This window comes from Telopea speciosissima, chromosome 7, assembly GCF_018873765.1.
Source record: "Telopea speciosissima isolate NSW1024214 ecotype Mountain lineage chromosome 7, Tspe_v1, whole genome shotgun sequence".
NCBI classification, from domain to species: domain Eukaryota; kingdom Viridiplantae; phylum Streptophyta; class Magnoliopsida; order Proteales; family Proteaceae; genus Telopea; species Telopea speciosissima.
Window position 1 is genome coordinate 19,101,898 of NC_057922.1, and position 139,755 is coordinate 19,241,652.

The 139,755-nt window shown below is 39.6% G+C and overlaps 7 protein-coding genes and 2 long non-coding RNA genes across 10 annotated transcripts; 2 read left to right on the forward strand and 7 right to left on the reverse strand.

Annotated features, from left to right (window-relative positions):
• The first annotated feature begins 4,184 nt into the window (after window positions 1-4,184).
• Window positions 4,185-59,019, forward strand: LOC122669010 (DNA gyrase subunit B, chloroplastic/mitochondrial-like). Its single transcript, XM_043865615.1, has 21 exons — window positions 4,185-4,435; window positions 4,521-4,662; window positions 8,891-8,971; window positions 9,055-9,168; window positions 13,081-13,137; window positions 21,440-21,541; window positions 23,914-24,064; window positions 24,154-24,230; window positions 25,077-25,187; window positions 27,095-27,165; window positions 27,482-27,623; window positions 28,088-28,186; window positions 28,344-28,472; window positions 29,491-29,605; window positions 30,263-30,330; window positions 48,090-48,203; window positions 48,272-48,388; window positions 48,473-48,526; window positions 48,609-48,714; window positions 58,612-58,742; window positions 58,889-59,019. Exons 1-21 carry the CDS (start codon window positions 4,296-4,298, stop codon window positions 58,955-58,957), a joined length of 2,190 nt encoding a protein of 729 aa, XP_043721550.1. The 5' UTR covers window positions 4,185-4,295; the 3' UTR covers window positions 58,958-59,019.
• On the reverse strand, window positions 27,272-52,816 carry LOC122669011. Its single transcript, XR_006333952.1, has 4 exons — window positions 52,718-52,816; window positions 52,397-52,401; window positions 45,952-45,959; window positions 27,272-27,282 (listed from the first exon to the last, which is right to left on the reverse strand). It is a non-coding gene; the product is annotated as an uncharacterized LOC122669011 (long non-coding RNA).
• Window positions 59,020-61,847: 2,828 nt separating the features above from the next.
• On the forward strand, window positions 61,848-65,433 carry LOC122667784 (pentatricopeptide repeat-containing protein At1g20230-like). Its single transcript, XM_043864212.1, has one exon. The coding sequence runs from the start codon at window positions 61,864-61,866 to the stop codon at window positions 64,792-64,794; it is 2,931 nt and encodes a 976-aa protein (XP_043720147.1). The 5' UTR covers window positions 61,848-61,863; the 3' UTR covers window positions 64,795-65,433.
• A 2,864-nt stretch (window positions 65,434-68,297) lies between these two features.
• On the reverse strand, window positions 68,298-69,155 carry LOC122668319 (zinc finger protein 490-like). The gene has a single exon (XM_043864905.1). The coding sequence runs from the start codon at window positions 69,153-69,155 to the stop codon at window positions 68,298-68,300; it is 858 nt and encodes a 285-aa protein (XP_043720840.1).
• A 3,690-nt stretch (window positions 69,156-72,845) lies between these two features.
• On the reverse strand, window positions 72,846-74,164 carry LOC122667785 (pentatricopeptide repeat-containing protein At1g31790-like). The gene has a single exon (XM_043864213.1). The coding sequence runs from the start codon at window positions 74,115-74,117 to the stop codon at window positions 72,921-72,923; it is 1,197 nt and encodes a 398-aa protein (XP_043720148.1). The 5' UTR covers window positions 74,118-74,164; the 3' UTR covers window positions 72,846-72,920.
• A 10,056-nt stretch (window positions 74,165-84,220) lies between these two features.
• On the reverse strand, window positions 84,221-87,828 carry LOC122666678 (sulfoquinovosidase-like). Its single transcript, XM_043862722.1, has 8 exons — window positions 86,784-87,828; window positions 86,572-86,704; window positions 86,258-86,473; window positions 85,980-86,135; window positions 85,612-85,864; window positions 85,125-85,525; window positions 84,755-84,871; window positions 84,221-84,611 (listed from the first exon to the last, which is right to left on the reverse strand). The coding sequence occupies exons 1-8, from the start codon at window positions 87,800-87,802 to the stop codon at window positions 84,276-84,278; spliced, it is 2,631 nt and encodes an 876-aa protein (XP_043718657.1). The 5' UTR covers window positions 87,803-87,828; the 3' UTR covers window positions 84,221-84,275.
• Window positions 87,829-94,043: 6,215 nt separating this feature from the next.
• LOC122668320 (putative UDP-rhamnose:rhamnosyltransferase 1) lies at window positions 94,044-95,468 on the reverse strand. Its single transcript, XM_043864906.1, has one exon. It carries the CDS (start codon window positions 95,466-95,468, stop codon window positions 94,050-94,052), a length of 1,419 nt encoding a protein of 472 aa, XP_043720841.1. The 3' UTR covers window positions 94,044-94,049.
• A 6,513-nt stretch (window positions 95,469-101,981) lies between these two features.
• Window positions 101,982-122,351, reverse strand: LOC122667305. The gene is made up of 3 exons (XR_006333782.1): window positions 122,273-122,351; window positions 118,164-118,166; window positions 101,982-101,995 (listed from the first exon to the last, which is right to left on the reverse strand). It is a non-coding gene; the product is annotated as an uncharacterized LOC122667305 (long non-coding RNA).
• A 1,862-nt stretch (window positions 122,352-124,213) lies between these two features.
• On the reverse strand, window positions 124,214-131,559 carry LOC122666629 (putative UDP-rhamnose:rhamnosyltransferase 1). Of its 2 annotated transcripts, XM_043862663.1 has the most exons (2): window positions 130,189-131,559; window positions 124,214-124,278 (listed from the first exon to the last, which is right to left on the reverse strand). In XM_043862663.1, exons 1-2 carry the CDS (start codon window positions 131,530-131,532, stop codon window positions 124,240-124,242), a joined length of 1,383 nt encoding a protein of 460 aa, XP_043718598.1. In that variant the 5' UTR covers window positions 131,533-131,559; the 3' UTR covers window positions 124,214-124,239. The 2 variants fall into 2 exon arrangements, with proteins under 2 accessions (XP_043718598.1, XP_043718599.1); XM_043862664.1 differs by lacking the exon at window positions 124,214-124,278 and having other exon boundaries at window positions 130,150-131,559.
• Between the last annotated feature and the right edge of the window lie 8,196 nt (window positions 131,560-139,755).

The following is a 139,755-nucleotide window of genomic DNA, read 5'->3' on the forward strand; positions in this document are numbered from 1 at the left end:
CAAATACAAAATACCTTCAAATTGTTAACTTCAATAATCCCATAGCAACGTTGATCATCAACTCATAATCTACAACAACAATTAGGGTCCAATTTATGTTTGTCACCAAGTATCGTACCTGTTAAAATTGCACCATAAATTAAGAAAGGCATACAATGTAAAAAAATCTTAAATAATATATACATTTATACATACCACACTAATCCCACCAAAATGAATGTCATGGTCCATCATATGGATGACTGTCAGTGCCATCATCATCATCTCATTGGTGTGGGCAGCTCTACAAGAGTGAGCTCCTAGAATTGCCAGAGGTAGGATTTGGTGCCACTCTCAACTGTTTTACTACTATCTTCATGTGATTGGTGGCTAACTTGACCACTAACTCCATATGACCGGTGGCGCGACTCAGACAGGTGAGCAAACTACAATGGATAGTAGGTGTCTTGTGAATAGGTAGGCTGAGGTGGATACTCGATAAATTCATAATGTCGTGTTTGTGTAGGTTTTGGTAGCTGAGTCTCAGACCCGGACTATCCAGCATATGGAATATGTCTATGCCTATGCTCATCAACATACCATCTATGCACAACATCAAATATACGTTGGATCTCTGCACCATATGTCTCTTCTACAGGCCATTGGGGCCATGTCGGTGTGTCTAAAGTATTAGTAGTTGTCTCCTCCTCTACATCATGATCCACATCTCCAACATCATGATTACAAGGATGCATCGAGAATCGTTATCCTCTCCCGTTACTGCACGGTGCAATAATGCATCGTGAGGCGGTTGCAGAGGCCATGTGCACCATGTGGGGCCCGTTGTGCCACATGGCCTCTGTAGCCCTGCACAATGCAGTATTACACCGTGCAGTAACTGGAGAGAATAAAAATTCATGCATCGATGTCTCAACAAAATAAAACGTTGCCTTCTCCTCCACCAGTAACTCTAAATCCTCCTCTATTGACCGCTTACCTCGATGATGGAGTGACTATGATGCTATAGTCCTACTCTATGGCGTTTGCGTCGAATGTCGACACCTATGTAGACCACTACCACTACTATCCCTCGGACAACCTCTGTGTCTCGTTCTATATGTTTCCAATGTGTCAATTGTTGAGACCCTTCGAAGGTGTTGCATTTGTAGCACCCCAAAGGTAATCTCTAAACCCCTTTTGGTTTAATGTCAAACCCTAATGCATGTGAGGAGACATTCCCGATGCCCAAATTTTGATTTAGCATTTCCCCATCCCCAGCACGTAATTGGGTGGATGGCTGATTGTTTAGAATTTTACATAGGTTTTCTTTTTTCCTAAATATGTAGTTGCAAAATTGTAGGAAGCGAGTTATTGATAGCGAATTTGGAGTTTCTCCTTTCTGAAATCTTGAAGAGTTTCAACCCTTTCCATGCTTCGAAGAGTTTGAAACAAGTCTGGAAGAGCACATGACCTCATCTTGATAAAAAATTTTGAAAATTCAAATCGCTAATATCAATTATGTTTTTAACTCCAAATAGTTTTACTACAAATTCCAATTGCTTTTTTTTTGTCTTCTAATTATCAACCCTATAACTTAAGGACCCCTGCCTACCCTTAATCAATCGAAAAAGTACCATAGTGCATGGGATTGGGAGACACACAACAATAACCCTAAATGCAAGGACATGAAAGCATATACCATTGCTCTTTAACCAAAATACAACGGGTACCTCCCATTTTTCGAATCTTGTGTTTGTTATCCATACAAATCAGACAGATGGATACAAACTGCCTTCTTGAATGGATATCTCGAGGAATATATCTCTATGGAGCAACCAAAAGGGTTTACTCTAGGGAGAAGAGAACAAAGTGTGCAAAGCCAATGAGATCTATATACGGGCTCAAGCAAATTTCAAGGAGTTGGAACCTTTGTTTTGATCAGATAGTCAAAACATTTAGCTTTGAATAAAATATTGATGAACCATGCGTTTATACGAAGGTTAATGAGAGTGTAGTGGTTTTCTTGGTCCTATATGTAGATGACATATTATTGATTAGGAATGATGTGGGTATGCTTTCATCGATAAAGATGTAGTTACCCTTGAATTTATCAATAAAGGACTTAGGAGATGATAGTTACATCCTAAACTTGTTAGGATGTTAGAAAGAATACAGTCATATGGAAACATGCCAAACAAAAGTTGACAGTTGATTCCACCACACATGGAGCAGAAGTATCATCTCATTAAAGAGATTATACAACGTGAAGATATTATTATTGCCAAGATTGACAGCGTAAACAATTTGTCAAATTCTTGATTAAGGGATTAGCACCAAATGTATTTGATATTGATATTAAATTACTTGGACTATGGCTTTGATGTATATGTGAGAGATTGTTGAATATGTGTGTCCATCAAATCCTGTTTAAGAATGGAGAAAAGGCTAGGCACATCGCTGGTTTACCATAAGCTAGCGCCGACTCCCTCTCTCTCTCTCTCTCTTTATTCCCCCATTGATATGACCTCCCTGCCCCTCTTGTATGATACCCCATCCCACTCCCCCTTGGTGCCTCCCACTTTACCGCACACGGTGTGCCTATCCATCTCCCGAAAGAACATTAAAAAAAGTTAATTTGCATTATCATTTTATGTACATTGCGTTGTTCTAATATTATATTGTAAAGTGTCACAACTATGGACAATATTGGGCATATTGCTCATAGGGTTGTCACATTGTATATTTTTTGGATTGTGACTCCAAAATATAAATGTGAGCATTCAAATTGTATGTGTGTTGGATACGATCATAGTGAAAATCTTGTATGGATCATTGTTTATGCAACATGGCTCTCTTATAGTTATTTTTGTCTCCATACCTGAGAGGTCCCCACTATAATAGTTATACTTGCTGTACCATGGGTGATGCCTGCACTCGCTATATATCGATAGGCCAGATTCGTGAAGTTTTTATTTTTGTGAGTGGAAGAAATGCTCAACATGGAATCCACTTCACGATTAAGAGGAATATCTTGAGAGAATTTATTGACAATGATTGGACGAAATTTGGAGTTTGATGGCAATTTGTAAATTGTTTGCAAGCATATTAAATAATTTTATAAAAAGTAGGTGTTACAATGGATGGGAGTTTTATCGATACCCTTTTCCATACCTGAAAATCCATTATGCAATTTTGTTAAAGAGGAGGAACTTAAATGTAATAAATTATCACTCATGAGTTTATTTGTTATTTTGAATTGTTATTTCACGTAGCATTACATAGTGTTATTTATTGGGTAAATAATATTAAAAATGGCAAAGGAGTTTGACTCACCTATTTCAACCTACAAGGGAATACCTTATAGGGTCACACAACTTAGCTGATACACTTTGAATGGGAGACTAAGAGGTAGGTTTCTATTTATACTTAGCTAAGGAAAATAGAGAGATACACTCTATACACAACTCACTATTTATAGAGTTTCAGAGTTGGCTTAAAATCATGGTTGACTATCTCTCTCTCTCTTTGGGTTTTGAAGTAAGCACATTATCGCTACGTTGAACTCCGTTGCCCGTGTTGGTAGCTAGTTTAAGTGTTGCTATCCTTTGGGGCACGTGCACTTATGAGTTTTGAGGTAATTCTAACCCTTCTCGTATTTATTTGTTTGGACCTGTATTAAAAGTTCCACAATGTAGAGATGCAAAATTTTGTCAAGCATTCCCCACCACCTATAGGAGGTGGCAGGGCAGAGGTTGGCTGCCAGAGTGGTGCGAGAGGGGTTGGGAGGCTACTAGGGTAATTAAGTGATTTAAAATTTTGTGGTAGCTAGTTTAAGTGTTGCTATCCTTTGGAGCACGTGCACTTATGAGTTTTGAGGTAATTCTAACCCTTCTCGTATTTATTTGTTTGGACCTGTATTAAAAGTTCCACAATGCAGAGATGCAAAATTTTGTCAAGCATTCCCCACCACCTATAGGAGGTGGCGAGGCAGAGGTTGGCTGCCAGAGTGGTGCGAGAGGGGTTGGGAGGCTACTAGGGTAATTAAGTGATTTAAAATTTCAGGGGAGAAAGAGAGGTGAAAATTTGCTTTCCATGGGAATCAGTAAAAGAAGTTTAGGGTAGGGCCGTAGGGGAGATAATATAGGGCAAATACAGGAAGTGACAAAACTAACCCTTATATTATAGGGTTTTAAACGAAAATATAGAACTTTAAGAGGTTTATCTTCAACTCGAAAGTAAAATAGACTCAAGAGACGCATGATACAAAGTTTTCCACCGTTTGCAGACGCGGGAACTCATCAGTGAAGAACGTTTCAATGGCTCTTCTGAAGCCTCCTCCTCATCTTCCTGTTCGACTCATTGCTTCCCGTTTCTTCATCTCTGCAACTCTCCATTCTTTCAGTCTCTCTCGCTTCTCCTCATCTATCTCTGGCTCCGCCCTTTTATTCAAGAAGAGGTTCCTTTTTTACCTTCTCTTCCGCTCCTCTTCTTCGGTTTCATTGACGGCTTTGATAGCAAAGAGGGTTTTTATTTTGTTTCAGGACGATTCGATTGGGAAAGATTCCAAGTTACTTTGTGTCGCGAAATGCGGTTTCTCCTAGGGCCTTTATGTCTTCAAGCTTAACCGCTGAAGCGTTTCAGGAAAATACGAGCTCCAAAGCTTATGGGTCGGAACAGATTCAGGTGAACATTGAACTTTTTGATTGATATGGATATAATAATAATCAAGCATAGAGTAAGTTAATTTATTTTCTTAGTGTTCAGAAACTGAATTTTTGCTTGGTGGAAGCAGATTTTTCAAAGTTGTAGATGGTGATAAATTATTTTGTGAGTTTCTTTAGTTTTATGTACTTCGGAAGCAAAGGGTCACGATGGAAGGGCTAACTCCCTTTGACACTGCTTATGCCATGTGGGTAACGAGCTCATTCAATCAATAGCATATGTAATTGATAGGCTACAATTTTTGATATTGATGTATAAGTACAACTTAGTTCATATTACTAGGCTTTTGGATAGTTTCATTGTGTAGATGAATGGCTCACTTCTGATCCAAACAACTATGTAGCCGGGGTTGGGGGAATTTTGGGCATGCATATGGTTTTCTAATATAGGGGAGCTCCTGCTTGAAGCTGTGAAAATGTTAACTTTCTTTTACTTTTCAAGGCATACTTCAACTTGTCACTGACATTTATAAAAAATTACGAGGCTTGATTCATACTTAGCATAGAAATTAGTAACTTACTAAAATAATGATCCTCTGACCTGAACTCCTTGTGCAGAACAATAGATTGAATATGCTATGATCAGAAGTCTGATATGCTGTAGGATCCAGAAACTCCAATTGCTTTAGTAACCTCTAATAATAGAAAGTACAGAAATAGAAAGTGAATACTATGGCAACAAGTCTAATCAAAACCGGAAGCTAAAGTAACCCATGGCAGCAAGGTGCCCTTCAATTCGGGATTATCGACCCTGCTGGAAAGAGTGTCTGTGATGCTGGTCTGCAACTTGAAGATGACTGAACTCAAAAAGGAATATCAGAAACCAGAATATAACTTAGTAATAAAAATAACTGAAGTAGTAGCAATTTTACCAGTCACAGAATGTTTGAACTAGGGCAGGAATGAAGAATGAACTTGAAGATGAAGAACTGTAAAGAAGAAAAAGATATGTTGGTCTCCCACCAATTAGAAGATGGCCTTTCACCGAGATCTCCACCTTGGAATCTCACCAAGGGCTGCTGTCTACAACATGAATGCCTCTCACACTCACACACATGCACAAAGCAAATTTCTGTTGGCTGTAAAATTGTTGGCCACTATGGAGGCCTCCTCTCTATTTATAAAAGTGTAGCACTATTACATATTTAGTATCTATCTATTGCTAAGAGAGAGCTACTAAAATAGATATGTAAAGAAAATAATGACTTCAACATAATAGCTAAGTTCTAAGAGAATAGAAATAGAAGCTGGAGGATTGCAATACAAAATAGAAACTACTTCTCCTAGCTCAAAAAATTCTCCATGTAATGGACTCATTATTGGGCCTAGGCCTGGCCCATGAGGACCATGAAACTTTGGGCCTATGATGGCTGGCTGGGCTGGTCTTTCTTGTTGCTGCTGAACCTTTGATCCAAATCAATTCTCCCCAGCTTGAATTCATTTGTTTTCGATGAATGCATAAGTGACATATATTGCTCGTACAAGTCAAGTTTTAGGCCCTTGAAGTCATCTTCATGGATCTACGTACAGTCCGTTCAAGGTTGACCCTTCTACTTGACGAGGAAAGAGTCATAAGCACCCCCTCTTCGTGTCATGGTATATGTATTATCTACCACCTCTTCATTCTCATTATCAATGGCGGTTGGAAGTTGTGGCATCCAAAAAGCAAGTTCGGTGTCGTCTTTGTCCGAATGATGACCTAAGCAGAGAGAATGGTTAGCCACATTGAAGATTTTTCTAATGGTCAAATTTGGCGGAAGATCTAGTACATATGCAATAGGGCCAATCTTCTTCAACACTTTGTAAGGGCCCATCTTTCGAGGATGCAATTTTATATTGGTGTTTGGAGAAAATCTTTCAGAGGCAACACTATATTTTTGGGCTGAAACTCTACATGTCGATGTCAATAGCAACTACCTTATAAGCTTCATTACTGAGGGTGGTTCGTCTACGCACGTCGGCTTGGACAATTGGACTTCAGTAATATGGAGCAAGAACTCGTCAGCTTCAATACTAACCGTGCCTCAAATGGTAGAGTAAGAAGGTCGAATCATCATTTGGGCTGAACTCCAAGCACAATTTCAAGCGGAGTATGATCTGTCGTCCTATTGATGTGGCTGTTGTAGGAAAATTCGGCCATGTTGTGATTTGGGGAATGACGGCTTGTCAATTGACAGAGGCCTAAGCTTGACAATTCTACCCTTATACCCATATTACAACACTCCCCCTCAAGTTGGAGCATAGATATCAAACATGCCCAACTTGCATACAATTGGATGAAAAACCCTATTACTAAGACCCTTAGTAAAAACATTAGCTAATTGATCACCAGACTTAACAAAAGGAACACAAATAACACCCTGCCAACTTTTCTCTGATGAAATGACGATCAATCTCTGGATGCTTTGGCCAATAATGCTGAACAAGGTTATGAGCAATATTGGTGGCTGATTTGCTATTACAATATAGCATCGTAGGGAGGTGAACTACAACACCGAGATCCTGGAGAATACTCTATAATGTAGTCCTAGATTGGTAGGAGACCAACTAGAAGCCAATAACCAGATCTGCTATGAACTAGTAATTCGGCTAGGTCAAAATAGGTTAAAATTTTGAAATTAGGGTTAGTGTTTAATGGGACCTAGGGTGATGGTAGGGTTAGGTTTAGTTGATGTAGGGGAGTCTATCAGTGAAGGTCTTGTTCAGTTTTAATGGTTAAAAGTGAGCTGGAATGGAATTGCAGCAATTTAGGGTCAGGGTTTTGGGTTTTTGAAAACGAATAAAATCATGGTGGAATCTAGGGTTTAGAATGGGAAATTGGGGCAGTGGTTTGGATCAAGGTTAGGGTGAGAGGGAAATTCAATCCAAATATGGGGGTATTTTGATGTCTGGTTTGATTTGGGTAGAATTTGGGTTATGGGAATGATGTTCAGAGATGGGATATTAGGGTTTGGTGGTTTAGAGGATTAGAAGAAGAAAGGTTAGGGATGGGGTGATTCAAACTCATTGTTGTTGCAGAGAATCCTTGGCAGCAGCTTGTTTGAATGCGAAACTTGAATAAAAATTGAATCTTGCACATAGAATACCAAAAGAAAGCTTCAAAAGAACCATCCGGGCTTCACACCGCAAGGTGTCGATTGGATCAAATACCAATCTCCCCAGCCTTGATCAAACACAAAACAATCTTAAAAGGAAAAGAAGAGCTGCAAAAAGCTTTTCATTAATATCAAAATTCGTGTTCAATACTTGCCCACCCTTACCACCTTATATAAAAGACTCAAAAATAGACTCCTACACTAAAAAGGAAAGGCCTAACCTAATCCTTAACCTATTAGGTAACCTAAACTGACAAGGAAATGGAAATACTGAAGGAAATAGACTTGAAACATGGCTGGACTCATAGAGTCCTAATCCAGCCCAACTTAAATAGTCACATGATCACTTAAGTTTCACATGACAACTAAATAAATAAAAATAAAATTAAGTAAGGAATCCCGTATGCAACCTAATTATCCATATTTTAGGCCCATAAAAGTGGCCTAGACTTATTCCTAAGCAAAGAAGCTCAGTTTGGTGATGACTCTGCATCACTCTGAAGCCACAACCCCATCGGCTATAGCATGAAACTCTGCTTTAGCACTGGATCGAGCAACCACAGCCTGCTTCTTGCTACGCCAGGTAACTAGGTTACCATCAACAAAGGTACAACAACTGGATGTAGACCGCCAGCCATTAGGAGAACCAGCCCAATCAGCATCAGTAAAAGCTTCTATATATGCATGTGACCATGGGAAGAATAAAACACACGTTTCCTATTAAGTAAAAAAAACATTAGGTAACAAGGTTACCATCAACAAAGGTACAACAACCGGATGTAGACCGCCAATCATTAGGAGAACCAGCCCAATCAGCATCAGTAAAAGCTTCCATATGCATGTGACCATGGGAAGAAAAAAACACACCTTTCCTATTAAGTAAAAAAAACAAAAGAGAGTTGTTATAAGTACGATGAATTTGTTATTATTGTTTTTGTACTTGTTATTTTTGGAATCATGCTTTTCTATTATATCATAGAAGGGAAGATGGTTTGTATTGCTTTTAAAATGATTTTTTGCATTAACATTGTACAATTTTTCTTGCAGTTTCTGAGTTGTAGTTTTTATGATGTAATGCCCATCTGATATTATCAGGTACTGGAAGGCTTAGATCCTGTTAGGAAAAGACCGGGAATGTATATTGGAAGCACAGGACCTCGTGGGTTGCATCATTTGGTATCTTCTCCATTCTTATCTGACTTTGTGTTATTTTATCTCATTCAGTTTGCTACACTTCCATAACTAATTCTTTCCACTAGGTTTATGAAATATTGGATAATGCTGTTGACGAAGCTCAAGCAGGTTTTGCTTCCAAGATAGATGTTGTTTTGCTCGCTGATAACTCTGTGAGCATTACTGACAATGGGCGTGGGGTATGGCAGTTTTCCTTTATTTTAATATTTGAGGTTTATCATTTATCATTTTTTTTGGTGGAATGACAATGGAGTTCTTTGACCTACTCATTTTGCATTCAGCTTGCAGTTCTCCTAGCAATCTGAGATTGCATTTCATAGTCATATGTCATATTTCTTTACTTATTGGCCAATTGCAACTTATCTAGAGACGTCAGCAGGATAATTGGGATAATAATGACAAGGGTAGCAAACTGGGCGCCGGTGGGAAAGTGTTCCAAAAATATTCCAGCTGGTTAGTCATATAGAGGTTGGAGTACATTGATCTTCTAAGAAAGGTAAGGAATAGGTCAGTTAAAAGGTAGCGGCCTCCAACTGAATGTATGGTGAAACTGAATGTTGATGGATGCTCATTGGGGAAGTCTAGGCCTTTAAGGTATTGGTCACATAATTTGAAGATGAGACAGAATGTGATATGGACTTTTTCAGGACCGATAGGGGGGAGGTGATTCCACCTAGGCAGAGTTGATAGCACTCCAAACAGGATTGGAGTGTTTGGCAAGAATGGGCCTCTTTAGGGCCATAATTTTTTTTTGGTGAATAATTAATTCATTACCAAAACCTCAAAGGGGAAGAGAAATGGGGGGGGGGGGGGAGGAATACATAGGGAAAGAGGGGTGGGGGAGCTATACAAAGCCTAAAGCCCTAGGAAGGTTGGGCAGGAGACTGAAAAAGAGAAACATCTAAACCCTAGGATACAACAATATGCCTGTTCCTTGGGGAATCGATAAGAGAACCGTGGGGGAGCAAATGAAGTCTCGAGCTGACATTGAAGAAGATGGCTTTCCAAATCATGTCAATGGAACGGGAATTGGAGGTCCATCTTCAAAGATTCAGTCTCCATCCAAATGTGTGGGCGATAACGGCCCCAAACATGAGCTTGCTCACCTGGGTCAGCGACAGAACTGCCTGAAAAAGTCATATCCAACCAAAGCCACTCCCGAGCAATGGGTAAAGGTCTCCAACTATGGGGCCAAATGAATGTAAGGCTTTTTTTCCCCAAATAGTGGAGGCTAAGGGGCAAGAAAAGAAAAGGTGATTGACGTCCTTTATACCATTTTGGCAAAGGATACAGGAGGGAGAGACAGGTATGTGGCGATGAAGGAGAAATGATTGGGTGGGGAGGCAATGGTTTAGGGTTCTCCAAACGTTGAAGTTATGGCGGGGAATGTGACCTTTAAACCAAACTAGTTTATGTCGTGGAACAGTGGGGGCATAGGGCCTAACAAAGTCACAAGCGAATCGGAACTAAAGAAGAAATGACCTTTTCCAATGGGAGTAATTGGGGGGGGAGAGGTCCGGACTGGTAAGAGGGAAAAAGGGGAGGAGGGACCAAGAGCCAATGGGAGTAATTGGGGAGAGGGGGAGAGGTCCGACCTGGGTAGTGTCCCATCGGCGATCACAGAGGGGGTAGCTCTAAGGGCTAGGGGGCGGAGGAGAAGAATTTGCGCTAGACCCAAGAGGGGTGACGGGGAAAAAGGGGAGGGAGGGGACCAAGAGCCATGGGAGATGATAGTGGAGAGCGGGGCAAATTTAGGGATACCAAAGGAATAAACCGAATGGGCACCTATGGTAGAGTGTAGGACTCCTAAGGGATGCCAAGGATCGAGCCGAGAGGGAGGTGGATGTCCCATCGGCGATCACAGAGGGGTAGCTCTAAGGGCTAGGGGCGGAGGAGAAGAATTTGCGCTAGACCCAAGAGGGGTCAGCCGGTTGGGGATCTGTCTTAGGCGGTAGGAATATACCCAATTGACCCAGGCAGAATCATGCTTAGAGGAGATATCCAAATTAATTTGAGGATGGCTGCAATATTATAGTCACAGATCCCGCGAAGACCAAGACCTCCTTCAGATTTAGGGAGATAGGTTGCTGCCCAACTGGTCGGATGGAGAAATTTTGTAGATTCTTTTCCTTTCCATAGGAAAGTGCAGAAAAGAGATTCCATGGATTTGATGGTGGATTTAGGAAGCCCATAGATGCCACACCAGTAAATGTATGAGGATTGAAGAACTGATCTAATCAACTCAATCCTGCCAGCTGTCTCTAATCAACTCAATCATAGAGCCAAATTTTAGGGTGACTCAGCCAATATTTTTGATGGATGGAAGTTTGTTCAGAGGAGCTCGTGGAATTCTTCTACATTAGATCAATCTGGTTCTTAGCCTCTTAAATGCATGTTTCAGTTCCATTGGATCCCAAGGACTGCCAATGAGGTGGCTGATAACTTGGCTAAGCAAGGATTTGTATGCCCTAGATTATTATTATTATTTTTTGGGGGTTGGACTTTCCTTTGGAATATGGAATTTGTTTTAGTGGCTTTCAAGTGACATTTATTCTATGCAGATTCATATTGGTTATGTCTTTATTAGGTTGTTGTAATAGTATCTTTGTGCTATATTCTCTTTCTTATCAATAATTTTTTTTGACATTATCCCCCCCCCCCCCAAAAAAAAAAAACTTCCTATCTAGTAGCCAATTTCAGTGTTTATTAAATTATTGTCTGTTCAAGGTCACCTGTAGATCAGTAGATTGTTAGCTTCTTTTCCACCAGGATATTTTCGTCCAAATCTTTCTATACTTTTGTTCTGCATTGTCCACCAATTGCTAGTAGAAATGATCTCATTGAGCCTCCAGCGTGTATTCTTCACTAGGCTGGACAATCAAGGGAGTGTTATTTCTTCAGAAGATTGGGCAGATTTTTTAATGGTAAACTTTTTTCATAAGTTTAGGCAAGTGACAATGTCTGTGGGTATTTTCAATCATGAACTAGTGATGTTTCAGGGAATCCCATGGCTTAACAAGCTAAGAACCTAATATGTGGTTGGAGGAGAATTTTATGCCAACTGTAGGAAATGGTGAAGATCTTTCAATCCATGGGTTGTGCTGATTGATTCTTTACACTCTGAAAAACTGAAATGTTGGGAGAAAATTTAATTGTTTGGTCCTTTGCAGTAAGGAAAATGGACCTAGGTTGCAGAAAATCAGAATCAGCTCCATAATATATATTGATGTCAGAAACAGCAATGTGAATAATTAATTGGGCTTGATACTAATTAAAGAACAAGGGATGTTAAATCTAACTAGGGTTTGTGAATCTTGTCAAACGTGGGTGGGTCCATATGATTGAGGACCTCAAACCCATCTCACTGGTCAACTTGCAACGCCCCCCCCCCCCTCAAAAAAAAAAAAAAAAAAAATCCTATAGAAATTGTATTCTGATTGGGGTTGGAGTTTGTGGGGAACAAATTTTGTTTTGGGGATTTTTTTGGGGGGTGGGGGGGTTGGGGAGAGTTGAGGTTACAGTTTGGGATGTAAGGTATGTGGGTTTTGACCATTTTTTACTTTGGGATTCCTATTGGCATCTTACAATCATCTTTTGTATTTAATCCTATCACAACAGAGAAAATGGAGGGAGGTGGGAAGAGAAGATATCTTTCAATTGGGGGAGGGGGGAGGGGTGAATACTCATTAAAGGAAATATTTCAAACATTCCTATATACTTATGTCTATCTTGTGGTTTGTCATCTGGTAGCTAAAAGAATGTAAAAGTTATTGAGGGATCTTTTTTGGGAAAGATGTTGGAATAAAGGAAGTGGGAGAAAGTGAAAAAGTTTGGGCTTTTTATGGGATGGGACTTTGAGAGTCTGGATAAATATGAAGGACTTTGAGAGGGGTAAGGCTGCGTACATTTGCTCCTCCCTGATGGCCCTCTGGCCATTACTCCAACTCAGTGTTTTGGCCACATTAAATCCAATCTGTCTTGCTGAATATTGCATAGAAAAGTCATGCATATTCTAACTTTTTTTGTAGATATTGTTTTCACTATTTTCATTTGTTTCCATTGTACAATTTCTAATGTTTATCTCTGTGCAGATACCTACAGATTTCCATCCTGTCACGAAAAAATCTGCATTGGAGACTGTTTTGACGGTATTATTGTGCAAAAAATCTCCGCTATTCTATATTTCTTGACAGCATAGAGTGTTGATATCTGGCTTTGCTTGTTGAATCTATTTGGTGGTTTTGCTTTCATCTTTAAATAACACATTATTAACTTGGTTAAACTTTTCGGTCTGGATTCTTAGTGAAATGAAAACAGATTAATAATGTCACAATAAAAGGCCATTACTCAGTGCTGATCCCGGCTATGCAAGGTCCTGGGAGGGGGTGAGTTTGGAGATGCTCCTAACCTTTAGCATTTTTTGCACAAAATGGCCGCTCTTAGGATTTGAACCTGGGCATTTTCCCTGGCAGTCCAAACTTCTTTTCATTTCTCCAAGCAATGACCCCTTTACATAGTATATTGCAATATCAGCAGAATTTGTGTAAAATTTGTGCCCTTTCCTGTGCTTGTTATGCGACAAATCTAGTTGACCATTAATAGCATAGTGCATGGTTCGAGGTCTCGTGAGATCTCGGTGATTTTCTTGGTTTCGACAGGTCTCGAGTCGAAACCTCATGCAATACCAGAACATTACATGGTTTCTGCCGAGATTTTGGTATCTTGCCGAAATGTCACAAAGTCAGTTATATAAATACCATCTTTTGACTTTTTCCGGTCGAAATTTTGACCTATTCTCGGTAAACTCGACTGGTAGTATAGTGCGTGGTTCGAGATCTCATGAGATCTCGGTGATTTTCTCGGTTTCGACAAGTCTCGAGTCAAAACCACATGCTATACAAGAACATTACATGGTTTCGGTATGTCGCCGAAGTGTCAGTCTGTTATATAAATACCATGTTTCGACTTTTCTTGGTCGAAATTCTGGTTTCGCCAGTTTGTGTAGAAAACAGCACCAAATCTTATGAAAAAATAGCTTGGAACACTTGGATTTGATGCTCAAGAACAACATTTGGAGGAGATTTGCTGCCCAACAACCTTCTTTGGAGGAGATTTGAACTTGAAGGCCCCCACTTGTACAATAATAGGATGAGCATATAGGGATAGGGGTGATTTGGTACTTGGTAGTTGTTGGCTTGTATTGTTAAATGTTGACTCAAAATCTATTTGACTCTATATAACAAACAATGTTAGATGTATGGTTTATGAAATGGTTCATAATTTGATGTCTTTTCATTCCTATTTCTTATTTCAGTCCTACTGGAATTATATGTGTTCTAATACTAAAGATTGTGTGGAATAGGTCATATCAGTATATATATATACATACATATATAGAGTATACTACCAACCTAGGGTCCTAAGTCAAACTACCATTTTGGGTGTGATTTTTAAAAAACTAAGGGTTCCACCATGTTTGTAGGGCCTGAAATAGGTTGTCCTGCAAGTTTCATGACCTAATTAGGTCATATGGCCGCCGAAACCAAGGCCCGCAATTTGACATGAAAAATGCACCAACTCGGCCGAGATCTCGCCGAGTTACCGAGACAGCTCGGTTTTTTGGCTGACCGAAACCAGCCGAGATGCCGAGACCTTGAACCTTGGCATAGTGAGGTGCCCATAAATTTAAAGTAACGGTATTGGAAGGGTGATTTTAAGAGATGTATCGTATCGTATCGTATCTGAGAAACGCAAGATACATTAAAGATACATATAGAAATGGTCAAGAAACGTATGGAAATGCTTAGGATATATGCAAGAATATAGTTTTGAAGCATAAAACATCATAAATAAGTAATATGTAAAATATATCATGTATAAAAAGGAGAACAAAGTACGACAAGACAATTACATTCATTTGATTATATATATAGGATAAGGTTTCTTACATGTATGAATACCAAAATTTTTTTAGGTATCATATTGGTTAGTATCGACGGATACGGAAGGAACCTTATTAAAACCTGGCACAGACATTGCCAAGCACTGTAGCCTGGCAATATAGATGCGCTCTACTCCCATGTGTCTCAGCACTGTAGCCCTGGGGGAGGACCCCTCGTGTATTCTCTTTCTCTTTTAAGACCCTCATCCAGTACATAACCCTCTACAGGAAAGGGGTAGTTGCCACTAGGTGTTTAATACTACAATTACCATTTACCTTGCAGACATACTTTTCTTTCTTTCATTTACTTGTTTTCTTCTTTTCTCTTTCATTCCATTTTCATTCTTTGCTTTTACATGACATGATATATATAAAATCATTCCATCACATTGTTAGGCACATAACACATTCAGATTCCATTCCACAGTTACTATCATTTGCTTTATAACATTTCATATAAACCCTTCATATCATTCAATATACATTATCTAGGTACTGATATGTTAAGCATTAAAATTAATAGAAACTTGATAACATTTGATCAATCATACTACATTCGCACATTTCTCACATATAGCATGCACATACTTAATCATAAAACATAGTGATGTTTCTCTCAGCTTGATTCTAATGTGTTCAGTTGGTGTTTGCGTATCTTCAAATTTGAGTCATTCTTCAACAATAGCAGTGCCAAACTGGCAACCTAGCACCTATAAAAACAATAAACATATCATATTTAATAGCCTTTCAAGGCTACAAAAGGTCTGTACACAAACCCCAAGAGAAATTCCCTAAACAGTCCCTACAGTGTCACCTACCAGATCTTGGGTTTCAGCCCAGGTCCAATTTCAGTAGGGTAAAGCAGGGGTTTACATCCTCACAGGATTTTAATCCCTCTCCTAACTGTTATTGGTGAAGCCTGATCTCAGTCCAGAAAGTGCTGGTGGGAATCTTTGGAGGGTCGTCGCCTTCAAAATGTGCCAGAAAGGCCTAAAAGTGCATACATCAGTGCCGTAGGCGCTGTTTCCTGTAGAGCTCGTCGAGAGCTTCGAAATGATGTGTATATCGACATATGTTTGGTTCAGGTCCGAACCAGACCGGGTGGATCTTTTGGGCTTCCAAGGGCATTTCTGTACTTTTCTGGGTTGGGGTTCTCTTATAAAGTGTTCTTATCTTTGTGAGAGTTGAGAGAGAGATTTGAGGGTTTGTATTTTTCTTCAGAGAAGTAGTGAAACCAGTTCTATCGCCGGCCGTGGATGTAGCCTACCTTCTCGGGGGTGAACCACGTAAAATCTGTGTATTTTGTGTGCTTGTTCTTTTCTATATCTTCGTTTCTTGTGCAAAATCCCCATTTCTGGGCGTTGTTTTTCTAACACTAACAACTTAAAACACTAAACCAACTTCATTTAACGCATCTAATTAGAAGTTAGAACATTAATTAACAATGAACAATGAAACAAAAGTCATACCTTAAATCCTCTTCAAATCTTCAATCTAGCAGCACGAGATTCTTCAATCCAGCTCTAATTTAAGAGAACCTTCTGTCAATTACCCATACTTAATCAATTACTTACCAAACTCTCAACACCTAACATCTAATTTCAGAGAACAATTTAATTTATACTTACTTTCATGAATCAGCTGCAACCCAGTTCAGTTCTCTTCTTAATCCTTGATAAGTCCAGTTGTGCCCTCCATTAATCTCAAAGATCCTTTGGAAATTTCAAGTTCAGCAGCCAGATTTTCATAGATCCTACTTAATTTCAATCATACACACAGCAACTCCATTAATCCAGCTATCCTTAAGTTATCTCCAGCATCTTTAACTCTCTACCTCACCTTCAATATCCTTTGTAAATTAGCTTCAAATTCAATTTGATTTCCTTCAATTCTTGATGTACTACCTCTTCTAATCTTCCTTCTTCTTCAATTTCTTTTTAATTAATACTTCAGCAACTCTCTACATCAGTCTTCACCTTTTATTAGGGGTGTAAATGAATAGCCGAAATCCGTTTCCGTATCCGTGTCCGTATCCGTTTAGCACTATCCGAATCTGTCCGAAAGCTAAATGGATGTGGATGCGGATAGGCTATAGCTATCCGAAAAACTATATTTACATGTAAACGGATAAAATATCCGATCCGTATCCGTGTCCATATCCGTTTAGCACTATCCGAATCCGTCCGATAGCTAATCGGATGCGGATGCGGATATAGCACTATCCGAGCCGAATCCGATCTGTTTACAGCCCTACCTTTTATCATATAATAATTCTAAATTACTTCTATTATAGAAACAAATGAATCTATCTACCTTACCTTAACTGTAACGCCCCAAATCCCGGTTAAGAATATGGTGCGGTCCCTCATGGACCGCCGTTAAATAACGGTTGAATCTATGTATACGGAACTACTAACTTGTATCAGAGACATCAGAATATTGCAGCGGAAAACATAACAAACATCTCATAAACTGTCATACTGTCATCTGTTACATCATTTGTATTCAACTGTTAATTACACCAAAAGACATAACTAAACCTATGTATTACACAAAAATGTATCTACACAAAATATATAGTCTTTGAGGTATCTCTCTCACTCTGACGGTACAGGTTTTAAACATGTAGATTTCAGAAAAAAGGGCAGTATACTCATATAAATTGAGGAATTATTACCCGAATACCTTAATATTCCAAAACAACTATAACATCTAATATTAATGCTTATATATTCCACAACCCATTTTAAGTTCCAAGACATATCATCCAAAATACAATTCCAAATTCATACATCATAACAAAAAAACATGTCCAAAGTCCTGTTGAACAATGTGGCTTCGCTAAGATGGTGTTCATTGTTGTCAACACAGCCAAATTTTCAAGGTGATGCATGTCTAGTTGAATTGGGAATCATCGCTTTTGAAACCCTTTTCAGCAGATGCATGTTTGTAGCTGAATTTTGGGTTTCGTGCATTGAGCAAGAATTAAAGGTGATAGCATGAGAAGTATAGCTCTTCAAGTCAGCTTTACATCGGTGAAAGAGTCAGATCGATTGGAGTTCTGGAGAGCGAAATATGGTCAGTTAAGTAAGCCACTGTTCAACAAGTCCAAGGTCTTATAAAAACTTCAAAAAAATGGAAATGTGTTTTAAACGCACTTAAAACGGGAATGCTTGCCGTTTGCCTTTTTGCCCGTATCTTTGGGAAACAAACGACAGGATGCGTTTAAAATGGGAATGCATTTTTGCCGTTTTTCCATGCATAAAATTATCTTTTACATGCCTTCGTGCACAGATGCATAAGAGGAGGGAACCTATGTACCCTAAAATAAGGTGGGGGAGACTAAAAGGGGAGTCCCTAAGAACATTTACTGATAATATGGTCAAACAAGGAAAGTGGGACTTTGAGAGAGACACAAATGCGATGTGGAACGAGATGATGACGTGTATTAAGAGGGTTGCCAAAGATGTGCTAGGGGAAGCGAAGGGTAGTTGTCAGGCTCCCAGGGAGACTTGGTGGTGGAACGATGAGGTCCAAGTAGCCATTAAGACCAAGAAAGATTGATTTAAGACATGGCAAAGGACTAAAGAAACAGAGGATAAAAAGAGGTATTTTGATGCCAGAAGCGATGCTAGGAAGATTGTGGGGATGGCTAGGGCGAAGAAATATGAGGATCTATATATTAACCTAAACACAAAGGAAGGGGAAAAAGCTATATATAAGATAGCGAAGATGAGAGAAAAGAAGAGTAGAGTTTTCCACCAAGTGATGTCTATCAAGGGTGATGATGGAAGAGTGTTGGTAAGGGATGAGGACATTGTGAAGAGATGAGATGAGTATATTTGTGACCAACTAAATGGAGATAGGTCGAGTAAAAATGACCAAGATGACTACAATATTCAACAAGACACCACACGTCTTAGATATATAAGAAAGATTAGCGTGGTGGAAGTTAAAGAAGCCTTAAGAAAGATAAAAACAGGTAAGACACCAGGCCTAGATGAGATTCCAATAGAAGTGTGAAAAATCCTAGGAGGCAGTGGGGTGTATTGGCTAACCTAGTTGTTTAACAGGATTATGGACACTAGGAATATGCCAGATGAATGCAGGAGAAGCATTGTAGTTCCGATCTACAAAAATAAAAGTAATATCCAAAGCTACAATAACTACGGAAGCATAAAGCTAATGAGCTACACTATGAAACTTTGGGGGAAGGTTATTGAAGCCCGCTTGAGAAGAGAGACTCATATTTCGGTGAACCAATTTGGCTTTATGTTAGGTAGATCCATAGTTATCAAGGCGGCAAGGCGTTCATGACGTTTCTAGAAGGTAAAAAAAAATCAAGGCGACACCATCAAGGTAGCAAGGCGCCCACCTAGGCGGCTTGGTAACTATGTGTAGATCCACGACAAAAACTATCTACTTATTGAGGAGATTAATGGAAAGATATAGAGATAGCAAGAAGGACCTACATATGGTCTTTATTGACCTGGAAAAAGCCTATAGCCGAGTCCCTAGAGATTTAATTTGGCATGTTCTACTGAAGAGAGGGGTGACAAGTAAATATGTGGATGTAGTTAAAGATATGTATGAGGGCATGGTGACTAGTGTGAGATCTGTGGGAGGTCAGGGCAAGGAATTCCCAATTACGATTGGGTTACATTAGGGATCAACCTTAAGCCCTTATCTATTTGCGCTTATCATAGACGACCTAACCAAGAGCATCTAAGACGAGGTTTCATGGTGTATGCTCTTTGCCGATGATATCGTTTTGGTGGATGAGACAAAAGAAGGGATTAGCGCTAAGTTAGAGCTATGGAGATCAACCTTGGAAACAAGTGGCTTTAAGATTTTTTTTTGTTTTTTGGGATGAATGAAAATTTAATTGCGAAGAAAGGAGAGGGAATATACAAGGCCAAGGGCCTACAAAACTGAAGCTAGAGACTAGCTAGAGCGCAAAATGGATAGAGGAAGACCTCAGGAGACAACAATGAGCCTGTTCCTTGGGGTATCCTTTACATCAACATGGGGGAGGGAACTAATTTTAGATGAAACATAACAAAAGATGGCCTTCCAAATCTTATTGAAAGAGCGGGAGTTGGATGTCCATCTTCTAAGGTTGCGTTCCATCCAAATGTGGGAGATAGTGGCACAAAAGGCAATCTTGCCAACCAAATCACAAATCGAGTTGCCTCCGAACGTCATATCAATCCAAACCCATTCCCTGGAAAGGGAAAGAGGCCTTCAGCGAGCAGACCAATAGTGGCGAAGAACAAGGATCCAGATGGAGGAAGCAAAGGGGCAAGTGAAGAACATGTGATCTGCATCTTCATGCCCATTCCAACAAAGGCAGCAGCTGGGAGAGACTTGCATGTGGCGATGAATGAGGAATGCTTGGGTGGGGAGGCAGTTTGCTAAGGCACGCCAAGCGGTAAGGCTATGGCGAGGTTTTAAGATTAGTAGAACGAAAACGGGGTATATGATGTGTAATTTTAGTCAGACTATGAGGGATGCTGACATGGTGCGAATTGAGGAAAGAGAGATACTGCAAAGCGACTATTTAAATATCTGGGGTCAATCATAAATAAAGATGGTGACATAGAAGATGATGTTTCACAGAGAAATAAAGTGGGATGGATGAAGTGGAGAAGTGCATCCGGAGTATTGTGTGACCGACGTATCCCCTTAAAGCTTAAAAGAAAATTCTATAGGACTGTTGTTTGACCAGCTATGGTGTATGGGGCAGAATGTTGGGTGGTCAAGAAGTGTCACATCGAGAAGCTATGTGTAGCAGAGATGAGGATGTTAAGATGGATGTGCGGAAAAACTAGGAATGATATATTACGGAACGAACGTATTAGAGCTGGCTTGGGAGTTGCCCCGATCAATGATAAGCTCCGAGAGAGGCATTTGAGGTGGTATGGTCATATTCAACAGAGGCCTAGGGACGCCCTTGTAAGGAGGAGTGATATGATTCCGATTAAAGGAGCTAAAAGAGCTAGGGGCAGACCTAAAATGACCATAGGAGAAGTTGTGAGGAAGGACATGCTTAATCTAGGTCTTGTACCAATTATGACCTTGGAGAGAGTCTATTGAAGGGTAAGGATCCGTGTAGCAAACCCCATTTAGCTGAGAGTCTCTTGAGTTGCTGGGTTGTGCCTCTTTCCTCTTACTTTCATCCTTTCATCTGTTATCATTCTTTTTTCTATTTATTTTCATTTTTTCTTTTGTCATCTTCCAGTTTTCATTTCTCATCTCATTTCTAATCCCCCTCTTCCCTTCTCTTCACCCCCCCTTTTTTTAGACAGTAGTTTTCCCTATTTTGTTTTGTATGTATCCATGTGGCCGACCCCATTAAGTTGGGATAAGGCTGAGTTTGTTGTTGTTGTTGTTGTTGTATTGAACTCTGCAATTTGAAAAGTTGGTTCTTCTTCAAGCCATTGTTATTTGTGAAACCGGAAAGATTGTTGATAATGTTGCAAATTATTAACTATGAACAATTTGTGTAGATCTTACATGCAGGAGGCAAGTTTGGCGGTGCAAGTAGTGGTTACAATGTCTCTGGGGGATTACATGGTGTGGGATTATCTGTTGTTAATGCTTTGTCTGAGGTATTCACATTTTCTCTTGTTTCTTCATTTGTTTACTTCTCCATGTGTATGCTTGTTAGTTTCATGATTTAGGCCCAATGAAATTATGCTTTTTCCTAGATTGATTTGTGTGTCCTTGTTGGTTACCTTGGCTTGTGATATTTCTGGGGGATGTTACATGGTTATTATCTGTTTTAATGCTTTGTCTTAGCCTCTTAGGTATTCACTTTCTTCTCATTTAACTTAATGTTGCTACTTAACTCCGTTAAGTCTTACCCAAATATCTCCATTCAGTTTTAGTTAAAGTGATATTTTGTGAACGCAATGTCAATCATGTCTTTTTCTACCACTTTTCGCAGATCTCTGTCTACTCCTTGTTTTTGTAGCTTCTCCTATCTGTACGATATCTTTTGTTTATTTGCATTTGGTTACTTTGCCTTGCTTATGTATCCTTGTCACCTATTTTGCTAACATTGACACTTTTTCCAGAGCGACATACGTTCTTTTCTTTTAAGTAATGCTTTAATGGCTATTATTGATAACAGTGAGAATTCTGTTGATTAAACTGAAATAGATTTAGTAGGAGTATTCAAGAGTGAGATCAGCAAAATTTTCCAGTGGAGCCTGTGACCCATTTCATAGAATTACTATCTATATTAGGTTCTAGACCATGGATAACTTCTGATTCAATTCAAAACAGTGATCAAATCAAGTTACAGATTTGGAAAGGTGAAGCACCAAGTCTGCTGGTCAAATCGGTTTCATGCATATTCATTGGCTTACAACTATGGAATTAAAGGAAAAGAAACAAAGAGAACATTCGAACTAAAAAACAACTAAATGTGCAAAGCTTGAGACTAATCATGGCTTCAACATTAAGGACATCTTGTATTACCTATCTATCCCAAAACAAAAAGTCTCTCTTATTACCTAGCAGTTTCACAAATGTGAATTGATCTAAGATCAATATAAACGATATGCTGGTAAATATTTTGTTTGTGAAAAGGTAAATTAATATGCTGAAATTTTTATTTTTTGAGATAAGGCAAACGCTGAAAAATATTATCCAACATTCATTGGTGTGATTAATATAAACTACAAAAATGTAGCACAGCTAGCTAGCTAGCTTCTAGTTGGTGTTCATTGTCCCTGAGTTTATGGGTGCTAATACTTCTGATATATGAAAAGGTGGTATGAACTATAAATTTGTAAATTATAATTATATGTCATGTTCAGGGGATAGATTGTATTTTCCTTTTGATTTTTAAAGGAGGGGTTGCTTTTTATATTTATTTATGGCCCTTGCTGGCCCTGAAGCTTTGTGTAGTGCCTGAGTGTACAGGTTGCTTGCATTTTGCTTTCCATCAATGAAATTCTACCTTACCTTTCCTTAAAAAAATATGGTTCACTAAAGAACAACAGGCATTCACATAATGGGTGGAAAACTATAACTACGATGTCCAAGTGCACCAAGGTAAAAATATCCAAGGAGCTAAATGTTAATATGTTTAAAAGTTAACTAATAAAGACAGGAAAAATAATATAATAAATGAGCCCTATGTATGATTCATACTGGGGATAGTCTATTACCAAAAAGTCACAAATCAACAAATGCATGGATTTAACCCCCTTTCCCCCCTCTGCCTTGTTCTGGGTCGGGCTTAGTTTCTGTCCTTGACTTGGAGGTTGTGGAGAATGACTTGTTGCTGGTGTTTTTCCCTTCCCCCTTACTCTTTCTGAGGTTCTCTCTCTCTCTCCCCCTTTTTTTTGTTTGTTTGTTCTCCTGGTTGAATTTTTGTTAGTGTTGTGGCATCTTTATTAGGAGCTCGCAACCATGCTCTTTTTTATTTTCTTCTTTTGTATCATCTAACAAATTTTTTTGGCTACCAAATCAAAACAAGACAAGTTGAAATTTACAAAAAGAAAGATCCAGCAGTCCTAAGAAAACATTAATTAGCTTGGACAAATTGTATAATATGTTCAATGCTAGATCTGAATAAACCATTAGGTAAAGGGTGAAACAACCACATCTGACCATAAACCATTAACTAGTCTGTGGAAGTAAGTATGGAATAGGCTCATTCCTTACAGCTGTCCACAATTTATGCAGAAACCCAGTTCACAGTAAAGCATGGCAGTATGTAGCTAAGTAATTCATCTGAATTATATGTACAATTGTGCATAGGCTAGAACATAGTTTACTGGATAATCAATCCAGATGTGTTGCCTTTACCTGCAATGTAAAATCCAGTTACCATGATATGTACGTGCACTAGTGTACCACACATGATATCTTCTCTATATTGCTGTGTTTCATTTTTGTTATTCAAGCATCACAAGTCAACCTTAATTACACTCTGCAATCTTCTAATTGCAACATTCTCATTGTACAGGCATTAGAAGTCACTGTTTGGCGTGATGGAATGGAATACAAGCAAAAATTTTCCCGTGGAAAGCCAGTGACAGCTCTAAAAAGTCATGTGCTGCCAGGTGAATCCAGTGATCGTCGAGGGACGTCCATCATATTTTGGCCCGATAGAGAAGGTTTTCATCTGCTTTTCCAGTTTCACAGGCTTGAGAGGGTTTTTAAATACTTTTCCCGTGCTTTATTTATTTTTCCCCTTTGCATGCAGTTTTCACCAGTGTAATTCAGTTTGATTACAACACAATAGCTGGGCGAATTAGGGAGCTTGCTTTTCTCAATCCAGAGGTGAATATAGTTACTACTTGAGATTTAATTTTCAATAGTAGTTGTTAGATGTTTCTTTTTGTACTGAAATTAATATTGTAAAGACAATTTTGCTTCAATCTGTCAGGCCTGAAACCGAGACATGCTGGATCTCATTTTGAGGTTTCGATCCTGGGCCTCCTTGGGTTGAATTCCAGGGTTGAAACTTAGGTTTTTTGTGCTATTGTGGACTTCTCTGCCAGCCTTTTTTTCCCCTTTGGTCACATACATGTTCTGATGTTCGATGAGTTCCATTATCTACATTTATTTCTTGGGAATAATTCCATTTTATTGCTCCCACAAGAGAAGCTTCCCTTGATGGTCCACCAAGTTCTGCCAGGCTAGATAATGTGGTATTTCCAACTGTTAGATAGACAGGTCAAGGTCTAAATTGGCTGTCTCAATTTTGAGACCCTAATTCAATCAAATAACATGTGTGTCCATGCGCCCATATACTTTTCAGCCATATATGTAATATGTATTGACATGCACCATCCTATGATCTTTGGATTTTCAAAACTTTATTTTGCCACTTGGTCAGCATTATTTGGGCTGAAAGTTGACATGCAAGCAGGGGACCTTGGGGTCTACCTATACAAAAAATTAGGGCCCCGTCCCACATGCCATGAGGCAAAAATCTAAGGCTGTCAAGAGAGCCCTCCCTTTGTGGGCCCAACTGGGAATCATTTGCCCTTATTTTTGTATCATTGATTTATGCTCTCTCAAGAAAGTGACCTTAATCCTTGATTTGTTTGAGAATCCTTTTTGGTTATTTCATTATATTTTTTGCGTTAATAAAAAATTAGTTTACGTCATGTATTGTTACAGCTTACTATTACTCTAAGGAAGGAGGACAATGACCCAGAGAACATGCAGCATAATGAGTACAGCTATGCTGGCGGATTAATTGAGTACGTTAAATGGCTAAATACTGACAAGGTATATAATTGGGGTCTGTACCCTATGAATCTCTATGAAATCTCCATCCTTACCCCTCGATTTGTTTACTTGTATATTTGTTAAATCTTCACTTTTTCCGAAAAGAAGGAGTAGATTGCTTGGATTGCTTCTCTGATGAAAGCCTAATGCCTAACCTAGAAGGGTTAGGCTGTAGCTTAGGAAGAAATCGAGTCTTAATGGTAAAGATTTAGAGAGCCAGATTTTAATATTTGATGGTACTGGGGGTGCTTCACATGTTGGTTGACTGAAAGAAAGATGGGTGCAAGGTGCGGGACTAAACTATTTCAATAATACTTATTAGCATTTCAACTGAGTGACAGGGATTAAGGAATAAATTTTAGATATAGACTGAGTTTGCCTTAAATGTTGTTGAAATCTGGGGGAATCACCATGCTTATTCCCCCCCCCCTCAAATAGATGGTGAAATATAATTAGTTTCACTAATAACTTTCCGTGAAACTTTATGGTCTGCTGGCTTGAGCGTAAATAAACTTTTAGGAATAATTAGATGCATAAGAAAAGCATCCAAAATGGTTTTAGGATTTTGAACTTATGGTGGCTTGCTCTCTAGGTAATCGATAATATAAAATTTCTTCGATCATGAAATAAAGTATATAATGTCAATACTATTTTCTACTGTTCTCTATTTTCTTGCATTTTGTTGGAAAACCAATAGCTGCAAGTAGATCAAGTTTCCACTTAAGGTCTACAAATCACCTCTGTATTCCCAGAAACCTAGCTTCATAACTTGAGGCATACACTAACTAGCCTTCATCTTCCTCCCAACTATAAGAAAAAAAACATTATGACTAGCATTTTCATATTTTTCTAATATTAAAAACTAATATTGTTTGGGAAAAAATAAAAGAAAAACTAATTGCTACCACATGTTAGAATAGGTCAATAGAAAGTACCATATATATTGTTGGAGGGGGTCTGGATGCAAGGCAACACCAACAAGGTGACCAAGGAGTCTGATGCGTAGGCAATGCCATGACAACAATACTGATGATTTTCCATCTTTACAACTCTTTAATCAAGGGCTCCTACAACAATCATCACATTGGAGATTACAAATTTGCAATACAAACGGAGTTGAAACCACCACAGAAGTACAATAACAGAATAGAGACCTCACAGTTATTTGAATCTTGACTTTGAATTCAAATATTTGAAATAGCTCTAGAATTAGTACTCTATAGAATGCCTTTAAATATTGTACAAATGTCCAAAAGCATAACAAAACTGACAAAAAAGTAACGACAGTAACAGATCAGAAAGGTGATAATTCAATACCAAAAGTCACCCCCCCCCCCCACAAAAAAAAAAAAAAAAAACCTTGGACCCAAATAATGGTCTTACAGGTTCTGCTTAAGGAATCACCTTCTCCCTGGAAACCCTGAGTGGAGACAGTAGTCCCCTTTCAGCTGTACGACAGAATTTTCAATTGTTGATTCCTCTTGATTACTTCTTTGCAGTTAATAGTGTGAGATGTTAGGGAGCGGGTGAGTGGATACTTTTTTTTTAAAAATATTTTCTCTATTATATCAGCAAGATACTTGGTTCAGTTACATTTGTAATATCTTGTACAGGTCATATTCTGTTTAGTGTTTGATGGATCAAACTGGTTTATTGTATTAATGCTATTGAATTTGACCTTTAGAGTAGTAAATTCTTAATGAGAGTAGTGCCAGAGAAGAATTTATACTGAACACTTCTGTCTTAGCTGTCATTTGCATAGTTTCACTTAACATTTGTTGGTATTGAATTTTAAAAAAAAAAAGGTTTTTAAATTATATTGTCTTAAATTCCACGTACATCCAGATTTGTTGATTTCATAGTTATATTTTCTTTTTGAGAACTAATGATGGACACCCCTTATCCAGAAACCACTTCATGATACTCTTGGTTTCAAAAAGGAGGTAGATGGAATCACAATTGATGTAGCTCTTCAATGGTAAGAAATTCAATCCCTTATTCTTTATTTAACTTCACATTGTCTACTTCTCTTTTCAGTATTGAAACTATCTATACAACACATATCTCAAGAACCAGGCATTTGCATAATATTGTCCTATCAATGAGGATCATTAAAATTTCCTGCTGGAAGAAAAAGGAAAAGTTGATGGGCATTACTCATGTATTCTATGTTGCAGATTTTTCTGGTGCAAAAGTCATGTGGCATAATAATGTCTTGTACAAAGAATTTGTTGTGTTTATGAATGAAGAATAAATATGAATTAAACTGGATCCCTGTTACGTTTCTTTATTAGGTGTTCCGATGCATATTCAGATACTATACTTGGTTATGCTAACAGCATACGGACAGTTGATGGTGGTACTCACATAGATGGTATAAAGGCTTCATTGACGAGAACCCTCAATAACCTTGGAAAAAAGTCCAATATTATCAAGGTTAATCTCTTAGTCTTTTGTTAGTTATGACAGATCAAGTGTTTTTTCTCATTTTTGCTGTTTAGCCATTGTGGTCATTCTTTTATTAGAAAAAAAGATGGAATTCTCCTTGTTTTTCTTGGCAGTCAATCTTTTATATGTGTTAGGCATTCAAAACTATTTTGAAACCGGACATCTATCATGATCTAGTGTGATACTCTTTTGTAAGGCAGGATGAGTTATCATCCAATAATATCAGTTTTCCAATGAATTCAGTGGATTGATTGTCTTTGCCGTCTTTCTTTCGGTGCCCTTGCATTGTTAAGTTTGTGTATTACTTTCCTTTTCTGGATGAATCAGTTAGTTATCTACCAAAAGTAAGCATTTTCCTTATAAAAGAAAACATGTTCAGTGAAGGTATTTCATTTATCTACTCCCACTCTTTTCTCTTTTTCCTTTTTAACACTTGTTTTGTTTTGTTTCAGGAAAAGGACATTAGTTTAAGTGGTGAGCATGTAAGGGAGGGGCTGACATGTGTCATTGCAGTCAAACTTCCAAACCCAGAGTTTGAAGGACAGACAAAGGTTCTGGCGTATTTCTGTTATATTCTTGGAATGTTTGTCTATACCATCTTCAATTTTAGTTTGGACAACTTATCAGGAGAGTGCAACTCCCATGCGCCTTCCTTCGCTTGGGACTTATTTGTCAGTTACTGTCTTTTTCTGTTATATTACCTGACAGACAAGGTTAGGAAATCCAGAGGTGAGAAGGGTGGTTGACCAATCTGTCCAAGAGTATCTCACTGAGTATTTAGAGTTGCACCCAGATGTACTAGATTCAATCCTCTCCAAATCTCTTAATGCTCTCAAGGTATTGTTGTTGTAATCTTTTCTTTTTTTCTGTTTTCCAGTGGATTTTTGGTTGCTACTTTTTGTTTCTCCATGTGACTTTTCTTTCTCTTGCATTGTTTATGGTTGCAAGTTACTTTCATTGTAGCTCCTTCGAGGAAGCTATGAAAAACTTATGATGGTCTGCTTTCCCCCTCCCCATTTAATTGGAATTATGTTGTTGTATTAAGGAAAATGATGGAAATGATTGGTATCATATTCTGGAGGTTATTTGATTTGCTAGAGTGATTCTGGAGAGAGTTTTGTTTGCCACAACATTGATTATCTGCTTTGTCACTCTTTTGGCTAGATATTTTTGAGGCAGAAGAATTCCTATCCTCAACCTAAGAATCGCTTCCTCATCTTTTGGATTTTATTTTTTACAGTAAATATTCGTATACTGCAAGAGTCAAAGAAGTGCTTCCCAGAATATTCACTTTTTTTTTTTAAACCTGAATATTCTCTGGGACTCCCAGAATATTCACTCCAGAAAATCAGAATTTTGTACTATATGTGATCTAGTTGCTCTCAACAACTAAATCACAGTTTTCAAGGCATTGCCTAGGCACCGACTAGGCGTCAAGGCTCTTTCTTGGGTCCAAGATGACGGCATGTCTTGTTGACACTTCATAAGTTGACGTTGATTTATGTTTATTGCTTTGTTTTCGATGAATATGCTTTTATTTTGTCCTATACTTTGTTTACTACATGTTGATTTTCTTATATTTAGTCATTACTAGCATGATTATATCATATTACTTCTATGTTGTATATAAGCATAACTATATAAAATTATCATTGCTATATTACATATAGTCATCTGCTGCACTCCTAAGGTGCAAAGGCAATGCCTAGGCCGGCACGGCCTTGTTGCCTAGGCACCCCTCCAGTGCCTTGTGTCACCTAGTCTCCTTGACAACTATGAACTAAATTCATCTATTCTCTTGCATTTGAAATCCTTAAGAGTTGCATATTTGTTGTCTATTGTTTTTTTTATGTAGGCAGCTCTTGCAGCCAAGAGAGCAAGGGAACTGGTGAGGCAAAAGAGTGTCCTGAAATCGTCTTCTCTTCCTGGAAAGCTTGCTGATTGCTCAGCTACAAATCCTGAAGAATCTGGTCTGTCTTTTTTCCTTGTGTATATGAATGATATTCTTCATGGAGCAACATCCTATTGGTTTTAATGATTGTGAAGGCATACTAAACGATAGCTCCATATTAATTGCATGACTTCCCTGTTACATGACCATCCAATTCCAGTAACTTGTCATTTATGTACTCCAATGTCCAAAGTGTTTTTATAATTGATTATGGATTTGGGTAACATAGCTATGCTTAGTTTTGTACTTTCTCTTCCCTCTGCAAAAAAAAAAAAAAAAAAAACCCATTTCTCATGGTACCTATTGTCTGAATTGAATTTAGGCTTAACTTCTTGTTAACTTTCTCAAAGATCCAATCCTGAAAACATTGTGACAAAGCCCAGTTAACCATTTGGGATGTCTTGGTCGTCTATTTGGGTTATTCAAAAAGGGAGAAGCTATGGAATGATTCTCAATTTGAAAGCTTAGTTCTGTATTGATGAGATAAATTTGACCAGATATATGAAATAGAAAGAAAACTTATGATTATAATGGTTTATGATTGTAGACTTGTAGAGTTTAGAGTACTTTCAATACTATAAGTATTGGTCGTTTCCATGGAGACATGTTAAGGAATTGTTTTTTAACTGATGGAAGCTATTTGGTGATTGAGAAAGTTTATTTGAATTTTATGCAGAAATATTTATAGTTGAAGGGGATTCAGCTGGTGGTAGTGCAAAACAAGGCCGTGATAGACGCTTTCAGGTGAAATCTCAGTTTCTTATAATAGGTAGTTTTTCCCTTTCATCTTAGATAGTTAAGATTTTTTGTTGCCAGTGTGCCACATCAAGATTTGGAAGGTTTCAACTCAAAGCTCAATTTCTTGACTTGGTTTTGTTGGATTGTTTATGTTGAATTTAAGTTGGGAGAGTGCAGACCTGCAATCGTGACAAATGGAGAAGAAGAGGGGAGAAGATGGAGAAGGAGAAGAGAAGAGAAAGAAGGAGAAGAGAGATCGATAGAGAGAGCAGGAGAACTCCCTCACGATTCTGATTAATTGAATCGTGAGGGGGACAATATTACTTATATTGAATAAACCACATTACAAGAGTAAATACCTAAACTACCCTTAATATAGAAAATAAACTAGAAACAGAAATAAGACAGAAATCAAACCAAACACCCCTCAGACTACAAAACTAATCGACATCCTTAACACTCCCCCTCAAGCTGGAGCGTAGACATCACCAAGAACCAGCTTGGAACAACCATCCAAAAACTGAGGTCGAAACAAGGCCTTCGTAAACATATCTCCAAGCTGAAACTGTGAACGAACAAAAGGAGTGACAATGAGCTTCTTTTGAACAACAACTCGAACAAAATGACAATCAACTTCAATATGTTTTGTCACACCCCGGCCCGGTCAAAAAGGGCCAAGTGTGACTGGATGTCTCAGACACCCAGAGAATCCCACCAGGATCGCAAATGCAGTGTTCTATTCGCAGTTTCATCCATAATTATCAGAATTAAAATTTGCAGCGGAAGCAATAATAGAGCAATAAACAATAAATAAGAAAAGACTAATGATAGTATTATATTCAAAAGAAGCTTGTTTGTACATCAGTTACATTGGTACCCAAAAAGAGATAAGATAAGCTCAAAAACCAACAAGTTAGTAACTATAGCTATACAAAAGTGTTACAAACCAAAAAGGAAGGAAATTAGCCTGGTTAGGCCGGACGTTCAGGAGAACGCGCAGTCATCGCAGGAGCACGCAGCATCGTGTTCAATAAGGACAGGAGTATCAACTCCAGCAACAGGAAAAGCATCCTGAGAAGGAGCAATCCCCACAGAACCAGCAACGGTAACGGCAGTAGTATCATCTGAAAAAGAAGGACGTCCACTGGGGTGAGCTCTCAACTGAGCCCAGTAAGGGGTGGGGGAAACATGCATACACAGTAATTCATGATGCATGCCTTAACTAGTATGCTCCTAGCACAGTTACTAAGTCTCATGAGGTATAAGTACTACTACTAGTGGTAGATGCTAACCTCGGTCCCGGAACTAACCCTTCGGTCACCCGAACGAAACCATTCTACCACGGTGAGGACCCGCCAGTTCCGGAACTAACACATCGGACCCCGACAGACCCCCAAATGACCAACCCTGCCTGTTTATTCCCACAGTGGAATTAGGGACTCGCTAACATGGGACAGAAGATGACATCCCAGAACTAACACATCGGTCTCTGCCACGGGTTGCCCAACACCTTTCCCCCTATTGGTAAGGGGCGTAGTACTGGGTAATGAATATCAACCTAGCCCAGTGCAGTCTAAACATGATGAGGCAAGCATGATCTGAGTTATAAATTACCGAATTCCATCAGCATAAATTCAAGTCATATAAATAATCAATGCAAATGCAATGCAGTATGTCTTTGTGCAACTTATTTTACATGCAGTCTAATGCATTAAATAAAAGCTAGAAAACTACATGCTCCAGGTATAAAGGTAATGATGCATAAGCATGGCATTCAGCATAAAGTTGAAATTAACGTGATAAACACGCAGGAAATTAAAGTCGAATCCCCTTACCTGGATCGAAGTCTAATTCAACTAGGTAATTCTCCAATAGGTCAGCAAAGCACACAAGGACAGCAGAGAAACAGACCCTAATATCATAACAACACAATATATATTAGGTCTAATTTGAAGTCAGGACAATTCCCAACATAACAGGGCAGCAAGGGCACCAAAAAGGACCAGCCGGATGCAGACTCCAACAGGGCCGGTCAACCGCCCATGGACCTGCAACTCCATTTGGGAGTGTGTTCGAATTTGGGGTTTTTGCTATTTTTGGGCAGATCCTTACATGCATGGGCCCAATTTGATGTTTTAACATCATTTCAAGGTGGATCAACCTATCCAGGGTTCCAATTTCATGATTACATAAGTAATTTAGAAATTTCTTCAATCAAACCTAAATTAATTAGGTTAGGGTTTATGGTTTAGTTACTAGACACAAAACCTAGGCTGAATAGAGGTACAACCATGGAATTCCAGGCATATTTGAGTCCAATTACTGCAGGACAGCAAGCAATTACTCAAGGTCCATGTCAGTTGAGCTCAAACTTAGAGCTTTAATGGCAGAGTTTCTATTTCAGGTATTCTTGGACTGAATTCCAGCAATTGAAGAGGAGAAGAAGAGAGGAATAACAAGAGTTTCTCAAGGCTTACCTGTATTTGTTAGAGACAGCCTTGTAATGGAGATCCTAGTCCACAGTCGGATGTGGGAGCCAAAACCTTAAGAGCAGCCCCAAGTTCTTCCTATTTCTCTTCTCTTTTCCACTTTCTTTCTTTCTTTCCTAAGCTGGAACAAAATTTCAGGTTTTTTTCTAACTTGTGAATAGTGAATGGTTTAGAGAAGTTTGTATATATATCTTTCATTTAACCACTAAGGGGTAAGATGGTCTTTTAGTTATAAATTATTTCTAAAACTAATTCTCTTGTATTTATTACCTTATTTCAGGTACAGAATGATGTCATGCGACATCAAGGGTGATCCGGACACGGGTAAATGTTCGGGACAGTGTTCTCCACTGGGAAAGTGGGTCCCACAGGGTAAATTTACGTAGACATCCCCTCTAATCCTACTCGGTCATACAAAACACTTATAGAAATATAAATAAATTATACTTACAATAATTTTAGTTGAGGGAGAGCCTTTGCATGGCCTCCAGAGAGCAGATTCGGCACAAGTAACTCCGGTGCGGGGTTTCACGGGGGTCCTCTGACTCCAACAGAGCAAGCTGATAAGAATCCCTGGAGTCCTCTATAGGAGTGTCGAGAGATTCGTCTGTATCCTCGACCGATATAGTCCACAAGTTCCAAAAGTTCAAATTTATTTGGAAATTTGACTGGGTTTCACATGTTTGGTCCGTTCATGTAAGACAGGGTTGTTGGCAATGTAAATAGCAGCTTGGTTATCACAATACATCTCCATGGGCTGATCACTGGAATAACCAAGCTCAATAAGGAATGAACGAATCCATCTCAACTTTGTAGCAGTATGAGCCATGGCTCTGTATTCAGCCTCAGCACTGGAACGAGCTACAGTCGTCTGTTTCTTGCTCTTCCAAGTGACCAAATTTCCTTCAAAGAAAGTACAATGACCTATGGTTGATCTTCTATCGCCATCAGAACCAGCCCAATCCGCATCAGAGAACCCAACCACGTTGGTATGATCATGGTGACAATACACTAATCCCTTACCAGGAGCGCTTTTGAGGTATCTTAGAATGCAACAGGCAGCATCCCAATGTACTTGCTTAGGGTTCTGCATGAACCGACTAACAACCCCTACAGCAAATGAGATATCAGGACGAGTAACTGTGAGATAAATAAGTTTACCAACCAAGCGTCGATACTGATGTATGTCACCAAACTCTTTGTCATCAGAAACACCAAACTTGATATGGGGATCCATAGGAGTATCAATAGGTTTACAACCTAACATCCCTGTCTCATCAAGTAAATCAAGGACATACTTTCTCTGGGACAGGCTAAGACCTCGAGAGCAGCGAACAACCTCAATGCCAAGAAAGTACCTGAGGCAACCTAAGTCTTTGATCTAGAAATTATCATGTAAATAAGTCTTCACCTGTGCAATTCCAGAAGCATCATCACCAGTAACAATGATATCATCGACATATATTGCAAGAATGACCACGTTAGACCCCTGAGGCTTAACAAAAATAGAGTGATCAGAATAGCACTGAGAAAACCCATAACCAGCCACAACACTGCTGAATTTATCAAACCATGCACGGGGAGACTGTTTCAGTCCATAAATTGCCTTATGAAGGCGACAAACCCGGACACTATCCTCCCCCTGAGCAACATACCCAGGAGGTTGCTCCATATATACCTCCTCCTGGAGATCACCATACAAGAAGGCGTTCTTCACATCCATTTGAAATAGAGGCCAATCAAGATTGACAGCCAAGGAAAGGATGATACGAACAGAATTCAAATGAGCAACAGGAGAGAAGGTCTCAAAATCAAGGTTCGAGAACTCGGGTCTCGGTGGCATCTCGACCAGGCCAGAAACCGAGTCGAGCCGAGATCTCGCCGAGTTGATGCATTTTTTTTTTTTGGACTCGGACCCCCAACTCGGTGGGTTGTACACATATTTTGGGTCTGAAACTTGGTATCCAGCCTATTTCAGGCCATTTAAACATAATGGCATGCCCAGATTTGCCAAAAAACAAGTCCAAATATGAGTTTCACTTTGGACCATAGGTTGGTAGGCGACGAGTCGTACTAAAACAACATAATCTATATATAATTTAGTAAAACATAGCAAATTAGCAATCAAAACATTCTAATTAGCACACATCAATCAAAACATTCAAGTAAAATGTACATTACATCAATGTTCACTTAATTTGTTACATAAAATGAGATTGAACAAGAAATTCATCCTTATATCGATCCACATAGAATTCCCATGTCATGGAATTGCTATAGTGTTGCAAATAGTGTGACACAGCTTCCATATAAGTCTTCTGATCAACATATACCAATCTCCCTATCTTAGGGTACATGGGAGGCTGTTGGTATGAGGTGTAAGATCCACTGCTACTGTCATATTGAGTTTGAGGCATGTATGACTGGTTTGGGACTAGGAATGTATACCCAACACCTGACCTAGAGCTTTGACTGTCATACTCAGCTGCTGACTGCCCATACTGACCATAGGCACTATAATCAGAACCGGTGCTCTGCTGGCCATAGTCATAGCCATGATGATGCTGAGATGATTGCCATGACTGATGCTCACTAGTAGTATCTATACTCATGCTTCCGAAACTTGTAAGCATGGTGTTCATACTGCTGTTGTCCTCCTCCTGAGCATATGACTGATGTGAGTGTTTGCGACCCTTCTTTCTGTTATATGTTTTAGGGTAGCCACCATGGTCTTGATCTTGAGTGGCATGCGTAACTGAGACTCACCGGTGAAACGCACAGGGTCCTCCTGCGTTCCAACTTCTTGCTCAGACGCTCGCGCATCCCCTCACGACGATCATCATAATAACCGCCACTCCGCATGCCACTAGCCAGAGCTTCACCACCATCACCATCACCATCACCATCACCATCACTAGCATCACCAATGTCATCACCATCACTAGATCACCAATGTCATCACCATCACCATCATCATTATCGCAGGACTTCCTACAGCAGGCTCAAAAGGTTTCGGTGACTCTGCATGTGCACGCCCCTCTTGCGTCGACATATATTCATCAACATCAGTGCCGGTTACAGACGCAATGGTGGGGTCGGGCCTACCCCCAGATTGATCCATATCAGGTGTACCACGATCCCTCACCCACTGGAATAGGGGATCCTCATCGTCATCAGAGTCCTCTTGAAAAATGTTGGACAGTTCAATGGGTTCTTTATCATTGGCCTCAATTCCTTCACGTATGTGCCTCATCCTTAATCTCATATTGTAGTGCACATACACAAGCTGCTCCAGTCGTTCGCTACCCAACCTATTCCGCCTCTTTGAATGTATCAATGAGAATGTACTCCAGTTGCGCTCACATCCGGAGGATGAACAAGTTTGTGAGAGCACTCTCACTGCTACCTTCCTCAGGTTGGGTGAACTTGTACCATAAAGCACCCACCAGTCGGCTGCATTACAAATATAGAATAGTAAGAATATGTACATTCTAAAGAGATAAAATTATAATTCATAAATGTAATATCATGCCACCTACCAGGTTCTGACTTTTGTCTACCCTCCACTGCAGCTAGTCGACCGAAACTTGCTGAGGCCTCTCTGAAGTATTTGATCTATTTTCAATATGAGGCATTAGTATTTCCTATTTAGTAATTACATTCATAAAACCAAAGTGCCAAAGTCCCATACTCTCACCTCATCGTTGCAAGCAGCTTGTGTCTTTGGATGGGGCTCCAACTTCTGAGTAACAGCTTGAACTGCCTCTAACAATTCTATGTCTAGCCCAAGATCATGGGAGTAGTGATACTTTGGATTCAAATAGTATGCTGGTAAAGTAAACACCACAAATATGATTTGTTAGTGACTTAATCGCTTTAATGCCTTTAGGGTTTTGAATATGTAAATGTAAAAAAGTTATAACATTTAAAGTATAAAGTATGTTAAACTCACCAGCCTTATGCAATGGATGACTCAAGTGCTTCTCCCACCGCTCATCAATGATGTTAGTGTAGGACTTTGCACTTCGAGGTATAGCAGCTCTAACTATTTCCTTCATTTTTTGGATGGCAGCATAAATGTGGCCCAAAGTAGGCTTCTTCTCTGTATCAACCATCCTCAGTACTGCCACCACTGGCTCTAATATGCCAACCACTTTCCCTAAGTCCTTCCAAAATCCATCATTTGCAATGGTCTGTTGTGTTACCTTTGCTTCTTCTGACTTAGAACCTTGCCAACCAAACCATTCATGACTTGCAAACATACACCTTAGACCTATCGCCTTACTCTGAAAGCTCTTCAATGCAATGTAATTGGTGGCAAATCGAGTGACACCAGGCCTCACTAAATCTCCATTGCATTTCTCCCTCATCAAGGCTAAAGCATAAGAATGGTTGTACACAAAAGTTGTCACTTGTCTTGCCCTATTTACCACACCCGCCACCAAAGTCTTTTTCCCCATGTCCTTCAGCATTAAATCAATAGAATGGGCTGCACATGGGGTCCAAAAGAGCCGGATCCTCTTACTCTTCTTATTCATCAACTTCTCTCCAGCCTTTTTATAGTTGGAACCGTTATCCGTCACAATTTGGATAACGTTCCTTGGTCCTACCTCCTCCACCACTTGCTTCAACTCCTTATACAAGTATGATGCATCCTTTATATGCTTTGATGCATCGATAGACTTCAAGAATATAGTCTTTCCATTGCAACTCACCATGAAATTTATGATGGACAGCCTAGTAGGTCCAGTCCAACCATCAGCCATAATAGTAACCCCATATGTCTCCCACATTGGCTTCAAACCATCAATGTATTCTTTTAGCTCCTCTACCTCCTGAGGCAAATATACATTGTATAATTCAAATGGTGAAGGTCCCTTCCATCCTGCACCAGCCCTCCCTGCAGCATCAAGGAATGCATTATAGTATGTTCCTTGTGCTACATTGGCTGGAATGCCATGGTAAAGCATGAATTTGCTGAAGGCTTTTCGTGCTTTCTCTTGTTTACCACCAAATACTTGTGGGATGGTTGGCTGGTAGGCATCTTGTTGCCTAAAAGTGGTGGGATCCTGCTCAAAAATGGGTTCTAGACCTTGTACTCGTGGTCGGGTTTGGGGTCGTGGTATATTTCTTGTCCCAGTGCTTCTCCTCCTCTCATCTTCTTGCACTGGTGCAGCTGAGCCAGATCCACCAGCTCCTCTTGCTTGCTCATATGCTCTTATATTATCAGAATGAAAACTTTGTCTACTCTCAGCCAAAGTCTGCTGGTAAATTCTCCATTCAGCCTTTGATTGAAACTCACCAGGTGGAGGCCCAATGTTAGTATCATCTTCGCCACAAACCTCTGCACCAGCCCTCTCTAGTATTGCCTCGTTAAACTCTTGTTGCATTTTTTCCCTCTCAGATTTTTTTAATCTTCCTCCTTTCAAATGTTGTGTCATTGCCACTTTCACTTGGATAGGAACATTTGGGCATGATGAAACATCCTTGCCTGTACCAGACAAGTGTTGCTTTAACCTGGTGGCTCCTCCATATAGCAACTTCCCACAATAATTGCATTTGGACTTCTTTTTGTCTGCGGACATGGGAACTCCATGTTGCCATGCTATATCAGACATTGTATACAAAATGTCTTATGTTTTACACTGTTACATAAAAAAGCATGTATTAATAACCATGGATCACTTAAAGTAAGGTATTCAAGACTTAAAGTATGCTATTCATAACTCTTAAACGTAATGTCAAGCTACTAGAACTATGAAATAACTATCTCTTATTTATCCCCTAACCCTAGTAATGTAGTCCTAGAATAGGAATTAATCCCACTAGGAACCAAGTAGAACCAAGCTTAGGGTAAGCCTGCTGTTTAGGGCTGATTAGGGGCTGTTTTAGGGCAAAATTAGGGTTTAGGATGGGAATTTGGGAATGGGGTTTATAGGGTTTTAATCTGCAGGTTTAGAGGGTCATTATGATATAAAAATATCTGGATTTGGTTAGGTTTCAAAATTCTGCAGATTTAGGGTTAGGGTTTCGGGTTTTTTAAATTAAGAAAATAGCCAAAACTAGGGTTTTTAATGGGGGTTTAGGGCTAGGCTTGGGATCGAGTTTAGGGCACTGTGGGAGGGAGGTTCGATCCTAATATGGGCCTGTTTTGATGGTCCGAAGTGGGAGATTTGTAATTTTAGGGTTTAATGGCTAATGGAACTTTTTACAGAAATTACGGTTGGAGTGATGGGAAGGGGCAGCAACTTGGGTCGAGTAGGGATGGTGTTGAGGGGAGGCTATGGTCAGAATTTGGATGGCTTCTGATAGGTAAGCAGATCTGGACAGAACTGAGATTCAGATTTGGGCAGAATGTAGCAGTCTAGGGTTTATGAGAAATAGGACAGAAAAGAAAGGGGATCGATTGGGGAAGGAAAGAAAGGATAAAACAGAAAATTAAAACCCAAACTTACACTGGATTCCTCCGGCAGCAGCTTGGATTGTTGAAGGATGAAACCACCTTCGAAATAAGGATCCTCCCAGCCGTCACAGCGTAAGGAGTCGCAGGATTCCACCCACCCTTCCACCTTGATAAGCCCACAAGGATGCACACCCTCTTGGAGAGCAACAATGGCAGCCAACAAGCAAAAGCTTTTTTCATTAATCAAATTCGTGTTCCAGGCTTTGCCCCCTTACAACCTTATATAAAAGACTCAAAAATAGACTTCTACTCTAAAAAGGAAAGGCCTAACCCAATCCCTAACCTATTAGATAACTTAAACTGATTAGGAAACTAAAATTGACTCAAAATAGAGTCCTAATGACTTAAAAACAACTTAAACTACTTAAAATAAAGAAGATTCCCTACTAGCCAATAGGATATAAGAACCTCTTAGCCAATAGGATCACTTCACTTAAATTAGACCAATTGAACCAATTGGATGCAACCAATTCTAAACCGGTTCAATCTAAAAATAGGAAAATAAACTAAGTATTGGGCTAATCCCGTATGCAACCTATATGCCCCTAGTTTAGGCTCATTAAAGTGGCCTAATACATAAAAAACCCTTGGGAACAAAGGCCCAACATGTATATAACCCAACCCTAGGCCTATTTCTAAAGAAATAAGCCCTATTTGGTGATCATTCTGCATCACCTAGTATTTATTTGTTAATTAAAAATAATATTTTGAATTTTTTTAAAAACTATTTATACCTTAAAGTATAAGAAAAATATAATGTAATGATGAATTTGACACCATTTGAAGTTGAATATTATGTACATATGTTGTACATAATTTTCCATAAGCAATAAGTATTTTTCCTTAATATTATATATATATATTTAATTTTTATAATATATTTATTAAATCTGAAAAATAAAATAATTTTTTTAATGGGTGAAAATAAAAAATTAATCCATGGGGCTGTAGAGCATCCCAAGTAGTTTAACATATATCAAAATCATTTTCAAACAATCACTATTCATCCTATTTTTTTCATTTTCTTTTTTCAAATAAATCATTTATTTTTCCAGAAATTATAATAAATAATTTATTAACTGAAAAAAAAATCCGACTCCATGAAGTGATAGATCGGGCAAAGATGTTCAACATATATTAAAACCACATGAATCTAACAAGGATTACAAAAATTTTTTCTGGAAAAAATAGATTTGGGGAAGAAATAGAAAACACCTTTGAAATCTTGCAAATAGATGATGATGCTCCAAATTGGCACTTGAATCTTCACTTTGGCACTTCAATCTAACTCCAAACAGTGCATTCCATCCAACAATCGAAAGAAAGAAGAAGAAATTTGAAGGAAAGGTGTTTTTCCCCTTGGTTTAGAGCCTAAGAACTTCTGTTCCTGCTCTCTCTTATGTTGGAAATGGGTTTTTGGGTGAAAATTGGGCTGAAAACAAGTAAATAGCACCTTTGGGCCCAACCGAGATATCGCCGAGATCTCGGCGAGATATTGTTTTTTTTGTACTAAAAATTGATTTTCACCTTCGAGATATCACCGACGGTCGAGAAAGTGCACTTTTGAGTACCGACTAGGAACTTGACTCGGTTTTGCCCAAAACCGAGAAACTCGGCGAGATCTCGCGAGTTCTCGAACCTTGCTCAAAATAGTCGACCCCATAGGTCTGTGTAAACCCTTTGGCAACCAAACGGGCCTTGAGCCGTTCCACAGTTCCATCTGGATTGTACTTAACTGTATACACCCAACGACACTTAACAAGATCCATACCAGTTGGTAGATCCACTAATGACCAAGTCTTACGAGAGATCAAGGCATCCATCTCCACATCCATAGCATGTTTCCACCCCGGGTGAGACAAGGCAAGGGTATAAGAAGTGGGAACAAAGGTAGAGTGTAATGTAGTAGCAAAAGCACGATAAGAAGTTGGGAGATGAGCAACAGAGACATAATTTGCCAATGGGTAAAGTGAACTATTTTGAGTGCAAGTACGAGTACCTTTGCGCAAAGCAATAGGACGGTCATCAGCAGCTAAAGGAGGATCCGCAGGCAAGGACTCAGCTGGTAGCGGTAGAGGGGCAGCAACAACATTTTGAGGCGGCACCGGCGGTGATAGACCCGTAGAGGATTGGCAACCAACGGAAGAGGAGGAACAGTAGTAACAACCGGACCAACAACACCAGTATCAAAAGGGAGATCAATATCACTGGGAGAACCAGGAAAATAAGGAGTATTTTCGAAGAAAGTCACATCAGCGGAGACAAAGTGTTGGTGAGAAACCGGATCAAAACATCGATACCCCTTCTGGGTACGAGAATAACCAAGAAACAGACACTTGATAGCCCTAGGAGACAATTTATCAAGACCAGGGCGAAGAATATGAACAAAACATTGGCAACCAAAAACACGAGGAGGAAGAGAGAAAGCAGCCCGCTCCGGAAAAACAACATTAAAAGGAATTTGATCATGAAGAACCAAGGAAGGCATGCGATTAATCAAGAAACAAGCAGTCAACACTGCATCAGCCCAATAGAGTTTAGGAACATTCATATGAAACATTAATGATCTAGTAATGTCCAACAAATGGCGGTTTTTGCGCTCCGCCACACCATTTTGTTGTGGTGTATAAGAGCAACTAGTTTGATGAAGAATGCCATTGTCAGAACAAAAGGAAAAGATCTCATGTTGAACCAGTTCCAGAGCATTATCAGTATGTAAAATTTTCAAATGAACACCAAATTGAATACGAATTTCATTATAAAATTGTTTGAAAACAGAAACAAACTCAGATCTATCCTTTAAGAGGTACAACCATGTCATCCGAGAATGATCATCAATAAAACTGACAAAATAACGAAAACCCAATAGACTCTTGACTCTACATGGCCCCCAAATATCAGAATGGACTAACTGAAATAAAGAAGTACTCCTAGACTCTGGACTCAAAGGAAAAACAGTACGATGATGCTTGCCAAGCTCACAAGCTTCATACTCAATACGGGAGACAGATTTGCAGCTAGGAACTAGATGTCGCAGCTTGGATAAGGAAGGAAGTCCTAGCCGATAGTGCTAATGTAGTGGAGAAACATCAGAAGAAGTAGCAACAGCCGTTGTTGGAGAAGTTGCCAAATCAAAATAATAGAGACCACCCTTCTCATGCCCACCACCAATCGTCGTCCTCGTTGCGAGATCCTGAAAGACACAATGAGATGGATGAAAGGTTATAGAGCAATTTAAAGATTTAGTTAACTGACTAACAGACAAAAGATTAAGAGGCAGCCTAGGAACATGAAGAACATTAGTCAAGGAAAGATTAGATGATAAGGGGATATCCCCATGACCAGTAACAGGAATAAAAGATCCATCAGCAATAGAAATCCGAGATGAAGTAGTAGACTGAGTAAAAGAGGAAAATAAATTAGGCTTACCAGTCATATGGGAAGAAGCACCGGAGTCAATGACCCACGGAGAGAATGAAGAGGCGAAACATGCAGTAGTACCTGAGTGGGCGAGAGTAGCTGTAGGACTAGAAGATGATGATGCCTCTAGTTGTTGAACTTGTTGTAACAGTTGAGAAACCAGGTCACTAGAAGTACTACCACCATCAGTAGGAGACCCATGATTAGTGTTAGAAGGGTGCACAGAATCAGCCGCTCCATCAGAGACTGCGGCATTGGCTAACTGCTCACGAGCCCATTGTGGTTTGCCATGTTTCAGCCAGCATTTTTCAACAGTGTGGTTAGGGCGACCACAATGAGAACACCATCGAGAACCACCATCACTAGAAGAGGAACCAGCAGGGTTCAAACCAGCCCCTCGCCCACCAGAAACAGCCCCATGACCACGAACACGACCAGTTCCAGAACCACGACTACCTCGAGAAGAGGTACCACCACCACGACTACGCCCTCCAGTAGAAGTAAAAAGGGCAGAATTATCCTTAGAGACAGGAGCTGCATCAGATTTGACCGTGGAAAGAGAAACAACCCTTTGTATGCGACAGTAAGCTTCATTCATTGACGGGATCTTCTCACCAGTCAATAATTGGCTTTTGACTGACTGAAGATCAGAATCTAACCCAGAGAGGAACTTAGCAACAAGAAATTCAGAACGTTGAGCCTTAATCACAGCAGCATCAGTAGATATAGGCTGGTACACATTGAGTTCCTCCCACATGCCCTTCAAAGAGCTGTAGTATTCGCCAAGAGATTTTCCCTCTTGCTTGAAGGAGAAAAACTTTTCATACAAATCATAAATCCGTGAAAGATTAGTGTCTTGAGAATAGCTCTCCTTGAGTTCTTCCCAAACACCCTTGGCAGTTTTATGAAACATCACGTTTGAGGCTATGGAGGGCTCCATGCTATTCCAAAGCCAGCAGAGGAGGGTTGCATTCTCAGCCTTCCAATCTTCATATTTATCATCAGTAGAGCCTGGAGGAGTCATAGTAAGGTAAGACATCTTCCGGCGAGCAGTAACATATACCTCAAAGGCTTGAGACCAAAGAAGATAGTTCGAAGCACCATTCAACTTGATGGTAGTAATCTGAACATTAAAGTGATCTGTAGGAGGCTTAGAATCAGCCATGATAACCAAGTAGATGATACCTCAAAGCTTGGACAGATGCAGCCAGCAAATAGGACAGGCCAAAATAAATCGATTTCAGCCAAAAAACCCAAAATAGGACAGAAAAACAGAGGACCCAATAACCTTGAGAGCAGCAGACAAAAAGGAGACCAATTTATGGCCAAATAATCACCAACAACAGAGAATAAAACCCCAGACCAGCAGCCAATGTAGAGAACAGAAAAAAAAATCCAGGAGAAGCAAAATCGATTTCCACAGGGTTTTTGGAAAATCGATTTCAGGTTGGGGCAGAAACACTTCAATCATCCACCTTGCAGACAGCCAAGCAGTAGCACAGCAGGGAACCCTAATCCTTCATTATAATATGACTAGGGTTCAAGCAATAGAAGGCAGCATATGGTTGCTGTGGACCACGACAAGAGAGAACACAGAAAAGTCTTCAAAACCGCAGGAGGGGAGCAAATTGTGGATCAGAATTGCTGCTCTGATACCATGTGAGAGTGCAGACCTGCAATCGTGACCAGTAGAGAAGAAGAGGGGAGAAGATGGAGAAGGAGAAGAGAAGAGAAAGAAGGAGAAGAGAGATCGATAGAGAGAGCAGGAAAACTCCCTCACGATTCTGATTAATTGAATCGTGAGGGGGACAATATTACTTATATTGAATAAACCACATTACAAGAGTAAATACCTAAACTACCCTTAATATAGAAAATAAACTAGAAACAGAAATAAGACAGAAATCAAACCAAACACCTCCCAGACTACAAAACTAATCGACATCCTTAACATAAGTTATTGAAACACCATACTTCCGGTTAGCAAAACATCAATAATAAAAGCCTAAACTCAAGTCTACGTTTGTTGACATTGTTTACAGTACAAACTTCTGGATTCAATCTGTATATTGCTGTATAAAATCATCTATTTTGTTTTTCTGAATTAACGAAAATGCTGCTTTAAAATATTGATGAAAAATAGAGGAAAAGGTTGAACATTTGTTCTGTTTTCCAGATCTTACACAATATTTTATTGGAAAAGGGAGTATTCAATGTGATTTGCTCCCATTTTGAAGTATCAGGGTAACATGATTGGTTGTCTTTATTCTGATTTTTTTTAAGAAAAAAAATACCTTGTGGATAGAATCATAGAAGTACTGTCCTTAAGGAAGACACATGTACAAAGCAACCAAAGGTATCAGGACCAGTAATGAAGAAAATGGTACCATGATTCAAAAACAAGGAAAAATTAGAAACTTAGATGACAAAATGTTACGAAGGAGCCTAACATGTCCTGCTTCAGCCTTCAGTTTTAGACATTGTATACTATTGCTTGTATCATCTTTTCCTGTACCAATAAAATCTCTGTTCTTATTCCTAATCCATAGTGTAGGATCGAATGCAACCCAAGAGGGGGTGAATTGGATTGTGACTATTTTAAACAAAATATAACAAATACCAATAAACAATTCCATCATTATGCAATGGCATATAAAAAAAAGGGCGTACCAAGTGCACAAGGCTCCCACCATTGTAGGATCTGGGGAGGGTCATAATGTACGCAGCCTTACCCCCGCTTCGCAAAGAGGCTGTATCCAGAGACTCAAACCTGTAACCACTTGGTCGCAATGGAGCAACCTTACTGACTACCGTTGCACCAAGGTGCACCCTCTATGCAATGGCATATAATAGAAAATAAATAAGCAACAAGCATATTGAGTTCCATGAAAGAAATTATCAAGTGCTTGAAGTGAAGTGTGTGCAAGGAAGAGATACAGAAGGAAAGAGACAAGGAGATAAGGATGTACACAGCCAATGTAGAGTGGTTCAGATCCGACTAATCCTACATCCACTACATTGATCACAGACCAAGGATGTAATCCACTATTAGATTCCTTTCTGGCAGGAACCAAGCCCTTCTCCACACAATCATAGTCCCTCGGATTGAGGACTCAAGCCACATAGGCTAAGGATTTCCACCTAGACCACACAGGTCAAGGATTTTCTTCCACAAGTACACAAAGGTATAAATGAGCTACACAAGCTCAATCTACAGCAATATGGCTTCTTCTTTTCAAGCCTGTAACTGTACACAATTTTAGCTTTGTTGATCAGCACAAGATGTTCTTCTCAAGCTGTAGAAGTCGATGCAGCTCTGATCACAGCTCTTTCAAGATGATGTAGACAATGTAGCTCTGTTCACAACAACTTCTCAAGACGATGGATCGATTTTGCTTGCTTACTTCTTCTTGTGAGTGATACTTGACATCAAATGACTCCACCTATTTATAGGGAACAAACTAGCCGTTGGGGGTCAACAAACTAGCTGCTAGAGTCAAGCTAATTTTCACATTCAAATGATTTGAAGCATCTTTATATTTCCAAGGAAAACTAGCTATTGGAGGTCCACTTCTATTTCAAGTTTGTTGGAAGTATTATCATTTTGGTCTATAATGTTCAACATGTATTTACCAAGAAAAACTAGCTGTTGGAGCTCGTCAACATCAGTGAAGATGTTTAGGAATCCCACTCAAGTGGTTAAGGTCCAAGTGGTCCTCAACATCACTGAAGATGTTTAGCAACATTAATTTCTATCGCACGGGAGACCGTGGTTGTAAGGACTCAAGACTATCACTCTCGGGTTTAGATGGAAAGCTGATCGTGGAAGACTGTGTGCTCATCCGTCCTGAGGTGACATAGTCTAATTGCTCTCGGACTTAAACGAAAGCTCATCACGGAAGACTGTTAGAGGTCCTTTCGCAGAAAAACTATTTTAAGCACGGTTGTCTGTCTGAGGTGACTTATAATTTTTTTATTTTTTATTTTCTCATTCAAGCACGATCATCCATCACTTCTTACGGAAGATTGTGATCAGTAACTTAGACATTTTTCTAAGTCAAAACCACCTAGTTTCTTGGGTTTATTCATTTAGCTCCTTTTGATGTCTTTTTCTTTGGGCTCTTCTTGCTTGTGGATCATGTACATTAGGATTTAGGATAACATAGATGAATCAATTATGCTTAATGCCTCAATCCTAATTCTTTGTCTTGAAAGATTCCCCAACTTCTTGTAGCTTTCAGCTCCTCAATCTTTCAACACCATGGACTGTCTTTAGCTCGCGGAAGTCCGTCCTCAACAGTTCTTCTAATCAACATCCCATCTTTGTGTTCAATGATTCCACCTCGATTGCTTGGGTAACATCAAACTCTTAGCACCTTAACACACATGTTAGTACACCCAAACACACATCACACATTGGTTTTCATATCCGAACATATATCATATAATTAGAACTTTTTAGGTCCAACACATAGCTATCAAGTAGTCGCGATCATTCACACTAAAGATGCTATTGTAGTTTACTATTACCTTATCCTTTCCTATTCCAACTGGCTAATGAGCTGTATTTAACATGGTTAACCTACTTGATTAACTATTTTTCTTAAGTCATGGTCTTTGGATAATTATTTGTTAATAGTTTACAAATAATAAATACTTCTTAGTTAATAAGAATTTAATAATTCATTTTTAATATCACTTGTCTACAAATGGGCTATGAGAGGTTCGGAATCCAGGGTTATTCTCATGCGAGTATGGATTGATCCAAGTTTTACATAGGATAGTTCTTCAAGCTTGTAATAATTTAAACCAATAATCCAATATAGTTACTAGCTCTCTGGCTAGAGATGATGGGTCCGGATCTCTTATTTACTGATAATTATTTGGACTTGCTAACCATTTGTAGTTTATTTGATATTAATTTGCTTGTTACTTAATTACATTTGTTAAAAGACTGCTGAACTATCTTGGTCAGTGAAAACTTCTGTAAGCATGTCATAGTGGAAGGTAATATTGCCACTTGCTTGGTGTTTGAAAATGATGCGCTTACTCACCTTGTTTATTGCTAATATCAGGATTTTCTAACATTATGTGGGGTTTGTTTTTGGTATTTTCTCTTTAATTGAATTATTTTGTATAAAAGTGCCAAACTCACATGATCAACTTGCGATAGATGAAGTTATGGCAATCAAAGGAACTGACTGCTGTGGCCTTTATCTTGAGGATTGTTAGTTTGCAGTATTGAATCAACCAAATTCAATTCAATGGGATACTCTGTCTGCTGAACTTTTCAATAGCCTTGTTCGGTGTTCTTGGAATGTCTATAAATATAATGAAAAGTAAGATTCAATTTAGTTTCTTCTGATATGATGTGGTGTATCTTTTTTGTGCAGGCTATTCTTCCCCTGAGGGGTAAAATTCTGAACATCGAAAGAAGGGATGAGGCAGCTATGTACAAGAATGAAGAAATTCAGAATCTTATTCTTGCTCTTGGACTCGGAGTGAAGGTCATCTAATGTTCTTATTGCCCCATGACACTTTCGCTTTCATTTTCCTAACTAGTATCTTGTCTCAGGGAGAAGAGTTTAAAAAGGAAGCCCTCCGTTACCATAAGATTATCATTCTAACAGACGCTGATGTCGATGGGGCTCACATCCGAACTCTTTTATTGACTTTTTTCTATAGATATCAGGTAATATTGTAGTTTGTAATTTTCTGAAAGTGTTTTTGGCTCCCGAAAGTATAATGATAGAGGGTGTGTTCATTTATGGTGTAGAAAGCACTATTCGATGAAGGCTGCATTTATGTGGGTGTTCCACCCCTTTATAAGGTTGGCCTTTCTCTTTGTCCTATAAATTGAGACACCATTTTTGTCATGGTTGCTTCTCAACTGCTCTTTACTGAAATTTCAGGTTGAGCGAGGTAAGCAGGCGTATTATTGCTATGATGATGCAGAGCGTAAAAAACTCCAGAATAGTTTCCCTCCAAATGCATCGTATAACATCCAGAGATTTAAAGGTAGAGATTATTTTCAATGTGATTCTTTGCATGCCATTTTCACTTATAGTTGATGGCATAATATTTGTACAAATTAAACCTCAGTGGAACAGTAGTTTCTTTGCTTTTGGCTATTCTCGTCTGTTGTGTGAATGATCTACTTGCCTTTCTTCCTCTCTATTTATTCATCTTTTATATTGTATCTGTACTTCACTTGGATATCTCGATGCACCGGTATACTCGTGTAATGTGTTTACATATTGGTATGCATATCATAATTAGTGCATGGATCTGCAGAATATGGTTGGTAAGGGCACGATATGGGTTGCCTCTGTACAATTCTTTGTATCTCTACATATCTTATAAATGTTGCTTGGATGATTTGGTCAAGCTGGATGAGAATGGTATGGATTTACTGGATGATCATATGGATCCTTTTGGATATTTAAGTTTCTACACTTAGTGGTTGGGTTTGACCATGGTACCATACTGATACCAATGTCTTAGGGGGCCAAGAGGGCAATGCACCTGGCACCTTACCTTCTCATTTGACAAGTTCTAGCCAAATAACATGTGGAAGTAAAAAGCCTCAAATTTTATTGTGGAAAATAAAAAATCTGTGCTTTCAATCATAGGAGAGGAGTCTAGTGTCAAATACAGGTCATGGAGAAGGCAATGCACATTTGCCCAATCTAGAGGGTGGCTTGTCAGACATCCCTCTTTGTAATTTTATTTCTGTACTGTGTGGTTTTCTTTATCTGAGGCATAAAATGCATGCATAATTTTATATGAATGTCAAAAACTCACACATGCTTCCATCTTTGTTATTGTAACCAAAATTTTGTGAACTGATCTACTTGGTTGCATCTGCCTCAAGGAAGTTTCTCTGTGCATACAGTGAACATATTCCCAAACGAAGTTAAGAGGCCTAGCATGCAACTTATGCTTCCTTCTACACACTGTTTGAGATTTTGGTTGAAACGACTGGAATCTCTCAAAATATTTAGGTTTCAACTTCGGTCAAAACGAAGTGGCCTTCGACTCAACAGGAATACAATGTTTCCACCAACACCAGAAAGTTTGGATGGAATCTCGGTACATTTTGGGTTTCAGTTTCGTACTGACCGAAACGTTACTTTCATTTGTATTTAAAATCAAATTTAGATCGAATGCAACCCATATCAGTGGTTTCGCCTGCTTTCGACATTCAGCGCTAGAAAACCACATTTTATGGGTTCTTTGGCCAAATCACTTGCAAATCTTGGTGGAACAATGTGTTGGAGACTACTATAACACATCTACAAGACTACAATGGCGATTTGGTGCATTTGAGCGGGATTTGTTGAAGATTCTAAGTTTGAGTTAATACCCTTTTTTCTTAAAGTTAAAATTTTGCAAAAAATTAGCTAAAATATTTATTAGGCGCGCTTCAATTTTTTCTATGTTAATATTGTAGGCTTATCTGCCGACTTCACAAGAGTCAGATTTAATTTTCTGTTTTTAAATGGATTTTTTTTGGGTTTGAGAAATTGGTTTTCTTTAAACAAAAATTTGAGAAAATAAGGTTAATATATACTGGTTGGGGTTCAATTTTATATATGTTAGACACCGTTGGCCAATTTGCGGCCTCACATTTTTTTTTGGTTGGATATTTTAAAAAAATTAAAAGTTTCATAAAAAGTACAAAAAATAAGGAAAAATATTCTGCTTTGGTTTAAAAATCATGAAAATTTTTGAAAGTATTGTTTTGTCTTTTTTAAATAAACAATGGTGATTAATTTGTTTTTCTATACTTAAATTTTGGGTAATTATGGTATTATTATTGGAAAAATCTTGTTGTAACCATGGTTGGTTACAACAAGATTATATACATACTATTTTACCCTTTTAATATATCACACTTTTTTTCAATGAGGGTAAATCCAGTCATTTCATATAAAAGCTGCACTAAATAACTTTCAACTTCTTCGAAACCCTTTTTACCCCTACATTAAATAACTTTGAGAATAAGACTAGGGACGATTAAAAGAAGGTTACAACTTCTTAGTTCATCACTTTGGTGACAAGTTTTTCCCATTATTATTTTGAAAAAAATATAAAAGCTAGTTTTAATAATATGAGTTGAGTAAAAATTAAAGAAATAGCTTTATTGTTGTCATAAGATTTTTAATTGATGTAGAAAAATTAACGATATGACACTTTTGTTGCAATAATGTAAGAAGAGTACATCACTACATCATGAATTCATGAGTCATGACTGCTTAGGGAGGAGATGGGGGAGGCATAGCATGGAGGCATGGTGTACCCATTGGAAATGATAAGAAGTCACAGTGCAACTGCTGTGGGAAGAAAATCATAGGAGATCGGACCTCTAGATTGAAGTGGCATTTGGCAGGTGGATACAGAGATGTGGCCAAATGCCCTAGGGTCCCTCTTGAGGTGCAGAAGGCCATGGCCTTCCTCATGGAGGGAGGAACAAAGAGAAGGTTAGATAAGCAGAAGCCAAGGGAAGAGTTTGATGAGGCATTATTAGAGAGACAAGCAGGAGCAGGGGATGACTATGATTTTGATAGTGATTAAGACTACATGCCTGGTAATGTGGAGTAGAGGCAGAGGCGAGATAGATACGGCTTGCTAGGGCAGCGAGTTGGGTCACACATATGTAGGAGGAGGATAGAGCCTGAGAGGTACAAGGAGGAGCTGGTTCCTCTAAAGTAGCTGCACCAAAGGTTGGTGGTAATAGTTCTTCTACACAGGATAGGAAGAAATAGAAGCAGATGGAGTTTCCCTTGCGGCCTCACTCCTACCCCCAGTAGATGAGGATGTTGTTGACATACTTGAGTAGGATCTTGCACTTTTCTGGACTAAGAGTAGTACAAAGAAGCTGAAGTATGTGTAGTCTAATTGGAAGGGTAAAGTGGGTGACACCGTGTCGAAGTGGTTCTTTTACCACAATTTCACAGCACATGCTACTGAGGACCCTATATCAAAATATGCTAAAAACTATAGGGAAGGCTGGGGGAAGAGTGAAGGGGCCCACTGCTTACGAGCTAATGAATGTGTATTTGCCCAAGCCGTGAAAGTAGTAGTACATAGAGATCCTTAAGGGGCATAGTCAGACTATGGTGTCACTGTTATGTGTGATGGTTGGATTGAACCTACCAGATAGTCCATCATAAACTTTATTGTATACTTTGATGGTAGTACTATGCTCCTTAAGTTACTGGATGCATCAATGAAAAGAAGGATGCAAAATATATATATACAAGTTGTTGAAGGATGTGGTTCAAGAGGTGGGATAGAGAACATTGTCCAAGTGGACCGACAACGGTAGTAACTTTAAGAAGGCAGGGGAGAGACTGATGAACAATAGCAAGTACCGCCTGCTTTGGACCTTATGTGCATCCCACTTCATTGACCTCATGTTGAAGGACATGGGGAAGAAGTGCTTGGTACGAAATATGGTCGATAGGGCAAGACAAGTGGCCCCATTTGTGTACAACCATGGACATGCCCTACAGATGTTGAGGACCAAGTGCAGTGGGGATTTGGTTAGGTCGGGCATTACTCGATTTTCGACTAACTACATTGTCCTGAAGAGCTTTAAGGCAAAGAAGGTAGGACTCAGATCTATGTTTGCTTCAGAGGAGTGGTGTAGTTGGAGGGAGTCGGGTTCTCCAAGAGGTAGAACAGCCAAGTCGACCATATCTAGTGAGCTGTTCTGGCACGACCTGAAGGTCGTTATATTCCTTGAGCTAGTGGTGAAGGTCTTGATGATGGTTGACTCTGAGAAGAAGCTGACCCTATCACGCTTGTATGCTGTAGTAAAGATGATAAAGGACCATGTGGCAACAACAATGCCACTTGCTGGTAGGAGTTACAATTAGATAGTGCAAGATCACTGGGAGAGGCAACTTATGCATCCACTGCATAAGGCTGGTGCGTGTTTCTTTTATACTGCCTAAAATTACTTTCTATTTACAACTTCATAAGCATTGACTTCTTCGTGTTATTTTCGGCCAACTATCTTAATCCCAAGTACCAATACAAGCAAAGACTTGGGATGGATCAAGAATTGATAGATGCAGTGGAAGATGTGGTGGCCAAGCTGGAGGCTAACCCATATGTATACTCGACCTACAATTGTGATGTGATCTTGTAGTTTCTTAAGTATTTCTAATCAGTGCAATTACTCGAACTGGTATTGATGTTGATTTATCAATGTTTGAAATAGACATAGATGAAGTCCTTCAGGGATGCACTTTGAGACTTTCGGCCGTGCATCCGTAAAGTTTAATCTGGATAATACCTCTCCTAGTAGGCCCGTTAACATACTTTCTTAGTTCGATTCATATATGTACTAATTACAATCACTTACCAAAAATATTTTACTGCAGGTGAATAGTGGGTGCTATATGGGAGAGATGCACCTAACTTTAGGAAATAGCAATTAAGGTGCTCTCTTAGACATGTTCTGCCTTCGGATGCGAATGCAACTAGAGTATGTGTTCACTTATCCACCCTAAGAGGCTGAACCGATTGGGTCATAAACGGTTGGAGCAGTTGGTGTATGTGAACTACAACTTGAGATTGAAAATACAGCACATACGCATAGGCATGGACAATGAAAAAGACTCGGTTGAGCTTAACAACATCTTCCAGGTGGAGTCAGATGGATCCACTGTACAAGTGGGTGAGGGACTGAGGTAACCCCGTGATGGATAAGCCCGATGGTAGGCCTTGTTAATCAGATAGGTGCCGATGTTAGCAAGTTTATGGCTTCTCGAGAGGGTCGAGTTCATACAAAGACACCCCAACCTTTTGATTCCCAACCTAGCAGGGATGATGAGGATATTGATTGGTCGCATTCTAGTTCCCACATTCACATATTGTCACTGTCTGGTGGTGGAGATGATGACGATTGTGATGATGGTGATAGATTTGCAAGCCCCTTCGAGATGAGCACAACCAAGTGGAATTGAAGCCAGAGCCATTCCGATTCACAGGAGAGACTCAATTTATTCATGCTACACAGGATGCGGACCATGATGTACGTGCCCCCTCAAGTAGAGGTTATTCTAGAGGCCTACGTTGCAGGTTCAGACTAGATGAGGAGCATGACAACATTGACATGGAGATAGATGTTGCTTCCTAATCTGACACAGTTGGAGGCCACAGTCTGGAGGGGAGTAGTGGATATGGTGGGTATGGACAGCTGGGACAATGGTGTGCACCATCATTTCCCACAGAGACATCTAGTGTTGGGTATAGTGGGCCCAGCTTAGATTATGTGTGCTTCTATATTCATATTCTAGAAACCTTGGATAGCAAGACACTCCAAGATCGATGAGACAACTTCTAGAAGATTTGTTTCCTTTTTGTTATTTCAGTCTTTATTAGTATTAGCTAAGTTAGAGTTTCTATTTTAGTTGTTTAGCTGAGTTAGAGTTTCTATTTTAGTTGTTTTCCTTTTTGATTACTTAGCAAAGTTTAATTACTTGTAACTCAAGTCTCAACTCTTCTAGAGACTTTCTAATTTCGTTGTTTCTATTTTGGGCTCAACCCTTGAGTCTATATAATGTAATGGCCCTTAGAGGCCTCCCCAACAATTTAATGAAGTTGAATGTTGATTGCTTTGTGCAACTATCATCCTGAGAGAGGCTGAGAAGGGTGAGATGCCCAGGCTGAGATAGCCATCTATCCGCATCCCCCTTCTTCTATTCGATCTCCCTTACTTCCTATTTCATTACCCTGTTATCTTCAACAAACCAAGGCTGCTGAGAGCAACTGATCACCTGCAGAAGTCACCCTCTGGAGATCCAAGGCTACTGCTGCCACAACCATTAATCAGAACACATTCTACCTGCTTGCGGCTCTAGTTTCCTTTTCAGAACCTGCTGCAACTTCAAGGCCCTAGAAATTATCAACCACTGAACCTATTGAGGTGATATTTAAAGCATCTTTGGAGTACATCAAGCCCTTCAATCAACCCTTCTTGGCTTCCCTAGTTGCTGACCAGATTGCGTTTCTCCATTGACCTTCTATTTTGAAGTTTTCTAATTGAACTCAGTAACCAGCCATCAGATTTAGCCCAATTTTGGACCAAACATTCAACCAACCAAGTGATGCAGATCCAAGCCTCCATGAGCTGAAGAAACCCCCCCTGATCATAGGGTTTTAGTAGGAGCCTTAGACTAGTTTATACTTAGTTTATTTCAGTTCTATACTTAGTTTTGAACTGGTTCAAATTGGTTGCATCCAATTGGTTCAATTTAAGTTGGTCTAATTTAAGTGAAGTGTTCCTATTGGCTATTAGGATCTTATATCTTATTGGTTGATGAGGAATCTTCTTAATTTAAGAGTTTTAAGTGTTTTAAGTTAATAGTGGTAGTTAGGACTTTTAACTTTGAGTTATTTCATTTAGTCACACTCCTTCCACGTTTTTGGAAGAGAGAGGATTTTAAATTGTATTAGGGTTGTGGCCCTTAGGCCCTTATTAATAGAAATCGTGGGAGAGGCTCCCCCACCAATTAAAGCTTTAAAAAAACTCGGTTTTGTGCTGCTGGCTATTGTTGCTGCTGTTTCTCTCTTCTAAGATTGTCTTGTGAGTCATATCAAGACCTCCCTTGTGAGTCATATCAAGGTTGAAGGGCTGGTGGATCTCCAGTGACTCCTTGCATCTTGTAGAACGGGTGGTTTATCTGCAAAGCTGTCTTCAAGGTTGCTGCCATTGTAGATCTCCTTAAACCAGCAAGTTATTTACTGTTTCAGCATTCCCTTCTTCTTCTTAACCCTCCAACCCAAGCCCCACCTGCCCTAATCGATCCACATTGGCTCCTCCATTAAAAACCCATTGATCCCCATAAACCCTAGTTGTTCTAAATTCTGTCCAACCTTGTTCCTCTATCCAATCCCAACCAAATTTCAACCACATCCCCCTCTCATCTCCTCCTCCACTCGACCTAAGTTGCAGCCCCATCCAACCATTGAAACCCTAATTTGTCTTGTCTCTGTAGAACCCAAAAAAACCCTAAATTCTGTATAGACCAATTCGGCCATCAGAACTACACCATATTACAATCGAGTACCCTTCCCATTGCCCCTAACACTCAATCTTGTCCCTTGCCCTAATTCCAAGTTTAAACCCTAGTTTTAACCTAAATTCTAAAACCCAAAACCCTAACCCTAATTTCTGTAATTTTTAATTTTTGTTTAAACCTTGTTCAAACCTACCCTATTAGCTTCTCCTAGACCTGCCCATTAAAACCATATAAGATTCAACCCTATTCTGATAAACCTAACCCTAGATTTGACCTAAAATACCCCAATCTGCCCCAATCGGCCATTACCTTTTTGTGGGGGTTTGCTCTACCTGGCTCCTAGTAGGTCTTCTACCTATCTAGGACTACATTACCAAGGTTAGCCTTCAATCAGATTTAGAGGACATTCCTACTGATGGTTTGTCTGGAACTGATTGCCTTCTAATTTCGGCCTTTACCTTCTATTTCTGTAATCTGCCTATATCTCTATATCTGATCACCAGAATTGACCCAAACTTGGAGGGCTATTCTATTTTATCAAGACCTAAACTTGATCTGGAGTTGCAGGTCCATCGGTTGGCTGGTTAATATTGTTTGTTATACCTTCTATTTTTGAATTCGCAGTCTAATCTGCCATATGGTTGGGAATTGTGTGCTGCCTGAGATTTCATGTATTGGGGAAATTATTGGAGGTTAGTTTACTCGTAAATTGACCTTACATTACATGTTCACTTATCCACCCAAAGAGGCGGAGCCGATTTGGTCATAAACGGTTGGAGCAGTTGGTGTGTGTGTGCACTACAAAAGGAGATTGAAAATATAGCACATATGCATAGGCATGGACAATGATAAAGACCCAATCGATCTCAACATCTTCCAGGTGGAGTCAGATGAGGAGGATCCATTGTACGAACGAGTGAGGGACTGAGGCAACCCAGTGATGGATAAGCCCGGTGGTAAGCCTAACCTCAAGATTGCTAGTTAGGTGGATGCCGATGTTAGCAAATTCATGGCTTCTTAAGAGGGCCAAGTTCATACAGGCACCCCGACCTTTTGAGTCCCAGCCTAGCGGGGATGACGAAGATATCGATTTGTCGCATTCTAGTTCCCACTTTCGCACAATCATTGTCTGGTGATGGAGATGGTGGTGGTGGTGAAGGCAATAGATTTGCGAGCCCCTTCGAGATGAATACAACCAAGTGGAGCCGGAGCTGGTGCCAAAACCAATCCGATTCACAGGAGAGACTAAGTTTGTTCATGCTGCATAGGATGGGGACCATGATGCACGTGCCCCTACAAGTAGAGGTTATTCTATAGGCCTACGCTGCAGGTTCAGACTAGATGTGGAGCATGACAACATTGACATGAAAATAGATGTTTCTTCTTTATTTGACAACACTTGGAGGCCTCAGTCTGGAGGGGAGTAGTTGATATGGTGGGTATGGACAGCCAGGGCAGTGGTATGCACCATCATTTCCCACAGAGACATCTAGTGTTGGGTATAGTGGGTATGGTGTGTTTTATCAATATGCCTCGTCATCATATTCATTCTCCACTGCTCATGATGATGAGTTACAAGGTGTCACCATTTGTGGACAGCATCTTCTCATTCCCAATCCCCCCAACAACTCAGCCTGATCCACCAAGCAATTACATTGGATCCACATTTGCATCATCTTCCTGACCCAATGATCTATCTGAGGTTGGGGTACCCAGAGTATATTGATGATGAAACCTACCAGGCTGTTGTGATGGACTTTAAGCGTTTCTTCAGACATAGCATGGCATGACCTTTTGGGATAGAGTCAGAGGAATGGTTCCGTTGGCGGCAACAATCTTTTTCATCTTTCGAGCCCTCCCAGAACTCTATGTGGTACTGACAAAAAGTTGGAGGAACGGCCTCGTAGGGGTCTATTGAGTTTCACCTTAGTTGACTGTTGTACACTCATAGTTGCAACTTTGTAAGTTGTAACACTTTGATATTTAATAATATTAAATGGTTTCCCTTAATTTGTAATGCATATTTTAGTTGTTCTCATTGAATTTATGTGTTATAGTGCTAAATTATGTGTAGCATAAGCTATATTTGAGAAAGTATACAGCAAGGTATGTCGTCCACTAACAACTTAGGGTACAAAACCAAACTAGCATTTTGGCTGTGTTTTTTAACAATCTAAAGGTTCCATTATGTGAGATGCGTAATTAGGGTCTTCTTAAGTTTTGGGCCAAAATATGATCATTTGACCATCGAAAGGGGCAAACGAAACCAACCGCTGAAACATCAAATTGGCCTTTTTACTTTTGGTCATAGAACTACTATTGTTTGTATATGATTATCTTCCCTGGGATGATTTTGTGCTAGAGGTAGTTGATTTTTTTTATGGCTCATGGTCTTGTTTAATGTGCTTGCCTTGATAAATTTGATCTCTTTGCTGGGATAGTTCCAAAACTTGGAACAGGAATCTGTAAGAAATTCATATTAGTCCACTCAGAACCAATGATTGTTTGTAGAATGACTTTTTTATAAATACAATTCATTACCAAAGCCCGAAAACGAGGAGGAATACACAGGGAGAGGGGGGGGGGTGGCTATACAAAACCTCAATCCCTAGGAAGGGTCGGGAGGCTGAAGAAGAGATATAGGTAACCCCCAGGAGACAACAATACGCCTGTTCCTTGGGGAGTTCACAATAGATCTGTGAGGTAACATGTGAAGCTTGGAGTTAACATAAAAAAAGATGGAATAATGTCAAGAGAGCGGGAGTTGGGATTTTTTTTTAGTTTATTGGATTATCAGGTTCCTTGATCCCGGGCTTATTATTTGTTTGTGTGCAACCACCCTTGTATATTGTAATGCTTTGTTTGTGTCCTAAAACAGGTTTAGGGGAGATGATGCCTGTACAGCTATGGGAAACGACGATGGATCCGGAGCGAAGGTTACTGAAGCAATTATTCGTCGAGGATGCAGCAGAAGCAAATGTTGTCTTCTCCTCTCTCATGGGTTCTCGGGTAAAAGCAACTTCTTTAATTATTGGCATGTTCAACATATATATGGATCTCAAAAAAAAAAAAAAAAAAATAATATATATATATATATGAATCTTTTCCTTGGAAATAGTGGGAACCATGTTAGAATTCAATCTTTGCTTTTTCAGGTGGATTTTCGGAAGGAACTCATACAGAATTCAGCAAGCATGATAAATCTTGATCAACTGGATATTTAAATGTCCAACATTTGTGTATTACATTACTATGTCTTGAAAATTACATGTATCATCGCTCTGTAGCTTTCTAGTTTGGTGCCCATTAGCCATTTTTATCTAGGTACACGGTAAGAGGCGTGTCCAGCGCGTTATCCTTTAGAAGTTAAAGCAAAGGGACAGTCCTGTAATGGTATAATGTACATTGATCAACTTGAAAAAAATTTAAGTATGAAATAGAACTTCTGCTACTCCGTAGCTTTTCACCCTTTTGATAGGATATTCAATCTGTTATAAACACTTATGGTTCTGTATCGTTTCTTAAACAGCCACATTCTTATATCTCAGTTACTCAGTAGCTCATTCTCTTGAAAAATCCAACATGCATGTAGATGACAATGTGCTTTATGTTTTCAGATCCGATGGGTCGATTTAGGGTTTTTGGGACCAATTTGATCCCAATTGCGATGTTAAAATCTCAACTTAAACAAAACTTACCACGCACATTGTGTTATATATTTGTGCTCCCTCCAATTACCAAAAAATTAAAAAGGGATTTGGTGTACTAAATTATACACAATCTTTTGTTTAATCAAATTACTCAAAAGACAGATAAGTATCAAAAGTCAAAACTACTCAAAATGGTGCTTATCCCTCACCCACCACTTTTTCTTTTTACATGTTTGCCTCAATTCCCTCTACCACCCTTCTCTGATCACCACTTCCACCCAATGGCTGAGAACTATCGAGAAGAGGGAGCTGAAAATCAGAGCAAGTAGCGTGATGGACCCCCAACCTTAGTTAGTAAGTTCGGGAACGGCAATTGAACGGGAACGGATACGTACGGCAATTAAACGGACTAGACGGTAATAATACTTTTCAAAAATCCGGCTTCATAAAATCTATACGGTAATAATACGGTACGTGTTTAATACGGGTATAATACGGCATAGACGGCAATAATATTTTTAAAAAAAGGGACATATATTCATTATATAACATGCATTCACCACCTAATAAACAAAATAATATCATGATTTTATTAACTAAAATAAACACAATAATATAATATGCTATATAACATCTCTAAGATTATCATTTAACATACCAAAATATCAATAATCTACAAGAAATGAATGTAGATTGTCTGAAAATGACATGAGCAAGTTGATTACCTTATCATTAAATCATTCTTCCAACATTACATTTCTTTCTATCTACAATGAGATAACCATATATTTTTAACCAGATGTGTTCTTGTGAAGGGGGATGAGTTCCCACTAATTAACCAACACAAGACAAGAGGGAGAGTTCCAGATATGGATCTCCACTGTACACATTAGCTACAAGAGAGAAAAACAAGAATAAAATAGAATAGAGATTGAGCCGTTCTCGCCAATATCACACCAGATTCATTTGCTTCACTACCACCATCAAAGTTCAAAGACCAGAGAAACAAAACTTAAGTGCCGCTTTGTTGAACGGAGATGGCCAGGATGATTGGAGATGGAGGGCGGCTACTGTTGCCTGCTACGGTTGGATGTTCAACGCAAATCGAAAGGGACGAAAGGGAAAGTGAAATCGTTTCCCTAAATTCTAATCTTTTGGGTAATTTTTTTTATTTAAAAAAAATGTATAATACACGTATTATATGAGTATAATACACGATCGATTAAAAAATGCATTTTTTTATAAAAATATGGGAAAATACAGGGACGGGAGTATTATACGTTTAAAAATATGGGGACGCATATAATACGCATATGATACGCGAATTTACTAACTAAGCCCCCAACCGAGTAGCATCGACCATTGTCACTACTCTGGCCAGATAATGATAGAAAGTAGCGGCTGAAAAACCATCACCCAGTCGTGAGCCAGCCATCAACCTCACACATGTTGGATGTGTCTGTCAAATCCGGAAATTTTTTTCCCTATTAGGGCAAGAGATAGCTGTTTGGTTGTGTAACCCCTGCACCAGCATAGGGGTCGGTGAAAGTGCATATAAAAGCATCAACATGGATGGATTTTTTGATTTCACAGTGGGTAGAGCGGTAAATTCGTGTGCTACTGTGTCTAGTAACAGGAACCACGTGACCAAACAACATATTTTTTCCCTAGTATTAATTTTAGTTAATTTGCATGAACATTAACGGGCTATGGTTGTCCTTATGTTTTTACCTACAACATACTCGATTAGGGACATGACTGGACGTCTTGTTCATATGGTCATCATATCATGTGTTCTTCAGAATGTTGATTCGAAGACACAAGTGTGAATGCACATACGGTGTGCATTGTATAAAACCACATTAGAATGTTACATGTATTACTACCAATTGATACGTAACCAGATTCTCATTTATAAAATTAGATTGGTCCCTTGACCAAATAGATTTCTTGTCGTTGCAGTTGCTCATCGTGGATTTTGACGCACCAATGGTTGATGTTTACCAAACTATAAATCGGTGTATTGGATTCATAGTATTTGATCATGAACGAACAAGTCACCCAACATGAAATCCACTACCTTTTTTGGGGAATATCGAGGAGAGAGAATGATTGTGTATGATTCGACATTGTGTAGATCTGGTGTCAAGGAAAATTTTCACGTACCTCCCCTGAGATATCATGTAATTACAAAAACACTCAGTCACGTACCTCCCCTTACTTTTCTAAAAAGTTAACACATGCCTCCCTATTTTCCCTAGGAACACTAACGCTTTGATTAAACAAAAACTTAGGTGGGTAATAATGTAATATTGTGAACCAAAACCTATGAGTCATCTTGTAATTTTATCAAAAAAAAAAAGTTTTTATTTTTTTTATTTTTTTATGCGAACTAACAAAAAAAAGAGCCAAAAATCTTCCCGGTAGCTATTTATCCATAGACCACTAATTTTCGAAGTCGTATACCACTTTGAACTACAATGGCAACCGCCGCAGCACCAGCTTTCCTTCATCCCAATCTGGAAACAACCCACAAGGTGGGCTCCCCAACCTTCCCTTGTTTCTTTCTTCCAAGAAAAAAATGGCGTATTTTAGCTTCGACAGTTACAGTTTATGAAAACACTCCCAGAACGTTGAATACCTACGGTAGCAACTGTGAGAATTTCATAGAATTCAGTTCAATTCCCAAAAATGGGATGTTGGATAATGCTTCTGCGTTGCTTCAATCCGTGGATTTAAGCAACCCCGATGAGTGTTCTGAAGCTTATGCTTTACTACTCCAAAATTGTCGAAAATTCGATGCTCTTGAATTGGGTTTTCAAATTCATGCCCGTATGATTGTTTCTGGGGTGGACTTCTGTGTTTTTCTTTCTAGCCAACTTCTTGAATTCTATTGCAAAGTTGGTTGTCTTGACATTGCAAGACTGTTGTTTGATAAAATGACGGAGCGAAATGTTTTTAGTTGGACAGCAATAATAGGGTTGTACTGCAGGTTAGGCTATTATGAAGAGACTATTAGGTTGTTCTATTTAATGATTGACGAAGGGGTTCGGCCCGATCACTTTATCTTTCCTAAGGTTTTCAAAGCATGTTCAGAGTTGACGGACTATCGAGTTGGGAAAGATGTTTATGATTACATGCTGAGTATTGGTTTTGAGGGAAATCCTTTTGTGAAAAGATCTCTTGTTGATATGTTTATAAAATGTGGCAAGATGGATTTTGCAAGGCGGTTATTTAAAGAGTTTGAAGTTAAGGATGTTGTGATGTGGAACATAATGGTTTCAGGTTATGCCACCAAAGGGGATTTCAGGCAGGCTTTAAAATGTATTAAAGAGATGGAGACTGAGGGTGTAAAGCCCAATCAGGTGACATGGAATTCGATTATTGCGGCATATGCCCAAAATGGGCTATTCGAGGAGGCTTCAGATTGGTTTTTCAAGTTGCAGAGTTCAGATAATTTTAAGCCAAATGTTGTGTCTTGGACTGCTTTGATTGCTGGAAATGTACAAAATGATTGTTCTTCTCGAGCATTGCAGATTTTTCGGCAGATGGTGAATGATGGGGTTGAACCAAACTCGATCACCATTGCCAGTGTTGTTTCAGCCTGTACCAACTTGTCTTTGTCTCGACATGGTAAAGAGATCCATGCTTATTGTATAAAATCTGACGGATTGGACTCGGATGTGCTTGTCAGCAATTCACTGGTGGACTTCTATGCCAAATGCCGAGCTTTGGAGGTTGCTCGTAAAAAATTTAATAGAATCAAACAAAAGGACGTGGTATCTTGGAATGCAATGCTTGCTGGTTATGCACTTAGAGGTTTCCGTGAGGAGGCCGTTGAACTACTTAAAGAAATGGAGTCACAGGGAATTGAGCCTGATATTGTTACATGGAATGGACTCATTACTGGTTATACTCAGTTTGGAGATGGGAAGACAGCTCTTGAGTTCTTTTATAAGATGTATGAAACTGGAATTTACCCCAACATCACCACTATATCCGGTGCTCTTGCGGCTTGTGCCCATGTGAAGGAATTAAGACTAGGGAAAGAAATCCATAGTTTTGTTATGAGAAATGAGTTTGAGATGTCTACTGGTGTTGGGAGCGCTCTTATATCTATGTATTCTGGATGTGATCAGTTGGAACTTGCCTGTTCTGTATTCAATGAGCTTACCACAAGAGATGTGGTTATTTGGAATGCAATTATTGCTGCTTGTGCTCAGAAGGGGCAGGGGATTAGTGCATTGAACATGTTGAGAGACATGCAACTACGTAATGTGGAACCCAACATGGTCACAATGGTTTCGGTCCTCCCTGCTTGTGCAAGATTGGCAGCTCTGCGACAGGGCAAGGAGATTCATCAATTTATTATCAGGCATGAGCTTGATGCATGTAACTTTATATGGAATGCCCTCATTGACATGTATTGTCGATGTGGATCTATTAAAACAGCACGGAGAGTCTTTGATATGATGCCCCAGAGAGATTTGGTCTCTTGGAATGTGATGATTGCTGGATATGGGATGCATGGCTTTGGAATGGATGCTGTGAACCTTTTCCGCCATTTGAGAGTCACAGGGCTGAAGCCAAACCATTATACATTTACAAACCTTTTGTCTGCCTGTAGTCACTCGGGCTTGATTGATGAAGGCTGGGAATATTTTGAGATGATGAAATCAGAATATTCCTTGGAGCCTGCTGTGGAGCAATATGCTTGTATTGTAGATCTACTAGCACGTGCTGGTCAGTTTGATGAAACTATGACTTTCATTAAAGAGATGCCGTTAGAACCCAATTCAGCTGTTTGGGGTTCGTTGTTGGGTGCTTGTAGAATACACTGCAATCCTGAGCTTGCAGAGTATGCTGCAGGATTTCTTCTTGAACTTGAGCCACAGAATTCTGGGAACTACATACTCTTAGCGAACATCTACTCTGCAGCAGGTAGATGGGAGGATGCAGCAAGAATTAGGCGTTTGATGAGGGAACGGGGGGTAACGAAGCCCCCTGGTTGCAGTTGGATTGAGGTGAAACATAGAGTCCACAGTTTCATTGTTGGGGACACTACACACCCATTGATGGATGTTATACTTGCTAAAATGGATAGCTTGTATGCAGAGATCAAGGAGATTGGGTATGTTCCTGATACAAACTTTGTCCTCCAGGACTTGGAGGAAGATGAGAAGGAATACAGCCTCTGTGGGCACAGTGAGAAACTGGCTATAGCTTTTGGTTTGATCAGTACGCAGCCTGGGATCCCTTTGAGAATAATTAAGAACTTGAGGGTATGTGGGGACTGCCACTCTGCAACCAAGTTTATATCTAAAGTCACAGGTAGAGAGATTATAATGAGGGACTGTTACCGGTTTCATCACTTTGTCAACGGAGTATGCACATGTGGGGATTATTGGTAGCTGTAAAGAAAATTTATTTGCGCTTTCATGAAGAGTATAATGCAGGCCCCAGAAGATCATTATGGTCTAGGGCTTCCAGAATACTTTGGATTGTGGCTTTGTTAATAACTACTTTACAGACATCCCAGAGCTCTGAGGTATTCCAGAGGTGTCTTTATAGGGCAGCCAAATCTACAAACATGGCAGGTTAGCAACCTTGACCTTTGAACCAAGTCTCAAATCCTTCTATGCTCAAAATTTTCCTATCCTAATGTGTTGCCAAGAACATATTTCACCTAGTGTGATTTGCTCTCCCAAGGAAAGGCATTGTTCTTCCAACCACTGACTGAAGGAATGTTAAGCTGTGCATATACACAACCTGCCAAAGATGTGACATAAAAACAGATGGAAGAAAACAGACTGGCCTGAGCAAGCTACATTATAGAAATGGATCAAAATCTGTTAAAAGGACAACCATGTTGGATCCTCCTCCTTCGGCCTGAGCGTGGATACTAAAAAATTGGTGAGTGCTGACAATACCTTCATGAGTTGAATCATGTACTCTATATTCTCTGTGAAGCTTTCAAGAAAAAGCAAACATGTCAGCCATTATTTTAAAATGAACAATGATCATAAAATGCCAGTAGTTGTTATATCTAACAACACGAAAAATATAATTGAGATGGATACAACTTGATAAATTATATCATTTTGTAATAGATATTCTTGATATGTGAAGCTGTATATGGTCTCCACGTTGGTAGGTTTCTTAAGATAACATAAATATGAAGGTTTCTGCGACTCTCTCAGCATTGTGAGAATGATTCATGAAGATGATCGTCAACCTGGCCATGGTAAGTTTTTGATATTTTGTTGGAGATTATGGATATCAAAGGAAGCTTCGGATAGTGCATTCTTGAATACTGCAGCTGGGATGGAACATGGAAGCTCACACCCTCAGCACAATGAAGCTGATAAGAAGAACGAATCAAGTTCATGACCTTTTAATTCTCATTTTCTTGTATACTAGCTAGGACTGTTGTACTATTTTATGTATGTAGTTCTGTTTCATGTCTTTAGCTACACTTGGACTATTGTACTGTTTTATGTATGTAGTTCTGTTTCATGTCTTTCTGCAGGTCCTCTTGGATCTTAATAAATTTCTCAATTTTCAACATTTAAAAAAAAAAAAAAAAAGAGAAAATGAAGTCATTGCTGTCTTTCCCCCCTCAAAAAGAAAAAAAACCCTCCCTTTTTTCCCCACTTTTGATCATGAAGGATAGTTCCAGAGAAACTTAGGATAGTCAAGTTGAATGCTAGTGTTTAACCATTTAAGAGTTCAACAAGTACAGGTAGCTTTGGCAGAAAGTGGTCTGATGTGGTATGTAAAGGGCAGTAGATCTAGTTCCAACAGCTGAAAATGAGACAATCTTAGGGAAAATGTTGTGTGTGTGTGTGTGTGTGTGTGAGAGAGAGAGAGAGAGAGAGAGAGAGAGAGAGGGGGAGGGGGGCAAAATGACCGCCCTGCCCCCCATGAAAGGCTGAAATCCAGCCCTGAGTTGCCAGTGTGCTCTCTCATTGGCTGCCATTCGCATGTGGCCCCTGCACTCCCTCAATCTTATTGGACATTTTCAGACTTTTCCCTTTTGTGTTCCTTCTATTGAACGTCTCAGAGGAGTGAAAATCAAATTAGTGGTTTTCGTTGGGTGAGCTTTTATGTCCCAAGTTCTTCAAATGCAATATCTAGGGCTGTAAATGGGTCGATCATATAGGCAGATCAATATTTATATTTATTGAAAACTTGAAATATTGAATATGGATTTTCTGATTATCTATTGAAGTATTGAAAGAAAAATGGTGTACACGGTACACACTGCCGGTTGTACATACACTCACATTCTCTCTCCTCCTTGATCATATGGAGTATGGACCCCTTTATATGAATCTTGAGCACTCTCTCCCATGCATCCCTTGGTTTGACGTGCGAGATGCCAATACACACAGGCAGTGTATAGATCCTTCCCCAACATTGAATATGGATTATCCAATTAAACATACAAAGAGTAGAAGATCACAAATTCATGCTCTAAGTTGTGAAGATTTATTTGGCCTAAATTTAATTTGTGGAATTTGGTACCAATTTACAATTAAAACTAATTGTACATACATATTCCTTGTATATTATACAATTTTTTCATGGTAGACAATTGAATATTTATCAAATCATATATGTAATTTATAGAAGGGAGAAAGAATGCTACCTAGGCTCATCGACAAGCATTGATAAATCGAGAGATCTCTAATTGCACTACCAATCAATTGCAACAAACTACAAGATCTATGCTCAGACACAAGGGCGGGTAAAATGAACATTGCACCCCCAAAAAATTTCACTTTTCCATGGGGGCACGGAGGTCATTTCGTCCATCCGTGTGTAGGTGTTGGAGCAACGTACCGCACACGCCCAGGTAGTATTCTCTTTCCCTTTATAAAAATAGATCGATTGTACAAGGGAAATATATATCATAATAGTTGGATGCAAGTATTTATTGGATGCAATCCTTACTTTAACATTTTTTTTCTTTTGTTTTTAGTGAGGGTAAATCTTGTCATTTCACATAAAAAAATCATTAAATAACTTTCAATTTTTTGAAAATTCTTTTTTACATTTACATTAAATAACTTTTGAAAATAAAACAAAAGGGCAATTAGAAGTAGGCTATAACTTCTTAGTTCACTACTTTGGTGACAAAAAGTTGTTCACAGTTTTAGAATCTGAATCCATTTCTATCTCTACAAGTGTCAATGCTACCAAATTATCAAAAAAAAAAAAAAAAAAAAAATCATTTATCAATGTACTGAGGAATACCAGGCGAAGCTGGAACCCACATTCAGTTGGTCCAACCATGGTATCCAAGGCTGTGAAAGGGATTCAGTGAGAATATCCTAATTATGGGGATAGACCGCATTCATGGTTGAAATAATTAAGATGGTTGAAATAAGGGGCATTTTTGTTCTCCCCTTTTCCAGTAATAAGATCTTAATCAAACATAGAATATAAAAAATCCAGCATAGGATCTAGTTTGAATTGCATTTGAATCAAGACCTAATACAATTTTTCTGCTCTTCTACATTTCCTCCTGAAGTTGTATAGGTCTTCACCTCTTCTCCCCTATCCTTTACAGTTCAATTTTAATAAAATTACTTTTCTGCATCTCTGTGAATCAAATAGAAAGGCAAGTATAACAATTCAGGAAACCATGAATACAAAGGCAAGGAGTGGTCCAGATGCATTCCCAAAAAGAACTCTTACAGAAAATTGAGATTACAGGAGGTCAATTCTATGATATGAGTACCCATATTCACTGAAATTGATTTAAAAACAGAGCTCAATGGTGAATACAATCCATGTAATTTATAAACAAGGCCAAGTCTGACAAGAATCCAAACAAATGATATTCTTTCAGCTTCACTCCAATCAATCCATTTGAAATCAAATTCTTCTGAAGAACTATTTTTGAGCTCTAAGTTTTCACAGAATCTTCAACACATTCAGGGTGGGTTCTCTTGTGAGCTGAAAGGTTACATTTGAATGCAAATTTCGAGCCACATTTGCATTCAACACGCTCACCACATAGCTTCTCATGATCCTTCAAGTCTATTTCCACATAAAATTTCTTCCCACATTTCCCACAATTGTGCAGCTTCTCCCCTTCCGAGTGCTTCCGGCCAAAATGCCGGCGAAGTTCATAGAGACCCACACAGGTCCGGCCACATACAGGGCACCGGCATGGAACTTTCTTGTTGTGTCCAGATTTAGATGCCTGTGACACTGAATTATTATCAGGCCATTGCCGAGAAATAAGAGATTCATTAGTGAAGTGAGTCCTGTAATGGAGTCTTAGGGTTTGTGGATTTCTAAAAGTTTTGTCACACCCAGACTGTGAACACTTGAATGGCCTCTTGTTCTGAATCACCTCAATAGAGATAGTAGGGACTTCTCCAGAAATCTTAGCTTTCTGCATTTCGACATTCGTTTCTGGATTGCAATCGTTGTGAAGTATCTGAACTGTGTTTTGGGTAATGGAATTAAATTCCAAAAACCCATCAAAACCCACATTCTCATTTCGCAGAAAATCTATAGCTTGGGTTGCATTCACATTGTCATTATCCGAAAAATCCAATTGGGCTCGAAGGAAATCCAAGTATTCAACAGAAACAGTAGGATCAAAACCAAAACCAGAGCTGTCAACAGAGTTAGAGTCTGAATTTGAGCTTACCTGAGAATCACTGATGAAGGGTAATTCCAAGTTGCATGAATCAGGAATTGAGAACTTCAGCTCTTCTTGTTGTGAGATTGCTTTAAAATTTGCAGAATCCATTCTGGGTATCTAATTTGATGAATAAACAGATGAAAATTTTGTGAAGGAAACTTCTCCAGTGAACAGAGATACAGAGAAACCCACACAGAGACCCAAAGAGGGAAGGAAGTAGAGTACTTTCAGAGGGTAAGGGGCATTTGGATAATTTAGCTCTAACATTTTGCAAGATCGCAGGAAGAGACACTTTGGGGGAGGAGGGAAGTATTTTGAAAAAGCTTGAATTTCTTGGTTTAGGCCATCATTACGGCTTCCTGCAGAGTATTCTTTTAGGCAAGGAAGCAGAAAAAGGAAATGGTTAGAGGGCCATAGGAGGAAAAGTAAGCGACTTTCATGGCTAATAATGTTCCTTTGGTGGGGTATCAACTCATGATGCATTCAATATATGTAACAGTGTTTTCTCCGTTAAAACAGCATATCAGAATCAAAGGGATCATCATCTTTCAGCCTGCCAACCATTCTTTTCCTACCATCATGATTGGTTTCATATTCCTCCAGTTACGTGGAAAAAGATTTGGAATTGTAAAGTTCTTCCCAAAATTAAATATTTTCTATGGCGGTGTTGTGCTCAAGGGATTGCTTCAAATGAAGGACTTGCGAAGCGTTCGATCTCTATTGATCCTAGTTGCTCAATTTGTGATCATGAAGTCGAGACTAGTGATCAAATTTTCTTTCGTTGTCCTTTTGCTAAGGCAATCAGGTTTGGTAGCAGTCTCTCTTTCATTTCTTGGGATTGATTCAACTTCCCAAGAAATGATCGCAACTTTAGTCGTAAAATGTGGTCTCTTGTGGAGATCTTTACCAAAGCTCATAACGCTTTTGAAGAATTTTGGTCTCTATCTAACCCTGATGGATCCCTCCTCTTCAAGGTACCGTCAAACTCAACTGTGACACTGCCTTGCCTTGTGGAAGTACTTTTTTTTGGTGGCCTGGGATTCAACACCAGGGACCACAGGGGGAAACCACTGTTGGGCTATTTGGTCTGGTTTTATGAGTATTGCGGAGATGGGGATCTCCCATATTATTGTGGAGTTGGACGACTCTAACCTAATCAAGCACTAAAATCTGCCTTCTCTTCCTCCCCCACCATTGATCGCTTGATTCATCCCTGACATCCGGATTTTATCTCTGCAGATCTGTTTGTGCTCCTTTGTGCATATCTCTAGGGAAGCAAACTTTATTGCGCACTACTTGCCCTATCCGTGGGAAGTAGGATAGAATAGCCCTTGTCCAATCCTTGGCTTCTCAATCTATGTGATCCGGAAGCCTTGTGCTCCACTTGCCCTCATTTTGAAGAAATTACATTTTACCAACAAACAAACAATGAGGTCGATCTCCTTGTTACTAGACCCATAAGGTATGAGATTTCAGGCCTTAAAGAGATTGCACCACCTTAAGAGGCTTACTAAAGTTTTACCATATAAAAAGGTAACATGGTAGTTTCCATGGCATAGATATCTAGAAAATAGTCAAAAATTGACTTTTTGTAGAACCAATTTGTTTGTGTGGCTTCTTAACCAATGCTTGATTAAAGTAAGTCTTAAGGCCATTCAAGCGCTCTTAATATTCACCCAAACTCATTTCTCAACAGTCAACGGGACATGACTTGTGCACAAGTAATAACGCTGCATCGAGGCTTGCTCCTACTACTCATCTAACATTCTCTCGTCGTCACAGTCCATTGCTAGTGCCCCTCCAATTCAGAGCTACAACTAAGCCGATCATCATGTGTTATACCTAAGATGCCAATAAAGCTCAACTCAAATGGGACAATGTATACCGAAGGTTTGTCAAACCTACGAATCATGTGTTTGATAATTTGGTTTTGCAAATCTTTGAGAAATCTTCAATAATATGAAATATCCTAATTTTTCTATTTTCTTAACTAATGAAATTGAATGTATGTATATATATATATATAGAATCCCGTTGATAATTCATGCTTCAATTGATTAAAATATGGGAACTGATTCTTTGTTCAGAGCATTGGTATCTTTCTCCTTCCCAAAATTTTTCCCATGGAAAGGAGAGAGATAGACACCTGGGGGCGTAGACCACACTCCCGGACAAAGATTTTTTTTCCCTCAAAATATATATTGTTAATTTTTTTCTTTCAACTTTTCATATATCCATGTTTATATATGATTAATAATAATAATTTACCATAACAATATATTATTTATTTTCTTCATCTTATATTGTTATAACTACTTATATGTATTTTTATTTTTTTACAATTTTGTAAACTTTTTTATATAATCTTTAACCTTTGGTCTCACAGCCTTTGGGCCCAGTAATGGGGAAGTCATGCTCAATCTATGAACTATAATTATCGGTATATCTCAAAATATTTTCTTGTAAATTCAATCCAGTGTAGTCCAATCAGCTGATGCCTCACCAAAACAACATTATTAGCCATGAAAGGGGGTAACTTTTCCTCCAATGGCCATCAACTATACCCTTTTTCCAATTTTTTTATAGATAATTCAAAATATATTACAAAAATAAAAAAGAGAAGAAAGATCGAATATACAAAGGATAGGTAGTCCTAAAATGTTCATTTAGATAGACCCTGAAGGAAGTAAGAAGGCCCTTAAAACACCCTAAAGGAAGTAAGAAAGGGCCCTAAAACAGGCAGGACAACCCCCAACACACAAAAAAAAAAACCCCAAGTTATATACTAAATACACATCCTAACTGGCTAGTTATCAACGAGTGCTGAAAGGTTTATGGTGATGCAAGGACACTTTTGGTCTGGGCAGCTGTTCCAAATGTGATCTGCATATTCAAAGTAATTGAGCTTCACTAGTGGATGAGCAGGGTGGGACTTGAGTCTGGTCTGGGCAGGTTTTTGAGAATAGCCCGATCTATGCATGGTTTCACCAGACTGACTACTCAGACCGTCTTCGGGGCCAAATTTGTATCTGTATTCAAGCCAAGTCTAGGCAACTCAAGCCCAGATAAGGAGGTCAGCCTCAATGAACTTACTACTGTTAGAGCCATCACTCTTATCTCAAGATTCTCAACCGCCACAAGCCAACCTTGCCTTGTTGAGCAATGACTCATGGGGTTGCAGGCCAGCTGCCTTCATTTGATACATTAACTTGATGCCTTCACCATAGAACCCTTTGTCCAAATACCCAGTAAGCATGGCATTCCAACATACCTCATTCCTCTGGTTACCAACAATCTCAAATGCCCTTCTTGCATCAAGGAGGAGCCCACATCTCCCATACATGTCAACCAAACTGCTCATCACATAGAGACCATTTCCATCCCAGGTTTGATGGCACTGGCATGGACCTTAGTTCCCAACTGCCCATCATCCTCAATCCTTCCACACACTCGCAGAGCACTTGACATCGTAAAGTTGTTCTTCTTTACCCCTTCCCTCCCCATATCCTTAAACATATCTACGACCTCGACAAATTTCCCTTCTCTACAATACCCAGCAATCATGGCCGTCTAAAGCACAGAATCCTGATGACAAACTTGTTCAAACACAAATCTTGCACCTTCTAAGCATCCGAATTTTGTGTAGAAATTGACGAACGAGCTGCCCAGAAACAAACCTTTTCCAAGCCCAATTTTAAGTACCCATTCATGGACTAGCTTCCCCAGCCCAAATTCACCAGTTTGGAAGCAAGCCTTGAGGACACTAACGAGGACCAAATTTGTATATGTATTAAAGCCGAGTAACTCAAGCCCAGATAAGAAGGTCAGCTTCAATGAACTTACTGTTAGAACCATCAGTCTATCTCAAGATTCTCAATCGCCACAGGCCAACCTTGCCTTCTTGAGCATTGAATCCTGAGGTTGCAGGCCAGCTGCCTTCATTTGATACATTAACTTGATGCCTTCATCATAGAACCCCTTCTGCAAATATCCAGTAAGCATGGCATTCCAACATACCTCATTCCTCTGGTTACCAACAATCTCAAACGCCCTTCTTGCATCACTAAGGAGCCCACATCTCCCATACATGTCAACCAAGCTGCTCATCACATAGAGATCCATTTCCACCCCAAGTTTGATGGCACTGGCATGGACCTGCCTTCCCAAGTGCCCATCGTCCATAATCCTTCCACACGCTCGCAGAGCACTTGACATCGTAAAGTTGTTCTTCTTTACCCCTTCTCTCCCCATATCTTTAAACAGATCCATGACCTTGACAAACTTCCCTACTCTACAATACCCACCAATCATGGCCGTCCAAAGCACAGTATCCCGACGACAAATTTGTTCAAACACAAATCTTGCACCTTCTAAGCATCCGAATTTCGTGTAAAAATCGACGAACGCGCTTCCCAGAAACAAATCTTTTCCAAAGCCAATTTTAAGTACCCATCCATGGACTTGCTTCCCCAGCCCAAATTCACCCGTTTGGAAGCAAGCCTTGAGGACACTAACGACAACCAAACCAGTGGATTCCAAGCTAGTCCTCTGTGGCATTTTGAAAAACAGCCATAGTGCTTTCCTGGGTTCATCGTTGTGAACGTAACCAGCAATCATAGTCACCCAAGAAATGGAGCTTCTAACGGGCATTTTGTCGAACAAATTTTGTGCAGCATCTAAACGATCACAAGAGACATACATTAGAAGCAGGCGATTGGCTAAGGGCAACCCAAGTTGGAGATCACTTCTGTTAATGTGGGCATGGACCTCAGAGCCTCTAATTGGGTCTCTGGAGTCCGTGCATTCTTTGAGGAGATAAGCATAGATGTCTTCTGGTACAGGAAGCTGCAGGCTGTCCATAAGGCATAAAACATCCGTAGTTGTAGTCGTGGTAATGTTCTTCCGGCCCTTGATTTTGGAAAGGTTTGGGATCCTGAGATTGGGCCGTCTCAGAGTGACTTTGTTTGGAGTTGCAGGTTGGGTGCATGCTTGTGATTGACGGGCCAAGGTGTGGAACCGGGCGAAGCGATAAGATGGGAAGTGAGGGCTGTAGGCCAAGGTCCTAACCATTTGAACATGAGACACTATGTATTGAGATAAGAGAGAGAGGGGCCTTTTGATGGTGCTCAAGGTTTGATGAATGGTTTCCTACTAGCATCGAACTCAACCGTTTAAATGGAATCGATAAACCGTCTCTACTAATTGATTTGGTTTTTATAAATGGTGTGGTTCGATTTTGAACCGGTTAAAACCAGTTAGACTTTTGAGTATATGGTTTTCAAGAATGATTTTAGTGTTCTACGAATGACTTTGATACTAGTGATCATGGGACTTCAATCTTTCCTTGACCAATGAAAAAAAAAACTGAACAAAGTTATGCTCATATTATATTTAATTAAGGCAGAAATTAATAGCATAGATTTTGTTAACGTCAATTGAAATAATTAGGAAAAACTCTGTAATTTCATGGCAGCACAGAGGAAACAAAATCGGAAATGGATCATATTACCACAAACTCTTGAAACTTCATACCAGATGTGAAAAAGCCAAAGAAACCACACAGAGCTCTAAAATCATGAGAGAAGTGATGAGGCATAAAACACCCCACACGTCGTAGGCGCCACGTGGTCGACCCGACCTCAATCCGAGAACCGAGTTTGGCCGAGAAGGAAGTTGGGCCGACCCAATATCCGAGAAGTTACCCGACTTGGCCTTTTTTGAGCGGCCGCGGTGGCCGAGGCCGAGATTATACTGGTCACCACGATTCCTAGCCGACCTCATGGCCGAGACCAACCTCCTCTCGGGCCGACCTCCATGGCCGACCCACGGGCCGATCTCCATGGCCGACCCCACGCCGACCTCGTAGGCGAGCCCTCCTCCATCGAGGCTCCCATAGCACCCCGGGATCTCGCCACGTCGCACATCCCGAGAATCACGGGAGGAGGGCCGAACCACGATCCGGCACAACACGAGAATCACACTCTACATGGACTCTTACCTTAATAAGAGTCAGACCCCAAAAAAATAACTCTCCACTCCGCTCTCACTGTGGAGAACCTTCGAAACAAGGGCTCCTACCATACTAGGACTCTCCCAACCGTCTCATCTCCTCCTTATTCTATAAATACCCGGGTATGGAGCTCTATTCCACATCTTGCTTTGACTACGATTCTTTGTACGCGATTGAAGACCTGACTTGAGCATCGGAGAGTCCTAGGCGGAACCACACCGGCCCTCTTGCGCTCATTGCTTGGTTTTTGAGTTCATCCCAGGCGAACCAAGTACGGAGGTTTTCACACACAACAAGAAGTAACATTTTGATGAGTGTAGTCTGTCAATTACTACCATGTGAATCATGAGATTAGCAGTACGTACCAAGGAAGTCAATGTGATACACATCTTCAAATGTCCTACGACAACAACAAACTGAGCCATATCCCAACTGAATGGGGTTGGCTACATGGATCCTTGCAAAACAAAGTAGGAAAAACTGACTGAGAGTAGAGAAACGAAAAAATGAAGACAAAAGAGATGAGAAGAGAGAGTAATAGGAAAGAGGCACAACCCAGAAAGTCAGGAAAATCTCAGCTAAATCGGGTTGGCAACATGGATGCTTGTACTTGCCCTCCAATAGGCTCTGTTAGAAATCTGAACAAAAAGGAGAGGACAGAAAGAAGGCCTGAGTTGAACGAAATCGTTCTGTCCTTAAGACAGTATTTGCACCCTCCTAATCCTGCAAAGGGTTGCAGCAAACCTGCCTCCCAAGATAAATCAGGCAGACTGTTACTGGTTGCAGGGACAGTAACACTGTGAAGCTATCAGAGATTTTTTGATCATCTAGACTGAGAGAATTCGTGGCCCATTTATAGGCCCACAAGGCCTGTTCGGATGGGTCACACCCATTGGCTCATATGGCTTGACCTGATAGGTTATGACTATTGGGCTGGGCTCCCTTGGCGGTTGCACTCCCTCTTTGATCAGCCACCGATCCAACGGTCGGATCGATCCTAAGCACCCTTTGATCAGACACCGTCGATCCCGAAAAGATTAAGGCGACATACTGCGACGATGCGCAGGTGCGAAGTGCAAAGTGCGCCATCAAAGCGCCACATTGCGCCTCACGCAAGCGCACGCGTACGCGTACGAGCTCGGACGGGTACCGTCCTCGCTCGCAAGTGCACCGTACAATCTCTTCTAGCATTACATGTGATAATAATAACTACTTACTACTAACACATATAAACCCAATGAGCTTTCCTTTCATAGCCGATGTGGGACTAAAAGTCCACATCAATATTTTGAAAAATTCCAACATTTTTCTCCAATTTTTAAAATAATTGAGCCTCAGTCAATAAACTCTCTGTACTTCTAAATCATACTTACATAAAGGTGTCTTTCGACTTGAACCTTTATGTTGTCAAAATACATTAGTACTTGTCAAAACGAAGTAGCCGTAGCCTTGAACTTAGAATTTTATAGCGACAAATCTAATATACTAGATATATGACTTACTTGAACATAGTTTCAATAACACCCGCACATTTATGGCCTTGTGCTTTCATCTTAGGTTTTCATAAGTGCCTTAGAGACAAGCTTTGAATCTCGCAGAAACGGCCCCAGTTCCTGCACTTATATAGGTGAATCTAATAAAATGCAATTGTATGACTTGCATTTCCTATAAGGCATAGATTCATTTAAGGACTGATCCTACCCTCTGTCGGTTTCTCCATACAAACATGCACTACCTTGAGATGTCAAGAGATCTTATCTCTACTAGTTGAGTGCATAGCCGGTTATTACTATAAGTATTTTTCCATTGAACTAGTTGACTAGATGTTGGTCCAGTGTCTAGTTGGTTTTCACTTGCAGGTTACCTCTCATTTAAAAGCTTTAAACCCATCTCCCTGGAAGTCTTCCATACCACATCCCTACCCAGGCCTTTTGTAAAGGGATTAGCCAAATTTTCCTTTGACTTTACATAACTAATAGTCACAACTCCTTTGATGAGTTGTTCTCTTACATAGCTATGTCTTAAATTGATATGCCTTAACTTTCCATTGTCGACTTTATTATAAGCCCTTGATAATGTTGCTTCATTATCACAAGATATTGATATAGCAGGTATTGGCTTAGGCCACAGAGGAATCTCTGTTAAGAGGTCCCTAAGCCATTCTGCTTCCTTTACTGCCATTGCTAAAGCGATAAATTCAGACTCTATGGTGGAGTGTAAAACTACAGTCTGTTTCTTGGATCCCCAAGAAATTGATCCTCCACCCAAGGTAAATATCCAACCACTTGTGGACTTTGATTCATCGGATCCTGTGATCCAATTAGCATCTGTGTATCCTTCTAGTACTGCGGGAAAATCCTTATAACTTAATGCATAATTCATTGTGCCCTTTAAGTACTTAAGTACTCTAGAAACTGCATTCCAATGAATTTGTCCAGGGTTATGAGTAAACCTACTCAAAACACCAACTGCAAAAGCTATATCAGGACGAGTGCGACTGCATGGCATACATTAAGCTGCCAATGATACTAGCGTATTCCAATTGAGATATACAATTCCCTTCATTAGAAATTAATCTAATAGAATGATCATATGGGGTAGCAACTGGTTTACAGTCATCATGATTGAATTTCTTTAATATTTTCTTTATGAAATGAGACTGTGTTAAAGAAATACAATCAGAGGATCTAACAATTTTGATTCCCAAAATTATATTTGCTTCACCCATATCTTTCATATCAAAACACGAAGATAGGAAAGCCTTTGTCTCCAAAACAGTGCTTGTATTAGTACCAAAGATTAACATATCATCAACATATAAACATATTATAACACCATGTCCATTCTTGAATTTAGAATAAACACATTTATCAGATTCATTTATTCTAAATCCATTTGCTCCAACCTTTTGGTCAAATTTATCATGCCATTGCTTAGGAGCTTGTTTTAGACCATATAAAGATTTGACTAGTTTACAAACCTTACTTTCCTGGCCTTTCAAAACAAACCCTTCAGGTTGTTCCATGTAAACTTCTTCTTCTAAATCTCCATTTAGAAAAGCAGTTTTAACATCCATTTGGTGTATAACAAGTTTATTAATCGATGCTAAAGCAATTAACAATCTAACTGTACTAATTCTAGCAACAGGAGCATATGTATCGAAATAATCAATGCCTTCTTTTTGCTTAAAGCCCTTTGCTACAAGCCTAGCTTTAAACTTATCAATGGTTCCATCAGCTTTAAGCTTTCGCTTAAAAATCCACTTACAACCAATAGATTTAAATCCAGGAGGTAAATCTGTTAAAACCCATGTTTTATTACCCATGAGAGAATCCATTTCATCATTTATAGCTTCTTGCCAAAAAGCAGAATCTTGAGAATTCATGGCTTTTCGAAAAGTCAATGGATCATGTTCAACATTATACACACAAGAATATGTAACTTCATTTTTGTTTCCTTCTACCAAGAATTGATAGAAACCTGGACCAAAGGATTTTTCCACTCTAACTCTTTTACTTCTTCTAAGTTCAACACTCTCATTATTCTCAGAATTTGATTGAACAATATCTTGATCCTCCTTGTTTGTATTTTCATTCTTCCGTTTCCTAGAGAATGAATCCTCAAAGAACTCAGCATCTCTAGATTCCAAAATTGTATTTTGGCTAACGGTCTCTGTAGATTCCATCGTTAGAAATCTATAGGCCTTGCTATGTTAGGCATAGCCAATGAAAATACATTCAATTGCCTTTTCACCTAATTTAGGTCTTTTAGGATCAGTTAATCTTACCAATGCTCTACATCCCCATATTTTGAAATATCCAAAAGAAGGTTTTCTCTTCATCCAATATTCATAGGGAGTGATATTAGTCTTTTTATGGGGTATACGGTTAAGTATATGACAAGCAGTCATTAATGCTTCCCCCCATAAATTCTTTGGTAAGTCAGAAGTAAGTAAAAGTGTATTCACCATTTCTGTTAGAGTCCTATTTTTCCTTTCTCGCTACTCCATTACGTTGAGGACTATAGGGTGCCGTTGTTTGATGGATAATTCCATAAACTTCACAAAAATCATCAGTGGAGAAGTATTCTCTTCCCCTATCAGTTCGTAAGATTTTAATCTTATGATCCAATTGATTTTCCACTTCGGCTTTGTAGATTTTGAATTTCTCCAAAGCCTCATCTTTAGTCCTTAACAGATATACATATGTGTATTTTGAACAGTCATCTATAAATGTGATGAAATATCTTTTACCACCTCTAGTTAGAATACCTTCTAACTCACACAAATCAGAATGTACTAATTCTAAGAGTTGTGTATTCCTTTCTACTTTCTTAAAAGATTTCCTAGCAATTTTAGACTTGATGCATACAGAACATTTGTCATGACTAGAAGATGTGCATTCTGGTAATAAACCTAATTTAACCATATTTCTCATGCACTTATAATTAACATGCCCAAGTCTAGAATGCCATGTATCAAAAGTAGAAACAATGTAAGCAGAAGATGAGTTTTCATTAATCATATTAAATTTATACATCCCGTTCGATGCATATCCTTTCCCAACATAAACTCCCCCTTTGGACACTATGATGTTCCCTGACTCAAACAGGATTTTAAATCCATGTTTGTCAAGCAAGCTTACAGACATTAAGTTCTTCCTAATATCAGGAACATGAAGTACATCATTCAAAGTAAGCTTTTTCCCGGATGTGAGTTTCAGAACCACTGTGCATTTACCTATGACCTTAGCAGTTGAAGAATTTCCCATAAAGAGATCTTGTCCATCTGCTATAGGTTCATAAACTTTGAACAAATTTTTGTTCTTGGCAACATGTTTGGTTGCACCGGAATCGATCCACCATTCCTCATCATCACCCACTGCATATACCTTAGATATCATAGCAGCCCAGTCATCATTGTCAACCATGTTGGCTTGGTCCTTTTGTTGCTTCTCCTTGATATAAACTCTGCACTATTTTTTGAAATGACCAGCTTTTCCGCATTTCCAGCAAGCCGCTTTGGGGTTAATAAATGTACCCTTTTTCTTCTCAGAAACAGTGCCTTTCCCATCATACTTTCTCTTCTTTCCCTTAGAAGATGCATTTTCTATAACATGAGCCTTTGGAGATTTTTCCTCCAATTCAAGTTTATCCAGTTTGCGAGAATTCTCTTCAACTTGGATATACTTAATCAACTCTTGCATAGTCATTGCATCCTTCTTCTGTTTCAACTCTTTCCGACAATCTTTCCAAGCAAAAGGTAGCTTTAAAATAATAGATGACACTTGGAAAGATTCGTCAAGAGAATGGCCCTCAGAGATGATTTGATTCATGAGACCTTGCAACTCATAGGTTTGTGAAATAATAGACTTATCTCCTACCATCCTGTAATCAAACAACTTACTTATAAGAAACTTCTTGTTGCCAGCATCCTTAATTTTGTACTTTTTGTCGAGATCCTCCCATAGTTCTCTCGACGTGCTGTCTGCAAATTTGGGCTCATACACATCATAAAGTGTGTTTGATAACCCATTGAGGATGTAGCCCTTGCACATGAAGTCGTCTTGCTCCCACCTCTGGCGCTGCTGTTTCTGCACCGGTGTCTCTCCACTTGAAGCTTCTGCAGTGGTGTCTGTCGGTGTCGGTGCTACTGGCTGCTCTTCGTTCAGGACATGAGCAAGTTTCAAAGCAGTGAGGAAGAAATACATCTTCCCTTTCCAACGTTTGAAAAATGACCCATCAAACTTCTCAAGTTTGCTTATCTCGTTCCCAAGTATCTTCATGATTGCAGTCTCCTCCATTGAACAAATACTGTCTTAAGATTGTTAGAAATCTGCACAAAAAGGAGAGGACAGAAAGAAGGCCTGAGTCGAACGAAATCGTTCTGTCCTTAAGACAGTATTTGCACCCTCCTAATCCTGCAAAGGGTTGCAGCAAACCTGCCTCCCAAGATAAATCAGGTGGACTGTTACTGGTTGCAGGGACAATAACACTGTGAAGCTATCAGAGATTTTTTGATCATCTGGACTGAGAGAATTCGTGGCCCATTTATAGGCCCACAAGGCCTGTTCGGATGGGTCACACCCATTGGCTCATATGGCTTGACCTGACAGGTCATGACTATTGGGCTGGGCTCCCTTGGCTGTTCGTGTGGGCTGCAACTCTTGGGGTCAATGTTAAACCAAGGGTTGCACTCCCTCTTTGATCAGCCACCGATCCAACGGTCGGATCGATCCTAAGCACCCTTTGATCAGACACCGTCGATCCCGAAAAGATTAAGGTGACATACTGCGACGATGCGCACGTGTGAAGTGCAAAGTGCGCCACATTGCGCCTCACGCACGTGCACGCGCACGCATACGCGTACGAGCTCGGACGGGTACCGTCCTCGCTCGCAAGTGCACCGTACAATCTCTTCTAGCATTACATGTGATAATAATAACTACTTACTACTAACACATATAAACCCAATGAGCTTTCCTTTCATAGCCGATGTGGGACTAAAAGTCCACATCAATATTTTGAAAAATTCCAACAGGCTCTATCTGAGGTCATACTTGGTACAAGACCCAGAATACTCCAATAGGCAGAACCCAGATGTTGAAATTTCCTACATCTTCCTAAATCTTTTCCATGATAGATAAATTTCCAATAATGAAAATAAGAATTTATCAAAAAAGAAAAGAGGAGCAGCAAAAATGATGTAGGAAACAAAATAATACATGCCATGAATTTACAAAGAAATTTGAACAGAAATTAGAAGGGTTAAGGTCATAAATACTGAGTAATGCAAGTGAAGCAGAACTGGGACAAAGGAAAATAACTACTCAAAAGTGTGAACTATCAAGGAAGTACTCAGCCCTGTTAACTAGCTCTCTGTAGTTAGAGATTGATCCTAATTCAGGGGAATATACAGTAATTAAATGATCATTTTGTTTCCCTTTTTATTTTATTTTTTGTGTTTTTATCAGTTTTTCTTTTGGTAGACCACCAAGGGCTGATTCATGGTGCTTCTGTCCCTGGTCTGGGGTACAACAGCCAAAGGCTTTCTGATCAGAGAAGTTGGCACCTTCCATCAGTTAGTTGATTTTATATAGGAGTTACAGCCCACTATTTCGTCTTCTATTAAGTTTTTTAAGCATGCCCCAACTCATAACTGAAGAATTGCTATAAAGAGAGCTTTTTCCGGTCACAGGTTGAGCATTTGATAAAAGTATATATTTTTCCTGATATGGTTATCAATTACTTGCATATGCATTTGCAAGGAAGTTCAAGAGATGATGTTAGGTGGTTTGATGGGGTCTGGAGGGCTGTTCCCATAAAAAAATTATAGTTTTCCAGTACATGATGCTTGCAGGAGTAAATCTCAATCAAGTAAAATGGTAATGATCCTGGTATACACCTAATTGGGCAATTTGAGGCTGCTCTCAAATGCTTCATGGGGCATTCAGAAGATTATGAGCCAGATTTTTCTTGGACTGCAATATTTGTGAAGTTTAAACAGAATGCTTATTCTTCTTAAGCATTGCAGATTTTGATGCAGGTGATGATTGAAGCGATAAAAGCAAACTCAAATTACTATTTCTATAGCTTTTTCAGCCAGTCCTGACTTGTATTTGCTCCAATCTGGCAAGGAGATCCAAGGATATTGTACAAGGCATACTGCTAGGAAGCATAAGTGCCTTTAGGCAACCTAGGAGATCAGAGGATATTCCATAAGGCAAAGAGTTAGAAAACATAAGGAGATCAGAGGATATTGCTTATAATTTATGCCCATTATAAAGATGGGGATCAGGGGAACATGGCTCATGAGTCCTTTTGTAGAATGCATGAAACTGGTATGGTTCCAATAGCTAACAAGTCCAAATTAGGGAACAAGATGCTCAGTTCAGTAACTAGAAACTGAAACAACATGGCAACATGCCCATTCTTAAATGGAGTGCTTTAACTTGATGTACTCAATATGTCATCTATTGAACTCTTCTTCTTCAACTTCAATGGGGTCTTCTTTTGGCCAATTGTTTCAAGGTGCTTGATTGGTGAGCTAGTGCTTTAAATTGTTGATATAATGGATTTAAAAACTGAAATCTTTCATGGAAACAATAACTCTCACCATCCCTACTCATGTGAAATTGGAATTTCTGCAATATGATAAAAGAGATTCCTAGTTTATTTATCAGGATTGAGAAAGATACATGTAATTTCATTTTAAATGGCCTTATAAAACAAGGATAATCTCATATTGGAAGCCCAAATTCCTTTTTATGAATATGAAGGTGGTTTATGGGAGGATGCCTTGTTTTGTCACCAATGCAACCATTTCAGCATTTCGGAGATATGGTGTCGAAGCTGGACTATTTTTCTTCCATATATCTTTTGTGTTTCTAGCCAACAGGGATTGAACAATGAAGAAATGAAGCAATTACAAATCTGTGGTGAAGCAATACATGGTAGATCTATGTGCTGGTCAGTTCAATGAAACAAAAAAATTCTCAAAAGATATGTCACTAGACCTAAAGCAACCATTTAGTGTTTTTTGTTGTCATTTTAAGGATTTACAAAAGCATCAGCCAGTGGAATATGTTGCTTTGGTTTTCTTCTTTTGCCATGCTTTTCAATATGAGCTCTAGATTTCTAAGAACTAAATAATCATAGACTAATAGAAAATATCTATTTGGAAGGACATAAGAATATATGCAGCAAGGTCAAGGCATTTGGATCAAGGAGACCACCAAGTTGCAGTTAGATTACAGTAAAACCTATGATCTGTAGCTTCAGTGTCCAGGATACTTGATAACCAATGATGCATCCAACTACTGTTAAAGACAGCTTGAATCTCCTGGATTCAAACTTTGTTCTAGAAGAAGCATATGAATATGAGAAGGGGCGGCACATTCGTGAAGACAGTGAAAAGTTGGCTATAGCTTTCAGACTGAACAGTACACCACCTAAGGCCCCTTTAATGGTCATCCAGAATTTGATAGAATGAGAGTTTTTTATCTGCAACCAAACAAGTATCTAAGATCTTGGTAATATGGACAATTTCTTGATGGAGTATTTACAACAAAACAATAGTATGTGCTCCTTTGGTGACTAGATATTGTTGGTATGTAGAAATTGGATTTTAGCTTTAACAGAATACTAAAACGCAAGTTCATAGATAATTGAAAGGGTATAGAACACCCAAAACACTTTGAATTGGGCTTTAGAATTTTTATTTACAAAATTCCAAAATCTCTGAGGTTCTTCAAAAAGGTCTCCCCTATAGGTGAGCCAAACTTTACAAATATGGCAGGGTAACCAATCGGAGCTTCTAACCGAACCTCAACTCCTTCTTTGGTAAATAATTTTCCTGTCCAAATATGTTGCCAAGAACAACCTTCTCCTACTGGGAAATAGACCTTGACTTCTTTCTCCCCTTTGTCAAGTACAGGTACCACTAAGATCTCTGTACCAACCAAGAACTGCTGGTAGGTCAATTTATGTACAAAATCATCCTTGGGAAAGTGGAGAAAAAGATGGCGGCAAATAGGCAGGCCTTTCTGAGTAGCTTCCTGTTTGAAGAGAATAAGAAGGAAGTCCGAAAGAATAAGGTATGTTAGAGCCTCTATTGAAGCTGAAGCTTTTAATTCTGTTAAATACTAGCTTGGGAGATAAATCAAAATTGGAGTACACGTGTAGATATATCTCACATTACCTTCATAAGTTGAATCCTGTAGAAATTCCAAGCCTTGTATACCTTTGCAAACCGTGCAAAATGCGATAAGGTACGATCATTCGAATAGAATTGGCTATTAATTGATGGATTGTTTCCCTGTTTGGCAAACAAACACTTAGATGTATTAGTTTATTTGGGACTTGTCAAAACATGGAGCAGGAAAATCATTCTTTTAAGCCGTTTCTTTATGGGTTCGGACTTTGGATATTGTTACAACAAGGGATTTTCTTGCATCTTATTATGGTAGAGAAAGCATTTGAGAGAACTATATTTTTCTTGGTTATTATGATGATGTATGTTAATGTATTGGGTTCAGTTCACTAATGGAATGAAGGCAGTTCAAACTTACTTCGTGAGTCCGAAAAACTATGCTGAATGCATTTAGCTCCATCCATCGCAAAAGCAACTCTTCACTTCTTCTATACTTGATGATAGGTAAGTTTACTGCACAGTAGCCCCCAATATCACTGTGGTTAAAAGCATAACCAGAGATGCCACTACTGAGCAAGCCCACAACAGCACTCTTGATTCCATCATTAGCCTGCCAACTTACCATTTGGTCACCTTCCCAAAAGAGCATTCCCCATTTGGGACTCTCCCTGAAACCAGCTCTCATAAAAAAGACCAAAGCCTCTTTTGAATCTTCCTTTTCCTTTCCTACACGAGTAGACTTCCATTCTTCCACGAATTCTCGGTTTATTCTGGCCCATAATTCTGTGTATCTGTTATGTGCAGATACAGGATCTTCACCTAATCATAGATTTGAAACTGATCAGTATCATTGGTATACCCGAATTGAAAACAAACTTGAAAAAGAAAAGGTAAAAATATAAGACCTGAATAGAGGGAGACATCCAATGGTAGGCCTTCACCAAAATCCGCCATCCACCCCCTAACCCCATCATCAACCATTTCTTGCAAGATTTTCTTGAACCAAGGAGCCGTATCTGGGTGTGTCAAATCCAACATCCCCACTTCAAAAGCAGTATTAGGGACCATGTACGTTTCACCATTCTTGTATTTCACTAAGATGTCCAATTTCTTGGCCTCCTCAAAGAGGTTTCGCCTGCTATTTGGCTTCCCATCAACCTGCAGTGGCATGTAAATGCTTCAACATTCTATCACAAACAAAACTTTTGATAAAGATCAAAGTGTAAATAAAATCATAATTTTCTGAACACTGGTGGTGAGGTACTATATATACCGGAGCCAGACATGGATTACAGTAAGTCATCACTTTGATATCCTGTGCACTGAGATCCTTTACTAATCTTCTCCATTCCTTATAATGTGATGTATCCACTTCCCAATTCCACCAGAGTTGTGAACCGATCATTGTCTCTCTCTGCCCCACCCAATCCTACACACATGGGCCACTCAATGACATCGTTTCGAACATATACATTCTCTTTTGTACATAATAGTGTGTATCCATGTTTATATTCTTATGAAAACATGTTCATAGATTAGTGAGAGGACTACCTGCAACCAGAATGCCGAAGTAGGGACATCATAGTCCTGTAATAATTCCCAAACATCACGTACTGCATCTGTGCCACCTTGCATTCCGACAATGGCACCGGAGATAATCCAGGGAGGGAGTTCAGGAGGTCTACCGATGGTCTCTGTGAACCGTTCGATAAGCTCACAGGGTGAGCTCCCATGCAGTATCCTTCCTTGCACAAAATCACCATGAATCTGTGGCCATTACCACAAACAGAATATGTGAGACTTCCAACTCCAGAATTTTACCCCTGTTTAATACTATAAGATTTAATAACTAAAAGAAAAATTACCATTATTTGAACTCTATCAGGTTTTGTTAGATCAAAAACAGAGTAGTTGTATCCTTCAAGATACAGAGACTTCATCTTTGATGTCATATAGAATGGAGAAGGAGCATAAGTCGTACTCCAATCACCACCAGCTCTGAAAAAAAAGAGAAAATTCTATTTTTCAGTGAAGTGAGATGAGCCGCCGAGGGTTAGCAAGTTGAATTCTAATGTACCTGAAGCTGAACAGGTTTGCTGCAAATGTGATGGGTTGATCTCCCCTTCCAATGCCCTGCTCTTGAACAAAAATGGGTACTCTTTTGCCTTTAAACTCCATATGAGAAAACTGCTCTCCGAATCCATAAAACCTCTCATCTTTCTCACTCGAATATGTGATAAATACTCTGTTGAACTCTGTTGTTTCTGCAAGTTTCATCTCTCCCACTTCATCATCTGAGGATGACAATGGGACGAAGCTTCTTAATCTTGAGATGAAAAAATTCCACCGAAGACGACGTCTCCGAAGCCGTCCTAGCCTCTGCTTTGAACCCCTGAATCTCTTAAAAGTTCTTGGCAGGGCTCTCGGGTGAAGCTCAAAATTGGGTTTCCCAAGATTTACTTGAAACCCAATCTGATTTTTGTTTTTCTGATCAAACAAGATCCAATATCTTGCAGCAACAGTATCAACGGACAGATTCAAATCCATTTTTGACTGAATGCTGGGTTTGTCGAGATGCTTCTGTTGTTTCTTGTTCTTCTCAAAGAAAACCCAGCCAGTTACAATCACAAATGGGAAACGTGCATTATTGGGATCCTGGTTCAATTTCAAAGATCCAAATGGGTAATAATGATTTTTAGCAGCTTCACCAATATCAAATTGATGATTTATCACCCTTATATCCTCAATCGATTGATGATTACAAATCAAATGAACATCCCTATCATTTATAGCAAAGGAACCTCTACTCTCTTCCACCTCTGTCTCTACAAATGCTGCAGAAACAAAAGCTTGTCCAGGGATGGTAGACCAGATAGTTCTGTTGGGTTGAGATTGATGAGAAACAGAGAGATACCCACCATTGATTGACCTCCAATTGAGTAGGAAATCGTTTCCAACATGGAAGATCTGCTGTTCAGGAATCGTTTGGGGATTGAAAGATAGGTTTCCATGTATGAAAGGAAGAGATTCAGGTGTTGATGGGAAGGGATTGTTGAGGTGCTTGTGATGCTTCTTTGTGACCTTGAAGCCTGGCATGTTTCTATTACAGATTTAATATGGGCCATAGTATCTTATTTATAGATTCAAAGATCAAATTTCAAGGTCAGCAATTAAAGCTCTTCCTCTAGAATCTCCACATCCAACTGCAGTAATAAAGTTACATTCTAATCCGTGTTTTACAAATTTCTTATGTGAGAAATTTTAAAACACATGTTAGATTTGAAAATTCTCAATCTCTCTCTCTCTCTCTCTCTCTCTATCTATCTAAAGTTCCAACTACACATCGATGTGGACTTTGACGGTTGAAGGTTGACGGTTGACCCTAACGGTTCCCGCGTTTTTTTGACCAGGAAAGCCAAAGGACATGATGGAGGGCTTATAGAGATTAGTGTTAAACACGTTGGATTGGAATCTCTAAAATTGGATTAAGATTCTAGTTACGATTTTAACCTCTTTAGTTGGAATAGAGTTTATGGATTAGGTTTTTATTTATCGAATTAAATGAATCTGCCTTAGTTTGTAAATTCAATTCTATCTATGACGCATGAAGCTATTATTGTGGTCTCATTCATTTTCTGATAATGAACCTGTCCATGTATTCAGCTGTATTCATTCACTCAATCATTTGGGACTTTGGAATGCACCCAATACTATAAGAATTTTAATATGAATTAGTTGCACATATTTTAAGTCTTATTATTTCCAATGCATATAGATGTAATGTGAGACCGATCCATTCATTAGGTGTTGTACTCTGAATCTTCCTCATATTGCCGCACTATTCACTTTCTACTTTAGGACACACTACCAACTTCAGTTTTGTATAATAAATTGAGGATAGTTATCCATGTAACAATGGAAAGTAAAATTTCTAAAAATTATAGGATAAACTGTTTGTTTTCGGCCAGAGTTGGGAGAGTGTACAGTAATGTCTAACGTAGTGGTACACATGCATGGACATATACACAATGTGTTCCAATACAAGAGAAGGTATTTAACTATGGCTAATCTAGACCATGTCTTCTTTATCCAGCGGTCAGATAAAATAGACATTTTGTGACATTTGAAAAAATAACATATCTTTATAACAATAATAATTTACCATTTTATTTTATATTACTTTTTAAAATTATAATTTTTTCTTTTGATTCATTTGCGTCCCTCATACTCAATTGACGGAGATTGTACATGACACATTTGAACCAAGATAGTGTGTCAGACATTTAAACAACTAAACCTAGACATATTTACTAGATTCTATTTTCAAATAGATATTAACCTTTCTACTTGACTTTACTTATCTCTTTAAAAAAAATGACTCAACATACAAAATATATATTTCTCATAATAACCCTCACATTTTATAGTCCAACCTTTCCTTTTAGCCCATCTCACACTCAATTGACGGAGATGTGATTAACCTTGAACGATATCCGAGTCTACGATGGTCATTTCTTATCCATCGACACCGTTGGCCCCAAAATCCTTAGGAATCCATAGAATAGAGGTTGGATCCAAAGATCATGGAGAGAAGGCACTGAATTAATGGTCTAGGTTTCTAGGATCAAACATTATAATTACCACGTACCCATAAAAGAAAAAATAAATTAACACCACCAACTAATCCAAATCCAGTTATTAGTTCTTGTTTCTTTGAATCAAGCTATGTACCGAACACTCAAACAACGAAGTACCCATATAAGCAAGAAATTTATCCTCTTGAGTGTGGTGCATTGTCTAGTGCATCACACTTAAATATTCAATCGTCCACCTAATACTTGAGAGGATAAAAAGATGTCAATGTCATTTTTAAGATTGGACTCTTAAGTGTGGTGCACTGTGCAGTACACCACACTTGAGAGAATAAAAATCCCATATAAGCATGTAGCAATCAGGAACTTTTTCTCTTCTGAATAGGTAGCTCCATATATAGACTATATTATCTCTATCTCTATCTATCTATCTCTGTGAATCGTTATCGTTTACAGTTTTCTAAGCGGTGCGATTCCCTAATGTCTCTCACAAGGGGGGATGGAATCCACCCGGGGCAACTGACTGAACACTCTACCCAAGTGGGATCCACCCTCCTCTTATGAGAGGCACTAAGAAACCGCATCGATCCATCAGGGAATACGATAAAAATTCCTAGCTCTGTTAAACTTTCCTTTCTTACCTGCGTGGGGTTAACGTTACGAGAGAAGAAGAGAAAGAGACCAACCGTGTTCAACGGGGCAGTGTCATAAGAGGCGAAAAAAAGGTTTGGTCACACCGATTGAGATGTCACCTTTTGAATGAGCTGTCACCGATCAGAAGACTCCGTCAATCAATATAGATGCCAAGAATTACACGAGCCTCTTTCATATCCTTTGAATAAAAAATCGACATCAGAAGACTTTTAGTAGATTTCACTATGTTTAGATTAGTTTCTATTATTATTATATATAATATGATGAATATTACACCTTCAACATCATTATTGAATTTATTTTATTTCTTCTTTGTTTGGTTTGATTTTTACACCTTATTTCAGTGAAATAGAAATCAAGTGGAATAGAACTTCTGAAATAGTAGGGGAGCTCTTTCAGAATTTCTATTTTATTTGATTTCACTCTTGCTCTTTAACGAGCACATTAGGGGTGAAACAAGGCCGGATTGGGCTAGGTTTTTTAAAACATTAGCCCAACCCTAAGTCCTCTTAACTCAGCCCAGACCCAACCCGGCCCTAGATCGGGTTGAGATATCTTAGCCCAGGCCCAACCCAGCCTGATCCTGATTGACCCTAATTGGGCTGAGCTAGACTGAGTTGGCCCTGATTGACCCTATTTTTATGACCCTAACTGACCTTTCTTTTTTTCCATTTGCGTTGTCCTATGCATTAAAAAAATGAGAAACATGTGATTGAGTATTGGTTTGTTTCATACTCAATTGATTATTAGATTTTACTTTGGATTAAAAAACTTAATCAAATCTTAAAATTTTACTTTCATTCAATAGATAAGTAAACTTTTTTTGGTAAACTAATAGATAATTAGATATTAAACCAAAATTGTAATTTCATGTTGAAAAAACAAAACACCACACATGTACTTCTCCTAATGGTCTCACCACCACCATGCCACCATTGCCACCACCACTCCACCACCGCCACTGCTACCACTACTGTTGCCGCCTTCACCACGACCACCACTGCCGCCACTACCACCACGACCACCATTTCCAAAGAATTATGGAGAATCAGTTCTTAGAAATTGAACTGCCAAATGGATTTTTTTTTTAAGTATGAAATATTTCAATATTAATGTAATCAAAACAATTTCAATTTTTTGACCAAAAAAGTTGACTATTTCATGAAATCAATCTGAGATTGAAATAGAAATCATACCATATCTGGCCTTAGATTATCTTTTTAAAAGGGTTTTTTCAAATGCCCCCTCAAATTGCCCATACGTACAAATGCACTCCTGAACTTTCACTATTTCCAAATACACCCCTACTTTCCAAACTTTGTAACACTCTAGTCTAGTCCGTTAGTTTGGGACATTATGTTCAAACGTCTAACCTTTTTTGTACATGGTTAGACCATTCTTCCCTTGATCAATGTGTAAAGTGACAAAAATGTCGTTACCTGAAGAAAAAAAAAACTTGCAACTCATCTTCCCCAAATAGTTTAGGATTTGATAAAAAGGAAAAATTGTAGGTTTTCTATTTGAAGATTGGTTAGATTTGCACGGAGCATTAAAGTTAAGAACGATTGGCTGTGAAATAGTGAAAGAGGAAGAGCATAAAGCTGCTATCAGTTTGATCCAAACTAGCCGAAACTGGACGAAATGGATTGAAACTCAATGGTGCCCTCACCTGCTGTGCATCCAAGTGTTTCCTCATCTTCACAAACCGAGGCTTCGAAAGACCCGACGATGGTGTCACCGATGGCTTCCTAGAAGCGACACGAGACAGAGTAGGGGAAGCAAAACTGATATCAATATTGGCCTCATTTGCATTCCTACTTCTGGAAGCCGCTCCAAGACCAAGTTTTGATGAGTTCATTGTCTCGGAATCGGGGACCGATGACTTCCGTTGCAAATTGTTCAAAGAAAAACCGCTGAAATCGAAGAGGAAGGGGGAAGGGATCTGACCTTTGGAAGCATTAGGGTTTGTTGATTGCATTCGTCGTGTGGTCATCTAAGTTCGAGAATCTACCAAAGCCAGCGACGTATCCATATAAGAGTCATGAAATCGATCGAAGAAACAAGTTCCAGATGAAATCGAATGATGGAACAATAGAACCAATTTTGTTTTGTGGATTGAGGGCAACTTGGTCATTCTACCCTATCAAGGGCAGAATGGTCTAACCATGTACAAAAAAAGGCCAAACGTTTGAACATAACGTCCCAAACTAACAGACTGGACTAGAATGTTACAAAATTTGGAAAATAGGGGTGCATTTAAAGTTCAGGGATGCATTTATACGTATGGGCAATTTGAGAGGGGCATTTGAAAGAAAGAAAAAAACCCTTTTTAAAATAGAAACCAAACAAAAAAATTTGGTGTTCTTTCACTTGATTATAAACATCCGTTTTTTATTTTGATTTTTGGTTTTGATCCTAAATTGATACATTTACCCCTATCAGTATGGGTAAAACATCTTATTCTGGGGCGTTGTTCTCTGTGCTGCAACGCAGGCTGCACCTAGGCACATGGGGGTGGGCACAATGACCACCCTACCCCCCCTGAGTGGCAGGCCCATGTGCTTGGAGCCTTGGATGCAGCCAGCGCTACGGCATAAAGAACATTCTCCCTATTTATAATATGAGAGAAGGTTCCCCACACTGCTAATGTAGGAAGAAATCTGTATACTACACCAATGGATGTCCTAAAAAGATATCACTCATATGAATCCACATTTTCAAAACTAATGAAAAATAATAATAATAATTTTGTATGAGAGGCGTCATGGCAATTTTTTCCAAAAATAACATATAGTTAATAGGTCTGAAGAGGAAAGAAACGGGCATTAGTCACAACTTATTTGTTCTTTAACTAATCATAATTATCTTACCGAAAAAAACAAACTAATCATAATTACAACCAAAGATTTAAGTTATATTAATCATCGGTAATCTAAAAAAAGAAATAATGATTGAAGCTCTCGCAAGCGTATAGAGGGTGAGAAGAATTTGCTGACTTCATACCAACTGCCTTGTAGGGTCAGTCATAATGAGGCAGCTATTAGAATCAGCAATACGTGCACGTTGCAGTTATGGTTAGGTGATAACCCTTATCTCATTCATTGTCATTATTTAAAGTGGGGACCCTTTTAAAATTAAAATGGATTGCAGTGAGAACGACATTTATTACAAAAAATAAAATAAAAAATGAGAACGACATTTATTAAAACGAAAATAATACGTATCGCAATTAGGATCCGGCTCCTCTCCTACTATCTGCCCCCATCTCCCTCTCTCCCTCCTACCAGACATAATCAGGGGTAGACGGTGGACCCATCCAGGCAGGGTTGTTCGGGTAAGGGGTAGAGGGTAGGGCGATCATTTCGCCCCTCTTTGTGTTTAGTAAGAGGGGCAGGTCATAGGAGAGGAGCTGAATGCTCACAATTAACAACCCCATACGTGCAACTTACACGTACGTCAATTGAAAGAGGTCAGTTCATGGTTTTAGTGCAGAGCGGGTATTGGTAACTTGTAAAATCGATACGTTATTGATACGCTATCGACCTGGATCGATTGTATCGGATAAAATTACCCTTGAATCTCTTTAAAAAATAAATGTTTGATCATTTTACCCTTTGTCCGTTCTATGCTACCGATATGATATTGACACAGTATCAATATCAATGACTAGCAAAATCGATACGTATCACCCAATATGAACGTTACGGTAACGATACTTCAAACCATAGGTCAGTTAACTCAACTAGGTCTTTGGGCTTTTTTGTAGCCACAAGACCTAGCGAGTGCTACCTTCACTAGATAGTAGGTTAATTATTAATAAATCAACACATACACATATATGAACTAAACTCATACACATACACATACACATATATGAACTACACTCAAGAAAAATATTGGAAAGTAAATGAGAAAATTCAGTTCCTCTGCATATCGGGTGAAGTACAAAACACGTATACCCTTTGCAAAGGAACTTTAACTCTTATTCCATAGGATCTAACCCTAAGAGACAGATCTCTCTTTACCATGGGCGAAGAGAAACTTCGTTCATCGTTAATTAATAACCATTGAAGTAGTTAACTACTTAGTTTTGTGAATTAACGACCTTTCTTCAAATAGTGAACGAACCCATCAATGTAGTCTTGCTGGAGATTGAGATCACCAAAGATTTTCCTCATCTCTCTAGCTCGAACCCTCACACTCTCACCTTCTTCATCCACCATGGCTTTCCTCAGAGCCCTTGCAATGTTTTCTCTCTCGAACGATCCATCCTTGGCTCTCTCTACTTCCACAGCCAAACCTCTCTCTACCAACAACGAAGCGTTCAAGCTTTGGTCCATTATTAAGGGTAGGATCACAAGGGTGTGACCAAATTGAAGAGTCTCCACAATGGAACCCCACCCAGAGTGGAACAGTGACCCACCAATCGATTGGTGGGCCAATATTTCCATCTGCGGAGCCCACCCCATACACACTTTACCCTTCGACTCCGTCCGAGCCTTAAAACCCAATGGCAAGGCGTCATTATCGTCCACAGCCCACATGGGCTTTCTCAAAGTCCATATGAAAGGAAGCCCAGAATGTTCAAGCCCATGAGCAATCTCTGCCAACTGCTCCTTACTCAACTTACACTCGCTGCCAAACCCTGCAAACACAACAGATTTGGGTTTCTGTTCATCAAGCCACCTGAATGTGGCTTCCCACTCTTCACCGCCGGCACCACCACCACATTCTCTTTTTTCCGGCACTGCCGGAGGAAGCAAACCAATCGGAATTACGGGTTTCCGAAACAATTTCTCCAGTAAATCCAAGTACTGACCTTCATACTCCTTGCAGCTACGTATGGCCACCGCTTTGCACGACCGAAGGCTAGTGGCAACCCTAACAGAGTCCCTAACACCGGATCCATTGGTTCCGAAGAATCCTGCAAGCACATAAGGCGCTTCGTAGCTTGGAAAAGCGACTGAAGATGGGAAAGTAATCCACTCCGGTGACGAAGACAAGCGTTCCGGTGAAGTCCAGTACTTGGTTGGGTCAGCTAAGTACTCTGGTGGTCCAAAGAAGCTGTAGACAGAAGCAGAGTAGACAGAGAACAAAATGTGTGGAATGTTGAACTCGCTAGCGATATCTGCGATCCAGTATGGAGTGGAGTCGTGGATGATCCAATCAGGTGTGTCGTGTTCGATGAAATGCTTGAAAGGTTGTTTCCAGAGATCGTAAGCAATCTTGAGATGACTTTGGTCCATTGTGGTTACGTCGGTGGAAGCTTCGACGCCGAGAGGAAGGCCGTCGACGTGAGGTAAGGGAAGTTGGACCATTTGGATAAGATGGGATAGATGATGAGGAGGTGAGGGGAGTCTTTGGATGTTTTTGGGGGAAGAGATGAAGGAAACACGGATTCCAGAGTTAGCTAAGGATGTGGAGAGATGGAGAAAGGGAATCATGTGGCCGAAGGCTAAGTAAGGAAGAATCACTACGTGAAGGTTTTCCTTTGAATCTTTTGTAGAACCAGCCATCGATCTTAGAACTTGGCGCGAGTAAGTGAGAATGAGTGTGACACTGAGAGTGAGAATGGAATATGGTCTTTTGCTTTGGATATAATTTGGTGCTTTAACTACTTATTTATGCTATGAAGCCTGCCTCAATCAAAGGAGTCATAGAGTGGAGGATTCAAAGGATGGGAAAAATAAATGGTGTCTGGCAACCCACGTATAACAACAACTAATGACCACCCATGAGCAAGGACGAAGGGTTGTTGCTTAGGTCTCCTACCTACCACCCACTATAGTGCAGGGTGACACGTGGCAGTTCAAACATCCAACGGTCTAAGTTTATTGATTTTTATTTTTTTTCTTTTCTTTTTTTGGATTCGGTACCGTTGAATGTCCAAACTGACACGTGTCAACATCTCTAACCCAAACTACAGAGTTTTAAGGAATTGGAGAGAATTATTTTGAATCTGAATCAGCTATCCAAATGGGGATGGGTGGGGACAGATCTAACCCCTCCATGGGACATGGATCCCACATCATAAAGGCGAATCCCACAGCCTCATGGAGGGTTCAGATCTGTCTCCATCCGTCCCCATGTGGGTAGTAGATCTGAACTCAATTATTTTTGCTTCTACCTGTTGAGGGTCTAATGAACCATACTTTCTTAATTAATATCATTTGGACCTTTATCCACTGTTGGGCACAGCAGCAATCATGTGTGCACAGTAGAGTCCGCTATGCACATATGGCCAATGGGTACAGCAGCGCTGCAGTTACAACAGCGGATAAAAATTCCCTTTAACAATCTCAGCAAATCCCCTCCCATCCCTCTCACGATTCCATATTTTGTAGACATTCCTTGGTTCTAACTAGTATCCTTGTGATAAAAGAAAAAGTACATGCATGTCTTTCCTATACCTATCCACATCCTTTACTTCCATGGGCTGTACTTCCACCACTTTTCAGCGCGCCACTTGTCTTTATGAGAATCTAATGGCCTCTATTGAATTAATTCAAATTTTTTTGAAAATCTGATGAGACCCTCTTTGAACCGATTTAAACCCCTAAACCAAGCCCACTTCTAGCCAAATCACTTTCACTCAAAATAAACCAATCTCCATGTCACTCATCCCCATTTCATTTGAACAAAAAGCCCTAAAAGTCTTTGCTTAGCCTTGCAATCCACCCCACCTTGCAACCTACCTCCGTCCCTACTTCTCTTCTTCTTCTTGGAGTTGGGGACTGTTTCAGGGGATATTCCTACAGCCACCACCGAGGATTTGGAACTTGCCATCGATGTTGCTCGCAGAGCCTTTTCCAAGAACAGGGGCAAAATTGGGCTTCCGCTTCTGGGGCTCACCATGTCAAGTATTTACGTGCCATTGCCGCCAAGGTATTTATTATTCCATGTGGTTATCTTGTGGATTTGAACTTTTTATCATATTGTGAAATGTGAATCCTACGATTTTGAAATCAATCTACTGTGATGGGTAAAGTTGTTTATCCAAACACAATACCATACGTAAATTCCACCAACTTCCCAAGATCGTTTGTTGTTTATTTATGCTGTGATGGTTCACCTTTACAAGACATTAGGCCATAGTTAGTACGTTTGGAAACGGCAATTGAATGAGTATGGATACGTATGATAATTAAATGAATTAGACGATAATAATATTTTTTAAAAATCCTGTAGAAATAAAACGCACATGGTAATGATATGGTACATATTTGATACATGTTTAATACACTTTCTCTAGATTAGAAAATACGACTATATATTTACAAAAATATATGTAAAATTGGGAATTCAACTCAAAAGAAAACTTAAAAACATCATTTTGAATATTGAAATCAAACACAAAGCAAATAACAATGTATAAAAAAATACTTCTAGAGAGACACACATGGGGGAGGAGCCCAAAAGTGTCAAAATCTACCTAAATGAGTGTCCATTGCGTAATCGATATGGTACCAATATGGTAACAGTTTGGATTTATTGTATCGAACAAAATTACTCTTGAATTTCTTTAAAAAATAAGTTTTATGACCATTTTACCCCTTATCTGTATCATGTTATCGATACGATATCAATGACCAACAAAACTGGTACATATCGGGGATACGATACCAATACTTAGACTCATGATTGCGTTGGATTTTACCAAAGAAAAAAAAAACAAATAGAAAAACTCCCATTTCTTTTATTTCAACAAGTCACATCAAGATCTTTATTCAAAATCCAAATCCCAAAAATGGCAGACACTTTATGTCGAGAAGTCGCATCAACTTTTTTACTCACTTTAAGTTTTCTTTGGTAAAATCAACTTCTTTGTTCACAATCCAAATTCCAAAATGGTAAAACCTTCTAGAACCTTGCGTTGGATATCATTTTCTCCATAACTTTGGATCAAGGTTCAAAATCGGTATTGGACTCTGTATCGATCATATTCAAAAAAAATTTGGAAATGGATTTCTTGCGGCTGTGGCGAGAGCTGGACGGTTCAGTCTCGCAAAACGATCGCAAAAATAGGGGTGGGCTTGTCATTTCACAGGTGGATCCTACCTGGGTCCTACCTGTGAAATAACCAACCCCCTGTTTTTGGGGTGGTTTTCGAATGCTGGACCCTCTAGCTTCCGCCATGATTGGAGGAGAGCTAGATCCAACCTTTTCGGTCGAGGTTGGATCAGTCAAAAAACCCCCCCGAAACAATTTTTTATGGATCAGGTCATGTATCAGCCAGAGTTGGTAGATCGGATCGATCAATATCGGTTGGTATCAATCAGTATCGATCAAGATAATATAAAAATAAAAACTTAAAAACTTTGAAAAAAAATCAATCAAATCGATCAAGGATTGAATCGAATTGGTCGATCCAACCGAGTTGGCCGATCCAGTCAAACCTTACCATATCAGTCTAATCTCGGGCAGAGGTAAGGCGGACATTTCTCTCCTTGCTGTGTCCCGGAAGCACGGTCCTATCAGGCAACTCAGGAGTAGAGGATCCAAATTGTTGAATAACCCTCCTTCTGAGCATATGTCACTTTCACAATTTTTTTGAGGGAACAAGTTCTGTGTTCAGGAGCGCATCCCTCCGTGTGACCATATGTCAGTTCCAAAATGAAAGGGTTCGCTTTGACCGTTAGGAATAGGTAACCGGTTTTCTGTCTTTTTATCTCTAATCATATGTCAATTTAACAGTCAAAATACGAATTGCAAGTCTAGCAAACAACTAAAGAGTGCGTTTGGTAACGTTCAGAACAGTTCTTTTGTTCAAAAAGAACAAAAAAACATGAAAAAGTATTTGGCTTTGCGGTTCGTTTTTTTCGTTCTTTTAGAACGAACCGGAGGTCTTGAGCACCAAAAGAACAAAGAACGACGAGCGACGGACAAAAGTCACACAAACCCGTGATTTTTTTAGAGAAATCATGAAACTCATCTCTCGCTCTGCTAGCACCAATTTGGGAGACGACGAAGAAAGGACTCGCTCTGCAACCCTAGGTGAGATCTCTCACTCTCTCTCGCTCTCTCTCCCTCTCTATCTCTTGCATGCTCTGGTAACGTTCGCTCGCTGTTTCCCTCTCTCTGTTTCTCTCTCTCCCTCTCTATCTCTCGTATTCTCTACACCTCTCTCTCGCTCTTTCCCTTTCTCAGTCTCTCTCTGTCTTTCTCATACTCTCTGTGTCGTTTTTTGGCTCTTTTCTTCTCTCTGTCTCTCTCTCTCCCTCTCATACTCTCCCTCTCACCGTCTCTATGTGGAGATTATGGAAGATTGATCCAATTTGTTTCTGATTTTGTCTCAGGAAGTGGATCAGCACCCCTTTAATCAGCAGCCTACAACTGAAAAGGTATGGAGAACAATTCCTTTGTTTCCCATTTTGTCTCAGAAAAAATCGATCCTCTATTGGTGTCCCTCATAAGTTCTGTTCTGTACAGGATTTTGGGGTTTTATTCCACCCTCTAAGAGGGCTACTCGAACTCGTCTTGGTTCCTTTTGCCCTCGCTACTATTTCTTTATTCCCCGTGGTTATCAAACGTTTTCTCTATTCAGCCCTAATGTTCAGATTTTGATTGATTACTTCTTCTAATTAAATCTTAGTCTGTTCTTCCTAAGTTTCCTAATAATGTTTATGACTCTTTCCAACTTTGTATTTCCTCGATTGAGAAACAAAAGCTTTATCCTACACAGTTTTTTGTTTTACATAGCCTCTCAAGTCTCACTGATTCATAAATCATGGTTACATCCAATATTGGTTCAGATATACTTCTTTCAGATGTAATTTCTAATTGCCTCACATCTATATAGTGTAGAAACAAAGGAATTCGTCTTTTGATCAAAATTCAAATACAAGGCAGTTATAAATCATTTCCATACTTAAGCTACTGGGGTTTCAGCACTTGAAATTATTTATTCTCCATAAACCACCGAATACTCAACACAACTCAACTAATCTTTGACCCAACTACAACTACTTTTTCCTACATGAGTACTGTTGTGTTGGTCCTCTATTTAGCACTTGAAATCATAAGCACACATGTCCTTTCTTACTACTGCAGCCCAAATCATTTTTTCCCTTGTACCCATATTAATATAAGAAATTCCAATTTGCACTGTAGCATAAATCTACTAATAATACTTCCAATTTATCCTTTTGAGATGACTGCAGCTCAAGTAATTTTCGATTACCCCCTTATCCTTTTAACACTTTCAACCTTCCTCTTCTCCTAATGGTTACAATATTATGCTATTGCCCAATTAGAGTTGTCCAAGTGGCATAACATAACTTTATAAGTCCACGTGTGCAAAAACTGATTTACAGTCTAAATTAGGGACTGCTTTTGATAAATTTATATATTCTATATACTATTAATCTGTTTGGTAAATGATTTACATGGTTGCTGCATAATGAATGTATATGCCTCTCCTGAGTTTTTGCAAATGAACACCAAAAAGTGTGGTTTAATGCTCATGTAGTCAATTTAACATCTGAAAATGCTTATTATGTATCAATAGTTTCCTTTTGGTTTCACCCATATCCTTTTTAAACATCCAATCTTATTCAAGTCATGCTTCTCATGCAACACTTGGACTTTTCTTACACAGCACTGAACCATCTCAGTCAACTTCCTTCATCTTACCAATTGGTGTTAACACTAGGTTCCAAGGAATGCATTCAATGTCAGTTCTATGCTTTATAGTTTCACCCTTGATCTGTTTAGCCTTTTTCAGCCTTGGGGTGGGTTTGCATTTTGAGTGAAAGTGAGTGAAAGAGAGTTTTTTTCTTAGTAAATATTGCCATAGTCTATGGCATGAACTATTTTCAAGTTGGCAAGGTAGTCTTGAACAGATGTGTTATTATAAGTAGTGGTTTTCAACACATCAAGCCAAGAAGCTGGTGGGCCCATGATCGGAAAGGCACTGTGTGAGACCACCAATGTGACTTGCTGGTCTACTTTTCCTTCCATTCCAGCATCTCTCTCTCTCTCTCTCTCTTTGGGGGGTGGAGAGGGGGGGGGGGAAAGGGTTGCAGGGAAGTGGAAGGAAAAGTTAGGGAAGGTGGTCATCCTAGTCAAGTCATTTTCTTCTTTTTGGTTTCTGCTAACTCCCTCTCTCTCCCCTACCGTGTGTATGTGTGTGTGTCTGTGTGCATGGTTGAATGATGTAAATTGGAATCTGCAGTCTCAAAGGAGTTTGGTGTCATTCATCCACAAGTTTTGATACTTGGGTTTACCTGGATTGATAAACATTTTTTTTTGGGTGGGGGGGGGGGGGGGGGAGAAGGGTTTCTTATTTTGCTGTCAATTGATTTCAGGTTGTTATAGTTAGTAGATTGAGTTGCAGAAAAACATGATTTATGATTACCTTATATCAGTGTGTAGATAGACAAACAAAATACAAAAGAAAGAAAACTGGGCTAGTGGAGTTGGAGTATAATAATGATGGAAGAAAGAAGAAGAAGAAAGGGGTTGCACTCAGTTTTGATGGGTCTTTAGCTCAAATTGGTAGAGCACTTGGACCATGAGTATGTTCCAAGAGGATGGTGGTTCGAGTCCATCCAGGCCCTCTTTATTCAACTGTTCATAGCATAGTCAGTTATGCCACTAATCCACACAAGAACCCAATTTTAATGGCATCTTTGAAATTTGACATATTTTTATACTTACTTTGGTTATGTTAGTGAGATATTTTAATTTTATGCTAAGGTTGGTAAGAGAAAAGGATTTTACAAGTCTTGTTTTTTGTATAATTGACAAAGAAATGACATTATTATAATTAATATTAAATAGGAAAGAACAGGTTTTACCAAACACCATTTTCGTTCTGAACGGCATTCTTGAGACCGTTACCAAACGGTCATTTTCGATCTCAGAACGTCGTTCTAGACCAAGAACGCAAAAGAACGTTTCTAGTCAAGAACGGACGTTCTTTGTTCAGACCGTTACCAAACGCAGCCTAAGAGTTCAGGGAAAGTTGTTCCTTGGTTGCTTCTCTTGTCTTTTGCTTTTGTACCTTCTCTGGTCCTCTTCTTCAAAGCTTTGGAAGCTAAGACTTCAGAGGAAGACTTGTCGAGCTGCACTGATGTCACTTCTAAACAATTCGACTACATCCCACACAACTTTTGTAATATCTTTTCACATTTTTATCCTCTCAATTACACTGCCCGTACTTGACGTCAAGTACATCTAATAGAGGGAGGTGGATCCCACGTGGACTCCACCTCAGGCAATGTGTTCGGGTAGGGGGTAGGATAGTCAATTGTTTTGCTGTCAATTGATTTCAGGTTGTTATAGTTAGTAGATTGAGTTGCAGAAAAACATGATTTATGATTACCTTATATCAGTGTGTAGATAGACAAACAAAATACAAAAGAAAGAAAACTGGGCTAGTGGAGTTGGAGTATAATAATGATGGAAGAAAGAAGAAGAAGAAAGGGGTTGCACTCAGTTTTGATGGGTCTTTAGCTCAAATTGGTAGAGCACTTGGACCATGAGTATGTTCCAAGAGGATGGTGGTTCGAGTCCATCCAGGCCCTCTTTATTCAACTGTTCATAGCATAGTCAGTTATGCCACTAATCCACACAAGAACCCAATTTTAATGGCATCTTTGAAATTTGACATATTTTTATACTTACTTTGGTTATGTTAGTGAGATATTTTAATTTTATGCTAAGGTTGGTAAGAGAAAAGAAATTTACAAGTCTTGTTTTTTGTATAATTGACATTAATGTAATTAATATTAAATAGGAAAGAACCGGTTTTACCTGTCACGCCCCTATCCCAGACAAGGGATAAAATACATTATAAGGGGTGACTAGGACAACGCTTGTCATCCTATTAAGCTGCCAGGATCACTGACACAGTGTCCCAACGCACAGTCATAACTAATATTAAAACAATATAATATCAGAGTGCGGAAAGGAAAATATTACATTCCAAATGATCAGTAGTTTTGCGGAAGCGTATAAAATCAATAATTACAAGATGATCAAAGCCTAGATGATAAATACTGTAGTTAATCCATTTTTCATTACCATCTAATAATGATTAACAAGGGTATAACAGTAAATGTTTTTACATGGGCCTACGCCCTAAAATAAACAAAAGGGGAACAAGTCCCTAGAGTTCTCACGGCCCGTAGGCACAATTGTCACAAGGACACCCGTTGCCATGTTCCTCTAACACGACTTCCGGCTCCTCCGCACTGCATCATAATCTAAAAATTGTGTACACGAGGGGGTTAGCTCTCCACTGAGCCAGTGAGGGGATGGGGATGCACAAACACACAATTCACATAGTCCAATGATGCATGCATATGTTAAGTAAATTTTCCACCTAACATCACAACTAAGTCAATGGCATATGCTACTGTGACAACTCGGGAGACAACGTGGGTCACTTAACTTATCGCCACAATGAAACCTCAATTGTCACCTGGGACCTACGCCGATCGAAGCCTCCAAGACCACTCGGTGGCGGACCACGATAACCAATACTACCATGATCGGCCTCTCCCACCTCCACGAATCCGTGTACTCGATTACCCAACACCTAAACCCCCTGTTGGTAAGGGTCGTAGCATAAGGGTGTAAAATCCTAGCCACAGCTACATGCAAGTCCTATCGTCCCGAGAGGTAATCCGGGCGCATCAACTTTTCATCCGGTTTAGTGCCCGGTTACAAGACGACACGGCGCATACGATTCAACATGACATTCAACATAATTTCTTCATAAATATATATATTATCCGGGGTTTTAGCACGCACCCACCGCACCGAGACCCATCAAAGTAAAGCATCTCCAATTAACATCATAACATTCATATATAAAAGTATGCAATATGCGTAAGCATGCTTAATAATTTATAATGATGACATAATATACAATGCAATAATAATATCAAGCCCAAACAACCAAACCCACTCACAATTTGTGTTATGTCCCGATGTTATGAGTTGTCGCCGCAATCAAGTAACACGTCACAAGATGAAAACTTTAAACCTAAATAAAGAGTGCAAATAGGGTTAATTAAGTAAAGGGACGGATCCCCAAAAGGTCTCCCATTAATCATTTAAGTATAAGGTTTCAGAAGTGAAGTGGTTGCAGGTGTGGTTTCATGCCCAAATTCTGCAACCACATGTAAATCCTAGGAAACCCGGGGCCCAGGACAGTTTTAGTCAAGGTCGGATGCAGATGTGGTTTCAGAAAACTGAATCCAAGTGTAAATCCTAGGAAACCAGGGGCCCAGGACAGTTTTAGTCAAGGTCGGATGCAGATGTGGTTTCAGAAAACTGAATCCGAGTGTAAATCCGAGCTTCACAGGGGCCTTTTCAGGGAGGTAATTTCAGGGTGGTTTCTTGCAGGTCTGAAACCACATGTAAATCCTAGCTAACCAGGGGCTTAGGATAGTTTTAGTCAAGGTCGGTTGCAGGTGTGGTTTCAGAAAACTGAATCCGAGTGTAAAACCACATACCTGCAGAACCGAAAATTGAAGGGTTTCTCACTAGGGATTCATTTTCCAAGGGGTTTAAAGGTAGGGAGGCTTCAAGAAAGCTTCCTCCTAGGTCCATTAGGGTTCTAAGACCTCATTAGGTCCATGTAATCCCATGGATTTAAGAGAAAACAAAGAGAACCTAAATTAGGACATAATATGGTAGAAACCTTAAATTTCTTAAATGGAAAGAGATTACTTAGGCTTAGGGCTTGTAATGGAGTGAAATAACTCCACCATAGTCTAGGTTTAGAGGTTCCATCGATTCCTTGGGTTCCAAGAGAACCCTAGGTCGAATTTCTCCCATTTCCCAAACCCCAAAACCCAAAATAGAAGAAAAGAGATGGGATTGAATGGCTTACCCACCCCAAGGTAGAAGGCTCCATGTTGAGGCTCCAAGAAGTGATCTTCAAACCTCCAACCAAGATTCTCCACCCTTCTTCCTCCTTTTCTCCTTCCTTCTTTCCTCTTTCCTTCTTTCTTCTTTCTTCATTCTCCTTTCTCTCCTCTTTCTCTCTTCCACGATTTAGGCTAGATGGGAGAAGAAATGAAAATGAATCCTTCTCCCCCCCCTTTGTCTTATTTATAGAAAATGGGCCTTGGGTCCTTTAAGTTAAATGGGTCAATAGCTAAATGGGTTGACCCATTGGTTTTAAAAAAAAAAAGAACCCACTTGGGGATGGGTCCAATTGGTTGGGTAAGAAATAGAATAAAACCCATTTTTTGATCTCACATGTCAAATGGGTTAAGAGTTAAATGGGTGGATCCAAGATGGCTTAATGGGTTGACCCATGGTCTTATTTAGGGTAAAGGAATGGGTTAACCCATCTTTGGGTCAAATAGAGTCAAATGGGCCCTTAAGTTGAATGGGCCTCTTAACTAAATGGGCATGCCCACAGGTTTCAAATAGAAAAGAACCCACTTGGGGATGGGTCCATCCACCATGGGATTATAAGCCCATCACACGCTCCCTTAAATAAGTGGGACCCACAAATGGAATATTCCCAACTCAACTAAAATAGCCCGGGCGGTCCCAATCTTGACCCGCACTTCAAGGGCATCGAGAGAAAGGGTAAATAAATAAACTTAAGTGCTAGGACTTACTATTTCCTTGTCATGGTTTGTCCCCCGTGACCCCGAATAGTTTCCTCCACAGGTAAATCCGCACTGTGGTCAATAATTTTGTAGCTGGGTTTGACCACCAGGAGAACAGACTCACCAAAGATACGTGGCGTTGATAACCACACATCACGGGAAGAAATAATAATTAATTATGATCCGGGTGCGGGTGTAACATCCTCCCCACCTTACAAGAAATTTCGTCCCCGAAATTTGAGGCAACTAGGGTCTAAGTGAGAAGGGCTGTTGGATAACAACATCCCAAGTCACCCACATCTTGAACTAAGTCAAAGGTCGGGTCAAGATGAGGCAGTGCCTACGTGGCACGACAAGTCGTTCCACAATTCTCTTTTCCTTACAGGTCACATTACCACGGGGGTGTGGTTCACAATAACCCTAGAAAAACAGGGTTCCAACTACTAAGTTAAGTCTCAAGGAACAGAGTTCCCTAAATCTTCCAGATCGGGTGATACCATTCTAGCCTTCACTACTCGGTGGTCTTGGGTTACAGGATTTAACCGTCCATGTCCCAACATAGGGTTCACATTCAAGGCTTTCACATCCGGTTGTCTCATTACCTAACCCAACTTTAGAATGATTTGGAATATTGATGGAATCTCCTATTGTTCACTCCCAGTACGGAGGGAACGCATTTGGTGATCCATTACCCCATTCATATCTGTCGTTGGAGAAGGTCTTGTTACATCCTTCAGTTTTAGCTTTCACAACCTTTAAACCTATAACACAATTATCCCACAGGAAAGAGTCCACATCATCCTCTTTCGAGAACCAACAACCTTTACTAGCTTTTGTCCAAGTCAACTCTTAAGCAGTCTCCATAATTTAACCTATCCGGTCATTAAATTCATTCTTCATTACCCTAAGGTTTGGTCAACCAAGGTCGGGCACCAACTAGTTTCACAAGAAGGTCGAGGTAAGGTCATACTTGTAGTACCGAGAGAATCACTCTAGTCACACAAGTCCAAGGTTCTAAGGATATCTATATATATTTATCACACCAATATGTAGGCATAGATTCAATAATTACATTCAAATCCCTATGGACATATTTGTCATCTAGGTCAATCCACGAAAAGAAGTTCTCAGTGCACGGTTCACTAAGTTTTTTTTTTTTTTTTTTTTGGAAAGTCAAATCACGGTGTAGGACTTTCTCTATGAGTCTAAACAAGGTTTGGATGGACCAAGTAAAGTTCAAATAGAGTCGTCACTAGCTTGAGGTGTTATGAATGACTTCCAAATACACGTGACCTTCATGGCTTACTCAAATAAACCAGTCTATTACTTTCCTTTCCTACGCACCCCATTGAGGGTCTCTACCCGTATAGGTTTAGGTTTCTCTATCCATAAGGTTCGGGTCTTTAAATTCATAGGATCGAAGGTCTTTATCCTCAAAGGTAACTCTTCTTCCTTTATGTAAGAGAGGAGTCACAGCGGTTACCAATGCCTGCTACTTTTTATTAGCTGGCCCAATCGGGTACAAGTCCTAACCTCTTTCAATTCAAGGTATTGACTAGACTTAGGTGGTTCCCACAAATGGGTCACACAACGGGGTGTCCGATCTAGGGTATAGGCACATAATCATCACATATAAGTGTAGTCAAAGGTCTCCAAAACAAGCTAAAAATCCTAAAAGAAATCGGGTGGACTCACGAGCGCGCGCAGACTCGGGTGCATTCATGGCCCCTCCGCGAAAATAGGGAGAGTGGACTAACGGGCGGATGTGGAATGCGAATCCGTTCGTTTGTCCAATCTCAAAAGTCTCAATGGCCGAGAGGGTTTAAGTCAAACGGATTTACGGACGGATGCATGAGTGTGGATCCGTTCGTTGATCCGCACAGATTTATAATGATAATTTTAAGTTTTATGCGGAGCGGATTCACGATAAGTGGATTCGCTCGTTCGTTCATTTGCAGAAATTTAACATAACAGAGCCGCGAGTTTTAAAACTCACTTTTGGCTCCAAAGAAAGGAACATAACCGCAGGGAGAAAAAGCTCTACAGGGACTTCCGTTCAAGCTTCCCTTGGGTGGTTTTCTTGTAATCTTAAGCCTCAAGGTTTAACTCTCACTTGTTCAAGATATGGCTTTCTTCCCATTCCTACTTTCTCTTTTCTTGGATTTGGGATGAATCATTTCAAGTTGTGATCATGTCTTGACTTTGCTTGTAATACCATGACCATGTACACCAAATCCATGCCAAACCGATTGGAACTAGGGTTTTTGGGTGTAAATCAAGTCCTATTTGATCGATGGCACTAAGTTGTTGGATCCTTGTTTGATTATTGCATCTTTTATAAACTTTCAAGTCTTTGCAAGCATTTTAGAGATTATCACTATTTGTCATGTCTAGTTGAATTTTACTTGGATTATGCCCAGGTTTTGGTTGTGGTAAAATCCTCAATTCACAATATTTTGGAGAAACTCTTCAAGTTCAAATCTAATCCTTTTACATGCCATAAAATCTCATAGAAAATTATCACATTGTCTTATCTTCAAGCATATTCTCTTGTATACATGATTGTTGATAAAAATCCTTAGAATCTTTCCTCTCTTCCTCAAATAAATAATTCTTGTCTCTTGTTGAGGTATTTTCATCCAATAACTTGCTTGTTTCATATTCGTTGGGATGTAAAGTAGCCAAAAGTATATGTTGTTCACATTGATCTCATTATTCACATCCACGCATTAGGAATGTCACATGGATTTTACATGTGCATTGATCTTATTCATTTCTCTTCACTCCAAACATCTTCCTATGGTTATCATGTCTCATTTCCCTTACATGCTCTTGTCACAATACAATTTTCACATCTTGTAACATTTCACTTCTATACTTTTATTTGCCAAGATAAAGCTTAAGTTACCGGGTAAGATATGCCACAAGAGGGGCGAGGAAACATCAAATAGAGGTAATAAAAGCCTAACATAGGTTGGTTCATCAAGACAAGGCAAGAAAATCCTTTTCGGCTTGGCGGTTTTAGGTGTGGTTTCTGAAGTTGCAACCACAGGTAAATCCGAGCTTTAGAATCAAATTTTGTTATTAGAAATTCATGGATTCTCTCGATTTCACAAAATTGAATCCACGGTGAAACCGCATGGCCCAAAATTAAAATTTTAAAACCCACGACTTAGAGGTTTATTTCCCTCCTTCAAAACACAACTCTAATACATTTGAAGAACCAAAAGCCGTGATCGTTCTTGCTCTCCCTTCCCTCCTCGGTGGATTTTAGTGCTCCAAATTACTCCTCAACAACATCCAATCGCATTCAGGTAAGATCTCTCTCTCTCCCATCGAGTTCTCTCAAGGAGAAACCCCAAAACACAATTTAGGTTTTGGAAACTTGGGGTTTTGCTTTCTTTTGCTCGAGCTGTTCACAATCTAATCTTAACCATTTTCTCACCATAAGCAACCTATACAAGGGCTTGCATACGATCTTGGCATCTAACTCAAGGATTTAGGTTGGATTTTGGAAGAACCAAAACCTACTCAAATTTTCCTCTTCTCTTTTGCCATGTATGAATCGGTCTTACTAGATAGGGCTTAGTTTACATCCTTTGAGTGGTCACAAGCCAACTTTACTTGTTTCTCAAGATTCAAACTTCCAATCACAAAATCTAAAAATTTTCTTTAAAGTTTATAGCATGTTTCAAGATCAAATAAGTCCATATTTTGCTTGAACTCACTGCTTTTGCATAAAGCATTACTTTCTAGGCATATTATGACCATGAATCTTCATTATTTATCATGTCATTCACATAATGGTCATGCCTTTCCTTTTTCCCTAACTTCTTAGATCACAATTGGATAAAATCAAAATTTTCTAGCCTAAGAATCCTGCTGAAATTTAATTTGCTTTGGAAGGAAAATCAAGGACTAGGTTTTGAACTTCACAACCTTACATTGATCATCTACTTAGGCCTTAGCATTCAAGGTACAAATTTGCTATCAATCTTGGCTTTTAGCTGCAGGTTAAAACAATCAATGGCTCCAAGAACAGGCGTGCATGCGTTGAACAAGTTGCACCAACTGTCCTAGATCCACTATGGTTTCAAAAGATAGAGGACCAGAGCTTTACAGACTACTTCCGCTTTAAAAAAATATAGTGGAAGGGCGGGATGTAGTGTTGGATGATCTCAAAGCTTCCATGGTGGGGCGAGATTCGAGGCATTGGGGTGGACCAACATTCTCAACCTTCCGAACCATACTACCTACAACTCATTCGCCATTTCTATAAAAACTGGACACGAGAACCGGGCACACAAAACTATCGGGTTGTTTCATGTGTCAAGGGGGTTCCTATAGCCTTCATTGCAAAGACAGTTGGCGGCGTTATCAACGTGTCCATTGGAGGAGCAAGGACCTATTGTTCACTTAGAAGGAATCCCTATACCTTAATCAAGTGGGAGGTATTGACATTCGATGGCCATCAGGGCTGAACCTGCGAGTGGTGGATGGCTTCGATGAGGTCACGAAGCAACTCTCCAATCAGACTTGGCGCCTAGAGGGTATCGAGAGAGGGGTAGATGACATCGACACCTTTCTTGGTCGCGGTGGTGGCGGTGGTGCAAATGACTAGCCCAGCTTTCTCTCAACAAATTGAAGTTATCTCGGATCAGTTCTTCTAGTTTTTGTCTTAGGGTGCACAACTGAGAACTTTTTGAAATGATAGACTTGTATATTTAATCTGAGATGAATAGAATCAAATGTTTTGAGTTGGAACAGATGAGATCTTGCATTTTGAGTTGGGAAAGACACAGTTATGCCGAAGCAGAGAATCTGGAACAATCATGGTGTTTAGATTAGTATCTTTTGATTGAGCAGGATAGAATCATATGTCTTTGTTGGAATAGATGAAATCATGAATGTTGAAATGGGAAGGATATGATTGCCTCCCAAGAAGATTTGGAACGATTGAATATTTGTAATTAATCTTATATGTATCTCTATGTATTTGCTTACTTCTTTCTTGTTTAAATCATTATTGATAATTATGCTTGGTTATAATTGGTTCATTATTGTTTATGAATTTTAACATATAGTTACTCATTTATGACCTACTTAAGGCCCAACCAAGCAATTTCAAAGTTGTAGCTTAACAGCCTATGGTTCAAATCTTAAGTGCCATGTTGCCTATTATCTTCTAAGTTCTTGTTTCACCACAATCAGTCTTCTCCTATGTTTGCACACAATCATTTATGTTCTTGAAGATTTTTAGTTTAGAACCTAATTGTGGAGAGTAAATCAAGAGTCCGCGAGATCGTGGTCGGTGCGAGCATCATGCTCGATACCACTGTCACGCCCCATCCCAACAAGGGATAAAATACATTATAAGGGGTGACTAGGACAACGCTTGTCATCCTATTAAGTGCCAGGATCATCGACACGGTGTCCCAACGCATACGATCATAACTAATATTAAAACAATATAATATCGAGTGCGGAAAGGAAAATATTACATTCCAAATGATCGTAGTTTTTGAAGCGTATAAAATCAATAATTACAAGATGATCAAAGCCTAGATGATAAATACTGTAGTTAATCCATTTTTCATTACCATCTAATAATGATTAACAAGGGTATAACAGTAAATGTTTTTACATGGGCCTACGCCCTAAAATAAACAAAAGGGGAACAAGTCCCTAGAGTTCTCACGGCCCGTAGGCACAATTGTCACAAGGACACCCGTTGCCATGTTCCTCTAACACAGCTTCCGGCTCCTCCGTACCTGCATCATAATCTAAAAATTGTGTACACGAGGGGTTAGCTCTCCACCGAGCCGTGAGGGGATGGGGATGCACAAACACACAATTCACATAGTCCAATGATGCATGCATATGTTAAGTAAATTTTCCACCTAACATCACAACTAAGTCAATGGCATATGCCATCGTGACAACTCGGGAGACACGTGGGTCACTTAACTTATCGCCACAATGAAACCTCAATTGTCACCTGGGACCTACGCCGATCGAAGCCTCCAAGACCACTCAGTGGCGGACCTCGATAACCAATACTACCATGATCGGCCTCTCCCACCTCCACGAATCCGTGTACGATTACCCAACACCTAAACCCCTGTTGGTAAGGGTCGTAGCATAAGGGTGTAAAATCCTAGCCACAGCTACATGCAAGTCCTATCGTCCCGAGAGGTAATCCGGGCGCATCAACTTTTCATCTGGTTTAGTGCCCGGTTACCAGCACGGCACGGCGCATACAGTTCAACATGACATTCAACATAATTTCTTCATAAATATATATATTATCCGGGGTTTCGGCACCGGCACCCACCGGCACCGAGACCCATCAAAGTAAAGCATCTCCAATTAACATCATAACATTCATATATAAAAGTATGCAATATGCGCAAGCATGCTTAATAATTTATAATGATGACATAATATACAATGCAATAATAATATCAAGCCCAAACAACCAAACCCACTCACAATATGTGTTATGCCCCGATGTTATGAGTTGTCGCCGAAATCAAGTAACACGTCACAAGATGAAAACTTTAAACCTAAATAAAGAGTGAAAATAGGGTTAATTAAGTAAAGGGACGGATCCCCAAAAGGTCTCCCATTAATCATTTAAGTATAAGGTTTCAGAAGTGAAGTGGTTGCAGGTGTGGTTTCATGCCCAAATTCTGCAACCACATGTAAATCCTAGGAAACCCGGGGCCCAGGACAGTTTTAGTCAAGGTCGGATGCAGATGTGGTTTCAGAAAACTGAATCCGAGTGTAAATCCTAGGAAACCAGGGGCCCAGGATGTTTTAGTCAAGGTCGGATGCGATGTGGTTTGTAAAATCGAATCCGAGTGTAAATCCGAGCTTCACGGGGCCTTTTCAGGAGGTAATTTCAGGGTGGTTTCTTGCAGGTCTGAAACCACATGTAAATCCTAGCTAACCAGGGGCTTAGGATAGTTTTAGTCAAGGTCGGTTGCAGGTGTGGTTTCAGAAAATTGAATCCGAGTGTAAAACCACATACCTGCAGAACCGAAAATTGAAGGGTTTCTCACTAGGGATTCATTTTCCAAGGGGTTTAAAGGTAGGGAGGCTTCAAGAAAGCTTCCTCCTAGGTCCATTAGGGTTCTAAGACCTCATTAGGTCCATGTAATCCCATGGATTTAAGAGAAAACAAAGAGAACCTAAATTAGGACATAATATGGTAGAAACCTTAAATTTCTTAAATGGAAAGAGATTACTTAGGCTTAGGGCTTGTAATGGAGTGAAATAACTCCACCATAGTCTAGGTTTAGAGGTTCCATCGATTCCTTGGGTTCCAAGAGAACCCTAGGTCGAATTTCTCCCATTTCCCAAACCCCAAAACCCAAAATAGAAGAAAAGAGATGGGATTGAATGGCTTACCCACCCCAAGGTAGAAGGCTCCATGTTGAGGCTCCAAGAAGTGATCTTCAAACCTCCAACCAAGATTCTCCACCCTTCTTCCTCCTTTTCTCCTTCCTTCTTTCCTCTTTCCTTCTTTCTTCTTTCTTCATTCTCCTTTCTCTCCTCTTTCTCTCTTCCACGATTTAGGCTAGATGGGAGAAGAAATGAAAATGAATCCTTCTCCCCCCCCTTTGTCTTATTTATAGAAAATGGGCCTTGGGTCCTTTAAGTTAAATGGGTCAATAGCTAAATGGGTTGACCCATTGGTTTTAAAAAAAAAAAGAACCCACTTGGGGATGGGTCCAATTGGTTGGGTAAGAATAGAATAAAACCCATTTTTTTGATCTCACATGTCAAATGGGTTAAGAGTTAAATGGGTGGATCCAAGATGGCTTAATGGGTTGACCCATGGTCTTATTTAGGGTAAAGGAATGGGTTAACCCATCTTTGGGTCAAATAGAGTCAAATGGGCCCTTAAGTTGAATGGGCCTCTTAACTAAATGGGCATGCCCACAGGTTTCAAATAGAAAAGAACCCACTTGGGGATGGGTCCATCCACCATGGGATTATAAGCCCATCACACGCTCCCTTAAATAAGTGGGACCCACAAATGGAATATTCCCAACTCAACTAAAATAGCCCGGGCGGTCCCAATCTTGACCCGCACTTCAAGGGCATCGAGAGAAAGGGTAAATAAATAAACTTAAGTGCTAGGGCTTACTATTTCCTTGTCATGGTTTGTCCCCCATGACCCCGAATAGTTTCCTCCACAGGTAAATCCGCACTGTGGTCAATAATTTTGTAGTGGGTTTGACCACCGGTGAGAACACTCACCAAAGATACGTGGCGTTGATAACCACACATCACGGGAAGAAATAATAATTAATTATGATCCGGGGTGCGGGTGTAACATCCTCCCCACCTTACAAGAAATTTCATCCCCGAAATTTGAGGCAGCTAGGGTCTCAAGTGAGAAGGGTTGTTGGATAACAACATCCCAGGTCACCCACATCTTGAACTAAGTCAAAGGTCGGGTCAAGATGAGGCAGTGCCTACGTGGCACAGCAAGTCAGGTTCCACAATTCTCTTTTCCTTACAGGGTCACATTACCACAGGGGTGTGGTTCACAATAACCCTAGAAAAACAGGGTTCCAACTACTAAGTTAAGTCTCAAGGAACAGAGTTTCCTAAATCTTCCAGATCAAGTGATACCATTCTAGCCTTCACTACTCGTCAGTCTTGGGTTACAGGATTTAACTTGTCCATGTCCCAACATAGGGTTCACATTCGAAGGCTTTCACATCTGGTTGTCTCATTACCTAACCCAACTTTAGAATGATTTGGAATATTGATGGAATCTCCTATTGTTCACTCCCAAGACGGAGGGAACGCATTTGGTGATCCATTACCCCATTCATATCTGCGTTGGAGAAGGTCTTGTTACATCCTTCATTTTAGCTTTCACAACCTTTAACCTACTACACGGTTATCCCACAGGGAAGAGTCCACATCAGTCCTCTTTCGAGAACCAATAACCATTACTAGCTTTTGTCCAAGTCAACTCTTCAAGCAGTCTCCATAATTTAACCTATCCGGTCATTAAATTCATTCTTCATTACCCTAAGGTTTGGTCAACCAAGGTCAGGGCTCCAACTAGTTTCACAGCAAGGTCGAGGTAAGTCATACTTGTAGTACCAGAGAATCACTCTAGTCACACAAGTCCAAGGTTCTAAGGTATATCTATATATATTTATCACACCAATATGTAGGCATAGATTCAATAATTACATTCAAATCCCTATGGACATATCTGTCATCTAGGTCAATCCACCAGAACTAGAAGTTCTCAGGTACGGTTCACTAAGTCTCTTTTTTTTTTTTTTTTTTTTTTTTTTTGGAAAGTCAAATCACGGCGTAGGACTTTCTCTATGAGTCTAAACAAGGTTTGGATGGACCAAGTAAAGTTCAAATAGAGTCATCACTAGCTTGAGGTGTTATGAATGACTTCCAAATACACGTGACCTTCATGGCTTACTCAAATAAACCAGTCTATTACTTTCCTTTCCTACGCACCCCATTGAGGGTCTCTACCCGTATAGGTTTAGGTTTCTCTATCCATAAGGTTCGGGTCTTTAAATTCATAGGATCGAAGGTCTTTATCCTCAAAGGTAACTCTTCTTCCTTTATGTAAGAGAGGAGTCACAGCGGTTACCAATGCCTGCTACTTTTTATTAGCTGGCCCAGTCGGGTACAAGTCCTAACCTCTTTCAATTCAAGGTATTGACTAGACTTAGGTGGTTCCCACAAATGGGTCACACAACGGGGTGTCCGATCTAGGGTATAGGCACATAATCATCACATATAAGTGTAGTCAAAGGTCTCCAAAACAAGCTAAAAATCCTAAAAGAAATCGGGTGGACTCACGAGCGGCGTCAGCACTCCGGGTGCATTCATGGCCCCTCCGCGAAAATAGGGAGAGTGGACTAACGGGCGGATGTGGAATGCGAATCCGTTCGTTTGTCCAATCTCAAAAGTCTCAATGGCCGAGAGGGTTTAAGTCAAACGGATTTACGGACGGATGCATGAGTGTGGATCCGTTCGTTGATCCGCACAGATTTATAATGAAAATTTCAAGTTTTATGCGGAGCAGATTCACGATAAGTGGATTCGCTCGTTCGTTCATTTGCAGAAATTTAACATAACAGAGCCGCGAGTTTTAAAACTCACTTTTGGCTCCAAAGAAAGGAACATAACCGCAGGGAGAAAAAGCTCTACAGGGACTTCCGTTCAAGCTTCCCTTGGATGGTTTTCTTGTAATCTTAAGCCTCAAGGTTTAACTCTCACTTGTTCAAGATATGGCTTTCTTCTCATTCCTACTTTCTCTTTTCTTGGATTTGGGATGAATCATTTCAAGTTGTGATCATGTCTTGACTTTGCTTGTAATCTCATGGCTATGTACACCAAATCCATGCCAAACCGATTGAGACTAGGGTTTTTTTTGGTGTAAATCAAGTCCTATTTGATCGATGACACTAAGTTGTTGGATCCTTGTTTGATTATTGCACCTTTTATAAATTTCAAGTCTTTGCAAGTATTTTAGAGATTGTTGCTAGGTTTATCATATATAGTTGAATTTTACTTGGATTATGTTCAAGTTTTGGTTGTAGTAAAGTCCTCAATTCACAGTATTTTGGGAAAACTCTCCAAGTTCAAATCTAATTCTTTTACATGCCATAAAATCTCATAGAAAATTATCACATTGTCTTATCTTCAAGCATATTCTCTTGTATACATGTCTTTCCTCTCTTCCTCAAATAAATAATTCTTGTCTCTTGTTGAGGTATTTTCATCCAATAACTTGCTTGTTTCATATTCGTTGGGATGTAAAGTAGCCAAAAGTATATGTTGTTCACATTGATCTCATTATTCACATCCACGCATTAGGAATGTCACATGGATTTTACATGTGCATTGATCTTATTCATTTCTCTTCACTCCAAACATCTTCCTATGGTTATCATGTCTCATTTCCCTTACATGCTCTTGTCACAATACAATTTTCACATCTTGTAGGCATTTCACTTCTATACTTTTATTTGCCAAGATAAAGCTTAAGTTACCGGGGTAAGATATGCCACAAGAGGGGCGAGGGAAACATCAAATAGAGGTAATAAAAGCCTAACATAGGTTGGTTCATCAAGACAAGGCAAGAAAACCCTTTCTGGCTTGGGCGGTTTTAGGTGTGGTTTCAGTAAGTTGCAACCACAGGTAAATCCGAGCTTTTTCAGAATCAAATTTTGTTCTCAGAAATTCATGGATTCTCAGTCGATTTCACAAAATTGAATCCACGGGTGAAACCGCATGGCCCAAAAATTAAAATTTTAAAACCCGCAACTTAGGGGTTTATTTCCCTCCTTCGAAACACAATCCTAATACATTTGAAGAACCAAAAGCCGTGATCGTTCTTGCTCTCCCTTCCCTCCTCGGTGGATTTTAGTGCTCCAAATTACTCCTCAACAACATCCAATCGCATTCAGGTAAGATCTTTCTCTCTCCCATCGAGTTCTCTCAAGGAGAAACCCCAAAACACAATTTAGGTTTTGAAAACTTGGGGGTTTTGCTTTCTTTTGCTCAGTAGACTGTTCAGAATCTAATCTTAACCATTTTCTCACCATAAGCAACCTATACAAGGGCTTGCATACGATCTTGGCATCTAACTCAAGGATTTAGGTTGGATTTTGGAAAAAACCAAAACCTACTCGAATTTTCCTCTTTTCTTTTGCCATGTATGAATCGGTCTTACTAGATAGGGCTTAGTTTACATCCTTTGAGTGGTCACAAGCCAACTTTACTTGTTTCTCAAGATTCAAACTTCCAATCACAAAATCTAAAAATTTTCTTTAAAGTTTATAGCATGTTTCAAGATCAAATAAGTCCATATTTTGCTTGAACTCACTGTTTTGCATAAAGCATTACTTTCTAGGCATATTATGACCATGAATCTTCATTATTTATCATGTCATTCACATAATGGTCATGCCTTTTCTTTTTTTCCCTAACTTCTTAGATCACAATTGGATAAAATCAAAATTTTCTAGCCTAAGAATCCTGCTGAAATTTAATTTGCTTTGGAAGGAAAATCAAGGACTAGGTTTTGAACTTCACAACCTTACATTGATCATCTACTTAGGCCTTAGCATTCAAGGTACAAATTTGCTATCAATCTTGGCTTTTAGCTGCAGGTTAAAACAATCAATGGCTCCAATAACACAGCGTGCATGCGTTGAACAAGTTGCACCAACTGTCCTAGATCCACTATGGTTTCAAAAGATAGAGGACCCAGAGCTTTACCCAGACTACTTCCGCTTTAAAAAAAAATATAGTGGAAGGGCGGGATGTAGTGTTGGATGATCTCAAAGCTTCCATGGTGGGGCAGAGATTCGAGGCATTGGGGTGGACCAACATTCTCAACCTTCCTAAACCATACTACCTGAAACTCATTCGCCATTTCTATGCAAATCTGGACATTGGGAACCCGGGCACACAAAACTATCGGGTTGTTTCATGTGTCAAGGGGGTTCCTATAGCCTTCATTGCAGCACAGTTGGCCGGCGTTATCAACGTGTCCATTGGAGGAGCAAGGACCTATTGTTCACTTAGAAGGAATCCCTATACCTTAATCAAGTGGGAGGTATTGACATTCTGACGACCATCAGGCGGCTGAACCTGCGAGTGGTGGATGGCTTCGATGAGGTCACGAAGCAACTCTCCAATCAGACTTGGTGCCTAGAGGGTATCGAGAGAGGGGTAGATGACATCGACAGCTTTCTTGGTCGCGGTGGTGGCGGTGGTGCAAATGACTAGCCCAGCTTTCTCTCAACAAATTGAAGTTATCTCGGATCAGTTCTTCTAGTTTTTGTCTTAGGGTGCACAACTGAGAACTTTTTGAAATGGTAGACTTGTATATTTAATCTGAGATGAACAGAATCAAATGTTTTGAGTTGGAACAGATGAGATCTTGCATTTTGAGTTGGGGAAAGGCACAGTTATGCCGAAGCAGAGAATCTGGAACAATTACAGTGTTTAGATTGGTATCTTTTGATTGAGCAGGATAGAGTCGTATGTTTTTGTTGGAATAGATGAAATCATGAATGTTGAAATGGGAAGGATATGATTGCCTCCCAAGAAAATTTTGAACGATTGAATATTTGTAATTAATCTTATATGTATCTCTATGTATTTGCTTACTTCTTTCTTGTTTAAATCATTATTGATAATTATGCTTGGTTATAATTGGTTCATCATTGTTTATGAATTTTAACATATAGTTACTCATTTATGACCTACTTAAGGCCCAACCAAGCAATTTCAAAGTTGTAGCTTAACAGCCTATGGTTCAAGTCCTAAGTGTCATGTTGCCTATTATCTTCTAAGTTCTTGTTTCACCACAATCAGTCTTCTCCTATGTCTGCATACAATCATTTATGTTCTTAAAGATTTTTAGTTTAGAACCTAATTGTGGAGAGTAAATCAAGAGTCCGCGAGACTGTGGTCGGTGCAGAGCATCATGCTCTGATACCACTCTGTCACGCCCCCATCCCAGACAAGGGATAAAATACATTATAAGGGGTGACTAGGACAACGTTTGTCATCCTATTAAGCTGCCAGGATCACTGACACAGTGTCCCAACGCACAGTCATAACTAATATTAAAACAATATAATATCAGAGTGCGGAAAGGAAAATATTACATTCCAAATGATCAGTAGTTTTGCGGAAGCGTATAAAATCAATAATTACAAGATGATCAAAGCCTAGATGATAAATACTGTAGTTAATCCATTTTTCATTACCATCTAATAATGATTAACAAGGGTATAACAGTAAATGTTTTTACATGGGCCTACGCCCTAAAATAAACAAAAGGGAAACAAGTCCCTAGAGTTCTCACGGCCCGTAGGCACAATTGTCACAAGGACACCCGTTGCCATGTTCCTCTAACACAGCTTCCGGCTCCTCCGTACCTGCATCATAATCTAAAAATTGTGTACACGAGGGGGTTAGCTCTCCACTGAGCCAGTGAGGGGATGGGGATGCACAAACACACAATTCACATAGTCCGATGATGCATGCATATGTTAAGTAAATTTTCCACCTAACATCACAACTAAGTCAATGGCATATGCCATCGTGACAACTCGGGAGACACTGTGGGTCACTTAACTTATCGCCACAATGAAACCTCAATTGTCACCTGGGACCTACGCCGATCGAAGCCTCCAAGACCACTCGGTGAAGACCCCGATAACCAATACTACCATGATGGCCTCTCCCACCTCCACGGAATCCGGTGTATCGATTACCCAACACCTAAACCCCTGTTGGTAAGGGTCGTAGCATAAGGGTGTAAAATCCTAGCCATTACTACATGCAAGTCCTATCGTCCCGAGAGGTAATTCGGCGCATCAACTTTTCATCCGGTTTAGTGCCCGGTTACTAGCACGACACGCGCGCTACGATTCAACATGACATTCAACATAATTTCTTCATAAATATATATATTATCCGGAGCTTTTGACCGCACCCACCGCACCGAGACCCATCAAAGTAAAGCATCTCCAATTAACATCATAACATTCATATATAAAAGTATGCAATATGCGCAAGCATGCTTAATAATTTATAATGATGACATAATAAACAATGCAATAATAATATCAAGCCCAAACAACCAAACCCACTCACTATTTGTGTTATGTCCCGATGTTATGAGTTGTCGCCGCAATCAAGTAACAGGTCACAAGATGAAAACTTTAAACCTAAATAAAGAGTGCAAACAGGATTAATTAAGTAAAGGGACGGATCCCCAAAAGGTCTCCCATTAATCATTTAAGTATAAGGTTTCAGAAGTGAAGTGGTTGCAGGTGTGGTTTCATGCCCAAATTCTGCAACCACATGTAAATCCTAGGAAACCCGGGGCCCAGGACAGTTTTAGTCAAGGTCGGATGCAGATGTGGTTTCAGAAAACTGAATCCGAGTGTAAATCCTAGGAAACCAGGGGCCCAGGACAGTTTTAGTCAAGGTCGGATGCGGATGTGGTTTTAAAATCGAATCCGAGTGTAAACCGAAGCTTCACAGGGGCCTTTTCAAGGAGGTAATTTCAGGGTGGTTTCTTGCAGTGTCCGAAACCACATGTAAATCCTAGCTAACCAGGGGGCTTAGGATAGTTTTAGTCAAGGTCGGTTGCAGGTGTGGTTTTAAAATCGAATCCGAGTGTAAAACCACATACCTGCGAACCGAAAATTGAAGGGTTTCTCACTAGGGATTCATTTTCCAAGGGGTTTAAAGGTAGGGAGGCTTCAAGAAAGCTTCCTCCTAGGTCCATTAGGGTTCTAAGACCTCATTAGGTCCATGTAATCCCATGGATTTAAGAGAAAACAAAGAGAACCTAAATTAGGACATAATATAGTAGAAACCTTAAATTTCTTAAATGGAAAGAGATTACTTAGGCTTAGGGCTTGTAATGGAGTGAAATAACTCCACCATAGTCTAGGTTTAGAGGTTCCATCGATTCCTTAGGTTCCAAGAGAACCCTAGGTCGAATTTCTCCCATTTCCCAAACCCCAAAACCCAAAATAGAAGAAAAGAGATGGGATTGAATGGCTTACCCACCCCAAGGTAGAAGGCTCCATGTTGAGGCTCAAAGAAGTGATCTTCAAACCTCCAACCAAGATTCTCCACCCTTCTTCCTCCTTTTCTCCTTCCTTCTTTCCTCTTTCCTTCTTTCTTCTTTCTTCATTCTCCTTTCTCTCCTCTTTCTCTCTTCCACGATTTAGGCTAGATGGGAGAAGAAATGAAAATGAATCCTTCTCCCCCCCCCTTTGTCTTATTTATAGAAAATGGGCCTTGGGTCCTTTAAGTTAAATGGGTCAATAGCTAAATGGGTTGACCCATTGGTTTTTAAAAAAAAGAACCCACTTGGGGATGGGTCCAATTGGTTGGGTAAGAAATAGAATAAAACCCATTTTTTTGATCTCACATGTCAAATGGGTTAAGAGTTAAATGGGTGGATCCAAGATGGCTTAATGGGTTGACCCATGGTCTTATTTAGGGTAAAAGAATGGGTTAACCCATCTTTGGGTCAAATAGAGTCAAATGGGCCCTTAAGTTGAATGGGCCTCTTAACTAAATGGGCATGCCCACAGGTTTCAAATAGAAAAGAACCCACTTGGGGATGGGTCCATCCACCATGGGATTATAAGCTCATCACACGCTCCCTTAAATAAGTGGGACCCACAAATGGAATATTCTCAACTCAACTAAAATAGCCCGGGCGGTCCCAATCTTGACCCGCACTTCAAGGGCATCGAGAGAAAGGGTAAATAAATAAACTTAAGTGCTAGGGCTTACTATTTCCTTGTCATGGTTTGTCCCCGTGACCCGAATAGTTTCCTCCACAGGTAAATCCGCATCGTGGTCAATAATTTTGTAGCTGGTTTGACCACCGGTGAGAACGACTCACCAAAGCATACGTGGCGTGATAACCACACATCACGGGGAAGAAATAATAATTAATTATGATCCGGGGTGCGGGTGTAACATTACCAAACACCATTTTCGTTCTTGAGACCGTTACCAAATGGTCATTTTCGATCTCAGAACGTTTCTAGTCAAGAACGGGCGTTCTTTGTTCAGACCGTTACCAAACGCAGCCTAAGAGTTCAGGGAAAGTTGTTCCTTGGTTGCTTCTCTTGTCTTTTGCTTTTGTACCTTCTCTGGTCCTCTTCTTCAAAGCTTTGGAATAAGACTTCAGAGGAAGACTTGTCGAGCTGCACCGATGTCACTTCTAAACAATTCGACTACATCCCACGCAACTTTTGCAATATCTTCTCACATTTTTATCCTCTCAATTACATTGCCCGTACTTGACGTCAAGTACATCTAATAGAGGGAGGTGGATCCCACGTGGACTCCACCTCGGGCAATGTGTTTGGGTAGGGGGTAGGATAGTCATTCTGCCTCCTCTGTTAGATGTACTTGACGTCAAGTACGGACAATGTAATTGAGAATTTGGATTCTCTACTGTGCAGCTGCCCGGCAAGATCATGCTGCCCAGACACGGGGCTGCGCATAATTACCATCTTACCCCGACTCGGACAAGGCGTTTGGGCAGGGGTAAGGTAGCTATTGCACGCAGCCCCGTGTCAGGGCAGCACGGACCTGTCGGGCAACTCGACAGTAGAGGATCTGGATCCTATAATTGAGAGGATAAAGATTCATCATTCTCACAGCTCTCTCCTTTCATGGGTTTCACTTTTCATTTCTCATTAACCCATATTATTTTTAGGAGAAAAGCTACTTGTCACTTCGGCCGGTTACAAAATTGTTGTACCCTATTTTACAATACCTCTGTGATAAACTGATGAAAGGATAAAATGGAGATAAAAAAAAAATGTAATTTTACAACTTGTATAGATCATTCATAAAAGTTGTTGGTGGGATCCACATAATTGTGTAGCAATTAAGGGTGTTAAATGGAATTATATATCCTGTGACATCCACTCAGTTTTTTTTACGCTAAACATTGATTTCCATCCCAGTTTCTAGACAATGCTAGGTTCTCCAATGGGATTTGGTGATTGGTGATTCCACTTATACATTTGAGAGAAATTCAAACTCACCGGTGTGAAGACAAGGTAATCTTGAATGAACTGGGAAGAAGGTCGTGAAATGGAAGGAGAGAGACCCAAATAACCTAAGATTTGAGGGGGCGGTCTTTTCGTCACCTTGCTGTGTCTGGGGCGTATACGATAGTAGGAACACCTCGACAGTAGAGGATTTCGACACGGAAGATGGAGCCAAAAAAAGGGAGAGGGAGAGGGAAATTCAGAGTTCTCCCAACAAGATTCGTTAAAGGTGAATTTACAAATTCAACTCCTCTACCTCAACTTCAAAATAATTCAAGAGGGTAGATAACAATATAATGAAGTGAAGTACTTCACTCTTCATAGTGACACATAGGGGAACTCATTATTTAAATATAAAATAACTCTAAATATAGATGATTTTATCGGGAACAATGTTTAACTTTTGTTCATTTTGTTCTTCAAAAGTACCTTCAAAATGAAAGAACATGGTTTTTATGTTCTACAAAACTTGTTCCCAAGACATGAACCGTGCCTGGTTCGTTCTCTGAGAACAAAAGAATGAACCAACAAAGCCAAACGATTTTTACCTATTCTTGTGTTACTGTGGACCAAAAGAACAGAAGAATAGTTCTCCGGTAGAGTTGCCAAACACAGCTTTATTGTCTGATGATTTTGAGATCCTTCGCTTCATTAGTGTGGAATGGGAAACCCAATAAAATAATCCTTGCCGTATCAAATGAAGGAATTCCTTTTTTTTTGTTGCAAATTTGGAATACTACCATGCTCTTTTACAATTAGAGTTGATCCTTAAGAATAACAAAGAGTTCTTAGATAGAAAATAAAGAATTTTCACAATAAGGTTTCAAGTTGAGATGGGTGCAAATGGGGTTCGGAATAAAGAGTTTGGTTCCTCTGTACTTACGTCCAGGTGCACATACATGTAAGAGGCAACCACTTATTCTATTTTTACCATTTATAAGGGGAGGAGGGGTATTTATGAAAACAAAATGAACATGTGATTGGCTCTGAGGTGTACGTACGTTCAAATGATCCATGTTCTAGAATAAAGGATAGAATTAGAGCTAGGATGAGGTGAATCCTTAATAACCCTTGAAGTCAACTTGGTTTTATGAATCCTTCCTCAAATATTGAACGAACCCATCAATGTAGTGAAGGATTCACAGCCATTCAGATAGAACATTCCCACATAATGGATTCCATCTAAATGGCTCGTATGTGAACATTCCTTGCACTCCGATCCACCATAGTAAATTATCAAAGTCCCCTACTCTTAACTATTTTTCCGATTCTCTTCTAATGTACAACTTCTAGCTCTCCTTCTCCCTCGATATTTTGAAAAACCTTAAACTACCCCTGGTACCCTTCCCTCTCCTCCCTTATTCCACTACCGCTTCCCCAACACCCCTATCCCTACCTTCTGCATCTCTCCCACCACACTTGCCCATCCCAGCCTCCTGTTAGGTTCTTGACCGATACGTCAAAAGCTATGAAGTTGATAAAACACGTTAAATCAAGCCCTTAATATGTCCCATACTAGGCTGACCCAATCTAGCGCCTATACGCTAGATTGAGCGCCATTAAGCACATAATAGATCACCACGCTTTCATAGTCGTCGTCCTCAGCAGCTCTGACTCTAGGCAGTTTTCACTCTAACAGTAAATAGCCTTTTCCAAGCGGCTCCACTCTACAAGGACCGAGGGTTGGTGGCAATTACTATCATTCCTTTATAGTCAACCGATATTTACTCAAAGAACGAAGCGTGCAATAAAGATCCACACAGGGCATTAGCAACAATTTTTCTGATGATATTTTCATCTTTTGCTGAACGTTGTCTGAGGATTTGTTAACTATTAAACCTAATTAATTCACCTAAAACTTGCTCTGCAAGCCCAACCTGAGAAAACCCATGCCCAACTAGTAGCTTAAATAATTTTGCATGGGTTGGGCTCTGATTGAGCAAGCTTAAACCCAATTTCGTGTTAGGCTTAGACTGGGCCTGTCCTCCTAGGCTTTGGGTTGGGTTGGGTTGAAGGGGCTTCAGCCGACCCACTGTCTACCCGACACACTCAATGCCAACCCTCTACCTAAGGGTGTCATTGTGTCAATGGGTTTTGTTTTGGTTCGGTTCAAAATATAACATGTACAGACTTCAACCAGAATCGAATATGATGTCATTTTTCAAATATATAGTTCATAAGCTGAAGAGGAAAGAAATGGGCATTAATCACAACTTATTATTAATGCTATTGGTTTTGGCCTGTATCAAAATATATCGGCCCATATCAACCTAGATCGGACAGTTTTACCAATATGAATTGGCCCGTAAACCAGATCGGATGGTTTTACCTTTATTTCTGGTGATTTTTTAACATATTTACCCCTAGTTCTTGCCATTATACCGATATAAATCGAGTGCAGTTCAGGTTCTCTTACATCTGAGCCGCACAGATGAAATCCAAGAAAGGTGGGTCCCACTATTGGATGCCATCTTTGCGGCTCAGTCCCGTACCAGAACCTGAGCCAGCCTCCATAAAATCTAGCATGTATCCATACGAAAGGGCAGATCCTATACCGATTATGTAAACCATGCTCGTGAATTGTGTGACTCACGGATCTATCGTTAATAGGGAAATGTTTTTTCTGGGGGGGAGTGGCCCTTGTATGCACGTCAATGGGAGTATGTGCGGAAGCATGAGGTGGGTGGTCATTTCCACCTTTCATGGGGATGGGGCAATCATTTGGCCCCCTTTGTCTGGGCATGGGTGCTACCCTAACTCACAAGAAACATTTCTCCATTTTTTTTTTGGGGGGGGGGGGAATTTACATCTATCACCCCTGTATTTTCAAAACAATAACATCTATCACCCTTGGAATTTTAAAATTGCGTCTATACCCCTAAGTGCTAACTCTGTTAGTTTTATTTTGAAGAGACAATTTTGCCCTTTCTTATTTATGATTAAGGAAATTTATGTTTACCACCCCTGTGGTTTCAAACAATTATGTCTACCACCCCTTAATTTTTTTTTTAAATTCACCGAAAAAAGGTGTTTTTACATATTTACCCCCATTTGTTTGAAACACCATCGTCTCAAAAGGGAAAGTTATCGCCCACAAATCCTCTGCGAAATCGAGCGTAGCATTTCCGTCAAAGCAGCAGGTGATCGCAAAATGGAAGGTCGTCGGCTCCCAAACCCTTGTCGCTCCAAATAATAAGGTATGCAACGATAACAAGGGTGGATGCGGTGAGTTTATTCATAACAAATAAGAAAGGATAAAATTGTACTTATAAAAAAAAGGGTAAAATTGGATTTTCAAAATAAAACTAACAGAATTAGCACTCAGGGGTATGTACATAATTTTAAAATTCCAAGGGTGATAGACGTAATTGTTTGAAAACACAAGGGTGGTAGACGTAAATTTTCCTTATGTAAAAGCGGCTGCATTAAGGGTATTATGGGCATTTAGTTAATATTTGGGTGATGACATCATCACTTAACTATCTCATCTACCAGTAGGGATACATTTGTAAGAATCTTTCAAAATACAAGGGAGGTTTACAAAATAGATGAAATTTTAGGGGTGATAGACGTAATTGTTTGAAACCACAGGGGTTGTAAACGTAATTTTTTTTTTTTTTTTTTTTCTTTGGTAGTTAGAGGACTATTCATTCATGCGCGCCCAACACCAAGCAAAGGAAAACGAAATACATAAAACAGATAGAGGACATGATAACCGCAAGGTATGGATATACGGTATCCAAAACCAAGGAGTGAAATTGACTCGGTCTCACATGTCATTGACCAGGTCATCCAAACTAGGGGTTGGTTCACAACCACTTCCCTAGATAGAAGGATGTAGCCTCTACTAATTTTAAGTCCATGCACATACATGCCAATAGAAGGAGCCTCATTTGTGTCGTACAGTCCAACACCATACTGCCCACGCTTGTCAATATGCTGCCACAGTCTACTCGACGAGTGAAACATTTCTCCTTATGAATCACCATTGAAGATATACAGAACTTGTTGGGATCCTCCTCACGTCATTGAAGGGGGCCACAGAGTGATACACAATAACTCTCTCACATGGAAAATGAGGTGGTGAGCATTATTAGGGAGAGGATTCTCGGGAAGGCAGTGTGACCCTGTGCAATGGGAGAGTGCACAAAGCATCAAGAAAGGTGGGATTTCTAGTTTTCATGGGGTGGGGCGATCATTTCCTATCCCTTTGTGTTTGAGCCTAAGGGCCATGCTTATTTTCAAGATTCTTTTTCCCATTTTTTGTCAAATTTCTTTTTTAGATTTTATTATTATTATTATGGGAGAGAGAACACTGCTTGGTCATGTGGCCCAGCCCCAGTGTTGGGGGCACTGGAAGTGCGTGCCTATATATCCGACATGGGGGGTAGGGTGGTCATTTTGCCAACCCTATATCTGAGCGAAGGGGCACACCACCAAGCAGCGTTCTTTTTCCTTATATCTGAAGGGTGAAAAGGGAGTGCGTGAAGGTTTTCCCAATTCCATGTGTGAGTACGAACAATTTTCAATTTTGGTTCTAAATCTATGAGACAAAGAATTCTTGTGAGATCTCTTTTTACCTCAGACCTTTCTATGAATTTTTTTCTTGTCATGTTCTCTGTGTGATACAGTGGTCCAGTTCCACTCATAGGGAGACAGAAATGATGTTTTAACCTCCCTCGGGTAGTGTGTTTGGGCATGGGGTTAGATCGTCATTTCTGGCTCCCTATGAGTAGAATTGGACCATCGTACCGGGCATGGAACAGGAGACGATAATGATCCCTTTTCTATAATATATATTTTAGTTTAAAGGCTAAAAGAGGAAAGAAACGCAACTTATAACTTATTTGTTCTAGAACTAATCATAATTATAACCGAAGAAGGCAAAGATCGGAAGCTTACGGAGGGAACAAAGAATTTGCTAACTTCATACCAACTCCCTCGAGACCCTCGTAGGCCCCCCATTCACTATGAGGTTGGAGGTTGGACCACTTGTACGTGCACGTTGCACTTATTGTTGGGTGATAATACCCTATTAGGCATTAGATATTGTTGGTTAGGTTGACATCGTACCCGGTGCTACAACCCTTGACAATAGGGGATTACGTGTTGGATAATCCCCCACGGGAAAATCAGTAAGCCCAATAGAGGGACTGGGAGCGGCGAGAGCAGTGATTCCGATGTAGGATCAGAACCTTGGCAGTGGGATTAACTCGGGGGTTTCCTGGGTAAACCAGCGATGCCGATCAAGGTACCGGGGACTAGCGATTCCGATGGAGGACCGGGACCAACAGGCTCCCTGCGCAATTCGGGTTTGACATCGTCGAATAGGCCATCCGGGTGTGAGTGATGGAGGCCGGGGATGCTACCTAGGGTATTGTAGTAGCACTATACCTGACTTAGACTTAGAGTTAGGTGTACAGTTAATTATTGCATTCATGCATCATGATATTGTCATCCATGCATATTATAACCAATTGCATTATTTGATTTGCTCATTGGGCTCAGTGGAGCTCATTCCTTGTGGAAACCTCTTTTAGATGGTGATGTAGGTATGAAGGAGCAAAGTGGCTCAGAGTACGTGGCCCTTGAAGGTGGCAGTGGCGAGGACTGGTGAGCCCCTGAGGGAGGGCAGCATGGGCTAGACTGCTACTGCGAGGCATGCTACCAAGGAGAGTAGCTTTATTGGATGCTGGGCCGGTGGCCCCCCCTTTTTGAACATTTTATATTTTGATAAATGGTTAATTGTTACTTCATCATTTTGGGTCCCGGCATGAATGATGTATTAATTAAATACTATTTAATACATAAGTCCTGATGGGAATATAACACAACTCTGATCATTGGTGTAATGGCTTGGAACATGGATAAACTTCGACAGTTATGGAATTTATATTATCACATAGCTTCTGTTACTCTGAATTACAATGTTATATTTTCATCTTTACCTTGTTATGTCATGTGTGGTGTAGATGAGTTAGTTTAACTATTGCATCTGTGATCCTGGCGGGAGTGCGGGAGCGTATTTATACACTCTAATCACAGATTCCAGTGGTTCAAGAATCAGGGTGTAACAAGAGGAGCTCAATCCGCTGCCTTTACCCTCCCCTCCCCTGAGGCTGGCTCAGGTACTCATACGAGAACCCATTCTCGTACGGACTAAGCCGCATAGATAGAATCCAAAGGTGGAACTTACCTCTCTTAGATTCCATCTTTGCACTCCCCTCCCCTCTCTCTTCTCTTTTTTTTTTTTTTTTGGTCTCGTGAACCTTTTTAACAGATTTACACCAATATGGAATCCACCGACAAAGCCAAACCTATACTGTTTTTACTTAAACAATGCTCGTGAGGCTCACATGCCATACAAATCAAGGTATGTTGGACCCACAAGAGGAGTGAATTCCATGTGACTGGTCGTGGAGGGCCTTGGACGATACGTGTACAAGGACATGGTCCAAACCTTTATCGCCAACGGTTCCATGCCCAGTACAGTTCATACAATTCTCTAACAAGGAGGGAGAAATGACCATTCCACCCCCTGACCGAACACTCTGCCCGAGTGGGGTCCACCACCCTCTTGTTAGAGGACGGTAGGAACCGTACAGGGTAGGAAATCGTAGACGATAAAAATTTGTCTCATTCAGAACCAAGTCCTAGATCGGTGAGGAAAAATAAAAAACAAAGAGAAATCAGTAAGTAAATGAGTAAGTAAATGAGGAAAGACATTGCAGAAGGTAGATTAATTATTAATAATAACCATTAAAGACATACACAACCAAGTAGTAAATAGTAACCCAAAAGGATCCTGTACAGCACCCTGTCCGGGCTGAATGTGCAGCGTCAAACACGGCGAGGCGTGAAAAGACCGTCTTACACCTGTTCGGGCAAGACGCTCAGGTAGGGGTAAGGCAGTCTCTTCACGCCTCGCTGTGTCTGGCGCTGCACGTGCAGCCCAGGCAGGGTGCTGCACAGGAGCTGAGTCCGTAACTCGGTTATGTGAATTAACCTTTCTTCAAATATCGAACGAAACCATCAATGTAGTCTTGATTGAGATCGATATCACCAAAGATTTTCTTCATCTCTCTTGCTCGGACCCTCACACGCTCACCTTCTACATCCACCATGGCTTTCTTCAGAGCTCTTGCGATGCTTTCCCTCTTGAAAGATCCATTCTTGCTGTCTCTCTCTACTGCCACAGCCACAACTTTCTCCACCAACAACGCAGCATTCAAGCTTTGGTCTATCACCAATGGTAGAACCACCAGGGTGTGACCAAATTGAAGGGTCTCCACAATGGAACTCCACCCAGAGTGGAACAGTGTCCCACCAATCGATTGGTGGGACAAAATCTCCACCTGTGGAGCCCAACCCATACACACCTTACCCTTAGACTCAGTTCGAGTCTTGAAACCCAATGGTAAGGCATCATTATCGTCCACAGCCCACATGGGCTTTCTCAAAATCCATAAGAAGTGAAGCCCAGAAAGTTCAAGCCCATGAGCAATCTCATACACCTCCTCCTTACCCAACTTAGACTCACTCCCAAACCCAACAAACACAACAGAATTGGGTTTCCGTTCGTCAAGCCACTTGAATGTGGCTTCCCACTCCTCTTCACCGCCGGCACCACCACCACCACTTTTTCTTCTTTCCGGCACTGCCGGAGGTAGCAAACCAACAGGAATTATTGTTTTCCGGAACAAAGTCTCTAATAAATCCAAGTGCTGACCTTCATACTCCTTGCAGCTGCGTATAGCCACCGCCTTGCACGAACTAATGCATGTGGCAATTCTTTTACTGTCACTGACACCAGATGCATTGGTTCCGAAGAAGCCTGCAAGCACATAAGGTGCTTCGTAGCTTGGAAAAGCTACTGTAGATGGGAAAGTAATCCACTCCGGTGGCGACGACAAGCGTTCCGGTGATGTCCAGTACTTGCTTGGTTCAGCTAAGTACTCTGGTGGCCCAAAGAAGCTGTAAACAGAAGCAGGAAAGATAGAGAACAAGATATGTGGAATGTTGAACTCACGAGCGATATCAGAGATCCAATAGGGAGCGAAGTCATGGATGATCCAATCAGGTGTGTTGTGTTCGATGAAATGCATGATAGGTTGTTTCCATAGATCGTAAGCAATCTTGAGATAAGGAATTTGGTCCATTGAGATATCGACGTTGGCTTCAGCACCATCGGGAAGGCCATCGACGTGGGGTAAGGGAAGCTGCACCATTTGGATAAGAGGGGAGAGATGAGGAGGGATTGAGGGGAGCTTTTTGGTGTTTTCAGGGGAAATGATATAGGAAACACGGATGCCAGAGTTGGCTAAGGCTGTGGAGAGATGGAGAAAGGGAATCATGTGGCCAAAGGCTAAGTAAGGAAGCATCACTACGTGAAGCTCCCTTGAATCATTTGCAACAGTAATAGTAGTAGTAGTAGCAGCAGCAGCCATCTTAGAAGTTAGAATTTAGAAGATGATGAGTCTGAAAACGGACTTATATAGATAAGTGCAAACTACCATTCCATTTTCCATTAGTGAAGACTTCATCAAAAGGAGGAGTAGAGAAATGACTGGTTTGCCGGCAACCAACGGTAACAACATCTACCAACCACACACAAACATTTATTGAATGTGGGGAAAACATTTTTAAGGGAGAATGTACATTTTTCTGGTTCTTAATCAGTTCTAAACAATCTAAATTTAAAAATAAAAAAATAAAAAAATAAAAAAATAAAAAAAAAAAAACCTAAATTCTAATAGATTTAATAATATTATAATAAGACATTAATTTCAATCACATTAGATATGCAATATCTATCTATCATTTTTTTTTCTCAAAGCGCAAAACTTGTCCATACTCCATCGTAGCTCTTGTTTTAAGGCACTCTCATAAATTAGGATTTTTTTAAGGTGTGTTTATAAGTCAGAATTCTAAAATCGATCTTTAAATTAAGAGTTGAATCTTTGGATAATGGTATATGTGACAAGAGGTACCGATTGAAAAATTAAAAAAGTAAAAGACTTGACCTTAGCTCTCATGACCTTAAGTCATAAAATTTATATAATATATAGGATTAGGATGTGATTTTATTCTGGTTCTTAGTTGGTCTATCGATTCTAGAACCGTTGGAAGACCAATAACTTAATCGGTAGATCTGGAACCGAACCAATAACTTACCAATAGATACATAACCGGCCCAATAAGCTATTTTATGGGTTGGTTCCGGTTTTTTGCAGGTAATTGGTGCGTTGGATTACACGACCTGAAGGACCTTGGTTTGTCTAGTGGTTTTGAGATCCTTCACTTCATTGGTGTGGAATAGGAAACCCAATAAAATAATTCTTAAAAATGAAAGAATTCTATTTTCTTTTCTTTTTTTTTTTTTCCTTCCAAATTTGGGATAGTACCATGCTCGATCTTTTACAATTGGAGTGTTTTTTTTTTATGAAACTTTTACAATTAGAGTTGATCCTGCAGAATAACAAAGAGTTCTTAGATGGAAAAGAAAGAATTTTCACAATAAGGTTTCAAGTTGAGATAGGTTCAAATGGGTTTAGAATAAAGGTGAGAAATAACGCTAGGATCAGGTGAATCCTTAATAACCCGTGAAGTCAACTTAGTTTTATGAATCCTTCCTCAATATATATAATTTTTTGGTAAGAATCCTTCCTCAAATATTAAACGAACCAATGAATGTAGTCTTGATGGGGATCGATAACACCAAAATTATTCCTCAGCTCTCTAGGGTCTCCGCAATGAATCCCCTCCCAGAGTGGAACGGGGACCCACCGACTCGCCAAAGCCATTGAGTCCTACACCAACCACTCCATCGAAAGAACTCAAAGAGGAGCGATAGTTTTAGTTTCGCTGGAGAAACTAGGGTTTCTAGAGAATTTTTTAGGGTTTTGATATGGTTAGGGGTATTATTGGAATATCACAAATATAAGGGCATTTAGGGTGATGTCATCACTTAACAGTGATTTTTAACGGAATAGATACGGTTGATAGAATCTTTTGAATTTAGGGGAGGGGTGAGTTATTACTCAATAACCAGGGGTGGGGTTTATCATTCAGGCATAATCGAGGGGAGGGGGGAGTAATTTATCCAAGGATTTATATCAGGGAGAAAGAAAATCACCGGGTCTCCCTAAACATGTTGCCTCTGGTCCTAACATAGAGGTACGTAAAATGACCATTTTACTTTTGATCATTTTCGAAATTCCATGGAGATGTGACAGTCATATCACACACCCCTGTGTCAGGATGCAAATCCCCCCCCCCCCCGCTATTTCATTTTGATTTTACTAATACTGTTGACAGGTGGTGGTGTACTCTTGCCAAAGATAGCAAATTTAGCACTAAACTTGCTACTAACTCTCTGATCTCCCTCCCCTTCACCCCTAATTTTTGTTTTTCCTCTTGGTGGAATTTCTTTTGGAAGCTTAAGATTCACCCAAAATTTAAAATTTTCTTCTGGCTTGTGCTACATGTAGGACTCCCGGTAAAGGCTTCCATTTCCAAATGGCTCTAGATCGACCCCACTTGTGCCTTTTGTGAAAATTGTATTGAATCCTACTAGCACTTATTCCTTTCATACGATTGAGTCAAACATATTTGGGTTGCTGGACCTCTAGGATTACGTACTGAGTTCCTAGCCAATACTTCCCTGAAAGACTTTTGCCTTGATTTTTTCTCTTCTCGTCAGTTAGATAAGGCCTCTATCATTTGGTTTTTTGAGGTCTTTATTATCACTTGTTACTTTATATGGGCTGCTAGAAACAAAGTTGTTATTGGTTCTGACAAACCCAATGCCACTTGGGTACTGCACCAGGTCTCCTGTTGGATAGCAGATTTAAATATTTGCCCCCTTCCTTGTTCTCCCCATATTGTATCTAAGGATCTTGAGGCTATATGCACATTAGCTAATTGGAACTCAATACCGTTGCTTAAAAATCCTATTTTAATGTGTGCAGGATTCCAGATCCCGGGAGTAAGACTGGCAGGCTGGTTGTATAATTTTTTGATGGATGGAAGATTTTTGTTCTTAGCTGCAGGGTATATTATGTTTTCTACGATTTTGGAACCAGAATTATGCAGTATCAAAACAGGTATAGATCATGCGGCTCGCATGGGGTTGAAGATTAAAGAAATATGGTACTCTAGCCAATCGATCGCTGATGTTCTTCCATCTCCAACTAACAAACCATGGCCTTGGTATTTTATTAAGGACTTAATGTATATAAGTAATAGGACTCTTGATGTCACTTTTACTCCGTTCAAAGACTACTTCTGTCTAGCTATTGCACGGAACCTTGCCTCTTATGCGCAAGCTAAACATCATGTATATTTTTCGGTTATTTAAGTTATTTCTGCTGTTTTCATAAAAAATAAAAAAAAAAATCAGCTACCGACATTCCAACTATATAAATGGGGGTTGGGGAGCAACCCCACGTGTAAACAACTACCAACCACGTTTAGAGCCATCTACCATTCATTGGGGAAAAAAAACATTTTTTTAATTTAGAGGCATCACTTAATTGAGTAATTTGGTTCAATTTCGGTTGGAACCAATGGTTTCTGAGCTAGAATGATACCGAATCAACCAAATTTAAAAATTGAATTTGGATCAAATATATTTGGTTCGTTTGGAATTATTCAGTCTGGTTTTGATTTCTTTTTTTTTTTTTTTAAATGGAGGCATCACTCCATGCATTTTGTACTTTGAAATGAATTTGAAATCGATAAGCTTTTTTGAAAATTTTGCAACCTCTCCTTTTTTTTTATCTTTTTTCTTTTTTGATTTTGTATAGCTTTGAATAACCCTCGTGACCAGTTTCACAATTTTTTTGGGGAAACAAGTTCTCTGCTCAGGAGTGCACCCCTCCTTGTGATCATATGTCAGTTTCGGAATGAAAAGGCTCACTTTGACCGTTAGGAGTAGGTAACCTACTTTCTATCTCTTATCTCTAATCATATATCAATTTAATAGTCAAAATACGAATTGCAAGTCTAGCAAACAAGAGTTCAGGGAAAGTTGTTCCTCGTTTGCTTATCTGGTCTTTTGCTTTTGTATCTTCGCTTTTCTTGTCCTTCAAAGCTTTGGAAACTAAGACTTTAGAGGAAGACTTGTCGAGCTGGATCGATGTCGCTTCTAAACAATTCGACTACATCCCACACAACACTTTTGCAATACCGTTCTCACAGCTCTCTGAATTAGGCTCCTCTCCTTGGAGGGCATTGTCCAATGAAGCATCCAATGGTTGGACTATGGTACACACATCTCGATGGCTGACTGAGCACACGTAGAGATATGTGCGGCATAGCTCAACCATCGGATGCCTCATTGGGCACTCATTGAGTGATGCCCTCCAAAGAGAGGAGGAGCCGAATCCCAGCTCCCTCCTTTTGTGGGTTTCACTTTTCATTTTACAACTTGTACTGATCCATTCATAAAAGTTGGTGGGACCCACATAATTGTGTAGCAAGAAAGGGTGTTAAATGGAATTATATATCTCCTGTGACATCCACTCAATTAACGTCTTCAAATCGTCATGTTTTTTTACGCTAAACACTGATTTCCATCCCAGACTCCCAGTTTCTAGACAATGCTAGGTTCTCCAATGGGATTTGGTGATGCAGCGGCACCAAAACAGGGATTAGGCTCAATGACAGGAGGAGGGAAGCTGGAGCCGAGGAGAGGGAGAGGGAGAGGGAAAATCAGAGTTCTCCCAACAAGATTCATTAGGGGTGAATTTACAAATTCAACTCCTCTACCTCAACTTCAAAGCAATTCAAGAGGGTAAATAACAATATAGTGAAGTGAAGTATTTCACTCGTCATAGTGACATATAGGAGAACCTTTTTTTTAAACATTGTCTCTATAAATGGGACAGGTGTAATTATTGTAAACGCAGTAGTGCTAATTGTAATTAAGGCATAGTATAGAGAAGGTCTGAGTAATTTACTCTATTTTTAAAGTTATTTCTTTATAATGGGTTCTTGTTTCATTCATAGCAGTTAGTTTATTTCTTTTATAGTTGATTCTTGTTTCATAACAATCATATCTCTCTCTCTCTACATCACCACAGTGGTTGGTGCCAACAAGTCCTTTCGAACCAATCATGGAGTTCTGTGTAGTAGCATGGCAAGGAGGAATTCGATCAAACCGGACATCATCACTGCTCTTCAGCTCCAAAGTCACTCCTTGACGAGCTAATGGAGAGGGGATGGGGGGTGGGGAAGATGTATGGGACGGGGGAGATGCAGAGGGTGGAGAGATATAGGGGAAGGGGTGGGTGAGAAGCAAATGATGGGTAGGGAAAGGGGGTTGGAGGCAAGGTGATAGAGAGAGATATGGAGATGCAACAACACCAGGAGATCAAGACAGAAAAATTGAGACATTGCTACAACTGATTCATATTAAGTTAAGAAGTCGGTGAGAATGGATGTTGGAGAATCTAACCCAGTGACAACAGGATTTTTTTATTTTTATTTTTTGGAGACAGGAGGGGTATCTGACTTTAGGCTAACTAAATCCCCCTGGGCTCATACATGACCCCGCGCTATGCACGAATCGGAAGCTTCTGGGCCCTAGTGACTTAGTGAGCCTCATACAGGAATTTTAGTTAATTGAAAAGTCGAGGTTTGCCTCAGTGTGCTTAATTCTGCATTTAATTATGAATGAGACGTAATGTTACTCAATGGTGTGCAATGTAAGCTAACAACTAAGACGGGGAAGATAAGGGGAGGGGGAGATGTAGAGGGTGGATAGATAAAGGGGAGGGGCAAATGAGATGCAGAGGGCGGGTGGTCGCTGCATGGATAAAGCAGGGATAGAGGGCAAGTTGAGTGCATGTCCCCCAGAAAGTCAAGGAATTGACTCTCCTGGATTGTATATTGTGCCAAAAAGGCACCTCTCTCTCCTTCCCCCCCACCCCCCCTTAGTTGTAGATTGTGGGCTTGTCTTAGCCTTCCTCCTTAGCTTGTAGTTGGCCCGTGGGACCTTGAGTAGGATAGACCAACAAAAAAAATAAAGGATAGAGAGGAAGATGCAACAACACCAAAACAGGGCTTAGGCTCAATGAGAGGGGAAAAGGAAATTGGAGCCGGAGAGAGGGAGAAGGAAATTCAAAGTTCTCTCAACAAGATTCATTAGGGGTGAATGTACAAGCTCAACTCCTCTACCTCAACTCCAAAACAAATTCAAGAGGAGGAAGATAAGACGGAGGGGGAGATGTAGATAACAGTATAGTGAAGTTCATAGTGACATAAATGAAAACCCATTATTCAAATATAAAATAACTCTAAATATACATGATTTTATCATAAAATCATGAAAATATAACAAAATTTTATTTTTAAAATTTAGATAAAATGAACTAAATATCCCTACATAGAATATCTAATCTAACTTTTAAAGTAAAATTAAAAACAGTTATAGAATGATAAACTAACTTATGTTCATATGATTGATATTAGAATAACATATAAAATATTATACAAAATAAAAATAAAATACTTGGAAATTTGTGCACAAAAATAGCCTAAATTCTTATAATACAAACTTGTATGAAATAATGCAAATAAATATAAAATAAAATCTAAAAAAGTACCCAAAAAATATGTAAATTAAAAATACAGTAATAAAACTATCCTATCGAATCAAAATAATGTAAGAAATGCAAGAATGAAAATACATATACAAACCTTAAAGAAGAAAACTTCGAACTAAATATAAAAATAAAATAAAAATCTAAGAAATTCCGAAGGAAGAACATGATATGAAATAACTAAAAATATAAAAATTCTCATTAAAGTTGGGGTCAAATTCATAAGTCGCTGGTATATTTTTGCTACAATGTTTGGAACAACAGCGATATACATGTACTCTCATAACGATAGAAATACTTAACAAAATCAAATGAAAATAAAAAGGAAAGATTATAGTATACTTACAGAGATTTAAAACAAGATATTTGTAGGTCCTAAGAGTGTGTGAAGCTCAGGCTAGAGTGTTTGCAAGTTACATCGACAATCATGGAAATCTTCTACCAAAAAAAAAAAAAAAAGACAATCATGGAAATCTATCTTTATTCAGATGGGGTCGTTTAATCTCTATTTTTGATCCCTAAGAATGTGGGAAAGGCTTGGTTTTATAGTTGAGAAGTTAGAATACCCCCCAATTCATTTGAGACCAATTTTATACAATTCCATTGGATATTGGGCGAGATATGACCAAAATAAAATTAAGGGCTCAAAATAAAGTGTAATGTGGTCAAATCACGATTTTTTGATCAATTTAGGTTGTTTAGATGAGTTTAAAAACATTACATATATCATCTCTCTTTTGACGTGGCCAAGGTGGGGTGGTCTAAGATGGGGAGAGTGAGGGGAGGGTAGAGAGAAACAAAGGGGGGGGGGAGCAAGGGGAGTTATAGAGGCCAGGGAGGACATTGATGGAGAGTGGGAGGAAGGGCAAGAGAGAGGGGAGGAGAGAAAAAAAACAAAGGGGAGAGAAAGAGTGGGGATTTATAGGGGCAGGGAGGACAATGATGGGGAGAGGGAGGAAGTGGGAGAAAGAGAGAGGAGAGCAAGGGGAGAGAGAAGAAAAAAAAGAGAAGGGGGGAATCATTGCAGGGGTGCTAACAAGGTGAAAGCACTTTTGGAGATGGTTGACTCACCTTCTCATGTGACGTCTTTGTTGTCTCAATCATGGTTCAAAATTTCACGATATATCGTGAAATTTCGTAAAGTTCGACACTATCGAGATGAGATGGGCTTTCGAAATAAAAAAATATTAAAATTTCATGAAATTTCGTAAAATTTCGGTATATTTTGTGAAATTTCGGTATATTTCGTGAAATTTCTGTATATTTCGTGAAATTTTGTAAATTTGTTTCATTACTTTGTTTAAATTTCTTATTATGTCTTTTAGTACTTAAACAATGTGTATTTAACTATTTATACATCAGGGTCCGACCATATACTGTCAATCAAGGGTGCAAACCCAAAACACCACTTTGAATTCACATTTTTGCAATATGAAAGTTTATATGTATTTATTTAACTTAAATAAGGGTGTATATGAAATATCAGGTCTTAATATGACCAAAAACCCCACCGAGATGGAGTGCCAAAATTATGACAGAAAAATACCATATTTTGCTGAAATTTCAAAAATTTTGACCAACCCGAAATGGCGAGACGAGACAAAGTTTCAAACTATGGTCTCAATATCAATCAAGTTATCTCTCACTAGGTTGTCCCTCATCTCCAATATCGCAATTGGATCCTTATATGGATTCGTTGGGTTGAAGTCATCTGGAGGACTTTCATCGAACACTACTCCTCTACTCCTCCCTTCCCAACCCTCTCTCTCTCTCTCTTAGAGAGTTCGGTGTGTGAGTCTTCAGTAGAGAGACGACATGGCTGCCAGAGCTTGTCAGAAGTGCTTGTCATCGGAAAAGGAATCCCTAAATATTAATAGGGTTTGTTTAGAGACAAAAGAAAAGAGAACACCTCTCCCACCTTTGTCGGATTCGCCAGAGTTTAGTTGCCACAACTGTTGATCGGAGGAGCAACAATGATGGTGGGCTTGACATTTGACA

Bases quoted from the DNA above. Each gene is read 5' to 3' on its own strand.
- LOC122666629 (XM_043862663.1), bottom strand. From the start codon at position 131,532: ATGCTTCCTTACTTAGCCTTTGGCCACATGATTCCCTTTCTCCATCTC. The intron at 124,279-130,188 runs ATTGATGGTTTC...ATCCTTCACTAC, and splicing joins TCGATCTCAATCAAGACTAC to ATTGATGGGTTCGTTCAATA.
- LOC122667784 (XM_043864212.1), top strand. From the start codon at position 61,864: ATGGCAACCGCCGCAGCACCAGCTTTCCTTCATCCCAATCTGGAAACA.
- LOC122666678 (XM_043862722.1), bottom strand. From the start codon at position 87,802: ATGCCAGGCTTCAAGGTCACAAAGAAGCATCACAAGCACCTCAACAAT. The intron at 85,526-85,611 runs GTCTTATATTTT...ATCTATGATTAG, and splicing joins GGATGTCTCCCTCTATTCAG to GTGAAGATCCTGTATCTGCA. The intron at 84,872-85,124 runs GTAAGTTTGAAC...TTTGCCAAACAG, and splicing joins TAGTTTTTCGGACTCACGAA to GGAAACAATCCATCAATTAA.
- LOC122668319 (XM_043864905.1), bottom strand. From the start codon at position 69,155: ATGGATTCTGCAAATTTTAAAGCAATCTCACAACAAGAAGAGCTGAAG.
- LOC122667785 (XM_043864213.1), bottom strand. From the start codon at position 74,117: ATGGTTAGGACCTTGGCCTACAGCCCTCACTTCCCATCTTATCGCTTC.
- LOC122668320 (XM_043864906.1), bottom strand. From the start codon at position 95,468: ATGGCTGGTTCTACAAAAGATTCAAAGGAAAACCTTCACGTAGTGATT.
- LOC122669010 (XM_043865615.1), top strand. From the start codon at position 4,296: ATGGCTCTTCTGAAGCCTCCTCCTCATCTTCCTGTTCGACTCATTGCT. The intron at 48,527-48,608 runs GTTGGCCTTTCT...CTGAAATTTCAG, and splicing joins GTGTTCCACCCCTTTATAAG to GTTGAGCGAGGTAAGCAGGC. The intron at 58,743-58,888 runs GTAAAAGCAACT...TTGCTTTTTCAG, and splicing joins CCTCTCTCATGGGTTCTCGG to GTGGATTTTCGGAAGGAACT.